The sequence below is a fragment of the Natator depressus genome, chromosome 14 (genome assembly GCF_965152275.1).
Source record: "Natator depressus isolate rNatDep1 chromosome 14, rNatDep2.hap1, whole genome shotgun sequence".
Classification (NCBI taxonomy): domain Eukaryota; kingdom Metazoa; phylum Chordata; order Testudines; family Cheloniidae; genus Natator; species Natator depressus.
Genome location: NC_134247.1, coordinates 12,583,751 through 12,692,412, shown reverse-complemented (window position 1 = coordinate 12,692,412; position 108,662 = coordinate 12,583,751). Strand labels below are relative to the sequence as shown.

The following is a 108,662-nucleotide window of genomic DNA, read 5'->3' as shown; positions in this document are numbered from 1 at the left end:
TTAATGTGGCATCATTAATGGACTAAAGAGAAATGTTATGATGTGAGCTTAAAAAGAAGGGGAAGCGATATAAAGACAGGTGGGGCAACAATGAAGAAAAAGTTAATCCCACTCATGTCAGAATCATGAAGAGGAGGCTTGGGATGGAGAAGACAGAATGGCTATGAGGTCAGGGGTGCTAGTTGCTGGAAATGCAAAGAAACTTGAAAACCTATTTTGAACTGGATTTGGAGATAGGTAGAAAGCTAAAGAATGTAATGAGGTGGGATGGTCTCCGCCTGCTTCCTAGAATGGCACAACAATGGCTTGGCCAAACCACTGTGGACCCTTGAAGTTAAAAAATTAGGGCGGAAGACTATGAAAAATGGAGAGTGTATATTTAGGATTTGCTGTTCAGATTTCCTATATACTAATTCTAATTAACTGGGGGGAGGGCCCCCCACACAACCCAGTTGTCACATAGGCACGTCCAGGCATGTGTTGGCAGGGCTATGATATCTGTGTCGTACCATTTTCTCCATATTTATACATTTTATTAAAGCTAATGTTAAAAAAATTATATAATACATAGGTTAAGAAAAGAGTGTCTGTACATCTGGGTATACTACTTAGATTATTCACAACTACAAAGTTTGTTTTTAAAGTCATAAGATACATATAAAGAAAAGGAGTACTTGTGGCACCTTAGAGACTAACCAATTTATTTGAGCATAAGCTTTCGTGAGCTACAGCTCAATGCATCCGATGAAGGGAGCTGTAGCTCACGAAAGCTTATGCTCAAATAAATTGGTTAGTCTCTAAGGTGCCACAAGTACTCCTTTTCTTTTTGCGAATACAGACTAACACGGCTGTTACTCTGAAAGATACATATAGTGCATAATCAGCAATAACCCAAATTTAGGTGAATGAATTTAAGAATACAGTTTAGATATTTAGCATTCATGCATTCAGGTACATTACTCATGAAAACAGTTATACAGCGAGTTGGTGGCAAAAAGCAAAATATATCAATGAGTGAAGATTGTCCCTCAGTAATTGAGAATGTAGGATAGGCAGGACACTTTCATTGTGGCTTTTTGCTGTTGTTTTAATGCTTCCAAAGTGACATAAAGGGAGTTGAAAAGACACCCTTGCTCTGGAGTAGGAGCGCTCACACGGGAGTGGCGGGGGGGGTCACTACACCAGTATGTCTACAATCTGTAACATTTCCCCCTGTAGACACAAAACTGTGTGTGTATGACTGGCGGAGCACAGGGCGGTCTAGGCTGACTAGATAGGAAGTGTGAAAAATCTGGACAGGGGATGGGGAGCAATAGGCGCCTATATAAGAAAAAGCCCCATATGGGACTGTCCCTATAAAATCGGGACAGCTGAGATCACCCTAGGGCGGTGACCGCACCCGCTTTGCACCCACTGCGCTCGGTTACAGGGCGAAGTCTCCTTTGAAACCGTACCAAGGGCTACACGTTTACAGCCCGAACCGTGTCTCCCGTGCTGGGAATGCCCGGGGCTGCCCTGCGGCCCCTGCCGGGAAAGCGCCCGGAGCCGCCCCTAGCCGAGCGGCGGACAGAGCCCCTAGCCCCTAGCCCCTAGCCCCGCCGGCCTCCCTTCCCCGTCCGGCTCCTCCCTGCCATAGAGATGGACATGCGCAGCAAGAGCGCCGCCCACCCGCCGGCCTCCCTTCCCCGTCCCGCTCCTCCCTGCCATAGAGATGGAGATGCGCAGGAAGAGCGCCGCCCACTTGCCGGTGCAGTTAGGACTCGATGAGCCTGGAGTCTCTCTGCTCCCTCCTTAATCTTGCGTCCCCCAGTGTCGGGCCAGAGCGTCGCCTCAGCCCCCCCCCCGCCCCCGATGGCGTATCCGTGCCCCGGGACAAGCGTCCCCGTGGGGGTGTGGAGCGGAACACGGGCCCTTCGCGGCTGCCAGGCCGGCTCCGGCTCGCTCGGCGCTGGGGCAGCGGGGGGCGTGTTTAGAGCTGGGTGGTCGCGAGGCTGGGGGCGGCGGCGGCGGCGGCGGCGTTACGGCAGCTACCACCCGATCCGCCGCAGGGCCCGGGACTGCGGGAAGGCGGGTGAGAGGGGGCGCGCGCTGCGAGGGATGGTTGAAGGGGCATGGGAGAGGGGGCTGCATGGGTCCAGGGCAGCTGCGGTTATGAATGATCCAAGTGACGCAAGCAGGGTCAATAGCAGGGGACAGGAGCTGTAATTAGATGTCTGCCTGTTGGTCTGAGGGCTGCCGCCTGTCCAGGGCTACTGGCAGCGGAAGCATTATTATTAGGCGTTGAATTGCTTTTTTAATTTGAAGCCCTCTTAGCTCGTTCACAACTGCTCTGGAATAACTAGCGTGTTGTTTCTCAAATGGTTCAGTCTGTGCTATACTTACAGAAAGCACCATACTTTTAATGTGTATAGTCTTAGAGATTAGTTTTTAATGTCTGAAAAATGCTTAATTTTGGTCTTTAAAATGTTGACTATTGTAAACTACAGTGACTGTGTAGCTACTGTAGCAGTCAGCTTGTGCTTCTAAAAATGACACATTGGCTACTCCAGCATGACTTTCGTACCTTCCATTCACCACGCACATTCTTAGCATACTTCATTACAACACTGACTGGCTGTAGATAACTATAGATCAAAGTGATACACCTCGTCTTAGGTTAGCCTGTTTTGTCTTAAATTGCGGGTAGCATCCGATCAGTGTGCACCTTGGAATACACCGACCTGCAATACAATCTGTATTTATCGCTTAATATAAAATCTTTTCATTCTTGGTATGGACTAATTGCTCTTCTCAATATTTATAGGGCTATTATGTTACATTTATTTTTGTAGCACTTTTTGGATATTCTTTGACTTATTAGTTCAGTGCACATAAGCACAATAAGGTTGTGGAAGATTGTGGGTACGCCTTCTAGATTTCTGTTGTGGCTGCATTTGCCTTCTGGTCCTGGAATACGGAGTCCCTTTTTCTCCTCTTGTAGGATGATGGCATCCATTTGTGAGCGCACTTTCATTGCCATCAAGCCTGATGGAGTCCAGCGGGGACTAGTGGGAGAAATCATCAAGAGATTTGAACAGAAGGGTTTCAAACTGGTGGCCATGAAATTCATGCAAGTGAGTTTCCTTCATTTCTATATTTCTCCTTTATGTTTGAAATGAAATCTTATAGCAGGCTAGTGTACTCCACTCAGTGAAAAATCTTTTGTAATTTTTTAAAATGAAATCTTAGCAGAAATATCAAATGTCAAATTTTGTGTCTGTATGTTCTTGGAGACTTTCCAGCATCCAGCTGTAGCTAAATGCTTTTGACAGCTTGAGCAACCTAATTTTAGTAAACTGATGTCCTTAGGCCAAAGGGAATATTCTTATAGATGCCATTTACACTTAATAGGCATCTATGGATCATCTACAGCAAAAAGAGGTTTCTTCTCAAAAGTAGTTAGATATTGATGAAACAATCTTGCTGAGTTAAACTGTGTACTGAAATAATTTTAAATTCATATAAACCAAGCAACACATCTAGCCAGTTGCTGTAATCACTTATTTTTAAAGAGCATGTCTGTTTAAGGATTAATAATGCTCTGTGGTTAATCTCTTGTGATTTAAAGATACTCTTAAGTTCTTACAGTAAACTGCTTTTTTTGTGTGTGTGCAGGCCTCTGAAGACCTTCTGAAAGAACACTACATTGATCTGAAAGATCGACCATTCTACGCTGGTTTGGTTAAATATATGTACTCTGGACCTGTTGTAGCTATGGTAAGCTTTTAAAAATAAAACCTGCTTAAGAAGAACTAAGCAGTTGATGTATCTTTTGTTCATAACTTAATTTGTGTTACATATTGAAAATGACACTAAGAACTTGAAATTAAATACTTAAAAAATTGATTAAATGTAGTTACAGGTACAACATGTTTCCCTTTAATTTGTGGTTTTACAAGTAAATCTTTCTTTTTAAAAAAACCCTCTCTTTTCCCCTTTGCAATGTGCTGGGGTGTAGGGGATGTAAACAATGGGAAACTGACTGCACAAAGTGCTGTCAAATACACAAAATAAGCAAACTGGAAAAAAAAACAGTGAAACATTTAATCTTTCAAGTAAAGAAATCATATGTGTTAGATGTTGATTGTAACCTATGATTGCTACAAGTGTGACTTTTTTTTTTTTTTGTAAAGAGAGTGTATACCTCTAAAGTATTTGAGATACCTATGAAGCTTTATGTGTTTACGAAATTTTGTAATGGGCTGCTTACCTGTTTGTTACACTTAAAGCTATTCAGTACCCTCTCGCTTTGGCTAACAGTCAGTGAATGACCACAGCTTGTCGGAGACAGTTTCACTCCAATCCTTCTATGCCTTGCCCATAGATTCTTTGAAAAAGGGGACTTAGCAACTGTACCATGATGGGATCAAGTTTGGATAACATTGCCAACTCTTACTGTGTTAGTTACAGTTTGGATTCCGTAATCTTAATGGATCTTATTTTTAAGGTGTGGGAAGGTCTTAATGTGATTAAGACTGGCAGAGTAATGCTGGGGGAAACTAATCCAGCAGATTCCAAACCTGGCACCATACGTGGTGACTTCTGTGTTCAAGTTGGCAGGTATGTTGTGAAACTGTCTTATCAAAACTAAAGCAGTTTTTAATCATACGCATACTGACCTACTTAGTTAATTGATTTATGGTGAAGCTTGGTAATGTGAACACTATATCCAGTTGAAACTGTTGGAATTTGATCAACCTTATAGTAAGGACATATAGACAAGGCCTGAAATACTTTCTACAGAACCTCCATTTTTTCTTGGAGGTCTCCCATTTGAGTACTGACACAATCCTACTGATTTTATGAAAACTAAGAAGCTCTCTCCATGATGACTTGCCTCCTGGTCCCTTTCTATAAGACTGTCCTGGTAAACAAGAATATGCTATTTTGTAACATCATATATTTTTTAATGTTAAATTAGAATGAATGTTAGGAAATAACAGTTGGTACCAAAAACTTGCTAACTGCTAAAAAACCTGTAAGGACATTCAGGCCCTGATTCTACAAACTGATTATACATGGAAAGACCTCCATTAACTTCATCCAGATGCAGGGGTCCACTAGACAATGTAGGACTGGAGTCAAAGGATGTAAATGGAGATGTGGCTTTCCTTCTCCTTTCCCCATGATCAAAACTGATGAGAGAAGAAGCTTGTGTTGCATATTTACGTGTACATTTTATTAATACTTGTAGTCATAGTAACCAGAGAGGTTTTTCTAAAAAGCAAATTCTTGTGCTTTTAATTCTATAATTATTAATGACCTTTCTTTATCTTCTCTTAGGAACATCATTCATGGCAGTGATTCTGCAGAAAGTGCTGAGACAGAGATCAACCTGTGGTTCACTCCTGAGGAGTTGGTTGAATACACAAGCTGTGCTCATCAGTGGATTTAAGGGCTAGTCTGCTATGGCAGCGCTTTAATGTGGCCTGTGTAGTCGGGGCAGGGCGCTGGGAGAGAGCTCCCAGCACTCTAAAAAAAAAAACACCACTTCCACGAGAGGCATAGCTACCAGCACTGGTGCAGTCTACACTGGCGCTTTACAGCACTGAAACTTGCTACACTCAGGTGGGTGTTTTTTCACACCTCTGAGTGAGAAAGTTGCAGCGCTGTAAAGTGCCAGTGTAGACAAGCCCTAAGAGTGAAACCTGGTCTGTGACTTTTAACATCCACTCATTCCAATGATTATGAACCCAGAAACAGTTCCTATTGCCATTATCCTTTAGTTATTTCAAGGCACTTCTGTATAAACTGGTGGAAATCTCTCTCTCTCTAATCTGTGTTGTGAATATTACATGTAACCAGTGTTAACTGCTGCTCTAATTAAAAAGCTATTGAATTATTAATTGGGAAGCTTTCTAACTGTCTCTGTGTAGACAAGAGAAGAGGATTACAAGAGGGGAAAGGATCTTTAATTAACGACTAAACACAAAGCATAAACTTTCATGAAATGCTCTGTAACTCCCAGAGGATAACTTGGTATATAGTACACATCAGCACACAGTCTATGGCTTAGTGGCGTTAAAATTTGTTGTCAAACTTTATTAAACCACCAGGTCATGCATGTTGCTCTGTAAATAGATCCATAATATCCCTAAAATACAGGAATTAAAGAATGATATAGAAGTAAGGTTAGCAAAAAGTAATTTAAAAAACTGTGATAAACAGCTATGGGAAAAATTCAATTTTTTTTCTCTCCAGAAAAGCAGTGCAGTTATACATAGGCAACAGCTTCATTTGAAAATAAGGGTTTTAACTAGATTGCTACTTTAAACTCATCATTTTCCACCTTAGGATCAGTCATTTATGTAGCATTTTAAGGCAGGATTAGCATGGCAGCTTTTTAAAATGGCCTTTTATGAGAAAAGAAGATTAATGTGCAAGGGCTGCTCAGTAGGCTTTACCTCTTGTCACTTCAGTGTAGCATTCTGTTTGACATTAGTAAGCATATCAGCATTGCATTATATCTCCATGCAAACAACTGACGACAGCTCAGATATATTCTTTCCTTAATTGCTTGAATGGCAAAGTAAACTGTGCTTGGATAAGCTTTTTCAAAAGTGACTTTGGAACTCAGGAGCCTAAGTTTCAGTAGTAGTCAACGTGCTTTTTAAAACTTTACCCATTGTATTTAAACTTATTCATATGACAGTTTTTCTGTAATATTAAACAGGTCCCAGTAGTGCAGTTTAGTTCTAGCCACAAACCTTTCAGCGTCCTGCAGAGTTGCTATGGCTGTATTCAATGTCCAACTGTTGTATTCAGCTCAGGAGCCAGAAGTGGTATCTGGCTGAATAGTGGATGCAGCAATAAATGAGTAGCATATTTATTCAGTTGTAATAGGATGTTAGTTAAAAAGCAAAACACAACACAACAATAATTATCTGAACAGCCTAACGTTGCAAATCACCATTAGAAACAAAATTTCCTCTTGTGTTTTGCTACTAACTTGTTGACATCACTCATTCCGAAAACAAAACCTGCACATAAACATTTTGCCTTTGATTAAGCAATAGAAATTTAGTAGAATTTCATGTCCAATACCCAAGCATGATGAAAGCATTAAACCCAATTTTTAAAATGACGCTGGCAATTTAAATCTATTCAGAAAATCAGTATTTTTAGAAAAAACTTAATTTTTCTTTAAAAAGTGGACCAATGTACTTCAGCACAGTCTCTGTTCAGAATGCTCCTTTGACTGTAATAGATACTTCTACATCACGCTATTTAGATCTGCCTTTTAAAATATTTGATAGCAGTAAAGTGAGTGTTGGAAAAACTCAGAGGAATGATGAGTAGTCTTGCTATAGCCTTATCTCCAAAACTGTACTCTTCCAGAGTCTGTGGCTGTGGGGTGCCAGAGAAAAGGGTAGTGGGAGAGTCTGTCTCCTAGTTTTGAGGAGGAAGAGATAAATGGTTATTTTCACTGGGAGGAACCAGAAGAAAGTAGAGCCTTGCTCCAACTTGCTAGTGCATTATCATAAATGACCAATAGGAAGAAGTGGCTGAATTAAATATGCTGCACATACTGCAACAGAGAAGCAGTTCTTTGTAATTTGGCTACAACTGTATATTTGGAAAATCATTGCGAAAATCAACTGAACGTATTAATGGTGAATGTATTAGATGGACCATTTCGTGATCTGTTAGCTACATCTTTCAGTTCACATTACTGTTTCTTTAGCTCATAATAGCATGTACAATGTTAAAAAAATGTGAAAAGCATCACATCTTGTTTCTTTCCTTTGTTACCTACTAATCTCTTCATGATCATCGGCATAGTCATCTTCACTAAGCACAGTGGATATGAGACTATGTAAAAGACTCGTTTTCTAAAAATGGCTTAACAAACACTTTGTCCTTTCTGTTTAAATAGATACCCTTAGGCCAGGGATTTTTACACAATTTTTATTCAAGTATCCCAAGCCTCGCAAGTCTAAGACAGCTGACCCAAGCCAGCCATGCCGTCACTTGCTGTGGCTCTTTTATTGCTGTGTAGATGTACCCTAAGAGTACCTTCTCCCAGCCCTGAAGAAGAGCTGTGTGTGTTTCAAAAGCTTGTCTCTTTCACCAACAGAAGTTGGTCTCAATAAAAGATATTACCACACGTACCTTCCTGACAGCTAACACTTCTCACCACTTTTACCTTAATACAATCTAAGTTAATATCCATTTCCACATCTGTCTGTGACTATGGTTGAGGTTCTTTGTACCATTAATTGTGGTTCATGTTTAGAAGTAATCCAATTATGTGATCTAGAGGAAACTCATTTCAAACCCTGTTGTACATCCACCAGATTAGGAGACAAAATCATTGTGGTAATCACTGAAGCATATGTGAAATACTTATTAAAGAGGTAATCCTGAAGGAACTGAGTGTTGCTAGTAGTGATTAATGGCTACCTTGTCACTTATGCATCATATTAAACTGAGACTAGCTCGTGCACCTGCAAACCAACAAACTTTTTTGATGTTTCTGGTGCATTATTACACTAAAAAATTAACTAGAAACAAATAGTGAAATTGCATTTTCAGATCAAGATTTGTATTTTATCATTAGGGTGTAGGTCAAACATAATTTTGTTCAAAAAGGACAAATTCCATTCAGAAATTTCCATGGAAGATGGGAAATTCAGTGTCATGTTTAACAAAATGTATAATTGTAAATAATCCATAATTTATTTACCAGGATGAGCAATATCAGAAAGACAAAGTTAAGTGTGTCTTGAACCACCTCCCTGAACCCACGATGCTCCCAAAATAATTGTTTTTTGGTAGGGGGAAGAGATCATATCCAAACTTTCAGATTAGCCCTTATCTTAATAATGAGTTAAACCAAAATCCCACGTCCAAATATTTTTGAAAAGTTCAGTTCCAGGTTTGGATCCAAACTTTGCAGCTCAGGTCCATCTCTAAAACATGACATGCTCAAACAGGACCCAGTCCACCGCCTCCCCTACCCCCCAATGAGAGAGTACTTCTATTAACTTGAATAGGAGTTGACTCAGGCGCATAAAGAACAGCCCCAAACACAGCACTCTGCCTGCATATCTGCTTTGCTCAAGATTTAACTCCTTGTACTCTTATATTTGATATAGTTTTTCCTTATCAACTTAAGCAGCAAGATCAACAGAAGTCTGCATGAACATTTAGTGAAATCAGAGTGGATATTTTTTTAAATTCAGCAAAGACTTTCCTATTATCTTCCTTATGGCCATAACAAGTGATTGTGTACTCAAAATAAATGTAAGAGAAAAATAGTGTTACACTGATGCCACAATGTGAATAAAAAAGGAAAATGAAGAGACAGAAAAACTAAGATAAGCCAATTTGCTATTCAAATTTGTAAAGGAGCACAACAGGGAATACAAATCAGCAGACACTGCAAAACAAATGGGTGAATAATGAGTAATAAAATGTTTTGCACTTTGTATGCATCATATGACTTCAAAGTGCTTTACAAACAACAAATAAATAAACAACACTGTACTTAACGGCACTTTTCATTCAAAGATCTCAAAGCAATTTTCAAAATGTGGGGACGTATCCTTATCTCCATTTTATCAATGAGGAAAATGAGGCAGAGAGAAGTGACTTGCACGAAGTCATGCAGTAAATCAGAGGCAAATGATGAAGGAAACCTTGGAGTCTTGATCCTCACTAGACCACACTCCTAAACTATGTAATCTATGCCAATGTAGCTCAATGTAATATATTAAGACACAGAAATATGCATATTAGAAAATACGGTAATCTCTGTGGAGGGATACAAATGCTCAGATTATACAGGTAAACTGAGACAGGAAGGGTTCCCAGAATTTAGTTGAGAATTCAAGGAGAGATCGGATACATCCAGAGAAGAGAAGGTTGTCAAAGGGTTTTGCATTGCCTTCCAGTGTCTATAGACAGAAATGAACGAGAAAGGGAGATCAGTGAAGACCAGGTTCTTCTGGAGCAATGCAATACTTGCCACATCTGAGGTGACTGAATCAGCAGTTCCAAATTCATAATTTAGTAACTGGATTCATCACATATTTAGATTAGATAGAAATCTGGATTAATGTTGAAAGCAACTAAATATAAACTGATTAAATACTGTAAGTTTATGCAGTATTACAACTGTAATTGGTTAGAGTAAATCTAGGGGTAGAAACTGTGTTTTCTATGTGTTGTAATTATTACAAATATTTGAAATTATTAATATTAATGAGGGAAACCACAAAACACTAATTTAACTATAAATTCCTTTATTAAATGCAAAGGCCAAATTATACAATTGCTCTAAACATGCCTAAAAAGGCCTCAACAATAAGCAATTTACTACAGCCACAGAGAAACAAAACATTTATAAACATTTGATCAAGATACTTACAAACTGGCTAAACCCAGAGATGCTTAGACCTATATTGGTCAGCTCCAACGTGGTCAGGCAGATATTAAAAATGAACTTTTAAGAATTTACCTATTTTCTTCCCAAGGCCTTTCCTTCCTGTCTTCTTGCTAGTCAACAATTTTCCCATTGCATCTGGGTTCACATAGGCTTTAACACCCGAGTGTGGGTTGGGGAAGGGCCATTGTGGCTCAATTTAAGCAGTTACCCGCTGAATGTCAGGGGCCTTCTTTTTAGAAACTTCCGCTTCTCTCATTAGTTATTCTTTGAACCAGACATCTTCCCTACTTTATTCCTTCTAACCTTATCACTTATTTTCAAGGCTTTTCTTCTACTGGCTAGTTAGGGCCTTTTTTGACTTTACAACACATATATTGCTCCTTAACCAAACTTAACTTACTTTAATTCTTTAATTTTATACTTATTCTACACTGTCTGTACAGAGCCCAGCAAGAATAACAGTAATTAATAAACTGCAACCGACTGCTAGGTCTATTGGTCTAATCACAGCTGTAGGAGCTAGGACCTGCTGAGTTCTAGTCCTGGTTCTTACACTTTTCACTATTCTTACTTTTAAACTGCAACCACAGCTTCATTCTCCTACGTGACAACAAAAGAATCTGGACCAGTCCTACCCCTGGCCTCCGGGCACTTGACATTACCTCTTTGTGGATGATGTAATTTCGAGCAATTGTAAGATGCAGTGCTTCTGGCAGTGCAATTTGGAAGAAGCAGCTTCACTAAAACAGTGGCCGAGATCAACCATCTCAAATCAAAAGGTGTTAAGAATTCAGGACTGAAATTGCAAGACAAATGTCTATTGTTAAAAGATTGTGCTGGGATAACTGAACAGCCTTTAAACATTTGAAGGTTTGTTGTTGTGAAATCAGATCTTACTGTGGTTCACAGCCATAGCCAGCTCAAGTGCTAGCCTTAGAGGAAGGCAACATAAGTGACCTCCCAAGCTGAGACCCTCCCTTGTAAGGTTGCTTCAGTGTCTGTCCAGGGCAATGTGATCACCATAGGTTTCAGAGTAGCAGCCATGTTAGTCTGTATCTGCAAAAAGAAAAGGAGTACTTGTGGCACCTTAGAGACTAACATTTACTTGAGCATAAGCTTTTGTGAGCTACAGCTCACTTCATTGGATGCATGCAGTGGAAAATACAGTGGGGAGATTTTATATACCCAGAGAACATGAAACAATGGGTGTTACCATACACTCTGTAACGAGAGTGATCAGGTAAGGTGAGCTATTACCAGCAGGAGAGGAAAAAAAACAAAAACAACAACCTTTTGTCGTGATAATCAAGGTGGGCCATTTCCAGCAGTTGACAAGAACATGTGAGGAACAGTAGGGAGGGAAATAAACATGCGGAAATAGTTTTACTTTGTGTAATGACCCATCCACTCCCAGTCTTTATTCAAGCCTAATGTAATGGTGTCCAGTTTGCAAATTAATTCCAATTCAGCAGTCTCTCGTTGGAGTCTGTTTTTGAAGTTTTTTTGTTGAAGAATTGCAACTTTTAGGTCTGTAATCGAGTGACCAGAGAGATTGAAGTGTTCTCCAACTGGTTTTTGAACGTTATAATGCTTGACGTCTGATTTGTGTCCATTTATTCTTTTACGTAGAGACTGTCCAGTTTGGCCAATGTACATGGCAGAGGGGCATTGCTGGCACATGATGGCATATATCACATTGGCAGATGTGCAGGTGAACGAGCCTCTGATAGTGTGGCTGATGTGATTACGCCCTATGATGGTGTCCCCGGAATAGATATGTGGACACAGTTGGCAACGGGCATTGTTGCAAGGATAGGTTCTTGGGTTAGTGTTTTTGTTGTGTGGTGTGCGGTTGCTGGTGAGTATTTGCTTCAAGTTGGGGGGCTGTCTGTAAGCAAGGACTAGCCTGTCTCCCAAGATCTGTGAGAGTGATGGGTCGTCCTTCAGGATAGGTTGTAGATCCTTGATGATGCACTGGAGAGGTTTTAGTTGGGGGCTAAAGGTGACGGCTAGTGGCGTTCTGCTATTTTCTTTGTTGGGCCTGTCCTGTAGTAGATAACTTCTGGGTACTCTTCTGGCTCTGTCAATCTGTTTCTTCACTTCAGCAGGTGGGGACTGTAGTTGTAAGAATGCCTGATAGAGATCTTGTAGGTGTTTGTCTCTGTCTGAGGGGTTGGAGCAAATGCGGTTGTATCGTAGAGCTTGGCTGTAGACAATGGATCGTGTGGTGTGTATGATCGGTGTATGGATGAAAGCTGGAGGCATGTAGGTAAGTATAGCGGTCAGTAGGTTTCCGGTACAGGGTGGTGTTTATGCACCGTAGCGTCCAGGAAGTGGATCTCTTGTGTGGACTGGTCCAGGCTGAGGTTGATGGTGGGATGGAAATTGTTGAAATCATGGTGGAATTCCTCAAAGGCTTCTTTTCCATGGGTCCAGATGATGAAGATGTCATCAATGTAGCGCAAGCAGAGTAGGGGCGTTAGGGGACGAGAGCTGAGGAAGCGTTGTTCTAAGTCAGCCATAAAAATGTTGGCATACTGTGGGGCCACGCGGGTACCCATAGCAGTGCCACTGATTTGAAGGTATACATTGTCCCCAAATGTGAAACAGTTATGGGTGAGGACAAAGTCAAAAAGTTCAGCCACCAGGTTTGCCGTGACATTATCGGGGATATTGTTCCTGACGGCTTGTAGTCCATCTTCGTGTGGAATGTTGGTGTAGAGAGCTTCTACATCCAAAGTGGCTAGAATGGCATTTTCAGGAAGATCACCGATGGATTGTAGTTTCCTCAGGAAGTCAGTGGTGTCTCAAAGATAGCTGGGAGTGCTGGTAGCGTAGGGCCTGAGGAGGGAGTCTACATAGCCAGACAATCCTGCTGTCAGGGTGCCAATGCCTGAGATGATGGGGCATCCAGGATTTCCAGGTTTATGGATCTTGGGTAGCAGATAGAATACCCCTGCTCGGAGTTCTAGGGGTGTGTCTGTGAGGATTTGTTCTTGTGCTTTTTCAGGGAGTTTCTTGAGCAAATGCTGTAGTTTCTTTTGGTAACCCTCAGTGGGATCAGAGGGTAATCGTTTGTAGAGAGTGGTGTTGGAGAGCTGCCTAGCAGCCTCTTGTTCATATTCCGACCTATTCATGATGATGACAGCACCTCCTTTGTCAGCCTTTTTTATTATGATGTCAGAGTTGTTTCTGAGGCTATGGATGGCATTGTGTTCCGCACGGCTGAGGTTATGGGGCAAGTGATGCTGCTTTTCCACAACTTCAGCCCGTGCACGTCAGCGGAAGCAATCTATATAGAAGTCCAATCTGTTTTTTCAACCTTCAGGAGGAGTCCACCCAGAATCCTTCTTTTTGTAGTGTTGGTAGGAAGATCTCTGTGGGTTAGTATGCTGTTCAGAGGTGTGTTGGAAATATTCCTTAAGTCGGAGACGTCGAAAGTAGGATTCTAGGTCACCACAGAACTGTATCATATTCATGGGGGTGGCAGGGCAGAAGGACATAGGAGATAAGACAGATTCTTCTGCTGGGCTAAGAGTATCGCTGAATAGATTAACAATATTGTTGGGTGGGTTAAGGGAACCACTGTTGTGGCCCCTTGTGGCATGTAGTAGTTTAGATAGTTTAGTGTCCTTTTTCTTTTGTAGAGAAGCAGTGTGTGTCGTAAATGGCTTGTCTAGTTTTTGTAAAGTCCACAATCTCTATGTCTAGAGTTTCTAGCCAGGCTTTTAGGGTAATGGGGCTATCCCATGCCTGCCTTGTTTCTAGTTCCCCTTTACCCTGTTCCTAGCACCCTTTGCCCTGAGTCTGGCCTCTATCCATCACTCCCTTTGTTTGCTACTTGTCCGCTACGGCCAAAGCCTCAGCCCCACGGCCCCACACCCTTGAGCAGCTGCCAGCTCCCCCAGCGCCCCTAGTTTAGCCATGGCCTTGCGCCCTTCGACCTGGGTCTCTCTCATCCCCCTTAGCCAGGCCTTTTGGGAGCAGCAGGGCTTGTGCTCCATCGCCAGGCAGGGGGCGGCCCCCACAGCGGCTTGGGGAGGGGCGGCGAGGGGACAGGTTTCTGTGAAGCCCCAGACCAGCAGGCCTCGCTGGGCATGAGGGCGGGCTCTAAAGGCGCCATGTTTCGCAGGGAGGAAGGCCAGCCCCTCTCCGCCGAGGGTGGGTTCCGGATCCGGCTCCACCTCACCCCTCCTCTTTCCCGGTGGCCGCTGAGGTGAAGGCGGGTGACCAGCTCCGCAGCGGCATTAACAGCTCTAGGGAGGTGAGGCCAGCGTGGGGGCTGGGCAGGGCTGGTCTGCGGGAAGGAGGCTGAGCCGAGCCGAGCCGAGCCCCGCCCGGGGGGGGCGACGCCCCTTGAGCCGGGGCCTGGGCTGGCCGCCAGACCGCGGGAGCGGGGCCACCGGCCGGGCCGGGTCTCCAGAGCCGGCCGGGGGCGGCGGAGCAGGGAGCCCGGCTGGGGCCTGAGCGGCAGCCCTCGGGCCGGGTTCGGCCGGCTCGCCGGGCCCCGGATGCGGTGAAGAGGAACTGAGCGGCCGACGCGTGGGAAGAAGAGCCGGGGGATCCCAGCTACCACGTGGCCCCTGGGCGGGGAGGGCACGTCAATGGAGGTCTCGATTGGAAAGAATCAGGGGGGCACTGCAGGAAGGACTAAGGGGGCATGGGCGGGAGTGAACGGGGGCCAGGCAGAAGGGGCCAGCAGGGGCTAGGGGTGGATCCAGCACGTGTCTGGAATCAGAATCCCTGTAAGTGGCCTCCTTGGGTGGCACCCCTCGCCCCTTGAGGCCACTCCCTGGGTGATTGAAGTCACCTTCTCGGGCATGTCTGTTAATCGGGACAGGATGGCGGCAAACCTGGCTCTACCTGTGTTGTCGCCGCCGTACTCTTACCGCTCCCCGTTTCCTTTCACAGGATAATGGCTTCTAATAGCGAACGCACTTTCATTGCCGTCAAGCCTGATGGAGTCCAGAGGGGCCTGGTGGGAGAAATCATCAAACGGTTTGAACAGAAGGGTTTCCGCCTGGTGGCCATGAAATTCATGCACGTAAGTTCCCCCCGCTCACTTTGAGGCAGGGCTGTTGTGAGGCTTAATTAATGTTCCCACAGCTCCCTGCAATTCTTTGTGATAGAATTCAGTTTGTTATTACGATGTGTTTTTTTTTTTTTCCTCTCATTTTTACTTGCAAATCCTAGCCATCAAGATGAACTATACAGAAGCTTCATTCTCCCATATTGTTTTTCCCACATCAAGGAGTTGGCAAAGTGAAAACCGTAGTCCAGACTTCACAAGAGTTGATTTGCTTATTGTAACTTTTTTTCAGATATAAATACACATACCAGGCCAAATTTTCCCACACATCCATGAACTGGATGAAGCTGCATGAATGTAACTGAACAGAACAGAAAACGTGAAAGAATTGTATTAATTTAGGAAAAAGAAAAGGCGTACTTGTGGCACCTTAGAGACTAACCAATTTATTTGAGTATAAGCTTTCGTGAGCTACAGCTCACTTCATCGGGTACATCAAATAAATTGGTTAGTTTCTAAGGTGCCACAAGTACTCCTTTTCTTTTTGTGAATACAGACTAACACGGCTGCTACTCTGAAACCTGTTAATTTAGGCTAAGTCTGGTGTAGCTTCCTTTCAGTTGTCTCTACTCATATCAAACCATGACTACAACCTTCTGTTTCACAAGAAATAGAAGAGACCCAGTGTAGTTGTGGTTTGATATGACAAGACACAACTACACTGGGTCTCTTCTATTTCTTGTGAAACAGAAGGTTGTAGTCATGGTTTGATATGAGTAGAGACAACTGAAAGGAAGCTACACCAGACTTAGCCTAAATTAATACAACCTAATGTTAAGTAAGCAAAAATGACCATGACTGGAAGGTTACATCAGGAAATGCAATCTTCCAGATGTCTTGTATTCATAATAATCCACAGCCATAAACTAATATAAAGAAGAAATCATAGTTTAACAAAGAGCTCATGGTATTGAACCTGCCTCAATGTAAATTCTTTGTTAAAGTTAATAAAGAAAATTAGACAAAACTTGTCCTGAGTTGTTCTGCATGTAAAATACGGAACGAACATAATTTGCTTGCAGAAGCAAACTTCTTGCTGTTGATATTTATTTCATGATTGATATGAAGCCATCTCATCATTGATGTTGTAATGGGGTGCTGCTTCTTTTTATATTTTATTTGTTTTTTAAAACATTGCTCTCAAAATCTCACGTTCAACTTTTTCTTTAAAGGCTTCCGAAAACCTTCTAAAACAACATTACATTGACCTGAAAGATCGGCCATTCTACCCTGGTTTAGTTAAATACATGAATTCTGGACCTGTTGTGGCCATGGTGAGTAGCATTTTATTTACTTAAATATATATTGTGCAGGACATGGCTAGGGATCTTTCTTCTAATTATATATACTATTTTTTTAATTGTTTACAGCTTTAAAAACTTTTTTTTTTTTAAATTACACTCTCACAATATATAAAATAAAGTGGTAAAAGAAAACAAGAGAATTTCCACATGATCCAGTGCTGCCCAGAGCACTTCTGAATGGCGGTCTACGCTAGTCCTGCATTAGTAGAGCTGCACTGGAAGTGGTGCAGGAGGAAGAAATTTGAAGAAAACGGCTAGTTTATATGTCAACAATAGTTGTATAGCAGATGAAACAACTGAAGAATACCCCTGGTGGTGTTTATAAAATAGCTATGAAATAATTTTTATATAACAGTCTGTTTACAAAACTTGACTTGAGAAGTGGGGAAGGCTTTTCATGAATAGAACATGATGACTTCATTAGGATCCCCTGCCATTCATAGTGGTTTCTGGATTATAGGGAAACGAGGGCTGTATAGAGTCCTGAAAGTTGCCTAGCAGGTGAAGTAGTAACTGGTTGAGATTTCCAAGGCAGCCCAGGGGATTTAAACACTTGAGATAACTTTACAGTTAGACTACTATGAAAGTCTCTACCTTAATTCTTAAACAGTTATGTGAGCCAATATAATAGTGTGTGTATTTGAGTTTTCACTGTTTTGTGCCTAATTGGCTCCATGGAGCCCGAACTGTTTAAAGATGCTAATTGCAGGCCACTTCATTAGAGGTTTTCAAGTGGCATCTATGTGAGAGCCACTCAGGAGTGGAAATAAAGTATCTTCTCTCCATAAGCTTTTGTTTACTTGTTAACAAGAAGTGTGTCCATTTTTCTTCAGGCCAGATGTTCTTCTCTTTAAAATCTCACTTCCTTCAGATATGTTCTGGTAACCAGGAGCCATTCTGATGCTATCTACTCTCATGCCTTATCACAGTGAAAGATAACCAGTGAAACAAATGTAATTTACAAAGAATTGTAACCATTTATTTTATTTTCTCTTGTTCCTAGTCTTCCTTTAGCAATTTAATTGATACAGATTCTGAGATAATTTAGATCTTTGTGCGGAAGGCCTTTGTCTCCTTGCAAAGTGCCGAAGGTGAGTTTTCTGTGATGCCTTGAATGGGTACGGAATAATGTATTTTTTTATTTTATTATTAGGTTTGGGAAGGTCTCAATGTGGTTAAAACTGGCAGAGTTATGCTGGGAGAGACTAATCCTGCAGATTCTAAACCTGGTACAATCCGTGGTGACTTCTGCATTCAAGTGGGAAGGTTGGTGCTGAAATTATTATAAAATTAACTTTTCTAAATATTTTTCCACAGTTACAAGGTAAGTATATTTACTGCTTTCATTGTAAGCATCATTTGAATAACAAACGCTTAAGAGCAGAAATTGTGCAAAGTCACCAGATACCTATGTCTTTCCTTGAAAGGTATGTTCTCACCTATGCATATACATTATGTATAGAGAAAATAAGTCTGATATACATCAAGCTATTTTAAGGTGGCTGTACTGTTTCCTTTTTAGTGATCCAGTTTGGCATAGGATGAACTTCATGTTGCCTTCTGGAAAGCTTAGGTAGTTAGACATAAGAATCCTAGTCTGAAGCTGAATTTAATTTGTAGGACACAATCCAGTAAGGTTGCTTATACAAAGCATTTTGGGTTTTTTAATTATACATCAGAACTGGATGAAAAATGATAATCAGGTCATGGTGGTGCTGTTAATAGTTTGGGTTATGTTTAGAACTTTGTTAGGCCCTAATTCTATTTGTGAAGTGTATGTATATTTAAGAGCTGTAACACAAGCTCTAGCTTTTCAGCAGTAGATGAATCTCCATACCTTCTGTCCATATGGACAAGTTACTAATAGTTTCTAAAGCTACTGACACCTTCTTTGAAATTTTGTGATTGGCTTTCTTCACAGGAACATCATTCATGGCAGTGACTCTGTAGAAAGTGCTCAGAAGGAGATCAAGCTGTGGTTTCAGCCCACAGAGCTTGTTGATTTCAAATCTTGTGCTCATGACTGGATCTATGAGTAAAATGAAATCTCTCTAATGAATTGTGCCTTCTGAACACAGCATCTCATTCCAGCAGCTATTGACCTGGGAGCAACCATTATGATTACCTTTACATAGTGCTGTAAAGTTGATCAAATAAATAGATCATGGAAACTATTTTGTCTATATTCTATAGTCTATATTTGTCTATATTCTGTAGTCTATATTCACTGGAAAAACATACTTAAGTTTGCATGGAGTAGAACTGGTCATTTGTACAGATGTATACAACTTTGCTTGTGGGGACAAAATGAAATCCACATTCAGGAAACTTCTCTGAAAACATGATCAAAACGAAACCAACTGTTACTATACATCTGTTACGGTGCTGAAAACAGGTATGGGTTAGTTGCCTACATAAATTTGTTTTCTCATCACAACCTGAGATGATTCTTTGAGTCTTCCTTCAGCCTGCCCCTTTGCTCCACAGCTTTTGCAGTTTGGTGGCTACAGTGAAAGCAGAGGAAGCACATTAAGTATCAGTAGATACCATGAGAGAGAACTAAAGAAAAGCACATACCCGTGCTTATTAGTTTTACACAAGTTGACTCACCCATCAGAAAAATCATTACACTTCTGCCCTGTTTGTCAGTCCCTGTGTAAACAGTAGTATTATTATCATCTATACTCCACATTATAGGACTACCACTTTGAGTGCTTTATGACTATTTTAAATTAGACCTCTGAAGACTAACAGATAATTCAGTTCATAAACTGATGCTCTACTAAACAGGATGTAAAGTGAAAATGTAGCATGTGGTAACCAGACTCGAGTAGACATCTGATTGTAATGGCGATTTTTGAAACTAATAGTACATATCTGTTGTACAGCAAATAATGAGAATAGGATTGAATTTCAACCCATACATTGCATCTGTTTGTAATCTAGTGATAGGGTAAACAACTCAGGAGCTTAACATGAGCTGTCTGAAAGATCTTAATGAATAGTACTAGCAGACAGGATCAGATACCCTTACCGGAATGGCTAAGACATGAAACCCCTCCATGGAGAAGCTGAACCATTACAGCACTATGCTGGCAAAATTACATAAGACACTGATTTGAAAAGCTCCCAAACTCAGGTATAGAGTGGGTGACAGAATATTTGCTTGGAGTATCTCCTATGGATTGAACAGTTTCTACAGTGGTGATCATACTTATGAGCAAATGTTCAAAGGAACAGGTCCCTCCACTGTACAGTGAAGCTGTAGATGTCACAGCACATTGAGTGAAATAATTTCCATTTTATGAGGCACAGGGATAACTGACCTCTAAAGTGACAGCATATGACCCAACTCTCTTGACTGCCATTTCAGTGCTCCTGTTCATAGGACCAAACTGTCTCCTGTAGGCTATAGTTATAGCAGAATAGTATGAAGTTTGATAAACTTGCTCTGTTCTTATGCTATGATAAAGCCTTATGGCACCCTTAGTAATGAAGGCCAACAGGGAACATGGTGTACTAGCCAACTACCCTACATCACTTAAACCATACAGTTAAGGCACTTAGTGATTTAGCTCTAATGGATTTTAGAAGAGATTTGTAAACTGAACTGGGCTCAAACAATATTACACAACAATTTGATGTGACAGCCAATGTCCCATGTATTCTGCAACTATATACTTACGTTTAGTGGTACTCGAGCAGAAATTCTCAATTTTCTAGCACTTTCTAATAAGTGAGGTCTGATGGACTTTAATATGAATAATCCAGTCAGTATAGTAACTTGTTTACTTTTATAGTGAATTCAGTTTTTTAGACTGTCCCCATATTTTCAGTTTCACAGACTGGTGGACTACCAGGTGTAGCTTTTAGAGGAAATAGCTCTCTAGCTGCATGGGGCAGGTTACATTGCCCAGTTGTTTCAGGGTGCCTGCCTCGCTTGGAAGACAATGCTGCACTAAGTTTGTGCTCCCTTCTCCTTTACCCGTTTATCTTCACAACTGAGGATACAAACAACTTTTTTCCTCCAGTGAAAGCTGGAATTGTTTTTTGTAAACAGTTCTGTAGAAACAAGTAAATTCCACAGATTTGCACTTAAGCCATTACTCACTGACTACACTGTTATTTGTTCCCGTGCTAGTTGGCAGCGCAGTGTCTCTATTCTACATACCACTGCAAATGCAGATGTACCCTACTACATCATGATTAGCACCAGCACAGTCTTACTGCTCCAATGCACCCCACTAGGCTGAGCAGCACTGAGTGCAAATCACACTGCACTAATGTCAATTGTGCTGGCAGGGGTGCAGCTGCACTGGTGGCTAAATCACAGTTTAGACAAAACTGGCAAGGACTGCTTAATAATGTAGAATTGTGAAAGGTCTGGGATATGACTTGTGGCAGCTTTCAAAAGCTTCCCTCTCAAAGATAAAATTCCTCCCTCCCCCACAAGTTCCAGCAATGAAACCTGCACTGTGTATATGGTACCTTAAAGGAAAAGTGATAAGTTTTCATTCCCATTGAAAAGCAAAGTTTTCAAAAATAACTGAGGTGTAACTTAAAAATTAATTTCCCATAAGTGTATTTAAAAATAGATTTGATTAACTGATTTCTGTACTTCAGTTCTGTTATTTGTTATGGGCCAAATAAAGACACCACAATGTATCTGAACATATACCTCAAAAAATAAAAATAAATTACCATCCACGTGGTCTTATTTTAACATTTTTATTTTGTGTAAAAAAGGCAAATTTAGTGAATTATTTTCATCTTGTACACAAAGTTATAATTTTAATGCTTTTCACATCCATGCTGAAAATCTGCAGTCTGGTAAAAATGAAAGTAACATTAATTTCTTCAAAAGCATTTTTCACTTATATACATTTCATGAGAAAGTTTTAAAAACTCTCTCATTGACCACACAAATTACCAAGAAAATAAAAGATTAAATTTGTACAGATATTGATCTATATATCAAATACATACAGAAATGATGTAAAAACCCTATTCATTTCATCTTGATTCCCACCCCAATATATTTTCCCAAGGGCAAAAGCTGATGCTTTTTGTTGTATAAATGGCTGTGACTATTTTTTTTAAATATGAAAATTAAAAGGAAGAAAAATTCAGCTTAATCACAGTTTTTTAATCCCTTCCCAATAAAGGATTGTTACCAAATATATATTAGCACCATAGTACAAATATTGGTGGGAGAGGGTATTCACATCACATAAAAACAATAATAATAAAAACAAACAAACACTGAAACCCGTGTTAGTATCCGTAAAACAAGAAATTGATAAATGCTTTAGCTTTCCTTATACACAGCAAGGAAAAGGTTAAGAAGTTGCATTTAAAACAAAATAATCAAGGTCAGCAGTAAAATTCTGAGCCATAAAAGAAGGGGGCAGTTACAAGGTAAATTTAGTTATTTGCACTACCCCTTGCCTTGGTTATAAAAACTTGCTATGCCAAATATTGAAATGACTGTTTGATCCCCAACTTAGACATTAATAGAGATTTAAGACCTCTAACACCTCACCTTTCTTTTAGCCAAGTAACATGGTTCACAGGAGAACGAAGGAAGAAAATTCTTTGAACCATGTTATTAATTAATACTAGTACATATACAGTGAAGCCTGTACTGAAGACACCAATGCCAACAGGTAACCCCACTGTTTTAAGAGACCACTTTAAAGACCACTGCAAGTATGAATCTGGTACGATTTAGCTCAACTTTTACGTAAGCAGACCTCTCCCAAGCATGTGATTTTAGGTGATTCCTTATATGCTTTGCTTAGGACAGGTTTCATTGTACTTGACAGGTAGGTGAAGGATTTAAGTATTCTTTGGATTCAGAAACCAGACTGAAATTCCATCCTCAAATACACATGAAATTCCCACCAAAGTCAGCATGTGTATCTGAGGGTGGAATTTGGCTTGCAGATAGCCATGTTTAGTTTTTAAATAACCATTTTCAAGGAATATTATAAAGGTTGACAGACCCCCAAAATTCTCCACCCCTCCCCCTACAAGTGCATTTTACTATAAAAAAAAAATCCAAAGATTCCCCTTAAAATCTAGCCCAAATCAGGGTTATAATAGTCTGGATAATCCAAGTTCTGAAGATGGGCAACAAACACGAGCCCAGGAATCTGGATTTTTTGCCCTCATGATTTGACTTGCTAACTATGGGCCCAATTCCACAACTCCTTTTCACATTAACCCATATTCATACAACAGTGGTTCTCCTGAAGTCAACTGTGCTACTTCTGTCACTAGGGCTAGTCTACACTAACGCTGTAAATCGATCTAAGTTACGCTACTTCAGTTGTAACTCAGGTCAACTTACAGTGGTGTCTACACTGTGCTACGTCAATGGGAGACGCTGTCCCACCGACTTAACTTCTGCCTCTCGGGGAGGTGGCATACAGACGTCTGATGGGAGAGCACTTTGCCATCGACGTAGCTTGTCTTCACCAGACCCGTTAAATTGACACTGCTGCATCGATTGCAGCAGTGTCAACTTAGCCAGAAGTATAGACATGGCTTAAATGTTATTCTATGGAAGTAGAGGCTTTATGAAAGCAGATGCATCTCATGCATCCCTTGTGCTCTGTGGGCCTAATTCTGCCAGCCTTGCTCACATCGAGTAGTTCTTTACATGACATGCGACTACTCCCAGTGAAATCCATGCATTCAAGTACTAACCAACCTGAGAAAGTACCGGCAGAATCTGACTTTTTGATAGGTGACAGAGACCGTACTTGGTGTGACCGAGGCTCACCAAAATGCCTTTGTTTCAAGCATATGTAATTCAAAATCCTGGACTTGCCTTTACATCTCTCTGACCAACAGCTGGGATTGTAAAACTACACTGCAGCCCTTGTTTTGGAAGGCTCCGATTTTTTTTTGCGTTTTAAATAAACTAAATGAATTGAAGGGGCCTGGGAACTGAAGGGAGTAAATTTGAAGCTGGTCAACCTTGACAGAGTCCTTTTAATACGGATATTTTAAAGCTAAAATAGCTTTTCCACCTGAACTCACCAATATTTCACACCTGATAACCAGCTTTTGCTGATATGAGAACACAGTTGTCAAAAAGGGATCAATATTACAAAAAAATTGACTGGGGGAGAGGAGAAAAGGGTTCCATACATTCCTACACTATACAGGACAAGTTTTACTTTCAGTAGTAACTACAAAACTTTACATCATCATCATCCCCTCTTGCATAGAATGAGGTAAACCTGTGCATATTAACAATGCTTCTACCCAAAGTTAGAGCAATATTTTAGAAAATAATCAAATTGCTGGTTTTCAACTTTCTATGCATTTTTTTTTTTTAAGTTCAAACAATAATATACCAAAAAATGGTCTCCTGGGGCTCTGTGGACAGATATTGTTAAAGCATTTCTTAGGCTGAAGGACCAAAGAAGTTAATAATTTTGATTAATTTCTTCTAAGCCCTACTGTATGGGTCAAGAGTCAGATGATCATTGTACTGCTCTGAAGGGGACCTCCAAAAACCCAGAAGCACTTATAGAACATATTCAGTTTATTCCTGAGAGTTTAGTGAATGAACCTTACTGGTAAAAGCTAAAGCTCTCGATGCCCATTCTTCCCATCACAACTCTGCAGGGTGGGGGGGGGAAAAAAAAAATCAGGCTGCTAATCAACTCCAAAAATTAGGCCACCTGCCAAAATCCACACAGATGTAAAAATGGGAAGGGGGATTAAATTATTCAGCACTTATTAAAAATCCTCATATTTTGATGTTAGTCACTATAATCTTCTGCAAATATGTCTAAAGAGATCTGTTCAGTTAAAGAGTCAAAAATAATGGGATGATTAAAGTGAGACTGGCGTCTAGAACTAAATGAGTCCAATTTCCCAAAAAGCAAAATATTTTTTTTTAGATCCCAATTCCATTGTTATATTCTTGGACAGCAGAATATTAAAACCTCTGCAGAACTGAGAGTAAATTTTTGCCTTCATAGTAAGTATTTTTCTAGTTCATCTGGTACATCTCTTGAGGATGCCAACATACCCAAGTATTTGAAGATATGGAAAGCAGGAGTCTAGATTTTTCTGGGGAATAAAAACCAGAGAAAAGGTCCTCAGATTCCTTCCTCCCTCAAATATGTTTTCCATCCAAACATAAAAAACAGGAAAAGGTCCTGAATTTCTAGTTTAAACACTTAGTTTCATGTAATTTTCCACGAGAGAATCTGCTGAAGTTCCAGTTTAACACGGGGCTCAGTAAACATTTACTTGAGCATCCCAAGATTAAGGGCCCAATCCAAAACCCACTGAAGTCAATGGGTGTTGAATCAGGCCCTAAATGAGTACGCATCTTGAAAAGTTAATACCACACCTCATGAAAGCACCCCCATTGAAATTGGGCTACTCACACAAGTAAGGCTTGGCAGGGCTGGTCCCCTTAAATCATGTATATGTTTTTATGCCCCAAAGTCAGGACTTCAGTTCAGTATTTTCACAATGAAAAACCAGAGGTGTGACTCACACAGCTCACAAAAGTCCCAAATCTCCCAACTTGTACCAACAAGGTTCATTTGTAATGACAGTTCATTTGTATTTGCAACTATATCCTCCTCAAACAGTTTCCTGCAATCCTGCTAATTAAACTTTAATTTTACCAAAAAATTAGAATTTCAGTTTAAGAATGCACAATAAATCTGAATTTGAAAATATTACAAAATTCTTTCAAAAGCTTCAAATACAACACAAAAATGTCATTTTTTGTTTAATAAATTGTAAAAATTTTTCACTAAAATAGTTTCCCTGCCCCTCCAAAAATTTTTCAATGGAAGTTTCATCTACAGTTAGCAAAGTGCCCCAAGTACAGCTCTGCAACTGTACTATTGAAATGGGAACAAAATCAGTCAGTCAGTCTTGGAGAAAGGCTCTTTTCTCTATCACCACCACCCTGCCCCTCACATTTCTGAGCTGCCTTATGGTTCTTGTTTGATGTAGTAGCTGGCAGACCCATTGCTTTCCTGATCAGATGCTCCTTGAAGAAAGTTATACTCCTCTCCATCTAGCAACTCCTCCTTCAGCTGCAGTGAAGTCACTAAAAATAAAAGATAAAGACCCATAAAGAATTTAAAATAATTAAGATTTCCCTTCAGTTTATCTAAAACCTAACGTTATTTTTCTTCCCATTAATAATTTTAAACTGAGCATTAAAAAGGCTAAAGTTTAGATAAATTATTTTCAAGAAACAATATATATAGTAAATAAAATAGCTTCAGACTTGCGGATTTAAAGTGCAGTTATAATCAGAAAAAGGACTGTAAAATGTATAAATTGGGAGGGGAGGGGGGAGGAAAGGGGTGTTCCACAGTAACTGCTTCTCAGTAAGTCTAGATTCAGCTTGTATCAAAAGATGATTTTCATTTACTCCCAGACCTACAAATTTAACTTGGGATCACAGCCAGGGGAAAAGAACCACCAACCTAACCCAAGATGTACCTTTTACATTATCTCCAGGCTGCATAGTCAGAACTTAGCTGACAAGCTACATGAGGCAAAATAAATTCTGTTCACACCTCTACAGCTGGGTTGTCTCCACAGTTCTAATAGTGAAGTGGGCAGATATATTAATCACTAATACACATTACATTACTATAGCACCTTCCAGTCAAAACCCTAAAGGCACCTTTCTCATCAATGAATCATGAGCTCCCTGGTGAGGCAGGCAGATATTAAACCCATTTCACAGATGGGAAGACTGAGGCAGAGAAAAAGATTAAGAGGTCAAGTATGCCCAAGATCATATTGGAAGCATGTGGTAGAGCTACAGTAGAACCCAGATTTCATGTCTAGTTCTTTGACCAGCCTTCTCTTGGGACTCAGATACCTCACAGGAAGCAGATGCTTTGACTTTTCTGACAATAACTGCACTTTAAGTTACACCCTTAACATCACTTCAAAAATGATAGAATAACTTCACTTTAACAAATGCCCCTGAGGTTTAATTTTAGCCTCAGTGATCCCATATTAATACCTCTGGTTAAGCTAGTGACAAACTGAAAACCGATTACCCACTGTTTAGAAGAACAAATACTGGACAATGATGGAAAACATAGTAAATCCATCTATGTATAGGGCTACACTGCAAAAAAACACCAAAAAACCCAAAATAAAATTGTAGCAAGTCTCAGAGCCTGGGTTGACAGACTCAGGCTTGTGCTACAGCACTAAAATAGCAGTGTAGATTTTCCCCACTCCGGCTCTGACACCTGGTGAAGGGGATGAGTTTTAGAGTCCGAGCAGGAACTTCTACACTATTATTTTTAATGTCATAGTGCAAACCCCATGATTCTGAGTCTCTAGATCCGGGCTCTGAGACTTGATGCTGTGGGTGTTTCTTTTTTGCAGTGTAGACATACCCTCAAAGGGTCAACCAGTAAGATGTGCAAAAGTGATCTCTTAAAATACAAATATCCATGTTGCACAGCAAAATAATCTAAGTTCCAAGAGGATTTTTTTTTCTTCTTTACAAAGTCTGCCCTTCTGAGCCATCTGCCTACAGCAACCATCTTAGCATAAAAGGTCATTTTAAGAAATGGTAAATTAAGCTTCATCTTGTTGCAATGCTGCTTCCACACAGAAGACTAGTAACTGAATTAAGAAGCTCATGTCACGAATTCCACATTGTATTTTGATGAGTAAATGTGGCAAGTTTTGTCCAACCAAGAAAAACAGATGTTATTTCAAGCGTGTCACTACTATGATTATTTCTGGCAAAGTGACAGATTGAAATCTGTATGCAATGTTGGTGTAGCTGTGTAGGTCCCAGGATATCAGAGAGATAAGGAGGGTGATGTGATATTTTTTATTGGACCAACTTACGCTGATGAGAAGGACAAGTTTTCACAGAGCTCTTCTTCAGATTGAAATCTAACAATTTTCTCAGGTGGGTGCTGGGCTTCAAGAGTGAGAGTGGCCTGCTGTACCTTTAGAACTGGTGCACTTTGACTAGTTTAGAGAATAGACTGTATCAGCCAGTTATACACTGACTGCTTATTTGGGACAGTAATTCAGCTTAACTGGAAAAAGTGTAGATAAGTAAGTAATACTTACATAGGGCTGTCTGGGTTTTTGATGCTCTCAGGCTGATGTGCTTTATCTCCCCCTATAAATCTTCTGCTTATAAAAGAGAGCTGTTTTTAAACATCACTCAAAGCTAAAATCTCTTATAGCTAGCAGTATATTACAAGGTTCTCAGAAACTTGGTGGCTATGGATTTAGAATAATAGAATATCAGGGTTGGAAGGGACCTCAAGAGGTCATCTAGTCCAACCCCCTGCTCAAAGCAGAGTCAATCCCCAACTAAATCATCCCAGCCAGGGCTTTGTCAAGCCTGACCTTAAAAACCTCAAAAGGAAGGAGATTCCACCACCTCCCTAGGTAACGCATTCCAGTGTTTCACCACCCTCTTAGTGAAAAAGTTTTTCCTAATATCCAACCTAAACCTCCCATAGTGCAACTTGAGACCATTACTCCTTGTACTGTCATCTGCCACCACTGAGAACAGTCTAGATCCATCCTCTTTGGAACCCCCTTTCAGGTAGTTGAAAGCAGCTATCAAATCCCCCCTCATTCTTCTCTTCCGCAGACTAAATAATCCCAGTTCCCTCAGCCTCTCCGCATAAGTCATGTGTTCCAGCCCCCAATCATTTTTGTTGCCCTCCACTGGACACTTTCCAATTTTTCCACATCCTTCTTGTAGTGTGGGGCCCAAAACTGGACACAGTACTCCAGATGAGGCCTCGCCAATGTCGAATAGAGGGGAACGATCATGTCCCTCGATCTGCTGGCAATGCCCCTACTTATACAGCCCAAAATGCCATTAGCCTTCTTGGCAACAAGGGCACAATGTTGATTCATATCCAGCTTCTCGTCCACTGTAACCCCTAGGTCCTTTTCCGCAGAACTCCTGCCTAGCCATTCGGTCCCTAGTCTGTAGCGGTGCATGGGATTCTTCCATCCTAAGTGCAGGACTCTGCACTTGTCCTTGTTGAACCTCATCAGATTTCTTTTGGCCCAATCCTCTAATTTGTCTAGGTCCCTATGTATCCTATCCCTACCCTCCAGCATATCTACCTCTCCTCCCAGTTTGGTGTCATCTGCAGACTTGCTGAGGGTGCAATCCACGCCATCCTGCAGATCATTAATGAAGATATTGAACAAAACCGGCCCCAGGACCGACCCTTGGGGCACTCCGCTTGATACCAGCTGCCAACTAGACATGGAGCCATTCATCACTACCTGTTGAGCCCGATGATCTACCCAGCTTTCTATCCACCTTATAGTCTATTCATCCTGCCCATACTTCTTTAACTTGCTGGCAAGAATACTGTGGGAGACCGTGCCAAAAGCTTTGCTAAAGTCAAAGAATAACACGTCCACTGCTTTCCCCTCATCCACAGAGCCAGTTATCTCGTCATAGAAGGCAATTAGATTAGTCAGGCATGACATGCCCTTGGTGAATCCATGCTGACTGTTCCTGATCACTTTCCTCTCCTCTAAGTGCTTCAGAATTGATTCCTTGAGGACCTGCTCCATGATTTTTCCAGGGACTGAGGTGAGGCTGACTTGCCTGTAGTTCCCAGGATCCTCCTTCTTCCCTTTTTTAAAGATGGGCACTACATTAGCCTTTTTCCAGTCGTCCGGGACCTTCCCCAATCGCCATGAGTTTTCAAAGATAATGGCCAATGGCTCTGCAATCACATCTGCCAACTCCTTTAGCACTCTCGGATGCAGCGCATCCGGCCCCATGGACTTGTGCTCGTCCAGCTTCTCTAAATAGTCCCGAACCACTTCTTTCTCCACAGAGGGCTGGCCACCTCTTCCCCATACTGTGCTGCCCAGTGCAGCAGTCTGGGAGCTGACCTTGTTCGTGAAGACAGAGGCCAAAAAAAAAAAAAAAGCATTGAATATATTAGCTTTTTCCACATCCTCGGTGACTAGGTTGCCTCCCTCATTCAGTAAGGGGCCCGTACTTTCCTTGACTTTCTTCTTGTTGCTAACATACCTGAAGAAACCCTTCTTGTTACTCTTAACATCTCTTGCTAGCTGCAACTCCAGGTGTGATATGGCCTTCCTGATTTCACTCCTGATTTCTCTAGTTCAATTTCATTTCAGCTCATTTTAGAAGGGGGGAAATGTCACTGAGCATTTTTCCTTTAACTTTTCAGTGGACCAGCACATTTCGTAGCAATCTGAAGGACAATTACAGGTACAAAAAGTGAATGTTTGTGTTTATTACTGTTATTTAATATCTACTACTGTAGTAGCTATCAGAAGCCAACCAGATTGGAGCCCCATCATCCTAGGTGCTATACAAATATATAGTAAGTGACAGACCCTATCCCAAAGAGCTTGCAGTCTGGAAAATTCTGTTTACTCAGGATGAAAGGCTGATAAGGCATCCTACACAAACAGGTTGTATAACATTAAGGCTTTGGTCCTACAATTAGATCCACTAGCACAGCCCCTTGGATATTAGTGGGTCCGATCGCAGGATTGGGGGTCTTAATTTTTAAATAAAATGTGAAGAGTCAAATTCTGCCCTGGGATACACGCATAAGTCTCCAGTGGACTTTAATGGAACGGACAGCTCCAGAAACAGAATTTGTTCCTTAATGTATATATAGCAAGGGAGTTTTGGCTGTTAAACCAGTTTAAAAGGAGAACAGTAATCCACTTTCTCTCATATGCTCAGCTCCTATGATATTGGCATAATCAATTCTGTCACTCTTCAGCAAGATGGTTGCCATCAGGAACAGGCTGAGAAATGCAGACTTCAATTAAAACCAGCATTTTAAGTTATCATTCACAGTTCGCATTCAAGGAGAACAGCTTATCTTGTGAACATTAAGATGGATATTGTTTCTCCTTCATCTTCCGAAACAGATGGCTGAATTTAAAAACTTCTTTTACTACAGATGTGTATGTACAGCATTCAGAACCAAGTTACATTATTTTCATTACTAACTGAAACACTCAAACCCATAATTTCACTATTTAATTTCATGCTTTAATTTTTGCTAAGCAGAATTAAGCATGATTAAAAAGCATGTACTATCTTCAGATCACCGATGCCTCATAATTCATTTTCTTTCATGGTCATTTTTGTAAGTGACAGGCAGGAAAAACTGTTTACAATAGAGGGTTTGCAGCATATTTGCAATTAATTTTTAAGACCCAGGATATGTTTTTAAATCTTCTATCTTCCTATTTAAAAAAAAATCTGAAACACAAAGAAGAATGATATTATGGATAGCAGTACCAAATAGGTTGTAATTAACCCCGCAATCTGATTGAGTAAGAAAAGTGATACTTATCAATATATGAGCATATATGAAAAGCAGGAACACTGAAAAGAAAATATGGCAAAGTTTTCATTAAAGGTGCAGTACCCACATTAAAAGGTTGATTAATATACAAAAACTGATGGCTATCTGATGACCAAATGAATGAGAGAAGCATTAAAAAGTTTCAGTTACTGAATACCAAGTTAACATCACCAATGTCTTTTCAAATGCAAAAATTTGATGTGGTGAAATCTGAAAATAAATCCCAAAACCTGTTGCTATTTGTAATCCTGCTATAAACTTACAAGCCATTTAATTATTCTTTTATTATGGTCCTATATCATCTTCCATGGTGATACACACTCCTGTGCTAAATAAAAATAAAATTTAAAAACATTAAAATATTTTAAAAATCGCTAAAAAAGCAGCAGAGGACGATGTAAAACCTATAAAATCAAGCAACCTCACTACCTTGCATCATGAAAACCTCTTCCCTCCCTACCCTGCCCCCAAAACCTTGCTTATTTTTGCCTGTCCCTGTGTCACATCTAATGTACAGCAGGGACCTTTTCTTTTATTAGTCTGTAGAGGACCACGCACACCTAAGGCATGGTATCTTTACATAATAAGCAACAACAATCATTAATAGAGAGATTACTCTAGGAAAACGCTAATACACAGAGGTTTAAACTGCTTTCCTACAACTTGAAATGCTTTGGTCAAGTTCCCATCCTCCCCAGTATTTAAATAATGCTTGTGGGTTTGCCCAATATTTCAAGTACACCTGGTGAGTTAGTAGGCTTCACATTTTGTCCTAGATCTGTTCAATTAGCACGAAGATCCTGACAGTTAAATATTTAAACAACACTATTTTTCCCTGCTAACAAATCTCCTGAAGAAAAGTTTATCAACACCATGGGTTCAAGCTACACCTATATAATACACCACTTGAATGATAAGCAAAGAGATAAATACTTAGCTATAGTGCCTTAAATCATGAAGCCACTTGGTTGAGCATCCAGCTGATGAAAGGTTCTGAGCAGAAGGAAAGACACACAAGGTGCTCCCTCTCCTCATGAGCTACCTGCAGAGTGCTCTCAGTACCCTGCTACCCAAGGAAGCCACATATTCATCTCCCTTGTACCAGTGTGATGTGATGTCACTAACCTGCCCCACCAGGAAACATCAGACCCTGACTTTAGGGGATAATACACGTCAAGAAAGTGGGACTGGTTTTGGAAAGCAACTTCTTTCCTTGACAGCCCAGAGATCATGTCTTTCTCAACAGAGAGCTGTCTGAAGGCTACATTTCAATGCTGAGAAGTCATTTCACATACAACTCTTAAAGGTTCAAAATACAGATAAAAATAAAAGAAAAGCAGCATGACTGTGCCAGAGAACAAAAGCAATTCTTAAAGAAGCAAGATGAAGTATTATTGAATTCTATAGCCATACAGATGTTGGGATGAGAGGGCAATGGGATTTTTTAAATGACCCTGATGTAGCTTTTCTGATAGAATATGAACATTCAGAGCAGACTGGATATCAGTCAGCAATACACTGTTTGGAAAACGAGGGCCTAATCTTGAGAGTGGCTGAGCACTTCTATGGGGTACTGAGTGCCTTCAGTTCCTTGTATGATCAAACCCCGAACATAGCAGTGGCCACAACAACCCAGGGAGAAAACTGCCAGTCAGAACATGATCTTAGATCAGCATCCAAAGCCACATTATGGTGTTCACAGCATCTCATCTAAGGGTGCTTGAAGAACATTACCACTAACTGGTGATAGATAGCATAACTACACCCTAACAGGTGTCAAGGATATTTTGAGTATCTGATACATCTGATTATCCTACGTTTGACGGGAGACAGTCATGAGGATCTCAGAGCTTTTTTCATCTCTAACTTCTACTGTCCAGGATTACCTTATACAAACCACAAGACTTACATAAGACTCAGATGTTTTAATGTGCCAGACCAATATTATTAATAAATGAATTCTTAAAGGGGTTTCCCTATTCACTGATTAAGATGGATAAAACTTCATTTTGTCAATGTTCAAATAAAACCAGTCTTTTGGTTTTGGAGCAAGCATGGGGGGGGGGGGGGGGAAACCAAACAAACCAGGTTTGTTTTAAAAGGGTAAATCTTTCAAATTTATTTCTTATCATACCCAACCATCGTCTGTACAACACTGAATATAAGAGACTCAATTATGCTTAAATTCAAAAGACCTCTTTTTCCAAACAGCTGTTCTCTTATGCACGGGCTGTATGCAAACACAAATTTCTCTCCAGTTACACAGGGTGTCCAAGCCTTTAAGGAATAATGTGCAGTGTTCTAACAATGATGTTGTGTTGCATATTACAATTCATTAAAGTTAAATGAAAGTACCTGCACACGTAAAAAAAAAATCTGCTGAAGTGCAGTATGGTAGTTAAATCACAGTGTCCATAAGCCTCAGTGACCTAGAATCCTTATATTTGCCCTGGGAACCATTGCTTCCTTATGATGAATTCAGTGAAGTGGACTGATATGGACCAGTGGAAGTGACTATTTCTCCTACTTTACAGACAGAAACAAGTAAACAAGGCAGCATATTTCATGCCAGACCATGCTTTGTCCCCCACCCTGTTCAGCATTTCCCTCTGCAGTAACCAAGAGATTTTGATGGTGCTCATTACCTGTTTTGAGGCTGGGACTGAACTCTTGGCTAGTCCTGGGAGGCTGGAAGGCCTCCGGGGCTGTCTGTGCTGGAAGGGTTCGATATGGAGGAGGAGTCAACTCTTCATCACCAGAGAAGCTCCTCCGCACCCCACCTGCCATGGGTAGGCTCGACAAACTGACAGGCTTCTTCACAACTGGTATCTTCCTCTCTAAACATCAAGTCAAACTAAAGTAAACGCTTGGGTCAAAGTGAATTAGGTAACTCAGACTGGTCACTGAGAAATGTCTGCCTCATTCTGCTTTGGAGTCTGGAAAATAAGGGTCTTGATGTGTAATGGCAAAGTTCATTCACTTCGGGGATGTTAAAAATCCCAACTCTCAACAACTCCCCCCCCTTTTTATTCTCTGAATTCTAGTGATTACTTGGACAGGCTATGAAGCAATCATTAAAGAAAAAGTGTCCCAGCCCTAATCCCTTTTACCGATAAAATAGGAGCACTTCAAAGTGTTACTGTAGCAGCTGTATTTCACAGCCAACACCTGATCTCCTGACCACATACTGAAACAACTTTTGTCTCTAGTTCAGAAGTGCAGTTATTAGATTTACACAGTGTGACAGGAATTTTTTTTGTTTGTGAACCAATCCCACTTAAAAAGGAGGACTTGGTTTTTTTTTTGCTAGTTCACTACATATATCTTAAATATATATACCACCATCACTTACTTAGCACTTCTATAGTGCCTTACAAATGTTAATGAGTATTCTAATTTGGAAAAACAAACAAACCTGTTTTTTCTAAAAAAATCTTCAAGTTATCGGATACCACATCTTCATTCCAGAAGTTGATTTTCCCTCCAAATGCTCAATTTATTCCTGCCTCATCATATAAGAAAACCCTACTTTGTTTTCACCTCCAAACAGAGGCCCTGGTCCTGAAATTAACTCTTGGGGGCAAGCCCCTGTGCCTAGGGGAACCTCACTGCAGAATCAGGGCCTTAAACGCTATGACAGCATTTCAGCATCACCATTGCTTACACTTGTTCTCAAAGCTACGCTGATGAATGCTAAGATATTGCCAGTCTAATCAAGTAAATGTACTTTGGGCTAACACAAGAGAACGGCCCTCAAGAAAGCTTTGAAGTCAATGGGACTATTCGTGGTAAGAGTTACACATATGATTAAGTTTCTTGTCTAATCAGGGCATAGGCGACTAGGGTTGGCAGGTCTGGGGCCTCAGTTTGTTCTTCTAGGAAGGAAGTGACACAATCAAGCAGCAAGTTGTCTGTATAACCAGAGCTTTAAAAAACAGATAGGTCACATCATCTATTAAGTAGCCTTAGAACAAAACCGATTACTAGGAAGCAGTCAGTCCTGGTGGATACTGTAATCTACCATACTATTCATTAACTGTCAAAGCAAATTGATAACTCGTCATCACTGCGGTCTTTAGCAGCACAATATTTGGTCACAAGAAACCAGTACAATATTCCATCCATTTCAAGTAGACACTACAATCAGAACGGTCTCCAAAACATTACAGGAGCATGCACAAGGTTTTAAAGATTGCAGCATTTTCCTTATTTGGGTATTATTGCAACCTACATCAAAACACACAGGCAAGATCAGAGACAATTAGGAGAAATCCATCATCTCATAATTACAGGGTCCTGTCCCTTCAAAAATCCTGAGAAATTCTGATGTGCTATAGTTCCATTTTAGAACAGAATAACCATCTACCCAAGGTATGTGCACAACAAATCCAACCTGATCTTCCCTACTGTGAATAAAAAGCAAGTATCAGTGATGGCTATATTGATAGATGAGAATCTAGTGACTGACCTGAAGATGCCAAACACAATGTAACTGTCACACGTTATTCCACATGCACACAATTACACATAAAACACATTGGATGTTATCACTGTAAAGTGGTGTCACCACAAAATATGAATGTTGGATGTTAGCCTACAGTAGCAGCAGAAAGTTCTGAGGAGTTAGAACTATATGACCTGATAAATGGATCTTGCAATGAGCTATACCAATCCTAGAAAGGATAAGAGTCATTTCTTTGCAATCCAGATGTTAGTGAAAGAGCCACTGTTCTCCACTGTAAGCGGTTTGCATAGCAACATACAATTACCGGTAGGTTTACTGAAGGTAAGGCCAAGCAGGATGCTGGCTGATTTCTGTTCCCCTTTTGATTACCTCCTTTTTCGGATATATTTTTAAAGCCACTTACAGGACTAACTCAGGCTGTATTACTTTACACATCAGTTAAAAAACCCTATAAAAAGCTTAGATTACAACAACTGAAGTCAAACAGACTCTGAAATCCAGTGTCAATGTAGATGTTAAATAATAAATATTAGAAGTTACCATTTTTCCTATGCGCTTCCTTTATATGAAATGGGCAACAAACATACTAAAAATATAAAAATTTATTGCTACTAAATTTGTACTTATTAACTCCTTGTAAGTCACATTAAAAAAAAACTACAAGAAGCATTTGAGCATTTGTTTTCCCCAACCTAACATTTAAATGTTTTGGAATAAAAGCAAGACTGTAATCTCAGCACCAATGTACTTGCTTTTAGAAGCTTAAAACAAATATCAGACTTTATGTAATATTCTTCCGGGGAGTGGAAGGAGAGAAGTATTACACTGTGGGACCCATTTCCATTTAAATTGCTCCCACCATTCAACACTAAATCAGGGATTCACTAGTACATGTACTACTGTTTGCATTATTAAGGTACTTTGGAACAATTTGGGACTTTTACTATTAACAGAGCTTCATTATCTCAGGAGTTCATTATATGCATGTTCAATGGAACCAATACTATTCGCGTACTCCTTCCAACCGCATGGACCGATTAAGAATTTGAAATATTGCATTAGAAATGTTTCCAATACACATTCAAAACATTCCGCAGAATGACTCAAGCCATTCTGAAGTGCAACATGAGTAAGTGTGAGTACCATGCATGTAAATAATAACTCATTGTAGTAAAAAAGTTACTCAGGATGTGTGGTAGTTTCTTGTTAAACCCCAGTATCTTGGCTGTTTTTGCACACTGTGGGGAAAAACACACTAATATCACATAGATTTGTATGCTTCAAAAATGTTCTTTCCAAAACAAAATCCACCCCTTTCCCCAAAAAATTACAACCAAAGACTATGGAAAGAACAGTTTCTCCTTGCCATTGATTATTATTTGCTGAGATGCAGCACTTGTGCCACTGTAACTTATCTGGCACAAACAAAAAACAGGAGGCAGCCAATAACAAGATTTTTTCATGCCCTTGTCCTCTCCTCCCCTTTTGGCCTATTAAATAGGTTTCTTAGCTAAACAGCCCATCAGACTCTTCTCCCCACTCCACATCACAAATCCACTTCAGGTTAGTAAGAACAGAAGAATCTCAAACCCCTTAGGGCAAGAGTCTGCCCTGGTGGCCTTAGGTGAAGGAAGTTTCCTTTTCTGCGACTCAGTCTATCATCAGTGTTGTGTGAAGCAATGGTTTCCAAATAGCTTTAGGGAGACTTATGGTGGAGAGAGGGACAAAGCAAAAAGGAGAAAGATTGAACAAACTCTGCCTACCAAGCTCCCTTCAGCCAGTTCTGGAGTTCTCCAAACAGAAGTACATCAAAATGCAGCACAGAATTTTTAGTGCACAGTAGCCAGGGTCCACACAGCCATTTAGGGCACAGTAAGCTAGTGCGCTGTAGATACACATGCTGCCATGCTGTGCACTAAGTCTCCACATTGACCACCACCTAGAGCTTTTTCCAGACAACAGGAGTCTTTGAAAGCTTCTTGGAGTGTACTGCATCCTCCTGTTCCCGGGCTGGACATTTAAAACAAGGCTATGCAAAGATCTTATGGTTAAAGTACGATTTATAAACTAAGTTAATCTAAAAAAATCAAAAACCCACCATACTGAAGCAGATCTTCAGAACAGTTATGTCACCATGTAACACAAAATATGGGGGGACAGAAGTAATAATCACCACCAAGACTACTTGAGAGTAGCAAGTTTTAGCAAGTGGATAGAGGAAGGAGATGACAAAATAGCATTGGGGAGTGGGGCTGTACCAGTTATTTGCTATTCCTATTGCTGCCTTGCTGCACTCTGTCCTTTTGGAAGACAAGAGCAGCGAGCTCAGACCTTTAGGGGTTGTGTAGAGAGGCCTGCCAGCATCAGCTGCGGATAGAAACCAACAAGACCTGGTCCTCCATTAGAAGGGCCAGGAGCAAGCAGAGGTCAATCAGGGCCCAGCAGCCTAGATAAAGAGGGCTGGCTACCTCTTTCAAAGGCCAGTTCTGGATGAGGCTGTGGCAAGAAAGGAAGGCTTCTCTGTCTTGACCAGGCCCAGGTTTCTTGGGTTAAGGACCTAACTGACAGTATTTTGGTGGATCAGTGAAGGACTATTGTCTTATGTTATGAACTTCAACGCTGACATGGACTTTTAGCATTGTCAATTTATTTTCTGTAAAATTAAGATGAGTCCTCTCTGTGGGACATTCTGGCTCAGGCGAGCCAGTGATAATTGGTACCAACAATGAAATGTCCAAATCCCCTTTCATCACAAAGGGGATGATGGAAGACTTACTGAGGCTTTCAGTACAACAGCAGGCCCAGGCTGAACAAGAAGCTCAGTGGACTGCCAGCAGCTAATCCTGGGAAACTTCTCCAGTGAGAAGTCAAGGTCTGAACTTGTTGCTCTGCCCTTCCAAAAAGGGCAAGGTGCACCAAAGCAGCAGGGCCTCCAGTAAGGAGTGACCAAGTTTTGTGCACCCTGTCACAGGTATCAGCACCACCAGGTTAAGGCCTAAGGGAGAAAAACAATGCAGATTTATGAAACATGCACGTGATGTTAAGGAGGTTATGAAATCTTTTAAGAACTTTCCTCTCTGGCTAAGTACACACAATGAGGAAACTGGGAGTCGGATCACTCTTCTGTTCATCCCAGGAATGAGGAGACAGTGGATTGTAATGATGCAGGTTTCCTATGAAGAACTTGTTTGTTCTTGCACTAATTGTACAAGATCATCCAGGTCTTTTAGAAGGCTTTGCATGTCTTAAATGGTAAAGAAGTTTGGCCAAAACTTCCTGCAATCTCAGCACCTGTCCGTCACAAGCCAGGCCGTGCACTTGAGAAAATTCTTGGCATCAGAGACTCAGATATTGTTTCAAGAGATCTGGCACTGATGGGAAATGTAACTGATCTTTGAGCACCAAATACTATGAGTTCAGCAGGCCTTACTGGGTGAGAAGATGAATACTCCTCTATTTAGTGCCTTTGTATGCATGGTGATTTATATGCGTACATAAATTCCTGTTGGCAGGCAACTTAAGAGGGCATTAAGATCATTGTTATGTCTCCGGCTGCCACCTTCAAGGCCTTGAAAACTTGTTTAGATTCTTCAGAGACACACTTGATCTGACAATTCCATAGGAAGGTAACTGAAGGAAGAGTATATGTAGAGGATCATTCCACCTGATGTAAAAGGCATTTGGTTGTTATATCCCCGTTCACATATCTGATGCAAAACCACTGTACTTCCAAGGTTGCCTTGGAAGGCAAAGACACCTACCTGTAAAATAACCTTAACAACTTAAACAGAGACCAAAGAGATAGCCTCTTTAGGATCCTCTTGTACCAAATGTGTGGATTTCTTAGAGTGAACCAAACTGCACTATTATTGAGCTAGACAAATACATGCAAGGCTCTAATATAGTCAATGAATTCCTGTGCTCAGTTAGAAAAGCAAAACCTTCTTTCAGAAACATCCTGGATCTTAGGCTGTTAATTTCAAAAATGCTCCCCCTCTCATGCAGACTCTCATTTGGGGTACAGATTTTTTCTTTTGTTTCCTGGTGTGTTAGGAAGGAGAAACTGTAAAAGACTTGAGTCACTTATCAAAGGATACGGGTACATCCTGCATGTATGCTCTAGTCAGGTTAATTCTGTGTCCATGATAAGACCAAGTTCACAAGGGTTGCCGTCTCCATTCATTGGTAGAGAGGATCTGTTATGTCTTCCTAATAATGCCTCTGCTATTGGCAAAGCTCAGAAAAGCTAACAGACCCAGTAGGCCCAGCCAAATATGGTTGTCAATCCTGCTGCAGAAGACTAAACCAGTACCACTAGTTTGAGAGCCAAGTCTCAGATTATAACTCGGAATCAGGCTATCTTGCCCTATCTCCACCTATGAGTCCCAACAGTTTAGTTTGTGACAGCATAGTAATCAGCAAGCTTGATGTCTATGAGCAGAACGAGATACAGTTCAAAGCTGAAGAGGTCTGTGGCGAGATGTAGTTATGCCGATGTGATCTCTTGCTTGACAACCTTCTTTGTCCACCTAAATCTTAGATTAGCAAATACTATGGCCTATCATGAACTAATCCAAGATAGACTGGTGTCTCTCTATAGACCCTTGTTGTCCATTTTGAGTGAAGACGTTCTTGGCGGCAGTGACTTCAGCTTGTACAGCAAGTTAAGTTCTGGTCCTAGCAACTGAAGTACCTTACATCACATTTCACAAGGTACAAGATTCCTCGCCACAATGGTGCCAAAGCTTGCTAACATTCTTCCCATACCATTTTCAAGGGAGCATTCTTCTCCATATGCTCAATGGCAGAGTCCTTTGGGTTCTACCTAGCCCTTAGAAAGCCTACCTACTTTTTGTTTTTAACACTCTTACAGGATGACTGGCCCTTTAAAGGGAGATGGGTTCAGCCCCACCTGTGACCTACTCAGCTCATCTCTCCAGGTGGAGAAAAGGAACAATGTCACATGACATGGAGGACATGTGGCTAAACGAGGTCTTTGGGGTGGAAACAACACAAAAGCCTGTGGAGAGAAGGAAAGAATCCAGATAGGAAGTCCTGGGAGTTGCTGCTTGATAGAGAGCAAGGAGAGACTCAAAACAGGCAAGAGAGCTGCATGAGCTCTCTTCACAGAGATTCTCCTTAGCTCCCGGGCACAGGGCCTCAGGAGCACAGAGAACAGGTACCAGCTGGGAAAGGTGGAGTGTGGACAGCAAGTCTCCTAGAGGAAATCCTCAGCTCGAAAAGGACTATGAACCCTGCACTAAGGTTGTGAGCCTGCTAGGAAGGCTGGACGGGAGTTCTTGTGAACTCAGTTAATAAACCCAGACACCAAGAAGGGGTGTTACTTGACACACGGAAGCTTATGCTGAAGTTACTGGGGAGCCCAAGAGGGGGAAACTGTGGCAGTGGCTAGTCTGAAGATAGGTGAAGTAGGCAACATTGCTACAGACTCCAAATAATTGAGCAGAGCTGTTGCCAAGAGAACTGCATCTAAATGGATGTCTGATTGTATTTCACACTGTTGTAATATGGCTGGCGTGAAACTAGGGAGGCCATGACAAGGCTCACTTGTTCTGAAGTGTATTTCCACTGCAGATACCTACAATGCAGCTGGATGGCCTTCTCACCACACATTTACAAAACAGTATTGCTTTCATTTGAGAACTCGCCATGCTACAAAGCTTGTTTTCAAGATAGATAAGAGAATTTGGCTTCCCCCTGCGAAAGACGTTTATTTCAGGGCGCTCCTCATTTTAAGTTAATTAATCACTGCATGAAGCGTTGGTTATTCATCACCTTGTGCATACTTGAACTTTGTTGTCCACTTGAATGTTTAAAGAGTTATCTTAGTCCTCTTTATAGATTAAAAGATTCTTGGCATTGACCTTGTTATGGTTGCCTATTGCGGCCTCACCAACTTTTTCTTTTGGGAGATTCCTCTTCTATGACTCAAGTATTTTTGATACCAAGAATCTACAATAGTGAAATACAAGGTTTGGTGTTTAACTGAGATAAACAGGGATTGAAAATCATCTAATTTGTAAACAAATACAGTCAAAACATTGTTTTCTAGTTATTTATTGAAGAGGATTTCTGATAAACTCAAAAGCTGCTCTGCAAATGCAAGCTATGTAAAGGGTCAAACTCAGTAGGTAGGTCTTCTTAACACTGTCCCTTCTCCCATCCCCGCAGACTTGATTTTTCTGCTGAATGAATTTTAAAGGAATATCAGAGCCTCAAGGAGGCTAGAAGAGAAAAGTTTAAAGTAGGAAGTTACAATCCTCGTTAGGAAGCGTTCAGTAAAGTTTTAAAAAAAAACTTTCTTTGGGGAGCTTGCAGATCATGCCTCCCTCACAAAAGGTATGAGGATTAATGTTTGTAAAATTTGCTAAAGATGGCACACCCTATCAGCAAGAAATTAATTTCTGTATATGCTCTTACGTAGAAATATTTTGAAATCCAGGTTTTTCCCAGTAAAATCTTAACAATTTCACTTCAGAGTGAAAATGTAGAACCCGACAACCTGAATGGACTGAACTGTGAATTAGAAATGTCTTGTGTCTTTAAGCTACACGTTGTGGCTGAAATAACAGCAGTTAATTTGATTAATGTAAAGAAAAAATGTTCAAGCTTATTAGGAACTTGCAAGTAGTAATAAGGGCCTTTAAAGCATATTTAAAAAAAAAAAAGTAAAAAACCCAAACACTTCCTTTTCCTCCAAAATGGAGGTGCCAAAGGCTAGAGAGTTTTCTTAACTCTAGAAGTATTCAATGCTTCACACTTAAACGAACTCAAGATTACAAAACAATGAACTGGTAACTCCGCAGGAAGACGTTTGAATAGACCAGAGTCAGAGAAGACAGAGCTTAATGGTAGTAAAGGTATGATGATCAAACTTGGAATTTAAGCCTGGTGATAAACCCTAGAATCAGGGCTCTACACCCTGGATCTCTTCCAGCACTATGTTAAGGACCGTCATGCAGCTCTTAACCACCTAAGTCTGCCAACTTGTGGGGAAGTCATGTCCTGTGTCAGCAGAATTGCCCACTTCCTAATACAAGGGCCTCGCTGGCAGGCAACATGAAGGCAACTGGACTGCAAAAGAGATGGTCTGCAATCCACAAGGATTAAAAATTGATAGGTTTGCATTCTGCCTTTTCTTGCAGTTAATTTTGTCCACTATATCTTCAGCACAAAGTATCAGCTGCTATTACAAAACACGTCTCTCCTACACCAAGGAAATACCACCTCTTGCCAAGGAAATATCAAGAATGTGAATAGTGGCAGCGGCTTAGTGCTCCAGGAATAAGTAGGCTGTCTTCTAACTAGCGTCTCTTATTACGACACTATAGAATTGGCTCTTCATTCTTATTAGGCAGATAAATGAACTCCTCTCACTGTACGTGGGTTCTTCTCAAACATTTTAAAAATTAAATGTCAGCTCTGCTTGGATATTCAAGATGTTGTGGCACTTATTTATTTTTTTAAATAAGGAGCTTGCCCTGAGTTCTTGTATAAAATTTACAGTCTTGCATAAAAATTTGCCATGCACCATGGGTTGGTGCTATCCTCCACTGCTCTCTTTCAGAAGCATCCAATCTTTTGAAAAATGCCTTGGCATCCTTTGGAATAAAAGGGGCAATGTGAATTTAAGATAAATATAGATGGATCTGATCTCCAACAAGAAAGGGTAGAAGAAGGCACAAAGTGCTCTTGTGATTGGCTGTCTCTACTCCCTTTGTTACAGACAGAAAATAGCTTTGGTTTGAAATAGAGTCATAGAAATAGGAATAGAGGGGGAAGGGAAGGTGCATTATTGTAACTTAAAAATTAAACAGACTTGTTTGAATTTTTGAAGAAAACAAACAATGTGCTCCCAGGGAGACACTACAAATGTGGAAAGGATTTGGACAGTTGTTAAATCCCTAGTATTTTAAAAAAAAATGTAATACTATATACTCATTGACAAGAGTAGTCAACTATAGCAATATTACTAAGTACCTTTGTAAGTAACATTATTATTAAGAGCTTTCTACTGTTGCCCCACACCCTGAAAATGGATAAACAACTTGTCAATTTAAAAATTAGTACTGTTTTGCAAGAGGAGACAAATTTTAGTTTTATAAAGTAACTGAGGACGATAGATTGCCCTCGGTTTTCTACATCTCATTTACCATCTGGTTCAAAACAACCTTGATCTTATTTCTACAGCTTTGCTACAAAAAAAGAATTAAAAAAAAGCGAACAGCCATACATATATGAGCATTTTGCTCAAGACTGCTTTACTATATCTTCATGCTTATACAGAATTCCTTACCTAAAATTGGTTTTAGGAGTATCAAAAATAATTTAACTTATTTGTCCGTGAACAATATACACAGAAGTTATGAACAATATCAATCCTCTCAAAACCACTTACTTTCCATTTGATTATTTTGCTGCAAGTTATAAAAAATAATGTTTCTCAATTAATAAAAGGCCTCCTTTTATGGCATACTGCACCTTTAAGCATAACACTTATTTCACACACAAGCAACGTTTCCAACCAGAATAATTTGAGACAAATTGCACAACTTTGTAACAGCTGCGAAAGGGCATATAAGCACCACTTTGTCACCCACTTTTCTTGTGTCCTTTGTACTGTTGTGACTTAGCCTTTTTCTTTTGCTTTGATGAACTTGACTGGCTATCTCTTGATGCTGAAAAACATTAAGAATTAAAATTCTGAATTAATGCTTTGGGAAAATACTGCACAGTCTTTCATGCTACGGAAAAATTCACAAAAAAAATGTTTTCCTCAATGAATGAACGAACGAACAAACGAATGAATGGAGACAGAGCCTATGTTAAACAGAACACATTCACAGAAGAAAAATCCTCTACTTGAACAGCACCCATTCCAGTAGCCCCTGGAACACAATTACCCATATCATGTTTCCTGATCTAACAGGCTACAAATAGTCATCTCATCGATCATTATGGGACAACACACACTTGCTGCAAGAGCCATAGCTCTGCTCCTTTGAGCAATTAGTTATTCATAGCAATCATTTTCCTGACTAGAGAAGTACAGCTGATACATCATAAAACTGAGTCTTGCTGCCACTCTGATTTCACATAAGACAAGAAGAAAGTTGGGAGGAAGGGGAGGAAAAAAAAAAGATGGAAACAGAAAAAGATTAGAAAACCAGACACACAAAGAAGATTTACATACGAAAAATGGACACAAACACACAAATTAAGCCAGAAATAAAGAGAGAGAGAGAGAGATCAAAAAATTCAGACTACAAAGAGAGAAATTATTAAAAGAATGGGAAGATCAAAGAATGAAATAAAAGAAATGGAGCAAAAATAAGCAATGGTAAGGCAGACTAATAGGAAAAACACTTGAAGAATAAACTAAAGTAAAACATTCCAAATCAGCCATAACCTGTAATATGTATTTTTGTATTACAGTTAGTTTATACTCCTCCAGTATGTTTGTCTAAACAAAGAAGAAGAAAAAAACACAAACCTGTCAGTTGACAGAACTGATTTCACGTATTCCTGAAAGCCTGCCAACATTTAAAGTATTCAAATCATAAGCTGCCAGCTACACTAAGACAGCATCTGGTGTTTACATATTCACTCTCCAGGCTCTGAACAGGTTTATGGGACTGAAAAGCCAGGTATGGACACACAAGCAGGCTGTCTGGGTTCTTTAAATTCAATCAGTGCATACTACAAGATCCCATATTGCAAACACTTGTGCATGTGAATAACTTTATGCATATGCACAGTACCACTGATTTCAATGAATAAAGTTACTAACACATGTTTGCAGAATCAGGGCCTCTTAAAGTGCCATGCAAACTGATTGTGCTATAAATGATGAATAATGTTGTTATCTAGGCCTGATGCTTAAGCAGTCTGCTTCTTCTCTGGCCCAAACATCTGTTAGCCCCAGGATTTAAAATAAACAGAGCACAGCCATGCAAATGCTCTGAAGTGCTTTATCCTTTATACAGTGAAACAGATTAGAATGGTGTGCTTCTGAGAATTAGCAAGGGTCTAGTCCATTTTTTGTTGCAGCTGGCTACCCAACCCCAAAAGGGTAAAGTTACGAGAATGACCACACATGTATAAAACACTGGAAGGCAACTGGTAAATTTTAGATTTAAAAAGATGCAAGAGGAATCATTTACAAATGCATAGCAACTTACTTTGTGGTGCTGGAGGCTGTAGTTGATATCCAGTTAATTGGCACCACCCTACAGGATAGAGGTCAGGGGACTCGCAATCCACCCACTGATCATATTCTTCTTCCCAGCCATCAAAATGTATCCTCAGTAGACGATGGATGATGCGGGTTACTGTGGCCACACATACAAGGCGTGGTTCCATAAGATCTACAGCCTCCAGTTTCATTCGAATGTGAAACCCATGGTTTGGAACTTCCTGAAAAGGAGAATGAAGCAAGACAGCCAAATATCAGGAAACCAAGTCTAACATCTTACTCTACATGAAGTTTAAATACTTCATGGGGGCTGCTGTTTCAGTCAAGTTTAATTTCAAATGGCATTATTCGGATGGTGAAAGCGAACATGGTTAAATACCAAGGTATCATCTATGTAATTTAATGTGCTCCTATTTTTTCCACAGTAAGATTTTTTCAGAGTCTGAAATATACAAGCTGAATGCACACAAATTCTAAGAAACAATTTCCCTCTTCTTCTACTAGACATTTTTCAAAGCATACTCACATGGACTTTGAAAATCACTGTCTCTGGTTTCACGAACAATTAGCACGTAAGTGAAGAAACATATTTAAGACAGTTGAGGAGACTGATTAACCTTATGGGACCAAGCAGGCAGGAATTTACAGCACAAAATCCACTGTAAATAGCACACATGCCGTACAGTTGGCTTTACCAATGATTTATCTTACCTTATTGAAGAGTTTTACAGGTGCTGCTATAGAGTCAGTTTCCCTGAGGTAGTCAAACCATTTGAAAGGGAGTTTTGCATAACCTGTGAATTTTAAATAGTACCTTCGTACATCAACTGCAAACTTTGTTCATTTAAAAACAACACTGTCAGTGCTACATGGTCACTAAAAACACAAAGAAGCTAGACAATTTGAGTTTTTGCTCCATATTGGGTTCCACACAAATCAAACAGAGAAGAAAACCTCTTTAAATGCTATAACAGCCTTTTTATAATGATGTGAGTGACTAAAGACAAATCTGCAAAATCATCTACTCTTTCCTGAGGGAGAAAAATAATTTTATCCTTGAAAAGTTGGATTTGTTTGGAGAAGACTGGCCAAAACACAATCAATGAAATAATGTTTTTAAAACATAGATCATAGGGTTAGAAAACGTAGCAGCAGAGGTAATGAAGGGCTTCTCTCCACCTTGTAAACTACAGGAGAGAACTGTTTCTCAATAATGTATTTAACTTTTGTTTAGTCTATTGAACTTTCACGGGATAGAGGACTGTTTTGGGGCAACTTTTCCCTTCCGACAGCTTCTTAGACCAGAAAGTCTCAACTTTTGGCCTGTGGACCAACAATAGTTTGCAGATTTCTTTGTGGTGGTCTGCGGAATTAAACATTCTGAACACAAAGAGGTGATGGGGGCTTGGAGCGATGGGATGGAAGATAGTCCCCATAAGATTTCACTTAAAAAGTGGTGTGCAGAATAATAATAATAATAATAAAAAAAAAAAAAAAGGAGAGAGAAAGCCACTGTTTTAGTCCAAGCTGCCACTTTGGGTCACAGCTCAATATGACAGGGCTACATTCCTCAGACATATAATTAAACTTCAACACCAAACTCCAGTCCCAATCCTGAGAGGTTCCAAGCGTCCTCGACTTCCACTGACTTCACTAGGAGCCAAGAGTGCTCTTCGCCTTACAGGATTGAATACTATGTTTTAAGGCCCATTTTTTCATACTGTAAAATTTCAAGCTAACAAGATGAATACGGAAAGGGTGGCAGCAAACCAAGTTCACACCACCCTCATGAACAGACGTGTCTGACTGGCTGCAGATTCAAGATAACAAGGCAAGAGGTGCACATAAGAATTTTTTTTTTTGTTACCATACAGAGATCTTCGAACACATGTTCAATTTTTTTTTTTTTATTTTAAACAAACGTTATCTAATTAATCCTCACAACAAGCCTATGGGAAAGATGGGAGCAAAGGAAGTCCATCCCAAAGCTAAGATTAGAACTCAGGACTTCCAATTCCCAGCTCCATAATTTAGCCACTAGAACACACCTCTCACAGGTATTAAAGGGGCTCTGATTATAATAATGCATTGGCTTCAGAAATAATGTAACCTACTAAGAAGGTTAAAGTTCTATAACATTCTTAGTGCTGTCTGTTAGTCATACACAAAACGAAATTTTACAAAACTGAATATGATTTATAATAACACTCCTGTATCATCCATTGATAGACTATCAAGAATTCTAAAGAGAGAAAGGGAAGAAATGCAGACAAAACCAGAAAAGGAGGAGAGCTGCCACGATATAAGAAACAAGGCAGTATATTAAATGATATCAACAGAAGTTCACCTTCTGTTGTAGGTTCAGTGATTAAAGAACAACATTTACTCACGATTCTTCAAAGACAGGCATCTATCGTTTATAGTGTATTGTTCATTTAAAAGTCTGGTTTTACCAGAGTGTGTGCAGACATACATTTTGTCATTATTAAATTTTCATTCTGTAAATGACTCCGAAATCTCTTATTTTTTGGAGGGGGTAGAAAGCTTTTTTTTTTATTTTATTTTATTTTATTAAAGAACAGGATGGACTATGTTTTCGGCAGGTCAGATTATCCCCATGATTTTCTCTGCAGTAATTCCACTGAATGTTACAGCTCCAGTAAGCAAGGGTAAATCTGCTCAGCTACCGATTCGCCAAATGCTAAAAGCCAACAGATTCTTGTCAGCTAATGGGAACGCTATGAAATGTTTTTCATTTTGTTGCAGGTACAACTGTCAGTACACTCAATATTCAGAAAATCTCTGCACTCAGTGCAATAGAAGCTTGCACTTACCAGTAATATAGGCTCTTCCCCCCCCTTCTCCTTCCAATAATTTAGAGATTTTGAATGAATAGGGACAGACACAAAATTTTTACAAAAAAATAAACAAACAATGAGCACCTATCATCTACTATGATGCAATTACCTATGCCGCCCTTTATATGTTGCTAAAGCAACATAATAAAGTTTAGAGATGAAGCCAACAGAAAACCATCTGCAGACACGTAAGATGGTGTTCAGGCAGTTTTGCTCACAAAAATCATTCCTCAGGCCTTGTTCAAAAAATGAACCCCTCCCACTCTGATGGATACTGGTATGAAGGATAAATTTATGCGCATTTTAGCAAGAGAGAATAACTCATCATGCCCAATGAATAAACCTGCAACACTTCGCAATGCTTTTAATATGGACAATTGCTCTGTCACAATTCCAGTCCTCTGCTGGCCCAAGACTCCCTAGCATTGATATTCTTGACATAGCTCTAGAAGTGCTCTGCATATCTCTCCCCCCACCCCCACATTGATTGATGCTGAATATAACTAATTTTACTCAATAAGAGTTTAGTTACATAATGGCCATATTATACCTTTAATGTTTTTGTAGTCAAAACAAACCTCATTTTATTTGCCCATGAATTAAAGAAACATTCAATTTGGGCTCTTCTATACATTGAGTTTGACATCCCTGTTTCAGACCATTTTAAAGTAGTGCTGAAGTTTGTTTTTGAAAATCAAGATGGTTCTGAATATGAAATGAATGCTTCAAAATGATTTAAGAAACAAAACAATCTGATTATATACAATACCACTGAAAAATTATCAAAATAGAAGTTGGTCGGAATAGTGTAAGTACCTCTGGGTGGAGTTAGCTCAATCGCATTAATTTCACAGAAACCAACAGGAAAAATAGAAGGGGAGGTGGCATGGTAACAAAACCAGTCAGATCCGTCTGCTGCTTCTGAGCCATCAATTCCGATCATTAGATAGCCATCTGCTAACACCTTTGTAAATAAAAACAATATTGTACATTAAGCACCTTTATACTCCGTGAAGGCCAGGCTAGAAATTAAGTAGGTCATGTTTCAAAGCAGAGTAAGAAATGAAACAAATGACACGCAAATATGGATAAGGAACACTGTCAACTTAAGAAAAAAAAGTCACTTCTCTCCAATTTTTGTTGTTGTATATGCTATTGTGATCATTAACTGGCAACGTTAATAGAAGAGCGAGATTAGAGACTATTTTAGTTTTCAGATTTTCCCCTTTGTGTATTTGACAGTGCTTTGTGTAGTATCTTTGTAAAGTTAGTTTCCTTTCTAGCTTGTGAGGGTCTTTCACACAGCAAAAATTAATAAATAAATAAATAAAACAAAAACAAAAACTATAAAACCAAAAACACTGTAAAGAATATTTTGGGGCAGATGTATTATCCAAATCTTTTGTGAGGGATTAGATTGTCTGCAAAATAGCCAGATGAGAATTAACAAGAGGTTCCATTGCACATTAATTTCACAGGCATACTGTTTGTCAATCAAAGTTCAGGCTGGAATTTTGAACGTTCATGAATGCCACATACAGGTACTTTTCATCTGCCACTATATCAACCAATCATTCTTAATACCCCAGTAACAGGAAAGTAGCTAATTAATGGAAGCCACTGGTAAGCATTCACAAATTGCACACATTATCCTTTTATTGAAAGAGGTGGATGTGGAAGAAGCAGACAGGAGTACATGCTGCTGACCAACACATTGGTTGCTTTTTTAAAATCTTGTTTTAAATAAAATATCAGCCTTTATTAAAAAGCATTTTTAGCAGCAGTATTGAATAAAGAAGACTGGAAATTGGATTAACAGGCTTCATGTCCCATTCTCCCACAAAAATATAAATTAATTCTCTTACTTTTCTAATGGTTGCAACACATATTGCAGACAGGTTTAAGGGATCGATAGCCTCCAATTTCATTCCCTCCTTGAACCATTCTCCACTTGGATCTACTTCTTTTACCTAAAGATTCATACAACAGCATTACACAGCTAGCTGAGGTGACAAGAATAACTGATGTGTAAAACAACATAACCACACCCATGAAACAAAGTTTGCAGCAAAAAGACCAAAATACGTCTCAAACTCAGTCAATTTTACTTACATCAAAATAAAATTAAAAAAAAAAAAAAAAAGTAATTTCCAATAGTGACAGACCTTTGTACGGTAATTTGGTATAATTTCTCATTTATGCTTTGCCTTCAAATGATGACAAATTCCTCTTCCAACTCTGAGTAAACGTAAATGATCTTAGAGTTCTCGTTGGCAATCTTACCTTTGCAAATAAATGTGGGGGTGCATCATAATGTCCGTCCTGTTTCTTTGTAATATCTACAAGGGACAGTTACATTATTAAATCAGTAAATATTTACGAAGAGACTAAGAATGCCCCCAAAACAAACACTTTTTCCTGACATTGTACCATTTAAGGTAGTCATAACTTTACAAACATGTGGGCCCGAAGTGTATAAGCAGGCCTTCACAGTATGCCAGCTAGACAATTTGGGAATGGAGCTCAAATCGTGCAATTTATGTATTTTGAGGACACTGGTGGACAAGAGATATGACTGCATTCACAGAACACTAATACCCAGAAGGCTTGATTATAGCACAAAAGCGTCAGTGAAATATATAAGCTTTTGCAGAAGTTTGACAAGTCAAACTAGTTTGCATTCACAGTAGAGTTAAAGCAGAGAACTGACAAATTGAGGACTTATACACATATGTGACTTCAAGGCTTAATATAATTTAACTTTGATTTAAAACATCTTGGTATTCTAGTCATGCTGTTTGTTACCTCATTTGTGTACTAGAAATTCTTATTTTTGTGATACATTTTTGTAGTCTGGTGGGATCCATAGCTCTGATAGGATCCTATAGCAGAGGAGCTGCCTGATCTTTGCAGCAGTTTGCAGCTACTGGTTGGATCCTCTTCTCTGAAATAAATTCCAGCAGCTTTGTGAAAAGCTCTTTTGTCCACTTCCAGGAAGCAGTCCTGAGTATGATTTCTTTTAACTGCTTCCCTTTTATTTTTAATATTGATTTCAATGAAGGTTTCCAACCATAAAAAATACTGATATTTTAGTGTCCAAAGCTGATGCAACATGGAGCTTTTTTATTCCTTTTCTATGTTACAGATGAGTGGCTTATGTGCAAAAGAGCAAAGAGATTTTTAGCAACAGACAATGTTCATTTATCATTAAGAAGATCACAAAATATTTAAAAAATAGAAATGTTTTGATTTTAGGTGATGAAAACTCCACTACACATCTGTCAGCCTCTACTTTTCTGTCCCTCTTCTGACAACTTCTACAATGCAGTTACATGTTGCCATACAAAAATATGAAGCACACCCAAAGGATGAGGTCACAGCAAAATAAACTGAATTAAATCAACAACACAAGTGATACTTGTGCTGACTTTACTGTACCATGTAGGTGGTGGCAGCTGGTGGGGCAGTGCTGTGTAATTCCAGTGTGCCAGCAGCCAGACATGCCAAATACATAGAACACTGGGCTTTGTGCACAGAAGCCATTGTTTACTCTAGCCTATATTGTGAACATTCCTAGATACGGTCTCATGGATGGTGCCTCATTAAAGTTTACCTGAGCTCTTCCAAACCCTGAAGGAAACACTGATGATAGTTTTTAACTAAACCATATGGAGTGGAGACCTAGTGGCTGAAAAGTCTTGATTAGCATCAATGCATACGTTTTTGAAAATATAATTACTCGAATTAGAAGCTTTTTCAGCCAGATTACTCCTTTTAGCCAAATCATTGCATGAAGTATCTTTCAAGTAAGCCTCTACCCAGCCACTAAGGTATCTTTGCAACACAACTTGCTTACCAGATCTTTTGAAGCGATGTCCTATACTTCGGGACCAACCAATGTGATGAATGAGTGGGCTGTACATATGGCACCAGAAATCATCATTTTTGTCTTCACTTTCTTCATATACCAATCTTAGTCGTCCTCCAATTACGCTGTCTACAACTGCTACCCGTGTTCGACAGAGATGCGTTTTGTCAACAACTTCTACTCTCATGGAAGGTTTGAAAGGATACTGCATACCTTCTGACACCTTAAAATAATAGGGAAAATGTTTAGTCACCTGTCATCTGCTATTAAAGAACCTTCCACTAAATTCAGTCTCCAGTTTCTTGGCTGCAAAAACCACCATGAAAATTTTCTCCTGTCTATATCAGGATAATGTAATAATGGTAAGATCCATAAAGTGAACTTCTCACAAAAAATATCCTGGAATGGTACAGCTATATTATGTAAGGAAGCCCCTTATCCAACTCCCACTGAAGTTAATGGAGTGTTTCCATTGACTTTAAGGGGAACTGGCTAGGTCATCAGTGATTGATAACAGTACCTTGCAGAGCAACAGTTAATTTGTAATGTGAGATGAAGACAAACCAGCTTTTGTTTATTTTTCCTATATACACAAAGTGCAAGATTTTTTTTAAAAAATTATGAGGAGTCTGGTGACACCTTAAAAACTAAAACAGATTTATTTGGGCATAAGCTTTCGTGGGTAAAAAACCCACTTCTTCAGATGCATGGAGTGAAAATTACAGACGCAGGCATAAATATATTGGCACGTAAGGTAACTCCTCTCTCTTCACGTGCCAGTATATTTATGCCCGCATCTGTAATTTTCACTCCATGCATCTAAAGAAGTGGTTTTTTTACCCATGAAAGCTTATGCCCAATAGATCTGTTAGATTTTAAGGTGCCATCGGACTCCTTGTTGCCTTTGTGGACACAGACTAACACGGCTATCCCTCTGATTATTAAAAATTATACATCATAAGCTTGGACACAGATGTTCTCTATCTAGCCCAGTGGTTCTTAACCTATTTATCCTTGTGGGCTGAATATGTGGCCCACAAAGGGTTACCTGGGCCACAGGTTGAGAACCACAGTGACCCCCACCTCACCCCCTCCCACAAACCCCTATGCTCATCGCCCTCTGCCCAGAGACCTCCCCACAGAGTGGGGCCAGGAGCGGAGAGCAGGGCATGGGGCAAGGACCCCAACCCAGGACCCTGCTGCATGGGGACCCTGACTCCCACCATGCAGGCTTGGGGGGCAACCAGGACCCCAACCCCACCGGGTGGGGCTGGATGGCTGGGAACCCAGAGCCCCACTGGGCGGCAGGGAGCCCGCAGCCTTTAGCACATAGCTGAGCAGGGCCACAGCTGTGTGCTAATTGGGCTGCACCGCTGACCTAGCCACTGAAGAGGTAAGGCAAAGGGAGTAGCTGCAGTTCTATCTTCCTCCACAAGAGGGGTCAAAGTGCCATTGCAAAACAGTTCAATTCCTCACACAGTAATGAGGCTGTGTTTATATTACATCATTAAAATCACATTACCTTACCTTCTGAGAAAAGTCAGGAGGAAGAGTTTTGGCACCAGTAAGTCGCTTCACTAGAAAAGCTTTCCAGTTTGTGTATTTGTGTTGGATTGCTGTTGCAAATGAAGGGTGGGGGAAAAGTCAATGATTACTAATTAAGTTAATCTATTAGTGATACAAAGTTAAAGTCAGTATTTAACAATATAAAATGATTGTTAAAATACTGAATGAAAATATCAGAATAATTAAAACGTATCAAAACCTTAAAGGCTGAATTCTGCTCCAGTTTCACAACTGTATGTGGTATATCTTGGGGCAGAAGCTGACCTCAGATTTTAATAAAGAATAGATTAAATAAAATAGAGTATGCTTTAGCAACTGATTAATTTAATTACTTAAGATCTGATCTTAATCACCCTTATTCACACGAGTAAGGGGTATTTCCTGAGAAGATTGGCAGGATCAGGTCCTCGTTGACCCATAGGCAACAAGTTTTATTCACAATTTTAGACATGATTCATAAATGAGAACCAGATCAATTTGATATCTGAATCACAATTAAGTCAGTTAAATACAAAGTGTAGAAGATTACAATGTCTACTACTGAATCAGGAGTGCTAATATTTACATACTTCTAGGTGGGACTAGAGGCTTCCCACTAGTTGCACACCAACCAACTGGATGGATGTCAGACCCACACACGTTGCACCAGAAGTCAATGCTTGAATCGTTTTCAAACCCTTCATATCTCAGCAAAGCATTGTAGCCTGAAAGAGAGCAATCCCATGTTTAAAAGCTATAGCTAAGTGAGGTTATAAAAGATTAGACTTACATTATGCTGGGTGGAATACTATTAAAAAATTCAGTGGACCATATGATTCAGAAGCCATCTTGCTCGACTTTAAGGTAATTTAGTATCAATGCAAAAGAATAAAAACGTTATGAGGCACTATACATGTGTATCTGATATGGTAGGAAAATCTGTATATCACATTTGAGATATAATATATGACCTTATAATTAAAGACTGTTGTATTGCAAAAGTAGTTCAATCATAATTTTCACAGTCCTTGACTTTTGAGTGTTTACCTATGTAACCTTTAACTTTGTATTCACTTGTCTTTTTACTAAGAAAGAAGATCAGTAATGGAGTTTACGAGTTCACTGATCTGGAGCTATTTGATTTCATATTTCCTGATCCTGAATCATCCATGATATGAGGAAGCTGTTCCCTCAAAACTGGGCCAACGCAAAACAGGCCCAACCAGCAGAGTTTAACACCTGAACAAGAGAAAAACTGAGGAGTTTGGAAGCTCGTCAGGTGCGATTTTCTCTCCCTTATTACCTCTGCAAGGATAAAGATTCATACATAATCTGTATGTGGTAAAAAGCATCTTCAAAGAAAACTGTCAATACTAGAAGCTTTTATACAGACATTTGCTAAATGATTAGTTTAGGATCCAGTGCAGTGAAGTAATAAGCACCTTCAATTCCCACTGAAGCCAACTGGAGTTGAAGGCCCACAGCACATCAAAGGAGACAGTTGCAACATCTTACAACATTTATCTTAGTGTTATAGCTCTGAGTGGCAGCCCACTATTGCTCTCAAAGACAACAACAAAGTTCTCACTGACTTCAACTGGAGGAGTAGCAGGCTTTGGGTTAGTTATTACTTCATATGCATGACTAAACTTTCAGCTAAATCTGTTTCTCTTTTAAAACAACCCTTCCCTCCCAAACACAAGTAGATTATAGTACTCAGAGAGAACACTGAATTACTTTCCAGATACTACTATGATAGCTTCTTAAAGCCCATATTTATCTCTACACATCCTACTTTCTTTTAAAAGAAATTGCTCAGTTCCCTGAATTGTGAATTCTCCAATACAATTATAATTGCAATCATTTTGATACAAATGATCTGAAAAAAAAAAAAGTTAACCTGCTAATTTCACAACTCCAGCTATCCAGAAGACTTTGGTAGGTAGGCTGCAGTCTGTGTTCGGAACTTCCACTCGCACTCCTTCTGAGATATCACCCCAGCACGTCCCCATGGGTGCCTGTCATTTAAGTTGTGGGGGTGTGGGGGGGAAGAAATCACATCTCTTTATTCCATTTGAAAGTGAAATATTCATTTTGGTTTTATTAAATCTTTATCAATGACCTTCAAAAACTCAATACAAATGATACACACAAACACATATTAGAAGTCTCTATGAAAAATCAAGTTTGGTTTTCTTCTCACAATTTATAAGGAATTTTGTTATATAATTACTACTGCTAGAATATTTCAGCAGTTCTGTGACTCTCAATTTAATAGTTGCAAAACACAAGCACTAGTAAGTTATACATACTTTCAACCCAGCATCATTCCACAATATGTTTCAATCCAAAGCTAGGATCTGATCTCAGGGACACTGTTGTAAATCTTTGGATTTATACATGTGCCACAGATATAACAATCTGGCCAATAGTCTCTACAGCAGTAATTTCTTTTCAGAACATTCCTTGAATCTTTTCTGCAGATTTAACAGGATGGGTTTTATCTCTCACTGGTTAATGCAGTTCACATGGCTTTATAGGAATGGGCTTTCACATGGCCTTCAAGTGATCGTCTCATCAGTTAACAACGAGAGATGCAGTCTAATTCATGTGAGTCGTGCAGCTGACTATCCATAGGAATTGCACAGCTGGATTCCTCACTGCTTTGAAAGTTTAGACTGACGTATTAGCAACAACAACAACGAAAGTCTGAATGGACTTTAAGGGTTTTTGGAAAATTGTAGATAGAAGCCAAATGCCCTTTTACATTCAGTTCATGAAGGAAAGTTTTATTAGGTTGGACATGAGGAAAAGATACTTGATCGATAACGGACTAGTCAAAGGAGGTGTTGTGGGAACAGTGAAAGTGTGTGATGCTGAACAGTCACTAGAACTTACAGTTCACTAAGCCAAGGTTATTAGCAGCAGAATCAGAATCTTCCATGTAAAAAGTTACAGCTTGCAACTATCACATAATGCAACTAGTAGCTATGTAGTTATTGAGAATAGTGTTATCACATCACATGAAAACAGAATTGTCTTAAGTTTCTTCTTTAAAGGACAGCGAGTCCATGTTAAACTAGAGACTACCCAGAAACAGGTATTCAGATTTTTGAAAATTCAGAATAGTGGCCAAATCCACACCAAAAGACGTACTGAGAAGAACAGACCCTGATCAGTGCAGACAGTATCTAAGCAGATTTTGTGTGGGCAAATGACGGAATTTACTTGTTTTGTACCACATCAGGCAGCAAACATCTTTCATTTAAGGCTCTATGCCTTTTTACTCGTCTCCTTGCAAACACAAAGGACTTGGACACAATTCACTGGAAAGACCACAGTATTCAGTCCCCAGCCTCTCAGAAGCCAAGCTGTGAAGGAGAGGGGAAGAAGAGTTGCCCTAGTTCTGAACACTTAGAATGTGCAAGTCTGGAAGTCTGCTGGAGATCAGCTATGGCCACCTATTAACAGTGAACATCAAATTTTTCACTATGGAGAACACAGGATACCCTTACTACTCAGAATATTGGAGGACAGACATGCATGAACTGTTTTCCCCAGTAAGGGAAGACATGTCCATTACAAATATGACAAATTTATTTTTCTTGAAGCCTGGTCTCTTTATGTTCTACTATATCTCCTACACCATTCTAGACTGTAGGGCTCTCCCTTTGGCCATTTGACACAGAGAAATAACTTGAAGGAAGACAGTTTATTATTTATGTATAAACAATGCAATTTTCTGCAGTTAGATTTCTCCATCTAGGAGAATAACCCAATCCACCTACTGTTTAGTCAGCTCTGAGATATTGTTCTTTCACTTTGACATTTTAGAGAGCTCTTCTTCTATTTAGCTTTCAATGTGGTCCTACTACATATCCTCAAATTAGATCTAAATTTACACCTGTGGCTTTTTAGAAAAGGAAGGGAAAAAATAAGCTTTTTAAAACTTACATTTATGGATAGCTTGTATACAAGGCTACAGAAGGGTCCAAACAGCTGAGAATGTTAATACCTGAAATGATCTGACATGGTGCACAGCCTTTTGTTTAAAAATAAGTTATATTTTTACTAATAGTTTAAATTTTTTAGTTGATCCAGAGAACCCAACTACTGAAACTGTCAGGGCTCTTTCTCCTCTCTGCAGGTCAACCGATATCCGAGTTGGCACAAAGATTTTATATTTCTAGATTGTGGATTGGTATAGGGGTAAATAGCAGAAAGTTAAATTTGTCCTTGTCTGTGAAAACAGTGGTTCTGCTAGTTTCTCCTACACCAATCCATATGGCTCACCCTTTAGAAGAGAGCCATCCTGGGTAATGATCACTTTATAAGAGCTAGGTATTATTGTATTCAATGATGGCATACAATATATCTAATATACTGTATATCTTTTTTTTCTCTCTCACCTAATGAATGTTCTTAATGGAGGAAGATTAGGTAATGCAGGGCTATGATAGCCATCTTCCTTCATGTCTTCTCTCTCCATCTGACTGATCAATGTTTGTACAGTGCTTTGAAAAGAAACTTAAAGCACTATGTAAGTTCTAAATCTTATTCATCTGCTTACTGGAAGGGGGGTAACTCTGAAGTCTGGATTGGCATAGTATGAACTAGCAGAACCATAAATTTACAGCTAAGAACAAATTTACCTTTCAGACTCATGACGAATAAATCCACCTCAGGTTCCTCCCCAATCAAGGAAGATCTGGTTCACAACTTCCTGATCCAGGGACCACTCGTGAAGGTTTATCTGTGAGTGACAGTCGCCTTCCCTGCAAGGTAAGTTGCAATCAGGAAGGTCCTGTTGGACACCATCCAAATTCACACCTCCAGGGCTTCCTAAGACAAAAAGGCTGACCTTGTGACTCCCTACATGATAAGCATCTCAGATTGGCTATCTAACTGTACAGAAACCTTTTGGGGAACACCTGATTTCTCCAGGCCCAGAATGCCTTCAGGATTGCCCTGCTTCTAATGTGAAACTTGGACTCAGAAGGTTAAATGCAAAGAAATGCTGCTGATTCCTGAAATATGTGAGGACAGTATTCGGATACCTTCTGTGTAGATACGAAGAGAAAGGATGGGAAAGGAAGATTAGAAGTACAGCAGTGCCACCTAGTGTAAAAACTGAAAATGCCCCTTTTTAAAATCAGAGAACTAACAATTGGACTTCTTTTTAACAGGAAAATGAAAATATTGCATTCTAAAAGAATATTCATCTGAAAGAGGTTTTGAAACATATACCACCAGATCAACTTGTGAGCTTTATACTGGGAACAGGGTGGAAAAAACATGAATATTGATCCTGTTCATTAAGTTGCCTAATAGCAAGTATTGATTAGAGACTCAGTTATCCTTGCTCAGCTCACTAGGAACACTGAGGTACACTCTCCCTATCTTTTAAGACTACTGGAGAAAAGTAAGCTTTTTTCAGAAATCAAGGAAAATAAAACAAGAATTTAGGTTAGTTACAAAAATCAAAAATGGGGAAAAAAGAACAAAACAAAAAACCAAGCCTATCTAGTGATGATGGACTACACTAAATTACTATTGCTGTAGAGGTCCGATGGATTTAAATATCGGACTGGATTTTGCACACTACTAGACACAAAACAGGTATTTGAGAGATTGTGATTCAGTGACTATAGGAAAGAGTCCAGATGCACAAATTCTATTCATGGCTCTGTCAACAACTCACTGTATCACATTAAATACATTTCTTTACATCTAAGTTTAGCCACCTGTAAAATGGTCATAATGCAACGTGTCTGTGAGGCAGATAAGTGAAACATGGAAAAGCTTGGCTATAAAGCAATACAGAAATGCACAGCAGTATTATGAGCATCATCAAAATACACTAAAGATTACAGTTTCCTCTCCATGTGTAGGTAGAGCTTCCATTAAAGCAAACAGCATTAAATATTGAGCACTGAGAAAGGCAAATTCACACTTGAACTGCTGAAAACTACTGAATCATTAGACAGAAGCACTTCCATACAAAATTATCAACAAGAAAAATTGGGTTTTAATAACTGATTATCTGTTGTTTAACCCTGCCCCACCCAACCGGCTAGAGCCCGTGTAGCCAGATATTTTCACCTAAGAGCAACTTTAAGGACAGATACAGCAAAATCTTACTCTACTGAGTACTCTTCACTCATGTGGTTAGTCCTATTGACCATAACTGGATCGGGATTAGGCCCTAGAGGTATTTAGTTTGGTTTTGTGGATGTGGAATGTGCATTCAAATCCATAAGTGGTAAGTAAACACCAGCAGATTAGGGTTATGGAGCTGTGTTAATGTACTTTAGGCATAGGAGCTACAAGAACCTAAAGGTCAAAATGTTCAAACTTGATTGCCTAATGTCAGTCACCTAAATAAAAGAGGCCTGATTTTCAGATTTCAACTCACATTAAGGAGAGTGGCAGGTGTTTCAAAACCTCTAAGAATCAGGCCTCTTATATCTTGGGCAACACTAAGCACTTGTTAGAGCTTACGTTTGCTTTTAGAATTTAGTTTTTGGGTTAACAAACCTAGTCAAGTATTAAGATACATACTTATACAGAATTCCTACTAAAAAGATGAAATACAAAGAAAAACAGTGCTCTATAACTATTCAGATAAACAAAAACAAAAAAGTTTTATGTTTTTTGTTACAAATTCTTATTACTGATTAAGAGACTTCCTGATATCAGGGAGTATATATTAGACTTGGTAAAAATAACTGCAGCAGCGTTGATCTCCTCATAGTGAAGACTAGCCCTATGAAAGACATATGATTATTTTGTGTTTATGGAAAGAAAAATAATTTTAAAGACCAAACAAAAACCAAAACCAAGCAAACAAAAAACCCCCACAAATCACAAAAGGACAATACTCCAAAAAGGGAAGAGAACCGATATGCCTACAGATTCTTTGATGAATAGTTTATACTATGTTCTTTGAAGAACGGTGTAGAGCAAAACTGAATACCAAATCAGACTTATAGTATGCTGAACAATGCCCAAGAACTCCACTAAGGAAGTGAGAACCTACAAGAGACCTTTCAGGAATGCTGTTAGACTTAAGGAGCAGTGTACAAAAAACACTACAGGGCAGGAGGAAGAAATAGGTTTCAAGTACACGTACGTATGTAGTAGTATGCTGATTGTTTTTCAGCACTGCCACCACACTACATACTGTAAATGTGTAAAATTCAGCATAAAGTAGAAGTATGAATATAGTATGTATTTTAAGTTACTGATGTACTATTCTGATTCATCTATGCAGCAGTATGATACCAATTTTTAAAGATTTAATTACATTTTAAGTAGCATAATACTGTGAACAGGCCATGCAATTATTTCAGATTTTTCCTAAATCTGTTACATTACCCCTGAGCTGTTCCAGAGTATGGAACGAAGCAGTCAACAACAACAACAGTGCACAGCTTACACTGTTTTACTTACACACACACACACACGAGATTTTTCCAATGGAAATGTTCTTCAGTTATATTTGAAAGCACAATTAATTAGATTGCCTGTCATTTAGCATTTGCTGTTAAAACAGCACAGGCTCATCTTAACACTACCTTTCCCTATGCACTAACTAAATTACTTTTTATAGCACATACAGTATTGTGATACCAGAATGAAGAAATGCTTGTTCAAGCATGTGAATTTTGGCACTCAATCACAAAGCTACACTGCTCCAGGGCTTTGTTCTGTGCAACAATAAGGCCCTTACACGTGAAGGGATCAATTCAGCAAGGTGTGAGTGCCCTCAGTTCCCACTGACTTAGGAGCTGCACCTTGCAACTTCCAGCATGAATTTTAGATGTGGGTGGAAAAATGTTTAGTTGAAATTTTCCATAGGAGAAAACTAACAATAACCTCGCCTTTTCTACCCTTAGCCCCGAGCCCACCAAAACAAAGCCATTTTCATTGAAAATTTTGACAGAAAATTTTGACTTTTCATGAAAGAAATTAAAAAAGTTTTAGCTTTCAGCTAAAATGTTTCTGTTTTCCAATATACAAGTAAAATAAACCAGAAACTATCTAGGAAAGCGGATGCTTTCCATGAAAATTTTCACTCTCTCAAAAACCCAATTTCCATTAAAAACCTCATTTTGACTGAAAATTTGTGACCAGTCCTAATGAATTTATTTTGCAGATATGAAGCAACAAAGAATTTTTAAAATATGGATTTAACTTGCACATAGAGCTCTTAAAGAATATCTTCTAAAATGTTTCTGAAACATACAGATGTGCTATCTAAAATATGAATTTAATATTGTCTGTTATAGCCAAAATACCCACATACTGCTGACAAAAGCTTATATGCAAGTTGTTTAATGCATAATTAAGCAATTTTTGTACTTCCATAATGCTACGTACAAAGAAAAAGGAAGTGAAGAATAGCTTTATCTTCATAACTACAAAAATTCTCCCTCCCCCCGCCCCAAGTAACACAGCTGACAAGTAAGAATCCGATTAAGAGAAAAACAAACCTAGAGCCGAAAGACCAATTTTATACATGCTGCAAGAGGTATGACTTGGTCTAACAGGTAGTTTCCATCTTTATCTATTACTGTGTCTCCAACTGGTTTGGTTTAAATTCTATAAATTTTGACAAATCTATGATTGTGCTTTGAATGTGGGATAAATAAGGTCCCAAGGGCTTAAGATACCAGCCTTCTATTTTGTAACTTTGAAACTGATTCATATATCAGGAGTGGTTGATGATAGAATAGTTTCAAGTCGAAGGCGGCGGCATGCATATTTCCTTCTATAATTTTTATGTAAAAAAAGTGTTTAAATATTAATGTAGTGCTAAATTAATTAAATGATAAAATACTAAGTAACTGATTTGGTTGCTCTTTCTTGATTAAAATAAATTTAAAATGTCTCAGAAAAAATAATAGTGGAGGATACTTACATGTTTAAAACAGGTAACAGGAGCTGCTGTTAAATTATTGCTAGTAATGTAGTTACCCCAACTGAAACCTTCCACAGGGACAGCTGCTAAAAGAAAGTTATTTTGTTTAGGAAGCTGTACAAGGGGTGAATGGCATATCTTACGTTTCCAAGAATTAGTTTCATTTCTATTATACACAGTTACCTGTTTTAGTCTTCACTTGGTTCTGCAATGTAGCCTGGTACTGAGCATATGCTGCTAGTTTAGCCACTAAAGGTTGTTTCTGGAGAACTTTAGCCTTTTTAGTTGGAGGTTTACCCTAGGACAATAAGAGTTAAGTAAATAAAGCCTTTCAAAACTCCCAACTGGACATTTTCAAAAATGTTCCTCTCACACTACTACACAAAATCACTTTTAAAAGGTTCAAAAACATTACACAATTAATTTTGTAAACCAAATGCATCTCTCATGAGGCTATCCTGGTAGGCAAAAATTTTAACAAATAAAACAGAATCTGGAAGTTGTCCATTCAAGTACCACATGAGCTACACTTAGCATTAGTATAGTTTAAACCCATAAAAGCAGACTCAAGGTAATGTCAGAAACATTATTTTTGCCTAGGTATGGAAACCTGCACAGAACACAGCATCAGCTGCTGTTCTACAGATAATGGGCAAAGGGCCTAGACATCTGTAACTATCAAAAAGATGACAAAGGCAGAATCTTAAATGTAATTCTGAGGGCCAGTCATTAGGCAATATTCCCACAGATGCTGGAGTTCCATGTGAGAGACAATGGTAGAACATAACGTTGATCTCCTGCCAGATGAGGTTTCAGTCTCTATTAGTGTTATTTTTATAACACATCTACGCTAACTAACCTTTTAAATAAGCTAATTTAACAAAGAGGAAAAAAGAATGAGAATTAAAACAGTTTACAACATGCCAAAATTAATACAGCTCAATATGTCAATCTCTACATAGGGTCTTTTAAAAACTCTGTCTGTGAATAAAGTGACAGCAATGGTTTAGCCACTATGATCTGTGAAGCCAACAAGTACTTTGAGGCTAAATCTATGGATTATTCAGATGCCACACACTTACATTTAAAGAATTATCCAGCTCTTTCTACTTCAAGTGCAGTAGGCCCATGGCAGCAGAGTTTATTTAATTCCTCTGCACAAGAAAACTAAATACCTACAGGAAGTGCACCATAAGAGTTCCTTCAACAGCACCAGGCAAGGCAAAAGTGGACCAGAGCATCAGCCTCTGCACAGATCTTCCCTTTGTCTACCTGCCCTTGCCTGTGGGCCACAGAAACTATTTTGGCTACTCAGTTGGTGGAGGGGCAGAAACTCTTTTTCCACAATCCCATTTAACATATCTGCACAATCCACTCAGGTTAGGTGTTGAGCACAAGATTTGCTCCTCGATCCTTACAGAAGTGTTGATCTCTATTTTTGTTAGGTGAACACATTTCTGAAATCAGCTCTGAGCATTTAAGATACCTAGCTTAATTTAACTTTAGTCATGTTGCTAACGTAACTTTTTAAACTTATTTTCCTGTAAGGGCTAAAAAGACCAGGTTTTAGGTTTAGAATTTACTCAACAGGAAATTTGCACTCAACAGCAGATGAATAATCTGATAAATTTTGACTCAAACACAGCTACATTACTATGAGTTTACTAAAAAACAACCTAATTTAAAAAAAAAAACAAAAAAAACAACACATGCATGAGCTCAGATCAACTAGACCAGACAGATAAATGCTTATTTGTAAAACATGCAAGGATAAATATGTAAACAAGATGGTTTCTGTACCGTTACCTGAAGTCTGGCCAGAATGCTGGCCTTCTTGGAGTTTGAAGAGTAACTTCTGGAGCATGAAACACTACAGAAACGCTTTGTCTTAGAGTAAAAAGCATCTCGGACACCGACCATCCCACACATCTCACAGGTAGCTAATCAGAGAAGAGAAAAGGTTCAACTATAAAGCGTGATAAAAATTTCAGATTAAAAGAGAAGTAAAACCCAAACATAAGGATTCCACCATGAAGGTCTTATTGGCTGCAGCCCCACTTAGCTTCATTTTGACTGTTTAGACACCAAGCCATTTCTTAGTCCTTGATCTTACAAAGACTTACAGGTGCTTAACTTCACAAAATGACAAGTCCCACTGACTTCAGTGGAACTACTGAAATGCCAAGGTCTTTGTTGAGTGGAGGCTGAAATGGTTCCCCCCAGTTTTCACCAACAGAAATTAATGACTCATCCAAAGCTGATCTTCACTCTGCATGCTACCCAGTTCTAGAGTTAAAGAGACTTCAGGTGTGCATCTGTGAATGTAGACTTCATCTGATGTTTACTACTCCCAACCCAAAAATAAGACTCGTGTCTCTATTTTCCTTTGAATTACACATAAGCCTCTCTCACGTATCGTGGCCAGTCAACACCTGCATCCTGCTGGCATTACACACTTTGTGTGTTGCACTACCCAGTCAGCTCTAAGACACCCAGAGAAACAGAGGTTACAGGTGACTTGTGCCACTGTGATGCCCCAAGTGGGTTTTACCACAAAATAATTCCACTGCTGAGCAGTATATCTGTCCTATTGTTTTTCGGTGATGATGAAAGCAATGTTCCCTCTTTCTCACAATAATGTGATTCCAAACATGTGGGGGGTTGAACACCGTATGTTGAAAGAGTGGACTTAATAGTAGTAAAGATTTTTTACAAGCACATAAAGAAAACCAATATAATAAAAGCATTAATGAATGCCCTACAACGATATACAGTATAATGCAACTCTGGATTCACCTCCTAAAAATGTTGATGTTAAAAGAGGGTTAAACCCAAACTTTTGAGAGGGAAGACTGTCTTAGCACTTTAACAGAAGCCTAAGAACTAAAACGTATTTGAATACAAATTTACTTGATGTAAAAATACAAATATATACATCACAAATATTTGCATAGTGTCTTTCTTAATAGGCATACAGAAATTATTGCTTGTTTCTGGTTGTTAGGAGTAAAAGTCTTCAACTGATCTGCTTTGTTCTCAGAAAGAGTCAACATGTATTCTCAGACCCACACAAATGACACCTCAGCTTGAAATAAAACACAGAATATGTTATATGAGAGCAATGGGATCCAGCTGAAAACCCACAAACTCAATTCCAGAAAATCTTTGTACTCACCCATGCCAGATTTACCATCTGGATAAGTATAGACCTGTCCATTATTCTTGATAATGGGGAGACTGGATGGTAAGGGAGCAACTTCTTCTTCACTCTCATCAGAGCTTGAGCTGCTACTAGTGTCCTCACTACAACTATCATAACCGTCAAACATCCCGAATGAGTCACGTCTCTTCCTTTCTGACCGTGAAGAATGCTCAGTCTAAAAAGCAAAACACAAAAACACAAGAAAAATTAGAATACTCTTAATGTAAAGATTTTGGAGATGCAGTAAATTGCAGGGTGAATTAAAGTATCTTCTCTTTATACAAAGAGATATCAGCCATGTACCTGCTAATAAAATTGTTCAGGATTGAGAACTTCTAGAGGCAGAATTAGCCAGTATTTGATAGTTATATACAAGAAAAAAAATCCTGTCTCATAACAGGCTGAAGAGTAATGTGACAAGTCAAATCTCTTCTTTTGTTGACATCTCTTCAGAGTTCAGTAATCCTGGTATCTAGAGTATTGATAGCCTGTCAGAGCACATAAGCAAATGCGTGCATCCTAAATGGCTGCAGCCAAGTTCACTAAAAACTTTAATATGCTTGTGTTGAGCTAGTCATAGACTTAGAAAGGTTTGTTTGATCAAAGAGAAAGGATAGTCTATTGGGTAGGGCACTAGTCTAGGATTTGAGAAACCTGTGTCCAAATCCCAGCTCCACCATAGACTTTTTGTGTCACCTTCGACAAATCACTTCGCCGCTCTGTGGCTCAGTTCCTTCTGTGTAAAATGTGGTACTTAAGATTGTAAGATGCTCAGATACTATGGTAATGGGGGCCATATAAATAGCTTCAATAGAAAGGTGGCTAATTTGTTACTGTTACATACAAGAAGAAAATCCTGCCTAATGGTAGCTCTTTCCGTTAACCATGTTATGAGGAAACATACACAAGTGAAGTTCACTGCTAGAATGGAAGAGGTTTCACAAATTTGCAATGAAGACATTCGAAATGTATAAAACAATAAACGTATTGATGTCCTATTTTGCAGAGCATCTAGAATATGTATTTTACATGCCATCTTTCACCTCAAAGGATCCCCAAATGCTTCACAGAGAACCACTGAAATGTAACCACTGCCAGAATGGAGAGCAAGAAATTACTGGTTCGGCACAGTGCACAATAATCCAAACATGGAATTCTGGCCAAAGACACCAAGGCCCTATTCATATCCATTCCCCTTAAAGTTCACACAACAGAAGACAGTGGGCCTCATTCTCCTCTCAATTACCACCATTTTTAAATTGACACAACTCCAACGAGCTGCATTAGTCCCAGTCTACGATGGTGAGAGAAGATTCAGGCCCAGTGTCTGTTTAGTTATTGTTCTGTACTGCTTTCCCTTTCTCTTTGTGTTAACTGCTGAGCGTGATCAGATACTTCTGTGCATCCACTACTCTGCCTGCATTTCCCTCCTACATACTTGCAATCAATCACCAAAGTGGGAGAATTCCAAAGACTAACCATTTGTCTTGTGATCCTTCCCTTGCACCTGCCAGAGACAGAATCACATTCACAGAAACCACAGACATCTGTGATTCCATGCATGAAGACAATATTTTATGGTAAATATGCATGTTAAAAATGTCATAACAAGAGGACATCCCTTGCAGACCACAAAACTGACATGTTACACAAAATAGGTAGAAATAAGATGTAGGATTCACATAAGCTATTTCACTAAACGATCTCAAAGCATTTACAAACATTAATTATGTTTACCACCACCCAGGGAGGTAGATATCTGCATTTTATAAAGGGGAAACTGAAGCACAAGGAGATTACTCCAGTTGTCTAAAGTTGGACTGGAAGTGTGTGGCCAAACCAGGAACAGAATCTAGTCCTCACCAAATTGACTGCTCTCCACCCACTGGATAGAAATTAATAGGAAGTGGTAAGGAGACAGATCAACAAAATAGGGTAAAGAAAGAAATTCAATTATTTAAGTGTGGGTTGGGGAAGGGAGTGTTACGAGATAGCTGAAAAACTCGAAGCTAGGTTTTTGTCCCTGATATTTTTGATAAGCCAACCCTGCCTGAAAGTTAGCATTTACACTAAGAGACTGGAAGTAATATTAAAAGACTGGATTTCACTTTCCTTTTTTACACTGGACCTGCTCCCTGTACTGCTAGTTTTAAGACTTCTCCAAAATAATCCTCCAAATCTTTTTTCCTGATCAGCATGCTAGGCGACTGTTCCATTGAGAACATACTTATTTTGCATTTGCCACCTGCTGGTCCAATCATCTAATCTGGTTGGATCGTCCCTACTCTGCGTGTTTTAGGACATTTGTTTTCAATCTTTCCACTCTCTCTCTTTGTTTTTTTAAATGAAGATCCTCTACTCTTGCCTGGCAATATGCCTAAATCCTGGTATGGAGAGAACTTTTCTAATATTCAGAGAGGAATATAGTTTCCACACCCACCCAGTCCTAGCCTCCCCACCCCCTTAAAACAAAACCACCAATACGCAATGGGGTGAATACACATTTACCTCACTAACAGCTCTCAAACGTCAAAAATGTCAATGCACTGTAAACTACACAGAGATTCCTCCGCTAGTAATTCAAAATTATATTTTAAAAAATGACAACCAGGTGAACCAAGGGAATTTCCTTCCAGTCAGCAACTGGCTGAGGAGTGGAGCCTTCTTGAACTAGACCCCAGTTTGACCCAAACTGAAATCAAAGGAAAAAACTTGCATTGACTTCAAAAGACCAAGACCAGACCAGGTCCTCACTGTTAGGAAAAGCCTCACCTGCAGGCCATTATTTATTGCGATTATAAGCCTAAGAGATGCAAGCTCAGTTATTACCTCCTGTGTGTTAAAATTAAGTTAGCAACTGAACAACAGGTTGCCATGGATACAGTGTTCTAGTAACAATTCTGGTCAGTTACAGATCAGCACACTAACCAAGAGGAAAGCAAGTCTTCATCCTCAACATTTCATTAGATTTGTAACTTCTTACAGTTGATGTTTAACACTGTATTGACCATGGCATTCAGTCTAGGGGCCAACCCCTCTTTGTCAAATCATTCACAGATGAAAGAAAACACACTTAGCAAAAATGTTTTAAATTAATATGTTTCAAGAACACATGGAGCTATCAATCTAGCCATCTTCAAAATGACCATACACATCAAATGTACCGACCAATACATACTTGCTCAAGGTGGCATAACATTCCTCCTCCATAAATCTTGTGCTTGGTCAAGCTGTTCCATTATCTTAACCCATTGAAATGTGGAAGTTTTGTTTTGGAGGGGAAGGGGCTGTCTGTGTAAGTTTAAAAAGAAGACTGTGGCTTCTATAAAGTATTTTTATTCAGACTTTTGCCAGAAGGTGAATGGCATCTGTGCTTAGGGGAGAATTTGCTTCTAACACTCTTGGAGTTGATTAATATTTGCATTGTATGTGTATGCTCAGGGATTTAGATTAAGTCTCAGGAAAAACGTCCTAACTGTAAGAACAGAAGGACAATGGCACTGACTGCCTCGGGAGGTTGTGGAAGCTTCTTCACTGGAGGTTTTCAAATGGAGGCTAGATAGCCATCTGTCTTGGATGACTTAGACGCAACAAATCCTGCATCTGAGCAGGGGGTTAGACTGCTAGATGACCCTTACAGTCCTTCTAACCCTATGATTCTAGGATTTGTGCAGCGCACAGTTTATAAACTGACAAAACTACAGTTTTTCCAAAAGGAAAAATATATACACTTTCAAAATAGCAAATCTAATGAAGAGTCTTACAGACAAAAATATTTATATCATGCATAGCCCCATAATATTTCATAAGCCCATTCTCACTTGGCCAAATAACTGCAATACATCAATGTAGTCACCATGCAGCAAGACCCAGATTTTCAGGGAAACATTTTCAGGGTATCATCAGAGTGGGGAGGTGCATTTTAAAAGTATACCATGGACAGATATGTATAATGAAAAACAAACATCTGATCTATGCAGAGCTGCTGAACTACATAACAGATGCAGCCTATAAATAATGAGAAATGTGGCAACAAAGGAGTTAAGTCATGCCACGGGAATCTATAACTTACTCCTGCTGTACAGGCAGGGCGATATTTCTGGACTATGTGGTCTGAAATCTGAAGACACAAAAGGCTATAGATAATAAAAACAATAATATCCCTATTTCAGTGATTCAAACAAGAGATTAAATTTGGCCTGGAATAAGATTAATTAAATAAAGGTTTGTTTATGTTGGCATCATTTATTTTTTGTTAGAAGGAACTTACCCACATCTTTCTGTTGGGGGAGAAGAAACCAGACCCAGGATCAAGTGTGGCACCCTTCTCTTTCCTAATCTCTCCCTTTCTTTTTAGGTTTTGATCCTTTTACTTGAACCACTCCAAGATGCCTGCAGCTAAATAAGGAAGTGAACTTGCATCATGATTCCACTTCTGTGACTTTGATTCCCTCATGGCATTCATGATGACCGCTAGTCTATTTCATGCTGTCTGGGGGGAACCTGCTAAGATGCAGGAGCATAATCCTAATCAATTCTATTGTTTTTCCCCATTCTATGAACTAGCACAAGTATATTTCTTCTGTTGCGTCTTCAAGCCAGTTACCACTACTAACAGTAAATTTGACTGGATACAGCCGTGGGGATTCCTTCCCAAACCTACAAGGTGTCTTAGTGTCCAAGAATATTTTCCTTTCCTTAAATCGTCATTTTGTATGCTGACTCCCAGCAATCTCAAAAGCTCTCAGAATTTGCAGGCTTTTGAAGAGCTATATACAACAGACATTTAATGCTGTATAGCCTTAATATTTAGTTATTGATCCTTAGATCACACTCTAGTAAGTACAGAAATAGGGGAAAGCATATATATTCAGGAGAAATTTAGGGAGACAGTATGCAATTTACTGAAACTGGAATTTTGCCAGATCATGTCTAGCACCTCTACTCTTGCAGTGTGCGCCACAGAAGCCTCCTTTTAATACCTTGTTGAAAGACAGAATCTGCTGCAGCATGAGAGAAGAGTACTAGTTCTAGAACCACTGATATTGCTTCCCACAGGACTTGGGTTTGCTTAGATTACAAGACCTGACATCACAAGCCTAGGTGGAATAACTATAAGCAGAAGGGGACCGAGTATAACGTTCAGATTTGCAATCAAGTACCTTAGTAATAATCAATAAGTGGAAAGGACAGGTTGAAAGCACTGACATTTGGATAACTTACTCTTTTTAAAAGTCTGCCTGAAACTAACAGCGGTTTTAATTTTCTCAAATAGAATTGTATCATATTAAGTAATTGACCATTAGTATCTAGATATACATGGGGTGAACTACACATACAAAAAGGAAGGAAAAACCCAAGCACTTTTTGATGTGGGATTTAACAGGAAGCAGGCTGTAGAAAGTTTGCATCAATGTCAAAATTAGGATAGGATAAAGGCCAGCTAGCTTCACCTACTGATAGCTTAATGCAGGGGAGCCCTGCCTATTGGTATCCTTTTGCAAAGCATGCTGGGAGTGAGAAGAATCTGGGACCATATAGAGTTTTTTTTAACGTCAGTCACTGGGAAGAGTGGTAGCACTGCAGAAAGGCATCTTACTAAAGTAGTGTTGGGGGACACAGCACCAGAGACAGATATGCTAGCACAGGGAAGTCACAGCTGCTAGAAAGAAGGTACCGGACCTGGAACTTTGGGCACATAGGCTGTGGCTTGCTTCCTTAAAGGGATTATGGACTCCTCAGCAGGAAAAAAGGCTTTTGGCATACTTGGGACATACAGAGCACTTCAAATTTATGTGGAAATGGTACTGAATGCAGCTGCTGGTGAAATAAATAAATACTTATGTGGCTTTTTAAAGAACAGTTTAATCTGTGCCTTCTACGACACAACCCTCCGACGAGTGAATGCCTAGTGACATACAGCCTATCTGTATCAAATATCTGAAAACATGTAACCATTCTAATCATTGAGTGCTATCACACAAAAAGTTAACACCTTTTCCCCTCCCTAAAGCTGAGCACGCAAATGTGTCTAAATTGGTATGTGCCAATCAGATAAATGGAAATTATAGTCCCTACAATATGCAATTATCTGATCTGCATAATTAATAACTGCATGTAGAAACTAAGCATATGACTGCATGTGTTCTCTGTACACAGTAATGTGCCTTTTTTTTTTTTTTAAACTGCGATGATCTACAATGCTATTGATGAAGGTACCTTACACAAGCCAGAACTAAGCAAAATAAACAAATTACCACATCCAATACTTCATAAAAAAAACTTCCTAAATTGTGTCATTTTGGAGATTGAACTCAAGCAGTGGCAGGCCATCATGGGCAGCAAATTCCAAAAGCTTGAAGTCTTCAGCTGAGAATGTCCTACTCTGAGCCTGGGTAGCTTCACAGCAAGAACATCGTGGCCGCACTTAACTATCATGATGAGACAAGCTGAAAGTGGAGGTGTGGGGGAAGGTCTAGAGAATCCAGGTTCAAGACCATCCAGACTGTTCAAGAACTACTTACAGAAGAAAACAAGGAACCTGCGCAGAACTTTGAATACAGTTTATGAGCTAACAAAGGCCTATCCAACATAGAGGTTGGCAGCTGCATCCTACTTCAGGTTCAGTCTGCACGTGATGTTCAAACCTAACCCAAAGTACATTGCATATAGAGGAGGTGAATGTGGCATGGATCAACACTCTTGCATTGAAGGATCAGCATAACCTCTAGGTCTGAGGCACATAAGGTCACCACTGCTTCCCAGTATCCGGGAGCAGAGACTATTTAAGCAAATATTCTCAACTATCAGACATTATCTCTATGCAACATTTCTCTTCATGTTAGAGGAATACTGCAATGTACACATTCCTTCTAATCAAGAGACCGTTGACATTATATGCAGTTATCCCAGTCCTAGCTCTGAGCTTGATCAAACTCTAAAACCAGTGGTTCTCAACCAGGGGTACGGTACAGGGGGCATGTCAACTCATCTAAACAGTTTCCCAGTTTTACAACAGATTACATAAAAAGCATTAGCGAAGTCAGTATAAACTCAAATTTCATACAGACAAGGACTTGTTTATACTGCTCTATACATTGAAATAGTAAGTACAATATTTATATTCCAATTGATTTATTTTATAATTATATGGTAAAAATGAGAAAATAAGCAATTTTTCAGTAAGGTGCGATGTCATTTTTGTATTTTTATGTTTGATTTTGTAAGCAAGTAGTTTTTAACTGAAATGAAATTTGAGGGTACACAAGACAAATCAGACTCCCGAAAGGGGTACAGTTCTCTGGAAAGGTTGAGAGCCACTGCTCTAAACCACAAAAAAAATTAAACTGGTTATATTACAACAGTTTTTAAATCAAATCTTGTCAAAACAATTTTCCCTACAGCAACTTATTAAAAATGTAAAGCTTTAGCATAATTGTATCCCCTGTTGCACTGTGAATTTAATACCTTCTCACAACATTACAGCAGTAGGAAAAACAAACAATTAAGCAGCAATCTAAAGCTTTTACAAAAGATAAAATAAAAATCTTTATTTCTGATTCCCTGGAATCCTATAACTTACCTACAAGTTTTGGACAGCGGGTTTTGAGACATTTACAAATATAAATTCTATCTGAATGTTTTACAAAAGTAACATGTAGAATGACTCGCTGAACAGCTATAGAAATACACTTCTATCTTCAGTGTGTCTATTTGACATCATTCTTTATAGTCTGTTTCCCATGTCCGTTTGGCTTGCTGTTTGCAGCCTCCATTTTATGGGCCTTTTGCACAGCAACAAGGAGAGAAATTGACTTAGCTGCCAGTTGACAGTGCTTAGCACCTTGCAAAATCAGGCCGAATTTTACGGATTAAGAGAAAAAAAAATGAAAGACCAGGAGCACGAACCCGTAAACACTTTAACCTATGTTCCCCCATCCAGCCATTAATTTTTATAAAGCAGAAACTAAGGAAATCTTGCCTCCATGCCCCAATCCTGTCCCACTGTGTAAAGTTACTCACATACTTAAGTGTCTTCAGGACCAAAGCCTAAAATATTTGTTCCTTTGTATGTTAAATAACTCCCCAGCTAGGAAACTTATCCTTCCTATGTTTTCCAGTAGTCTGTATTATAACTTGCTCAAAAAAGCTAGTTAAAATAGACTATATACCACTGAATTACAAAGCTGCTATTTTATAGACCAATTGACCCCCCCCCCCCCCCCCCCGGTTTGTAAGGCAAGTTTAGCATACAGATTTAATTTTCTTCTAGATTGGTTACTTAATACAATAAAAAAAAATCTAAAATATAACTGTTATTTACCTCATTTTGAAGCTTTGAGACCCGTGTGACTCCCTGACACTAAAAACATCAAATCACTAGGCTGCCTCTCAAGCTTTAAATGACAACTTCCCTATAAAAAGAATAGAAACTTTTAAAGGGACACTACCAATTTAAATATGGCCCAACATGTACATTTTTTAAGAATAAGGTTTTATAAAAGATGATGAACAGAACTGGTTCGTCAATTTTTTTAAAAAAGTCTACTATAACCAGTAGCTCTTTAAAACCAAGAATTTTCATGCAGTACCTGGAAATCCAACTACTACAAATCTGAAAGTGAAACTAGCTTCATAGTCATATTGCTCAAAGGGAGAAAAATGCCAAAAGTAAACCAAACCATAAACCAGGGGTAGGCAACCTATGGTAAGCGTGCCAAAGGCAGCATGTGAGCGGATTTTCAGTGGCACTCACACTTCCCGGGTCCTGGCCACTCCTCCGGGGGGGCTCTGCATTTTAATTTAATTTTAAATGAAGCTTCTTAAACATCTTTAAAACCTTATATAACTAAACTATTGTTGTATGTAAAGTAAATATTATAGATTTATAGAAAGAGACCTTCTAAAAACGCTAAAATGTATTACTGGCAAGCAAAACCTTAAATTAGAGTGAATAAATGAAGACTTGGCACACCACTTCTGAAAAGTTGCCGACCCATGCAAACTATCACACTGGATTTTTTAAAAGTAAAAGCATTTTAAAAATCCCAAATTGTCATTAATAACATAGGTAAAGTGACTGCAACATTTGAAAAAAATCTAGTGTCTCATTAAACCCTCATTGCAAAAGCTTTAATTGTGAAAGGGATAATACTATAATAAAAAAGTATTATTCCCAACCCAGCTCCCCCACCAGTGAATGGGAATCAGGGCAGGCCTGAATTGTTCAGGTAAAAACAAAAACAACCCATTGCTATTGTTTCTGGTTGTCAGGAGATCCTGCAGAGACAATAAGACCGCCTGCAGAGACCTGAAACCTACTACAATCTTCTGAAGGAAGAAGGGATCACAACAAAAGGTAACCTGTCTGAGCAGGGTTGTGCTGTCCTCCCGCACATTACCAGTTTCTCTCCTGGTGATGACAGATATTGCAATGTAATTCAGCGAGATATTAAAAAGTCTCTCTCATAACACTGCGGAACACTCCCCTCCACTATGCTCATTCACTGTCCCAGCATGAGTACCTTCTGGTAATTATATATCAACTGTATGCAACCTTTACTCCGCATTTGCTGCAACCTACTCTGGTTGCACAGTCGGTTCCAGAGCTGCTATGCAGATTAAAGTTGCACGAATAAAACTCCTAGCGCGAGCTCTCACAGGAACTAAGGGAAGCCTGAAAATTACCGCAGGAGGAATCGCAACAAAAGAAAGCAGCGGAGCAGCCCCGGGATCGGAGCTGCAGCCCTCCCTCCCCGCAGGCACACACACGAGGGGGCCGGGAGGGGCGGAGAATCCAGAAAAGAGGAGAGCAAAGTAGCCTAAAGCACCAGGGCTTGTGACTGCTGCGGCTGTTTTCTTTCCTTCCCGCACAAAGCCCCAGTGCTGTCTCCGGGCTCCTTCCCCCCGTACCCGCGTGCGGCGGCGGCTCCTTCCCCTCCCACATGCACCCGGGGGAACCTAGGAAAGGCTGCAGCCGCGGGTCCCCGCCAGTTTGCCCCCTGCAAATACATACAAGCGAAACAACAACAACAACAAAAGCTCGAGGGTGCTCCTGGCTGCTCCCCTCCCACACAAGTGCTGCGGCCAGCACAGCTGCTCTGCTCCCGCCCCCAGACACAAGGAAAGCTCCGACTCCCCCCGCCCCCTCCCACACTGTTCCCACGCCTGCTGGCTGCCCGCCCCCCCGAGCAAGCTCCCAACCCCCCCGCACTGCCCCTGCACCCCCTCCCCGCAGCCCCAGGGCTGCTCCCCACAACCACTGCAGCCGCCCCGCCGCCCGCGCTCAGCCCCCGCCCACCCCCCAGCAAGCCAGGCGAGCCCACCGCAGCGGCGGCTGCCCTGCCTCCCCCGGGGTTGTGCTACTCACCAGGTCCTTTGTGTTTTCCATCAGGCCCTCATGGGCAGGGGATGCCTGCTGCTCTTCCCCCCTCCCCTCCGCCCCCTCCCTCTCTCCCCCCTCCCCTCCGAGGGGCAGGGCCCGGCTGGGACAGGAGGTGGCCTGGAAAGTTCAGCCTCTCACTTAGGCAGAGAAAGAAATTCAACTCCCTGCCCAGAATATCAACAACATTAGCATAACGGCAGCGCGCACGCGCAGCGCCCAGCCCGCCGCGCGCTCTCATTGGGTCCCCGAGTCTTCGGAGCCTCCTCGCTCGCCGTATCCCTCTGGACGAAACCATTTTGTGGAGAGGGGGTGCGAAGCGGCGTGCTAAAAACAGCCTGGCAATGGGCCGGTTCACCTGACTCGCTGCTTCTGAGCCCCCTATTACCGTCCAGAAGGTTAGTCGTTATAAGTGGTCCCGTCTGTAGGGGCAATAGAATAGGCCGGCCTGGGAGCCTATCACGTGGAAGAGAAGGATGGGTCATGTGAGAATGTCTTGAGTGAAGGGAACCGGAGTGAATCACGTGAAAGAGGCAGGGCGCTGGTAAGGTAAGTACGTGGTCACGTGGGAGGCAGACCTTTCTGTTTCCGCTTCCGGTTAGCGAGCGACGCCGCCTGCTTTGGCGCTCGGTACGGTCGGCATGGAGCGGGAGCCGGCGGGCGCTGCGGCGGCTAGTCGGAGCCCCGCGCGGAAGCGTGGCCGGGTCCGGGCGGCGAAGAAGCGGCGGCGGCCGTCGCCGCGGACGGGGGCCGCCGGCGATGGGGGCGAGGAGGCCCGACGCGCCCGGCACCTGCGGGTGCTGGCCGGGAGGCCGGCGGTGGAGCGGTGCCTGGAGGAGCTGGTGTTCGGCGGCAGCCAGGGCACCGAGGAGGAGGAGCTGCTGCAGCGGTTGCGGGGCCCGGGCAAGCAGGTGAGGCGGCGAGGGGGAGGTGAGGTAGGTGCCCGTCGGGGAGGGCGCTTGAGAGGGGAGGCGGCGATGATGGAAAAGGGGGGGGGGCTGGTTTGCGGCGGAGGGAGGAGCTATACTCCCTGTGTCCCCCTTGCCTGCCCTCCGAGACCTGGGGCCCGAACAGTGATTTCCCCCCCCCCCCCGAATTTTCCCTGACACCCCTCCCCCCCAAGTTTTTGTGAACTAGTTACATGACAATTGAGGGACGTTGGAAATTTGAATTGAAATTGAAACATTAATACACACTTTAAAAGCATATGCAGTGTATGATAAAATATGTTTATCTAAAAAAGTAGATTTGAAAAGTATGAACATAGACTAGCTTCCTTATACAGCTGTTATTTTTTTATGACAATGTCAGTACATTCTTTTCGGTGATGTTGGCCAACCTAATAATTTCAAATTATGGTTTGTAAGCAAAGTCTAAATGAGCTCTCCCTGACACCTAATGATGAGCTGGGGCGAAAGGGTTCAGGACCAGATTGTATTTACATTCACACCTAATATCTAACTAGGTATCCAGCAAACAGAGCTGTGTTGCCCAAGTGATAGATTTTGGCTGGGGTTAGGTTACGAATCACTTGAGTGGTGGGAGTGGGGGGGATGAAATGTTGTTGTTCTTTATGTATGAGTAAAGGGCAGTAGAACTGTACTTAGCCTGTGCTGATTGGGAGAGGGTGGGGACAGGTGTTTTGCTTGATGGTCTGCCTGAGTCACAAGTACTATTTGACCTGCTCCTCTCCACTGTTTAAAAACAAAGCTCCATAGATAGTCTTTTGTTTTATTAAGCAAACACTACAGCTGAAATCACTGATAATCAGGTCTAAGTGCTTAGACCTGCTGTGGGACAGTATTTCTGTGGAAGACATAGCCCAGCCTGCACTAGCAGTGAGGTTCCTCCACTGAGAGCTCAGCTGAAATCACCCAGAGCTGGGTGGATCCTCAAGAGACCAACTTGGAGAGGTCACAGTGGCAGGTGGCCACAGAAGGTGATGGCGCAGAGCCATTGGCAACAGAGTGATGGAGTGAACAGTGGCACAATGAACAACAGTGGCCAGAGTGAACAGTGAACAGCTGGAGGAACGAGCAAGGTGCCTTCTTGCCCCCCACCTTGGAGGTGAACTCACGTGAAAGCACCTCTGAACTTTGAGTCTCCACTGACCAAGGACAACAGTGGTGAGTGGGGTGCAGTGGAGGGAAAAGTGAGGGGCATGTTAAACAAATGTTTCGACTATATTTTAGTGACTTTGCTCCAGAATGCTAGATTTGTGACTGGGAATGGAAACTTTTATACATATGTTTCCTAGTAGGCCAAGACTTTTAAAATGCATTATTTGCCAAGGTGGTTATCTCACATCGTTGCTATAGTGGTCATTATGTTGGGGAGTTTCTGTACTAAACATTTTTATTATTATAATTAATTTTTACATAAGAGTGGCCAGACTGGGTCAGACTAATGGTCCATATAGCCCAGTATCCTGTCTTCCAACAGTGGTCAAGGCCAGGTGCTTCAGAGGGAATGAGCAGAACAGGTAATCATCAAGTGATCCATCCCCTGTTGCCCATTCCCAGCTTCTGGCAAACAGGCTAGGGACACTCCAAGCATGGTGTTGCATCCCTCCCCATCCTGGCTAATAGCCACTGATGGACCTATTCTCCAGGAATTTATCTAGTTCTTTTTTTAATCCTGTTACAGTTTTGGTCTTCACAGCATTCCCTGCCAAAGAGTTCCACGGGTTGACTTTGTTGTGTGAAGAAGTACCTCCTTTTGTTTTTTAAAAACCTGCTGCCTATTCATTTTATTGGGTGACTGCTAGTTCTTGTGTTATGTGAAGGATTAAATAGCATTTCCTTATCCACTTTCTTCACACCAGTCAAGATTTAAAAGACCTCTATCATATCCCCCCTTTGTCTCTTTTCAAAACTGAAAATTCCCAGTCATTTTAATCTCCTCCTTTTTCATACCCCTAATCATTTTAGTTGCCCATCTCTGTACCTTTTCCAGTTCCAATATACCTTTTTTGGGATGGGGTGACCAGATCTGCACACAGTATTCAAGGTGTGCATGTACCATGGATTTATATAGAGGCAATATTATATTTTCTGTCTTATCTATCCCTTTCTTAATGATTCCCAACATTCTGTTTGCTTTGTTGACTGCCACTGCACACTGAGTGGATATTTTTAGAGAACCATCCACAATGATTCCAAGATCTTTCTCGAGTGTTAACAGCTAATTTACACCCCATCATTTTGTATGTATACTTGAGATTTGTTTTCCAATGTGCATTACTTTTCATTATATCAACATAGAATTTCATCTGCCATTTTGTTTCCCAGTCATCCAGTTTTGTGAGATCCCTTTGTAACTCTTAGCAGTTTGCTTTGGTCTTAAGGATCTTGAATAGTTTTGTATCATCTGCAAATTTTGCCATCTCACCGTTTACCCATTTTTCCAGATCATTTATGAATATGTTGAACAGTAATGGTCCCAATACTGACCCCTCAGGGATACCACTATTTATCTCTCTCCATTCTGAAAACTGATAATTTATTCCTACCCTTTGTTTCCTATCTTTTTAACAAGTTACTGATCCATGAGGACTTCCCTCTTATCCCATGATGGCTTACTTTTGAAAAGTCAATTTTAAATAATTTTTTTTAAAAAAAAAATTATATTTTTAAAGAAATCTAGACGTGTTGTGTGTTGGTGTATTTTGCATTATCCTCATGTTAAATTTGCATTATCCTAACAAAACATTTACTTTATTCATATCTTTTATATGTTGCAGGTCAAATTGAAAATGAATAGACAAAAAACAATACAACGATTTTTCCACTCAGAGGCCTCAAAAACTAACCAAGCTGAAGAACACATCAAGAACCAAGAATATATCAACATGTCATCTGAAGGTTCAAGTGGTGTATTTACATCCAACCAGCCCAAAGCACAAATACAACTACCTACTGAAGGAAACAGTGTCTCCAAATCCTAAAGGCAGTTCCTGATGTTTGTCGGTCAAAGTGTTCCCATTGATTGGAGTTAAAAAAGATGGCTACTGGTGCACCTCTTGCAAAAAAAGGCTTACGAAGAAGGAAAGCTTTCCAGTGCTATAATTGGTAAAAGTGGAGAAGCTTGATTTGTCAGACCAGTCAGCAAAGCCAATGCTGACAAACTACGTGAAAAGGCAGCAGAACACCAGGCCTCTGGACTGCATCAACATGCAGAAAGCCTTATAAGCCTACTTTCAAAGCCAATTTTAGAAGTACTTAATGAGGCTGTTAAGAATGCTGGAGACACAACATAGTTCATGCAAACAAACATGGCCGTGGCATCATACTTTCTAGTTAAGCAAGAGATACCACACACTACAAACTGGAGGCCAGTGTTAAGTGCACTGTCACTTGTTCATCTTGAAGCTGAATGCTGGTTCCGAACAAGACCAGCAAATGCTAACTGTCTTTCTGCAAGAAACTCAACTGACTGGCTAGATGCATGTGGTGCAACAGTGAAAGACTCAACAGTCGAAAAAGTGAAGAACTCTCTCACCACATTCAAAAAATTTGCATACATGGCTGATGAATGCACCGATGCCAATGGGCATCAAGTATTAAGTCACTGTGTACGTTAACTTCATGTCAGTGGTAGGCCAGTAGATGCATTTCTAGATGTTCAAGTTATAGAAGACAGATTGGCTGCATCTATGACAACCCACATCTTAGAAGAGTTAAATACTTGTCAGTAGAACCCCAAACAGATGGCTGCTTGTACATTTGATGGAGCTGCAAACTTCTCTGGAAGACGTGGTGGAGCACAAGCTTTGCTCAGCGAAAAGTGTAACCCTAATCTCTCCTATACACACTGGAGAGGCCATCTACTCCAACTAGCACTAGTATGAGCTGCAGGATCTTCAAAAGACATTAAAAAGGCTATAAATGTAGTGTCTTCGTTATATTCTTTTTTTCAGCAAGAGTCCAAAAAGACTCTATATCTTGGAAAATATAGAAGATACACTGGGACTGATGTTTAAATTAGTCCAATCTGGGAAAACCCGCTGGCTTTCTCATGAGCGATCCTTGGCTGTTGTCTTAATTACTCCAGCCATTATCACTGGCTTTGGAAAGCATCTACAAAGATGAGATGGATCTAAGTAATGAGACTGATAGATTACTTTTGCTACTACGTTCAGAGAAGACTTTTTTGCCATTTTCTCTCTTGTAAGTCTACTGTTGAAACCACTTGGGTCATTAAACAATGCCATCCAGGCATCTGTTACAACAGTAGTAGATCTTTGTCCAGCAATAGAAGCTACATTTGGATCAATCAGAAAGCTGTCCATTGAAAAAGTACTGGAAGAAGCAAAGACTTCAGTCCAGAAGTTGACTAATGAAGGCATTTATATCGAATCCTTAAGTGAAGAGGACAAGAAGTGCTAAGACAACTGAAAAAGTACACAGACTTGATTCTTAAACTACAGCAGCGACTTCTAGATTCTACTCAACCTTTATGTAGCTTTTACAAATGTCAGTGTTTTATAGGACAGGCAGTTGAGTGGAGTGAGGCACTACCAGCAATGAGGCTACCTTGTGATCAGGACAGAATAGAGAATTTGAACACAGGGTGGAATATCATGCGATGAATGAATCAAGATTTGATTTCAACACTAGTGGCTCGACCCGATCTTTGAGCTATGTTTCCTGGGCTGAAAGAAGTAAGAATTCATCTCTTGCTACTCCCGGTCACAGCAGCTACAGCTGAGTGTTCTTTTTCATCATTGAATAGAATTTTGTGTTCTGAAAGAAGTCACCTTCTGCCTGATCATGTGAATGAACTAATGAGCATATCAATTGAAGGAATGGAAGTATTGGACACATGAGAAGCCACCAAAGATGAACGCATTGCATTCAAGAAGCTCATTAACAGAGTTGTGCAAAATTATAACAAGAAACCAAGAGGGATGTAGATATAATGCTTCATAGAAGGCTTTAGTAGCCAACTTCAATTTGTGTGATAGATTTAACTCATGTTTTAAAATCAATAAAATGGCCATGAAACATTTTTCAGTTTTTACTATGGTGCCATACAACCCACCTTCACCCTCAGTCTCACCCCTCATCGGCCCTGACCAACCCACCCCGTAAATTCAAACACCCCCCACAATTTCAATTCCTGGGGAAACCACTGGGCCCAAAGCGCCTCTCGCCAGCTGTTTGCCGGCTCTGGCAGGGCATCTCTGTTTCCAAGGCTGGCTACGTTTTCCGCATGTGTGGAGTAAGTGCGTTGCAGTCCCTGTCCCCAGCACGGGCACAAATAGCAATGCATATGGCGAGGCACTGCTTAGGCGAGCAAAGACACAGCAGAACCCTGTGAGCATGCACCCTAGGTGCCCACTCAGCAACTCCCTCCACTATACTGCTATTGGTAATGGTGTAGTGTCCTGCTGCCTCCCCCTGCTAGAACCTTTCACTGCCATGTGTAGCTAGCTACACGCTGCACTGTGGACACAGCCAACTTTTCACTGCAGTGCATATCCATATGTGCTGCTGTTAACCTAGACCAGGCCTGAGCTTTCAACTGAAGTATGGAGGGGAGGGGACAGGGGAGCCCTTACTAGAATGGCATAGGGAACTGTCTAAATCTCTTTAAATTCATATATGATTTATTTTCCTGATCAGTTTTAAATATAGCGTAAAACTGCTTCAGGTTGTAGCAGCTATTGCTGCAGGCATTTGGATGTAGTGAACATGTGTTTAGAGGCAGAAACAATTCCCAGATCTAGTGGGGAGTTGCCCTTTATTCCCATGGTGCACAGGGCATTAAGAGTAAAAGAATATAGGAATAGCTTGTTTAAAGGTGCATCTTATTACATTTCTGGAACCTGTTGATTTAGGCCAGTGGTTCTTAACCTGGGGTGCACGTAGCCCCTGTGGGTGCAAGATACTCTTTCTGGGCGTGCGAGACATGCCAGATTTTTTTAGAAGGTAAATAATCGAAAACACAATTTAAGCACAGGCACCTAAGTGCAACTGCTTTGTTTCATTGAACCTATGTATTTATTAACATTATATATATTTTTTTAATGATTACTGTAATATTCAAACAAAAAATATATCTAGGTTTAAAGAACTGACCTACTTCCACAATTTTTGATAAGGGGTGCGAGAACATACTTTGAGAACCAAAGGGGGTGCAGGTTGCAGTAAAGGTTAAGAACCCCTGGTTTAGGCTAATCTATCAGTAGCAAAAGGCAGGTGGATTTTATTTTATTATGTATTTTCTAGTATAAATAAACTATTTTCTAAACTTTCACCTTTTATGAGAAATAGTGGGGAATGGACTATGGGAGGGGTGGTAGGTGCCCGTCCTGTTCCCATCAGGGAGGGCACTTGTGGGAGGTGATAGATAAATATCAGGGAGAGGGAGCTGGTTTGCTGTGGAGGAAGGAACTACACTCTCTATCCACCTTGGCTGCCCACGCAGCCTTCCAATGCTGGAAGAGTGGTGGTTTTACTGTTCTTGATTTTTCTCCCCATGTGGAGAAATGTCTTAAAACTTCTACTGTTTAAAGTTGTTATATTTGACCAATGTTTTTGACCAAATGATATTGGTTTTTTAAAGCTTGATGTAGTCACGGGAAATCTTCTAAAAGAGGACTCCAGTGACTCAGAAGTGGAGAATGAAGCAAAAGATAATTTTCCTCCATCTAAAAAACCAGCATGGGTGGATGATGAAGATGAAACCGAGGAAATGTGAGTTAAGCTCCTAAGGTTGTAATCCTAGAAATGGGGAAATAGAGATATTGACTTGGTAGAAATACAGAGTTTGCTATTTTAAATGGCTGGTTCTTGAAGATTTAAAGAAAATAAGGACTGTTAATACACTTTCTGCAAAGCTTTAACATATAGAATGTCTGTTTCCTAGAGTTGACATGACCCATCGTTATCGGAAAGACATGATGAAAAGTGATGCAGAGAAGAAGCTTACCAAAGAAAATCTTCAAAAGAGACTTCAAGAACAGTAAGAATTGTTAATTGATTATGTTAACATAATTTTGCTGCTAATTTTAGTAACATGAGATTAGATGTGTTGTGGTCAAGTCAGTTTCCCCCTATTAGGAGCATTTAAGATGCCCTTTTCTCCTTTTGACCAAGGAATTCAGGCAAATAACTTCAATTCATTCCAACAGCATCAATCATGTTGTTAGGACTTAACAAATAACCAGTATAATGAAAAAAACTACATTCTTAGCTCGTAATTGTGTTGCTTGTGTCCTTGGAGCAGACAGTCTTTTTTCCGTTTCCTTACAATTATTCAACATGATAGAGCAGATAATATACAAATTTAGGCTTCGTAAAATCTGTCATATGTAAGTAGATATGTTGCTTCATCAATCCAATGCATCCAGCCCTACAGGGGGAACGTTAGCTGTCTTTGTGTGCAACAGAACAATTGGGAATAAGAAAGAGACTAATAAATCATTTCACATTGCAATTTAGGCAGCAAAAAGTGCATTGTTTAATAAAGACTTGAATTGTGAAACAAACAGAAGTAATATGCAAATAGCATAATATTTATGTGCGTTTATTATTGCACATTTATGTATATTACCTTACATTTAAGGACCCTTTGTGTATGCATGTGAACTTAGCTATGTAGGCAAGTCTTTATATAAATTGAATTTTACATAAATGGCTAAGTATTTTGCTCAGATTTAAAATCATCACTGCCCTACTCAAGCATTAGAAAACCTTATTAAGAAAGCTAGATTTCCCTCATTTTTTGAGGGAGAGAACATTTTATATATGTATGTCTTATGGTTTAGGTTGTTCACAGATTTTTATGTAGTGAATTCAGTTAATGGAAGCTGGAGTAGAAAAGATCTGTTAAAAACAGCAAAGGAAGATTGTGGCTGCTGTATCTAAGTGAGGTGATGAGATTGTTTGGGAGGGTGTTCTAATGTCTCCCTATTACTGTGTTAAAAATTGCTGAAAAATTTTTGGCAGCATGATATACAGGTTATTAAGAAAGAATGGGCATATAAAATTTCTCTTTTCTTTTAGATTTCAGCGAACTATGGGAGGAGTGCCTTTCTGGGCCCAGAAAGACAAGAAGAAAGCCAGAAAAAGTGAAAATGATGGTAAATTTATGTAAATACATTAGGAAAGTGTTCAGTTCTTTCAACATGTTCCTTTATTTTGTGTGACCTCTTAGAGATTCATTCATTGCCTGGCATTTTTCCTGTTCTAATTGTATACTGGATACCTGCTGCTTTGTGCTCTCTCTGTGCTTTTGCTTATGCAGAGAACACACAAGATAATTTTAAAGAACATCTATGTGGGGGTTCAGGAACAAATTGTACATTCAGTAAGCCGTTTTAAATCTGTTTTAATTAGATGACAGTGACGAAGATGACGAGCTGCTCCGCAAGACGGGCAATTTTGTGTCTGCATCAGAGACTTTACCAAGAGGCATTTTACAGGTAAAACTACCCTCTCATTTCCTTCAAAGTGTTTGAATATAGTTACTGTTGATATATGTATACATATTTTATAACACAAGAAGTGCCATTCTGCTGCTTGGGCAGCAGTGTTTGCCAGTGGTTCTGTGGGTGGCTTACTGCAGGGTTTCCCAAACTCTTGAAAGCTGAAATCTTCCCACTCCCTCTCCAAGAAATATGAAGCCAGTTAGTCAGGGTTGTAAGTCTGTCATGTGGTGTTAAAGACCTACTTATCTCAATTCTTACATCTGTACCCCCTGGCTAGTCCTCAGTACTCTTCTCTTCCCTCCCACTACCTTGGGAGACACTGGTATAGGTCTTCATAATATTTCTCCTCCTTTCTTACATGTTTTGAGCAGTGGAGTACCCTAAAGTCAACATTAATTATTATTGGCGTCTTATTTTTTTACACATTGAAATAAATGAGGCATTCCACCCCTCAGAGGTGTTTCAGAGTCTCTGCAAGCTGTTCAGTCAGTACTCTTGTTTCACACTTTGAATGTTTTCTTTGTAATTATAATAGCTACAAACTTATTTTTTAATTGAAATTGAGCCTCTGCAGAACAATTCAGAGATTTCTATACCCCCAGTCCTCTGAGGCCCCCTGTGTGATCCACTCCATGTTGAGGAGCACCCTCTTACTGAAACAAGTAGTCTGCTTCAGATTATTATATTGTTCCAGATTAGCAGACTGCCAATTTTTAAATTGTAGTAAACGGGGTAAACTATTTTCTGATTTTTTTTTTTTTTTTTTTTAAAGTGTGATGCATTTTGCTATTGTATTAATAGAAGAACTTATCTCTACCACTGTTGTGCTATGTTTGTTTGACATTCCTTTGTGGCTTTCAAAAGTTGAGGTGGAGGAAAAGCAAAATTAGACTTAAAATGGAAGGTCAGTTGAAACCTTATTTACAGCTACTCCATAGTGTGCTATGGATGACACTCTTTAATGCACAGAAATATGAAAACTAACTTCAGAATACCTTTTAGTCTAATGTCTGAACTAGGTGATATTCTACAGTTATGCAGAATGTTCACAAGGTTAACCCAAGGTCCCTCCTGCACGTCTGTACTCTACAAGATCAGTGAAGCTGAAATCCCTTTAAGCCCTGTTTCCATGAGTGGAGTGGAGGAGGGACGTGCAGTTGGATAGGGAACTAATGACTGCATTTAAATCACATTGGTCTGGTCTTTTTCTAGATGAAAAATTGCTTGGACGCTAATAATGAACGTCCTTCTGATGCTAAACTGAGAACTGTGCAGTTCCATCCTTCTGCACAAGTAGTTATGACTGCTGGACTAGATCGGTCTTTATCACTGTTTCAGGTGAGCAGCTTGTGTTGAATTTGTGAAATGAACAATGAGGTAGTGGATCACTTTTTTTAATGTGCTTCTAAAGTGTTGGCTATATTAAATATAAAATAAGTTTTTTATTATGCCAAAAAAGCTTTAGATAGGATTGTTGCTGGGATCACCTCTCCATGTGTCGCCATAGGAATTATGGTTGGCTGAGTTGTTTGGCTGGAGTTGGGGTGGGATATTCTTAATTGAGGGTCTCTATCTGGAAACTGTTCTCACCTGTGATCTATTGTACTTTGGCCACATCCGAAATATGTGAAATTTGTTTTCATCAGGCTGCATAATTTGAAGGTTTCTTTTGGATTGAATGGAGCGATTTTTTTTTTTTTTTTCAGCTGGTATTGACTACACATTCTTGATTCTTGTACTTGCATACAGAAATATATCTGAAAGGCACATTACAAATGAATGTATGAAGAGCAAAAACAACTTTTTTTCTGTCTTCTTGAAGGTGGATGGTAAAACTAATCCAAAGATACAGAGCATACATCTGGAAAGCTTTCCAGTCTATAAGGCTCATTTCAGTGCTGATGGAGAACAAGTTATAGCTACTGGTACACGCAGTAAACTGTTCTATGTGTATGACATGATGAGTGGAAATATTATTCCTGTTCAACAAATAAGAGGTGAGGTTTTATTGCGATGTTCAATGCTTTTTAAGGTCTACAATTATAAAACTTTTGAAAGAAAAAGTAAAATGCTTAATGGTACCAATCCAGATTTACTATAGATCTCAGTCACTTCTGAATGTAGTAAGTATATACTTGCAATACTTTAAAAAAATCTCATTGACGCTCTGATATGTCAATATTCTAAGGAGGCTCTCTGCCAAAATCTTATTTGTAAGCCTGAACTCTTTTAGAGAAAATTCTGTTAAAAATAAAACTTGAACACAAATCTCTCTAGAATCTGAACTCTTAAAAGGTTGGCTATCAGTTGTGTTATGCTTAGGCCAGATAGAATATGAAACTTGACAAACTATTTAAAGCTTATCAGCCAGCCCGATCTTGTTAATTGAAGAGACAGCTCATCCATATAAGAGAAGAGTGTTAAACAGGTGCCTTTATGAGATGCACACTTTTCACAGTGAAGCTGTACGATACACAAAGTGATAAACTCATTGGTGTAAATTAAAGTTCTGAAAGTTTTACTTTTTTTCTTCAAGGAATGCAAGAGAAATTTATCAGAAAGTTTGAAGTATCTCCAGATGGATCGTTCCTGCTGCTTACTGGGACCTCAGGTTATCTTCATTTGTTGGCAATGAAGGTAGCTGTTTGGTTTGTCATTAACAGGGGCTCTCAACCCCTGGGGTATGTTGTCATGGAATCAAGGAGTTGTGATTACCCAGTTCATATTGCTAAGTGGGCATGCTTGGGGGAGCAAGGGGTTGTCCACCACAGAAAAGGCTGAGAACAGCTAATCTAAAATATCTGTAGCTCTTTGGAAACCGTTAACTCTTGCATCTGCTTAATTTTGAAAATACTTCTGTACTTTAAATGAAGGGGCTTTACCATGATGCACTAAATAAGGTGCACCATTTTTATGATAACTGTTGCTTTAAAAAAAGGGTTGTATGTGGCAGAGTGTTTTCTTAAAACAATTTTGTTCATGGTTAGTAGTGGAACTGGATAACTCATGATACTGGTGATGGATATGAAATTTTTCAACTCTGTTTGAAGTCCCATCCATCTGGTAGTGATAGACTGATTTGCAATTTCTTAGTGGGAAAACAGTATTCATGACAAAAATCACTACCCCAATGGCCCTAATTTTGGCAGAGGTACCTAAAAGTGAGCAGGTAATGAGGACTGAACTATACTGTCCATTGCAGTAACCTGTACTATATGAGGCACATTAGTGGGGCTATGGATAAACTTATACTGCTGTTTCGCTCTGAAGATTTCTAGACGTTTTCATTCACATTCACGTTTCATCCAGCTCTTGTATTCACATTAAAACACCAATGCACTTTTTTTGGGGAGAAGCACAAAAAATACCCACGTAAAACCTTGTAAATAGCAATATGTTTGTGTCAGAAAAATAGGAGTGTCGAGCTATTTCAGGTGTTCATGGATTTTAATGTCTTCCTGTTGTGTTCATAATTGTCCTGACACATTTTCACTTCACTTAGTGAAGTGAATCTTGCATAGAATACTATGTGTTAAATGACAAATTTCATATTGTATTTGGAGCAAGCCAAAAACACACAAAGGAGATGAAATACCCTGTCAAAAATGAGTAGGCTGTGCACAGGTTTAAATACTTAATATAAGTTAATGTGTTCATGTTTTAAGCAATATTAACACTTTTTTTTATGGTATCACAAAACGGAAGAAAAGAGATTGTCCTTTTCCTTTTTATAGGTGTCCTCCCTGCCCTTGAATATCTGACAGTCAAGAGTGATTACTTTGCCCTTTTGTGGGAGCAAGTTTTGGGAGAGACAGCAGCAGAGAACAATAGTCTTGAACTTATCTAAAAGCATTTAAAGTTACCTGTTTCAGGAGGGAATATTTTCTAATGGATTTGGAAGCTATCTTTTAAAATCAGCTTACTTCTAATTCACAAATGCAGTAGACCCAGTTGTACTCTCCAGTTGAATACTTACAAACAGTTCTGTTGTATTGTATAGTTGTGTGTAGTGCGTTATGATGGGAATCAGAAAAGAATCAATATCATTCATATATTGCCTGTGAGGAAAATATTTATAGAGAAATTTGCCTCAAATTAAATCTGGAATCATTGGTTAGATGCAATTGCACAAAATAAACTACTCTTATTAACGTTCCCTGTCTGATCTGCAACTGTTTCTATGCAGAGGGACCCATGTGCCTGTGAAGAGCAAGACCAGGATTGGAGCCTGAGTTTGTAAAACCCAAGTCCTGCTAGATGCAGCAGGAATCAGATATTCTTTGATATACTTATTCTGATAATTAAATATTAGGGTTGGTGGGTGGGAATTCAGGCAATATTTGACTTCCACAAGTGACAAAGATCTGATTTCTCTTGGTCTTCTGAATAATTGTTACTCTTTGTTCTCCTAGACAAAGGAGCTGATTGGCAGTATGAAAATAAATGGAAAGGCTGTTGCATCAGCATTCTCTCCAGATAGCAGCAAAATTTACACAAATTCTGGTAAGTCATTTGTGTGTTCTTAACATTAATTTCAGATTCAATCACTTTGAAAATTAAAGTTTATGGATTTTATTTGTAGTTGATTAGGCTGTTAGAGTGGCATTTGGAAATGATACCTTTAAGCTTCAGACTCCATGTACCTCTCTAAATATGTATATAAACCCTAATTTACTTTTGGCCATATACTGTCATCCGTCACTGATGCCCAAAAAAGATTAAGGGATTGTTGAATACAGGGTAAAATAGCAAGAAGGCAAATGAAAGGAAGTTAGTTTGATGGTGAGCAGAATAGAAGGATGAACAAGGATTATGTCCAAAATGCTTGACAGTCATGTACTACTTACAGTTTAGCAAAACTAGATTTTTCGTATCCTGTTGAAGTTGCTTTTAAAGAAAAATCATTATAGGTGAATGCTTGCATCATGCTCTGTAATATTTAATGGGAATACTTTACTGGCCTGAATTGACACACTTGCTGATACAAATTTGACCACCATGAAAATTCTTCACTATTCCTACTTTGGAAGTTATGGCACTTAAGAGGGAAAGAGAGATACTACTGAAATTTACCCTTTTTGAAACCCTCTAACAAGAAGTTGGTATCTTCCGCTTTCTCCTCTCCTGCTTTGAATCAAAAAGCTGCTCATTATTTCTGGTTGAGGATTTATATCTTCCCTCTTTACTTACCTGCTGTCTGATGTTATGCTGCTGTTGGCTGTGTCGATCAGAACACAAAACCAAGTGCACTGTACACTACATATGGAAGACTGAATTCTGGTCAAAACGCTGACATTCCTCAATTGTGGACAAACTGAGAAGCTGAAAGCAAGGTGACACACATAGGAAAAAATTTTAGCAACAATTTAGAAGAAAACAATGTATGCTAACTTATACATCCTAGCTGTACCAGAGAATTCTGAGCAAAGTGTACTAACAGCCTTTCTGTACTGGTATGGCATATTGAAGCATCTGACTATCCTTGCTTTTTGTACTCTTATCCCTTCAAGGTGATCTTGCCTTTCCCTCAGAAGGAGGATTTCTGTTAGTTTAACTTAAAAGCTTATTCAGGCCCCTGAAGATGGGCTGTGGCAGGGTCTTTTGCTGTGTTTTGACTGTTATATAACACTTGGGTGGAGAATACAGACTCACATGGCTTAATGTTTTGGGGACTTGCATTTAAAACAATACTTTAATATTAGGTAAATCTAGTACATACCAAATGGGAATGATAGTGGCCTGTAATTCTGGCTAGATACGTTTTTACTGGTATCTATGTAGACGCATGCCTTTTTTTTTTTTTGTACCAAAAATAGCATAAATAGAAGTGAATTGCCATATTAGGCTAAGTTTCACGTGTTAACTCCTTTATCTTTATTCAAGAGGGTACAAAAAATTGATTTGCAAGTATGAAATTTGAATGTCAGCCTGTTTGTTAGTTTGTTTTCCAGGTGTGTGGGGGGTCGGTTTTTCCTACTATTCTGACGAACTTGGAGACCATAGATATTTCTAGACATGCGTGGTTCAGATTTCTCTAAAGTAGATCTTAAAAGTAAATTTTGATCGTGCCCAATTTTTTCATGGTTATGTAATTGCTACTAGGTTTTATACAGTAGAATCCATTAACAGTTACTTTTCCTTTGCTCATAATTAGACGAGGGTGAAGTTTTCATTTGGGATGTGAAAAGTAGGCGCTGTCTAAACAGGTTCACTGATGAAGGCTGCTTGCGTGGAACATGTCTTGCTGTATCAAAAAATGGCCAGTATGTGGCATGTGGGTAAGTGATGATAAACCAAGCATTTTAAAGTTTTTCAATGTCCTATTTTTTCCTCAGTCATTTTGGTGCTCTTGGGTAAACTGTTTACAACGTGGTAAGTAAAGGAATAGGAGGTGAGACTAGATTTAGACTATGTCTACACTGCAGATGCCGCTGTAAGTTCTCCCATGTAGCCACTCTATGCTGGCGGGAGAAAGCTCTTCTGCTGGCATAATTAAACCACCCTTAACAAGCGGCGGCAACTATGTTGGCGGGAGAGCATCTCTCGCTGACCAAGCACTGTCTATATTCGTGCTTTTTTCTGCGAAACTTTTGTCAGTCGGGGTGTTTTTGTGTTTTTTTTTTTTTTTTTCCACACCCCTGACTGACAAAAGGGCCAGGGTAGACATAGCCTGAGTTTTAGGTGGGGAGCTGCATGGACTTAGTTCTTTCTCATGAACACCTAACAATTGTGTTCCATAGGTATCCATAGTACTGTAATATTACCAAATCTCTCCATTTTCCTTCCATTCAAGTCATGTAGCTGTAGGTGAATTGTGATCTGTTAACAAAGATTCTAGTATAGGGATTTTTTTCTAAATGCCAGTAACGTTTGACTCTTTCGTGCATATTTTTACTAGTGCAGCCACTGTTAAAGTGGTCTAACTACAGAGCTGTTAAAATGCAAACTGGATTCCTGTGACCACTTCATGTTGATAAATGTCAGCTCAAGGTTTTTTTCCTCCTCAATCTCATCCCAATTCTCTCCTTTCTCTAACAGTTAACTCCTTGTTTGAACTCTCTTTTTAATATAGCACGGATTTGTAAGGAGGCACATCGATTTGAAAACTGCACTAATAAAAATTGAGTATTTGCTAAGGTGTTTTGAAAAAAAAATGATGGGGAAAAATGTTTGCTGGTACTTCTTGTGTGGTCAGTTTCACTGCTTCCCTAATCAGTCTACCCTTGCTTTAAAAAGATCCTTAGGTAAAATTTTAACAGGGGAGCAGAAAAAACATTATAAAATATTTTTAAAGGAATTTGAAAAAGACATACTATTTAAAGCCTGGTACATCAAACTGGAATCTTATTGAAATAATGATTTCAGAGTTTAAAAAAAATTTTTTTTTTTTTAAATACAGACTTTCCTGTAGTCTCTTAATTCCCCAGTCCAGCAACTGGGGTCTGTCTTTGTTGCTGAGAACCTATTTTTTGTTGGTTTTAAAGAAATTGAAAGATTCTAGATCCCTATATTTAGTAAGGTGAAAATACTCTGTATCTTGTCTGCATAAGTTTCTAAAACTGCAGATTATTCAGTTTGTCTCCTTTATATACCATTTGAAATACTGAGTTTTAATAGACGTAATTTGGGTTTTAATCGTTGTTCCTTACTATATCCATTTTAGTGGAGTGCACTCTTCAGCACAGAACTTGAGTTTTTTTTCTTGCATCTTTTTATAACTGTTCAGAGGGCTTAATTCTAAGACCATACCGAATACAAAAATGGAATTCATTCTGTCTTTTTAATTGATGTAACCTTCAGACTGTTTATGGCTTTGTTACATACAGCTGCAGTGTTAAAGACTCAGGATTAGAACTGCATTTGTTTAAACTGAACAAACATAATATGTGACGCTTACCAAAGCATCTGGAGTAGGATATGATTCTTTGCCTAAAACCCTTTTTTTAAACTAGATTCTACGTAGAGGTAATGACCAGTTGATATTATTTGACCATGGTTTGATTCATCTTGAAGAGAATCACTGGCTCGGTGATAAGATTATTTCAGTAAATGTAGGTTGAACAAGGTGACTTTCCATGAGGAGGAAATCAATAATGGGTTTCAGTAGCTGGAATACTAGTAACAGTTTTGTATTGTGGGTCAGACCTGAATACTGTAGTCACAGAAAGGGACCATTAGAATTGCAGGATTCAAAAAAGAACTAGATAAGTTCATGGAGGATAGGTCCATCAATGGTTATTAGCTAGGATGGGTATGGATGGTGTCCCTAGCCTTTGTTTGCCACAAGCTGGGAATGAGCAACGGGATGGATCACTTGATGATTACCTGTTCTCTTCACTCTCTCTGGGGTACCTGGCATTGGCCACTTTCGGAAAACAGGATACTGAGCTAGATGGACCTTTGGTCTGACCCAGTATGGACATTCTTAATTCTCCAGATGTGATCTAAACCTGAACATATATCCTTTAAATGAGTAACTAGAAAATAATTTATAGTATTTGTCAGTTGTATGTGTGACAGGTTGGGTCACAGAGACCCCCTTAAGACTGCCACCTGATGTGCTGAGACTGCCTCTGAACCCGTTTTCCCTGGCAGCTTGGGACTTCAGTACCTTGTCTTGTTGAACCAGATATGCTAGCCTGCTGCAAACACAGACCCAGGCCTGAACCAGATCCCCCAAAAAGCTGCAGGCTTAACTGAAAACAGCTAGAGAAGTGCTCCTGTTTCCAGCACCCAGATACCCAGTTCCTAATGGGGTCCAAACCCAAATAAATCCTTTTTACTCTGTATAAAGCTTATACAGGGTAAACTCATATATTGTTCACCCTCTGTAACACTAATAGAGAGATGCACAGCTGTTTGCTCCCCCAGGTATTAATTACTTGCTCTGGGTTAATTAATAAGTAAAAAGTGATTTTTATTAAATATAAAAAGTAGGATTTATGTGGTTCCAAGCAATAACAGACAGAAGAAAGTAAATTACCAAGTAAAATAAAACAAAAACACGCAAGTCTAAGCTTAATACAGTAGGAAACTAAATGCAGGTAAATTTCACCCTCAGAGATGTTCCAATAAGCTTCTTTCATAGGCTAGACTCCTTCCTAGTCTGGGTCCAGCAATCGCTCAACCCCCATAGTTACTGTCCTTTGTTCCAGTTTCCTTCGGGCATCTCTTTGGGGTGGAGAGGCTATCTTTTGAGCCAGCTGAAGACAAAATGGAGGGGTTTCCAGGGCCTTTTATATTCTCTCTCTTGTGGGTGGGAACTCCTTTGTTTTCCTGAGCAAAATCACAGCAACAAGATGGAGTCTGTAGCCACCTGGTCAAGTCACATGTCTATGGATGATTGAGCTTTTTGCAGACCAATGCCATTGTTTACATGTTAGTTTGAATGTTCCCAGGAACGCTCAGATGTGGATTGGCATCTCCCAAAATCCATTGTCAGTTAAGTGTTTCTTGATGGGGCACTTACTGAGAATAGTCCTTTCTCAAGAAGCTGACCAAATGCTTCACTAAGGATACTTAGAATCAAACAAGAACTTTGCCAATAATCATAACTTCAAGTACAAAAATGATACATACAGACAGCATAATCATGACCAGCAAACTACAACCTTTCCATAGACACCCCACTTGGCTGCCTCTGTACAAGACCTGGTGCAACCATAGGACCCTGGTTAAAACAATGATCTGTGTGGTCACAATTCCTGTCAATAACATCACACCCTCCTCCTGAGCTTACTGTCAGAGACTTGAACGCTGTCCATGGCGGAGGCAGTACATGTAAAATCCCTGTTTGTCTCCGGTCACACACCTTCCTCCCAGTTCCTGTCAATAATGTCACAGTATGACACATCTTTGTTTGCCTGCTCCAGATGAGACTTTCTAAACAGAATAAGTGTCTAGAATTGTGACATGTAAAGTGAGTAACCATTTGGAAACTAGTAGTTCAGAATGTTCATTTAATTGTGTATAGCTTATAGCCTTGAATTCAGAATACTTCATCTTTACTGCTGTTACTTCAAGGTTACAATACTTAACCTCTTTTATAAAAAGGTATTACACAGTGTCTTTCATAGATAACCAGGCCAGAAGGGACCATTATTATCCTGTAGTCTGACCTCAGAACTTAGAATTGAACTAGGGACCTCCACAGCTTGAACTAAGGACCCAGACTCACATTTGAGAGTTAATGCTTTGTTTAGCTATTACTGTGGATATTAGTAAATATTCAGTTAGGGGGGGAAAAAAGGGTTTAGGTTTACTTGAATGGTATATGTAGATATGAAACTGCTTCTGATATAATCTAAAATTTAATGTCACAAACTGAGAAAATGTTTCTTTTCCACGTGGTCTTTTTGAATAGACTATCAGTTATTTTCCCCTCCCTCTTTCTTTCTCTAGCTCCTGTTCAGGAGTTGTGAATGTGTATACCCATGATGTTTGCCTCAGAGAAACCAATCCTAAACCAGTTAAAGCTATAATGAACTTGGTTACAGCTGCTACGTCTCTGACCTTCAATCCCACCACAGAAATTTTGGCAGTGGCCTCCAGTGCAGCAGATGATGCAGTCAAGCTGGTAAGTCAAGCCTTTATTCTTTTCAGTGAAGGTTTGCTGTGATGCAAATACCTAAATCGAACAGGATAACGGCACAGGGAAGTGCTTTTATTGTTAACAGTGGTATATGCCTGTGCCAGCCTCCTTCTGCTATCTGATACTGGGTCTATGGAACAAACACCTTAAACTTTTCATTTTTCTTCATACAGTTGTAGTGCCATGGGGCCCTACTCCCAGTTTCCTTTGCACTGTGCAAATACATAACTTAAAGATGGTCTCTGCCTTGAAGAGCCTAACCTAACCTTGATATCTGGTTCACTCCAGTGCCTTCAGGAAACTCTTTCCTCTTTGATCAGCTGTACTTAGTTGACGATCTGAACGCCAAGGGTAACCGTCTGCTAAGTACATTATAGTTATTCAGACTTCTTTACTGGCATTTCAATGCAGCCTTTAGTTGTAGCAGTCTCTTCATTATGGATTTTCTTCTCTAGCTCTTTGAGGTTTTTGGTTCTTCCTTTGTCCTCTTTTTCTGTAGCCAGTGATAGAGCTGTCCGTTGATAAAAAAAATTGGATTAAAAATTGCTTTTTAAAATAGGATTTACCACACTTAGAAAAAATAAAATGGAATTAAATTAAGCAGTATCCAATGATTAACTGGAAGATACAGTAACACACCCCTACATACAGTCCTCATGTTCTTGTAATTACTCAGCAGCTGGGAGGGTTGAACTGAATTCTTGAGAACTTAGTGCTGCTTCTGACTGGCATGAAGATAAGGCTGGTAAAGTAAAGCTCAGCTACCTTCCTTTCTCCATGCTGCTATTATCTGTTTTAGGCAAATAGGGTGGTACTAATGTACATGTTCTTAACTGTAGTAGTTTGAGATGCTACTGAAATCAGCGTAAATTCAAATTGAAAGATGTAGTTTGGTCTGTTGGTTTTGGTTCTGCATATCAGAGATCCTCCACAGTAAATCTGAGGCAAGACTACATGATATGTATTCATTAGACTAGTACTGTAGTAGCAGTCAAATCACATTAATGCTTAATGGAGCTAAACCTGTTATTTCTAATGAAAAGAAACCAGACATAGTGTCATTAAAATGCTTGACTGGAAGAAAATTAGAGGTTAGCTGACTGGTCTCAGTGTATAAAATGACTTAAAACTGTTCTATTATCACATAACAAAGCTATGAAAGATAATCCCAAGATAATGACATGCACTACACTGATGAGAGGAGAATCAGTATAATTTAAATGCATGTATCTAGTGATGTTGAGGTGAAAATACTGTAGAAGTATTGGCCCATTAAATCTATGAAGAAGTGTATTAGGGATAAGTGAGCACCCAAAATACCTTTTTTAATCTGTTTCAAATACAGAAAACGTTTGCTGTTGTGACAAGATGATACCTTGAATTAGTACCTGAGCTGTCAGGGCCTGTTTAGGATTAGTTCTAGACTAGATATATTTTAATCCTCAAACAAGGAGAAGCTTCTGAAGTCAAGACAAATTGAAAATGATTCTATCAATCAAAAAATATGAACTCAGATTGGGTGGGGTAAAAAGTGGGAGAAGATCTTCAGAAATAGATGCTAATGCTTTGTTAACCAGGCTTTCTGTTTGGTACGATAGGCCTTAAAGATGGAAAGAAAGAGGAAATAATATATTGTCTCATTTTCTGTCCAGTTTATAAAGACTTCAGCTGAGGTAAATTCCTGAGGCTCTTTACTTTGAGGCATTCCTGAGGCATGCCTGTCCTTATTTTGGTACCAGACCACCTTGCCACAGACTACATCCACAGAAAGGGCTATTTTTCTATGGTTATGCAAGTGCTGGTGGATCACCAGGGTTGCTTCACTGGTGTGTTGACTAGTCAGGAAGGGTGCATGATACTCACTTCTTTAAGAACACAGGACTATTCAGAAAGGTACAAGCAGGGGCTTCCTTTCCCGACTAGCTGATTCAAGGGTGCTGGAACAATTTGTACAGTGGGAGGTACTGAGAGCCATTGAACCAAACTGTAAACCCTGTATATTGTAGAAACCTCTTTAAGCCAGGGAGTACACAAATACCCCTAGTTCAAGCACCTGTGAGCAGATTACCTTTGGCAATGTTGAAATGCCAGTAGGGGTCTTGGGGGACCCAGTCTACCCCTTACACTCCAGGCTCATTAAGCCGTACACTGGCCACAACAGCCCAGAGGAAAGATTTAACTTCCAGCTCAGCAGGTGCACAATGACGATTGCATGTGCTTTTGGTAGATTGAAGAGGCACTGGCATTTGTTCACTCACAAGATCGAATCTCTGAGAGAATATCCCAATTTTTATAACTGCTTGATGTGTCCTTTGTGATACCTGTGAAGCAGAGGGGTAGTGTGAGAGGGGAAATTGCTGCTGGTAGCCTCCAGGTTGAGTAACCATCCTACGTAGTCCTAAGTAGACGTCTGATTAAATTTGAAGCCTTTCATTCAGTTACTGGAAGGCAGGCAGAAGGATCACTTTTTTTTTTTTTTCTTCCTAATCCACAGCCTTGGAGTTGATGTTGGATCTCCTGTTAATCTAACCTTTCCCAAGCCTCTTAAATCCTCAAATGACTGCCTCTGTTGTAGCTCCTCAATTTCCCAAGCTACAGCAGAATGAAATTGAGCTAATTTCTTGTTTGTTTTACTGCTGCTTCCTTGTTCCCATCAGCCGGCAGACTTGGGAGGACAATAGCATAGAATATCACTTAACCTTCAACATATGATTCTCTGTTTCTCTTCCTGAGCATACAGGCTAAAATAATATTGTAACTTCAATAATAAAAGCTTAGGTTCTGTACAGGCTGATGGCACTTGCTAAGTAATACTTCCTGTCTACCACATGGAAATGGATTTTTCCCAGCCCTATTGTGTACTTTTTAGTATTTAGCATTACTGAACAGTAACAATTATTTGGCTTTCATTTCACTAGTGCTAAGGTTTCAACATTTTAGTGAATCAGCTTTTAGCAAAGAAATACCTCTATATGAAACTCTTTTTTTTTAAAGGGCTACTTTCTTAAGGTTGAGTCAATTGAATATTCATGCTTTATTATGGGCTTTAAATGTACCTTAAGTGTTACATCATTTGAGTTGCTGAATGATGTTAAATTAGTTAATGGTAACAAACTCTACAGTCTCCAAAATATTAGTCCTTAGTCCTGGTGCTAGGAATCATTTTAAAGTAATCATTATTCATTTTTCTCAAAATAAACTCAATGTGCAAAAAAGGATGTCCTGGAAATGTAATGCTGGTATTAAAATGAAATATACCCCTCTGAAAATAGTTGTTTAAAGTGGATACATTGAGGTATCCTGTTCACTTCTTAAACTTTTATAATTTTTTTTTTACTGCATGGCTTCTGGAAACTTACAATCATTTTTCAGAGTAGCAGCCATGTTAGTCTGTATTCGCAAAAAGAAAAGGAGTACTAGTGGCACCTTAGAGACTAACCAATTTCATGAAGTTGATTTCCACTCCATACGGCTAAATGCAGTGCCTTGCATAATGACAGGTTAGTCTCTAAGGTGCCACTCGTACTCCTTTTTACAGTCGTTTTTGTTTTTTACCCAGTTATAATTGATAACTATATCTTTCTCTTAATAGGTACACATTCCTTCACTTACTGTATTCTCAAACTTCCCTGTGTTCAGAAGAAAGCTCATTTATCTTGCTCAGTCGATGGACTTCTCTCCCAGAAGTGGGTTTTTTTCCATAGGAAACAACAAAGGCAAAGCTTTGTTGTATAGGTGTGTATTAAATTAACTTCAATTTTTTTGTTTTAAGGACACTTTACTGTATTTAAGGAGGGGAATAGATGGCTACAGAGACTGGTATGGTAAGGATAGTCTTTGATCTCTAGGGCACTACCTCAAATTGGAGACTCAAGTTAATTAGCTTTTATGCAATGTGTGAAGTGTATATACTGTGCTTGACAAAACATAAGACACATTGCAAGTTCCAAAGAGCAAATCTTGTCACTTCAATTGACGATGAAATGGGGTTTAGTCCACATATTAGTCAAATGTCCATACCAAAAATAGTCCTAGTTGTTTCAGCAGAGGCCAAGGATTGAACAAGGCATAGATTGAATTGTTCTAACCTTTATTTGAGATACAAGTTTAAAAACTCCTCTTTATTTAAAGCTTACTAACTAGAGATTAAAAATCTCACAATATAAATTAGACTTGATATAGGTTGACAAGTGTTGTGTTGGGGGCGGTTATGAGGATAAGGCTTACAACAGTAAGACTGCAAAAAAAGATAGTTAATGTGTGCATCTTGTCACTTCCTCCTTTAATATGAATTTGGGAACATCGTATCTATATTGATTCTTCATGTGCATCTCTTCCCTGAGCTGTTAACATTTGAAGAATATACTTTTGTATAGTCCCACAAACTAGCCTGATATATGATCTTGTAACAAGGCTCTCTGTAGTAAAATATACTCTAGGGGAAATGTTTGGGATTATACATGAGAATACCGAGTGTTTCCAGACACCGTAATAATGAAAGTTGTCTGTCTCCTACAATGAGGAGGAGACAGACAACTTATAAGGTGGTTTGCTTTAAGTGCTTAACTTTTTGTTTCAGGTTGAAACATTATTCGGATTTCTAAGAAGAGAGACGGTATGAGGAAAGTTTCTTTGAATCACAAAAATGTAAGTCATTTTGGGTCAGCTATTAATAGCATAATTCTGGGGAAACATAAGTTTTGATCTTGCTCCTCTTCCCTTGATTAAAACTTCACTTTGGTGTGTTTGGGGGGGGAAAATTTGGGAGGCATTTCATATTTCTTACCTTTTTTTAAAAAAAAAAAATTTTTTTTTCAGGTTGTGTGTAGTACAAGTTACCATGATTTGCATGTACTTGAGGCAGAATTTAATGACGGTTCAAGGAACAAACTGTTGCCAAGCAGGCTCCAATCTCTGCTGCTCTGCTAATGAATCTCTCTAGTCAACATACTACCCCATCAGTCATTAATTTCTTGTCACCTTTCTTACAAATAAGACCCTGCTCTATATATTGTAAATACACCTCTACCTCGATATAACGCAGTCCTCGAGAGACACAAAAAATCTCACCGCGTTATAGGTGAGGCCGCGTTATATCAAACTTGCTTTGGCCCCCCTCCAGTTGTTCCCTGACTGCCCCCTCTAGCGACTCCAGCCCCCGGACGGGCGCTCACTGGCAGCGGCAGACAGCAGAGCAAGGTGGCCCCAGCCCGCTCCACTCTGCCACCTCACAGTCTCGGCGCTCTGCTTCCCGCTGCTGCCGGTGAGTGCAGGGTGGATGGGGAAAGGACACTCTCCGCACTCACCGGCAGCAGGAAGTGGAGCGACACGGCCCCAGCCTGCTCTGCTTTCCTTGCCCCGGCCCCAGTCGTGTCGCTGGGTGCGGGGGGGTTGGGGAAAGGTCCCGGACTCGCCTGCGGCGGGAAGTGGAGCGCCACGGCTGGGAGTGGGCTGGGGCCAGGCTGCTCCGCTTCCCCTGCTGCCAGTGAGTGTGGGGGGATCCTCCCTCCAAGCCCCCTCTCCCGAGCGACGCGGCAGGGGCCAGGGCGAGGGAAACGGAGAGGGCTGCTCCCGGCCCCCCGCTAATCCCTCGGGCCACTCTGGGACTGCGGGGCCCCCAGAAGTGCCCCCCCCCCAGCTCCTGCCTCCCAGACCCTGTGGGGGGGAGCCCCTGACTGCCCCCAAGACTCTCTGCCCCTTATCCAACCCCTCAGCCCGGCACCCTTAACTTGTTGCTCAGAGCAGGGTGTCGGAGCTTTACCGTGTTGTATGCGAACCCGTGTTATATCAGGTCGCGTTCTATCTGGGTAGAGCTGTATTGTAAATATTCTGGCCTCAATATTATCAAACAATAGAATAGTTGCACTGCAGGCTTCAGTGTGGAGATGCATAAATCGGTTTACTGTTGCCATATATTGATTTAGCATGATTTAATAACTGACTGATTTAGGTGTCCAAAAAAAGGTTTAATTTAAACAGTGTCTGTGTGGTATTTATGCCATTTAACCTGTGTATCTAAAAGAGGTACAATACAATCTCATCACATTTCGTTACACGTCGGCTGGGTGGCTTCCACCAGTAACCCAATACTGTAGATCACTTAACCCAAATGCCTGGAACAGTGCAAACTGGGAACAATGGCACTGACTTTATATGTAAACGTCAAACAAATATTCACTTTCTCTGGTGTCTGTTTTCCAGATACTAATGTATTCCTCTGTACTGTTTTCTCCCCAGATGCTGTAATCTTCAGTTACAAGTATACGGATTTCAAAAAAACAGCACAAACTGCTGATTTTTAAAATACTTTTGTATTTTTTATGAAAGTTCCAATGTTGTGCTTGTTTGGTGGCTTTTGTGAGTATTGTGTTGCTTAATAAAAGCACCTGATAACATGTTTCCGGACAAGTCTTTCAACCTCTAATTTACGCCAAAAAAAAGAAAAGTGTTCTTGGAAGCAAGTAGGATTTGAATGGCTGGTGTGCTAATCCCACTCTGTGATCTATCCCTCTTCAGCAAACACTTGAATTCTTTTTTAGTTATTCTAGGAGTATCAAGTATTGCAGTGCCAGAGATGAGCTAAACACATTGAATTTTAACCAGCTTAATATATTAAGCATTTAAGATATTTTCCAAGCCATTGGAACCCAAGTTGGCCTTAAGGTCCTAAAAATACATCTTATAAGAAACTAATTGTACGTATGAATTTTTTTTATTTATCTTTTTTTCTAATTCTTGGCAGAAACCACTGGCTAATCATAAGATACTTTACTTTCCCGAGGTGCCACCTATCAGTTTGTTTGACTCTTAAACTTTCTAACTATGAAACTTTTCAGACATGAGTCAACCTGCAGGGATAATTTTATAGATGCTGATGCTTCATCACTGGTGATAAAATATACAGCATCTCTAATTTCACTCCTTGCTTGGTCTGAACTGGTTTCCTAGCTCCTTCCTTTAGTCTATGACTCTATGGACAAAGGTGAATAGAAGTCTGTTACTTCATAATTGTAGTGATTTGTGATCACTAAGTATTAGCTAACAATTTTAAGTGGAGCAAGGAGGTCTTTTAAATACAATTGTCCACTTTACAGAAGGAAAAATTAACACCTAACCTTTTTTGAGCCAGTGCACTTTAGAGATCAAGAACTCTACTTTACTTCGGTAACAAATCAGTTAGCCATAGAATAGCTCTAGTTACTAAAGTAATTGGTAGGTATGGAATCACTGTTAAGCCTCCAGTGAAGGTGGAAGTACAAAAGAAGGTACTGAATTCATTTTGAGCATTTTCATCCCTGAAGTAGGGGAAAAATACAGATTTCAAGTCTTAATGCTCTCAGCATCTTTTGAAGTTATAGCTATCGACCTTTTTTGTAAGCTAAGGGAGGAAAAGCTAGTGTGCTTCATACCATATGGTGTAGCCATGTTGGTCCCAGGATGTTAGAGACTAGGTGGGTGAGGTAATATCTTTTATTGAAACAGCTTCTGTTATCTCTCTGACCAACAGAAGTTGCTTCATATATACCTATTTAAGGGATTTTTTTAAAACATTGTACTGTTGCCCACAAACCTCCTTCTTAGTGTGTTTGTCTAAAACCCTATGACTGCACAAACCCAAGAGTGATGGAAGAATGAGTTTGCTATCGATGTGTAAAATCAAGAATATCTGAAACATATTTAATCTCTTCTCAAAGTTTGACATTTGCAATAAATGTCAATTAAAACTAGTTGATTTAATTCTTCCTGTGGGACTGAAATATGCACTTAAATAAAATAAGACGACTGCTCAGGGATTATTCTTCCTGTGGCTTTGAAGAAATCTAGCCAAATCTTCCCTGAGTGAAATTTTACTGAATCTTTCAAAGCCAGTCTCACTGAGGTAGATTTCTCTAATTATTCACTAGGGGGTAGTATTGTATCATACAAAGCAATGCAGGTCCAAGTCAATGTGAGCTTATATTTCAAGCTTGTTCTGTGGCAGTACCTGCATTCAGTACCAAAATAGATAATATTAAGCATAGGAAATTTGAGTGTTAAAATGCACATAATGATATGAGAGAGTGTTTTCAGAGGACTGGGGAAGCCTAAGCACTGGTAGCAATGAAACACTACTTCCAAGGAGGGCATAATAATTGGAGAAATTTAGTGGTGTGGGTCCTTTTTGGTTGCAGAATGAAGCAACTTTATAAATGCTTTGCTTTTAGCTGGAGGTCTATAAAATCATGACTGGTGTAGAGGAAGTAGATAAGGAAGTGTTTCCTACTTCTCATAACACAAGAACTAGGGGTCATCAAATGAAATTAATTGGCAGCAGGTTTAAAACAAAAGGAAGTATTTCTTCACACAGTGCACAGTCAACCTGTGGAACTCCTTGCCGGAGGATGTGAAGGCCAAGACCATAACAGAGTTCAAAAAAGAACGAGCTAAATTAATGGAGGATAGGTCCATCAATGGCTATTAGCCAGGATGGGCAGGGATGGTGTCCCTAGCCTCTGTTTGCCAGAAGCTGGGAATGAGTGACAGTGGATGGATCACTTGTTCTGTTAATTTTCTCTGGGGCACCTGGCACTGACCACTGTCAGAAGACAGGATACTGGGCTAGGTGGACCTTTGGTCTGACCCACTAGGGCCATTATTATGTTCTTAATGTTAAATCCTTCTAACATCAGTGTGTGGTAAGTAAGTTTCTCCACTTAGCTACCCTTGCTTTTCAGATGGAGAAATCTTAGTGATTCAAAGTCTCACAGCAAGTCAGGTTAGCTGATCTGGGTTGGAAATGGGAGCTCCTGGGTCCCAGTATCATTTAGTTTACTAGGCCACATTGCTTCTGACAGAGTTGTGTTCTGTCTCTCCCTAATGTCCTAACCTGAGATGGGGGTTGTTTAGTCATATTAAGAACAAAACAGTAAATGTAAACACGTTCTGGTAAGCTACAAATTAAAGTAAAAATAATTGAAGTGCAGAAGTTACAAAATTTTTTAGCTTTAAGTTGTGATGGGGACAATATATGTAAACAGTTTTAAGAGCTACTTCCTGCTATAAGCAAGAATAATTTTTGAAAAATAAAATGCAAAGGACATGCTCTATAAATGGATAATGTGGGGTGCTGCATCAGCCTGAACTGCATACCAAGAGATGCCTACCAAACTATATTTCCTGTAAGTGATTCACAAACCAGTGTGTCCAAATGTATTCAAAAGCAGGAGCAGTAATATTCTAAAGTTTATGTAAACAGTCCTCTTATGGCTACTTGTTGCATAGAGCTCCTTTTTGAAGTTGAGAGGAGTCAGATGCAAAAAAGTCAATAGCAGGACTGTGACCCATTGTTCATTAAATGGAAGCTAAATCTGTCTGTGGTGGGATAGGTGGTTTTGCATTGTAGATGAGAATTGTCCATTTCAGCTAAAGTAATCACTACAGTGGCTTACTGGTAATGACTCAAAGGTGTAGCCAGTTGTTCGAATACAGTCGTCATTCATTCGTTACAATGTTGAAGATTCCAAATAACCAAATTTAGCCCAATTTATTGTATAAAGGCGAAATAGTACAATACAAAAAGGAGAGAGAGAGTCAGTCTCCTTCCAGGAAGCAATTCTTATCTTGGAGCTTGTTTACCTTATTCCGGAGGTGTGCTTCAAAGATGCATACTTGAGCCAGTATATTTGTAGTATGACTTTACAAGTTACAAAATGCCTTACATCTCATGTGAAGTTTAACGCACTAGTTTGGTGCCAGCTTTGTCCCTCTATTTTTCCCATATTTCATTTTAAATACTATATTCCAAGTGTTGATGAGCCATGAAAGTACTCCCTAACTGTACTTGGTGAAAAATATTCATGCATCTTTCTGTTGACACGTTTCCTGTTTTCTAATGCCAAAGCTGACTTCAGCTGCCACCAGCAGCAGGTTGATTTTCTTTTTCGGTGGTGCAGGTTCTGTAGTTTCCACATCTCAGTGTTGCTCTTTTAAGACTTCTGAAAGCATGCTCCACACCTCGTCCCTCTCAGATTTTGGAAGGCACTTCAGATTCTTAAACCTTGGGTCGAGTGCTGTAGCTGTCTTTAGAAATCTCACATTGGTACCTTCTTTGCGTTTTGTCACATCTGCAGCAAAAGTGTTCTTAAAATGAACATGTGCTGAGTCATAATCCGAGACTGCTGTAACATGAAATATATGGCAGAATGCAGGTAAAATAGAGCCGGAGACCTGCAATCCTCCCCTAAGGAGTTCAGTCACAAATTTAATTAATGCTTTATTTTTTTAATGAGCGCCATGAGAACGGAAGCATGTCCTCTGGAATGGTAGCCGAAGCATGCCGGGGCATATGAATGTTTAACATATCTGGCACATAAATACCTTGCAGTGCTGGCTACGCCAATCCCATGTAGTAAAGGAGCATTAAAAGAAGGAGAAGAGAAGAGCAGTAGATATAAAACAGCTGATTTTAAAAAAAAATAATTAAATGGGGGAATATGGAAAGGAAACTTATGGCAGGAAGAGGTTAAACAGAGAACCCAGGCCACAATTATCTCTATTACAGTAGTACATCTGGATCTCCACCAGCAGTGGGGGCCCCATTGTACAGTTTGTCTATACATTGTACAGAGCTTACTTCCGTTCTCTGTATTGTCTATTTAGCGTGTAGCACCCCTTTCTAACCAATAGGGAACTGAGGCAGGGAGATATTCAGTGCCTTGCCCACGCTTGTGCAGTAACTCAATGGTTGAGCTGAGGTTTTAACCTGCATCTCTTGAGTGTCCTGTGTGCCTTCGCCACACAACCAGCTCTGCTCCCCTCCCGAACGTTTTTTCCTCCCTATAACCCTGCCTTGTTTGTACTGAAATATTTTTAGACCCTATGTCATGGTCCGTAAATAGAGGTTGTTAAGCGTTATTGACAGCTGAAACATAGTTCTACCAAACTAGAAATCCCTCATTTTTTGTCCTCACCCACCCCAAATTCTAGACTGGGTCACCTTCATGAATGACTCTGCAGTTATATCGGTATCGCTTATACCTGTATGGGAAGTGGAAAAGCTACGCTGATATAAGCACTTTTATATCCGTCTAACTGTCCACATTAAAGGATGTACCGCTATAAATATTTTGATTAAAAAAAAAAAAAGAGGCACCCTTTACCAAAATAGTTGTACTGGTATAAAATGTATGTGTGGACCAGGCAGAAAATTTAAGCAAAAACATGACAGGTGAATGAAAAAACAAATGGGAGAAGGACGGGAGAACAGGGTGCTAGCAGAGACCGGTGAGTTTGTCTGAATCGCTTTTGTGACAGTGGTCTCAATAATTATGTGCCATTTGCTGTATTCCACCTCTCTTAGACATTTTTAAAACACCTGTCACCTTGTTAACCGCGGGCTGAATGGGAAGCCTATGGATGAGACCTTAAAATCAGATCCTGGCTGCTTTGTGTGGACTTCAAAGATCCCATTTGATCTTTCCTAAGAGCAAGGATTTGACCTCATGTCCTTGGACAAAATTTTCCTTCCCCAGTGTGGTTGTGTAGTGTGCTGGCTGCTGTCCTCAGAAGTGGCTGCGTTTCACGGGTGCTGTAGCATAGGGCTTGTAAAGCACTTTGGGACCCTTGAGGAGTAAAACGGCTATATAAATGTAAAATATAAAGTGATTGCTAGCACTGGAGGGTGCTTAATTCCAGAGATAGAATTTCTAGAAGAATGTGCAATTGCAGGGAAAGTGAATGATACCCTGTCACAAACTCACAGTCTGGCCAGTTTGCAGCATTAGGAGTCCTTGCTGCAGCTGTCCCACTCACGGCTCTTTGATGCTTCATTCCAGTCAGCCTCTTTAAATGTCAATGTCTGTGAATGAAGTCACAAAATGCACTCATGAAATTGTATTCATGTCGTTAAATGATTATTAAAAAGGTAAACCCCAAGGTCTTATTTGAATTCTATGGTTAACTGTGAGCTTTTCTAAACCCCAATCACACA

The 108,662-nt window shown here is 39.8% G+C and overlaps 4 protein-coding genes across 4 annotated transcripts; 3 read left to right on the top strand and 1 right to left on the bottom strand.

Annotated features, from left to right (window-relative positions):
- Positions 1–1,850: 1,850 nt before the first annotated feature.
- Positions 1,851–8,401, top strand: NME1 (NME/NM23 nucleoside diphosphate kinase 1). Its single transcript, XM_074970574.1, has 5 exons — positions 1,851–2,071; positions 2,981–3,113; positions 3,655–3,756; positions 4,487–4,599; positions 5,323–8,401. The coding sequence occupies exons 2-5, from the start codon at positions 2,982–2,984 to the stop codon at positions 5,432–5,434; spliced, it is 459 nt and encodes a 152-aa protein (XP_074826675.1). The 5' UTR covers positions 1,851–2,071; position 2,981; the 3' UTR covers positions 5,435–8,401.
- A 6,155-nt stretch (positions 8,402–14,556) lies between these two features.
- Positions 14,557–18,996, top strand: LOC141997977 (nucleoside diphosphate kinase). The gene is made up of 5 exons (XM_074970573.1): positions 14,557–14,693; positions 15,341–15,473; positions 16,691–16,792; positions 17,976–18,088; positions 18,744–18,996. Exons 2-5 carry the CDS (start codon positions 15,345–15,347, stop codon positions 18,859–18,861), a joined length of 462 nt encoding a protein of 153 aa, XP_074826674.1. The 5' UTR covers positions 14,557–14,693; positions 15,341–15,344; the 3' UTR covers positions 18,862–18,996.
- Positions 18,997–22,845: 3,849 nt separating this feature from the next.
- Positions 22,846–76,707, bottom strand: MBTD1 (mbt domain containing 1). The gene is made up of 16 exons (XM_074970915.1): positions 76,656–76,707; positions 66,260–66,461; positions 64,891–65,024; positions 63,268–63,382; positions 63,085–63,170; positions 56,062–56,179; positions 54,752–54,886; positions 54,144–54,232; positions 52,605–52,839; positions 51,032–51,087; positions 50,614–50,718; positions 49,565–49,712; positions 46,602–46,684; positions 45,877–46,111; positions 44,296–44,373; positions 22,846–25,916 (listed from the first exon to the last, which is right to left on the bottom strand). Exons 1-16 carry the CDS (start codon positions 76,674–76,676, stop codon positions 25,798–25,800), a joined length of 1,959 nt encoding a protein of 652 aa, XP_074827016.1. The 5' UTR covers positions 76,677–76,707; the 3' UTR covers positions 22,846–25,797.
- Positions 76,708–77,276: 569 nt separating this feature from the next.
- UTP18 (UTP18 small subunit processome component) lies at positions 77,277–103,000 on the top strand. Its single transcript, XM_074971092.1, has 14 exons — positions 77,277–77,578; positions 84,237–84,367; positions 84,540–84,635; positions 85,679–85,755; positions 86,012–86,097; positions 87,316–87,441; positions 87,926–88,100; positions 88,640–88,740; positions 90,516–90,606; positions 92,258–92,381; positions 96,505–96,679; positions 100,287–100,429; positions 101,274–101,341; positions 102,932–103,000. The coding sequence occupies exons 1-13, from the start codon at positions 77,309–77,311 to the stop codon at positions 101,296–101,298; spliced, it is 1,620 nt and encodes a 539-aa protein (XP_074827193.1). The 5' UTR covers positions 77,277–77,308; the 3' UTR covers positions 101,299–101,341; positions 102,932–103,000.
- The last annotated feature ends 5,662 nt before the right edge of the window (positions 103,001–108,662 follow it).

Bases quoted from the DNA above. Each gene is read 5' to 3' on its own strand.
- NME1 (XM_074970574.1), top strand. From the start codon at position 2,982: ATGATGGCATCCATTTGTGAGCGCACTTTCATTGCCATCAAGCCTGAT. The intron at 3,757-4,486 runs GTAAGCTTTTAA...CTTATTTTTAAG, and splicing joins CTGGACCTGTTGTAGCTATG to GTGTGGGAAGGTCTTAATGT. The intron at 4,600-5,322 runs GTATGTTGTGAA...ATCTTCTCTTAG, and splicing joins TTCTGTGTTCAAGTTGGCAG to GAACATCATTCATGGCAGTG.
- LOC141997977 (XM_074970573.1), top strand. From the start codon at position 15,345: ATGGCTTCTAATAGCGAACGCACTTTCATTGCCGTCAAGCCTGATGGA. The intron at 15,474-16,690 runs GTAAGTTCCCCC...TTTTCTTTAAAG, and splicing joins TGGCCATGAAATTCATGCAC to GCTTCCGAAAACCTTCTAAA. The intron at 16,793-17,975 runs GTGAGTAGCATT...TTTTATTATTAG, and splicing joins CTGGACCTGTTGTGGCCATG to GTTTGGGAAGGTCTCAATGT.
- MBTD1 (XM_074970915.1), bottom strand. From the start codon at position 76,676: ATGGAAAACACAAAGGACCTG. The intron at 50,719-51,031 runs GTAAGATTGCCA...ATGAATCTTTAG, and splicing joins CCCCACATTTATTTGCAAAG to GTAAAAGAAGTAGATCCAAG. The intron at 44,374-45,876 runs GTAAGTTGCTAT...AATGTTTTTCAG, and splicing joins ACAGCCTCCAGCACCACAAA to CATCAAGAGATAGCCAGTCA.
- UTP18 (XM_074971092.1), top strand. From the start codon at position 77,309: ATGGAGCGGGAGCCGGCGGGCGCTGCGGCGGCTAGTCGGAGCCCCGCG. The intron at 84,636-85,678 runs GTAAGAATTGTT...CTTTTCTTTTAG, and splicing joins CAAAAGAGACTTCAAGAACA to ATTTCAGCGAACTATGGGAG. The intron at 96,680-100,286 runs GTAAGTCAAGCC...TTCTCTTAATAG, and splicing joins CAGATGATGCAGTCAAGCTG to GTACACATTCCTTCACTTAC.